The 144,179-nt window shown below is 43.4% G+C and overlaps 1 protein-coding gene and 1 pseudogene across 7 annotated transcripts; one reads left to right on the top strand and one right to left on the bottom strand.

The window, feature by feature from the left end:
• Positions 1 to 22,395: 22,395 nt before the first annotated feature.
• On the bottom strand, positions 22,396 to 84,414 carry Tsc22d3 (TSC22 domain family member 3). 7 transcript variants are annotated; one of them, XM_052736790.1, is made up of 4 exons: positions 84,261 to 84,414; positions 83,213 to 83,632; positions 25,075 to 25,126; positions 22,396 to 23,997 (listed from the first exon to the last, which is right to left on the bottom strand). In XM_052736790.1, exons 2-4 carry the CDS (start codon positions 83,524 to 83,526, stop codon positions 23,767 to 23,769), a joined length of 597 nt encoding a protein of 198 aa, XP_052592750.1. In that variant the 5' UTR covers positions 83,527 to 83,632; positions 84,261 to 84,414; the 3' UTR covers positions 22,396 to 23,766. The 7 variants fall into 7 exon arrangements, with proteins under 7 accessions (XP_052592750.1, XP_052592790.1, XP_052592740.1 ...); XM_052736830.1 differs by having other exon boundaries at positions 84,277 to 84,368; XM_052736780.1 differs by lacking the exon at positions 84,261 to 84,414 and adding an exon at positions 84,005 to 84,115.
• A 17,479-nt stretch (positions 84,415 to 101,893) lies between these two features.
• LOC128117379 (histone H3.3A-like) lies at positions 101,894 to 102,433 on the top strand (annotated as a pseudogene).
• The last annotated feature ends 41,746 nt before the right edge of the window (positions 102,434 to 144,179 follow it).

The following is a 144,179-nucleotide window of genomic DNA, read 5'->3' on the forward strand; positions in this document are numbered from 1 at the left end:
ACCAAGCACGAATGTGGTGCATATACATATAGGCAAGCAAAACACTTACACATGCAAACTAAAATAATAAATCTAGTAAATTTTTAAAGGAAAGCCAGTAATTGCAGCTCTTAAGATGCAGAAGCAGGAGGAGGATTGTGAGTTCAAGGTCAGTTAGGATACATAGTGAGCCATGCCTCAGAAAATAAGAAAGACAGGGATGAGGGAGAGAGAGAGGTTGGATGGATAACAAGTTTGTGGCTGCTGTTTGTGAAGTAGATCCGAGTGGCTAGCCTGGATGTGGAGAGAGCGTTCAAGAAATTTCTGCAGCAGTCTGGATAAGAGTTAGCCAGCTAATACTAAAGCAAAGGGTTGGAGGGAAGAGGCGAGAGTCCACGGATAGGTAGGTCAAATGAGAAAGCAGGTAAGTGAATTGATGGTGCAGTTCCTGGCATCCCATACATGCTTAGGCATGGAGGAGGCCACCTGAGAATGAATCGTCACCAGAATCTAAAAGATCCAGTCTTGGGCTCAGCATTCCTCTCTTACCCCATTTAACCTTCACCCTCTCACAGACTCTGCACTCACCCCAATCCCACCCCTTCCTAAGACTCAGCCACACATGGCATCAATCAGTGATGCAATGGAAATTCTCTGAACCCACTGGAGTCCTAGGCTTTCACTGGTTCCCACATAGATCAGCCACCTGCCAACCCACACCACCAGTGGGCCTCTACGTGTTCTCTTTAGGCCATTTGTCTCTGAACCACGAGGAATGGAGATAGATAACACATGCAGACCGTGAGCCCCACACCTGAACTTCTGAATACGAATCTGGGGAAGAGGAAGGCATGGTGTTGACATGTTTCAGAGGCTCTCTGGGTGATTCTGGTGTCCAGTACTGCAGGATCTGTTCTGGTACATTAAGGGTGCTTGTGGTTCTGACACGCTGGCACACAGGTCCTGCTGGCTGCTGGTGGACAGAAAGCTTGTCCTGAAATGCTCCCCCAACACAGGCATCTTCCCCTCTTGCTCATCTTTCGGTCAGGAAATGCACCCCTGCCCAGCCACTAATCAGATTACCCTCTTGCACAACTTTCTGCCCCTCCTCTTTCCCCCGTTAAATTTCCATAGGACAATCAGTTCTCAACTGCTCTTTCCTCTGGCCTCCTGGGCACTTTTCACAGTCTGTCTCGTTTAGGAATTGCTTGTTTATATGTGAATGCTTGAGATGCTCAAAAGTCTGGGGAGACTACAGCTGTCGGACTAATAGCATGTAGGATGGAGCTAGGCCCACCATAGGTAGCCAGTAGATATTGAATGAATTCTATCATTCACAAAATCAGTATAACGTGAGACTAACATAAACCATGGACCTTTGCACTTGGCTTCTAGAGTTTCTTGCAAGGCCAGGTATGTCCTCTGAGCCTGCCTGACAGCACAGCTCTATAGGCCCAGAGATGTGGGAGCACAATGACCTGCTACAACCAAAGCAGCAACTGTGGGGCTGGCACAGTAGGCTACCTCAGTTGGCAAGGTGCATCATTCATTAATTTATTCACTATACCATTCCATTCATTTTACATGAGGTAAAAAAGATAAATACATGAAAAATGAGCTAGGCTCAGTGACACATGCCTGTACTGCCAGCTTGTGGAAGGTGGAGGCAGAGGGATCAAGCATCTAAGGCCAGTTTGGGCTATAGAATGGATTTGACGCCAGCCTGGATGACATGAGACCTGTTCAGGGCCAGATCCGCCGCCACCCCCATGCCTTGACAAAACACATGAACAAGACACATGTGACTCATGTACTCACACTAACAGAGCTTACAGTTTAGCAAGAGAGAGGTGTTAAATAATTACAGTTGTGACTAGTGCCCCGAAAGAAGGGCAATGTCCAGTGAAAGTGTAAATTAACAGGAGGGCTTTGCCTGGGGCAGTAGAGAGGGACTGCAAGAAGGGGGAATCCAAGGATCTAAGGAAGTGACTTAGAGCTGAGATCACAGGCATGACCGGGAGTTAAATAGGCCAGTGAACATCTCAGGCAGAGAAGAAGAACCATCAGCACTTGAGGCAGTTGCAAGCTTGACCCTTGTTGAAGAGACAAGGTGTGACTGGACAGTATGAACTGAATCACTCTGAAAGAAAATGTGAGGCCAAAATCTTTCACACTTGGGTTGAGAATGACTTGTGTTCCAAGTGGCTTTCAAGGCCTGATATGCCCTCCTAAGCTCTCCTGCCTGCAAGGGAGTGAGAGGGAGGAGGTGAAAGTAGGCAGTCAGCTAGGGGCCAGAATTTATGGAGCAGGCCTGGGACTTGGGGTTTTCAAACTGCAGAATGGGAGAGTTTTAAATTGGGAGTACGAGAGCGCAATATAGCTTGTTGCTGTTGGTTGGTACTGGACTGAAAGGAGCCAAGAATGGAAGCAGAAAGATATGTGAGGATGTTAGAATGGTGACCTACCCTATGTTGGTGGCCGGTGTTGCGGGGTGAACTGAGGGTTCAGCCCACACATTTTGCAGACAAGAAAAGTGAAGCCCAGAAATAGGGAGTGACTTGCCCAAGGTCATCTCTCTTCTGGTTCTAGTCTCTTGTTAGGAGAGAAGTTAACAGAGAACTAAGCAAAGAAAGCCAAGTGGATTGTGGCAGGATGAATTCCCTAGTGCATTGTGGGAAATGTGGAGTTCTGGAAGCAGATATGCTCAGACAGGGAAGGAAAAAGAGACTCTGGTATACATTCTTCAAAGCGCTTTGGCTTTCCACAGCTTATGGGCGCAGTGAAGCCAGCCAGCATCAGCCCTCAGTTACATCCCAACCCTGTTTAGTCTGGCAGTTGCTCAGACAGGAGCTGCGTTCTTAAGGGCGGGCCAGTTCCTTCCTGCCTGGGGAGTCTAACGAAGTGCTGAGCTGGGCAGAACTCCCAGTGCTCCCTGGGTCCCAAAGCAAGCAAACAGAAACCTCATGCAGGGCCACGTGAGGTCAAGTGGGGCGGGGCCCGGGAGCCCGAGCTGCAATAGGATTGGCTGCTGTTTGACACACCACTTCAGGAGCCCGCCCCCCACGGGAGGCGCAGCACCCTCCTTGCTTCTTCCCGGTCCCTCCCCCACTTGTCTTCGCTGGGAGGTGGTGGTGGGGTGGTGGGGATCGCCTCAGAAGTTCCCTCCACTAAGTGAGTTCCGAAGAGAAGTTTCTTCCCTTCACCAGCTGCACCCAATCCAAAAACCTTTGTAGAGATGTGACTGATGCCACTCAAACGCGGCTGGCAGCCCAAGCGGGATGACCACTGTGCCTCTCTGGACACTTGGAAGGAGTGTTGTTTAGTGGGGAAGACCAGGCTGAGGAGCAATTAGGGAGAAAAAACAAAAACAAAAACAACACCAAATGGGTTTTCAACCAAGGTTTAGCTGAAATCATCTTGGTTATATATAATCCCCCAAATGACCTTAGGAACATTTCTCCCATGAGGCTTGAGGCTTCACCTTCAAGTGGGCATTACTACCCACTTATACTGCACCAGCCAAACAGACTATTGCCACGTCGAGGCTTCACCTTCAAGTGGGCATTACTACCCACTTACACTGCACCAGCCAAACAGACTATTGCCACATCCCCAACCTAGGCTCCAGCACTTCGGGCCTCGCCTCAACTGTCTGCTTTTCGAGAGCAGTTCCTTGGTATGAGGGAGAAACGTGGTGGATTGTATGCAGATGGTGGGGAAATTTTTTTACTATTCTCTATCTAAAACCTGTGAAGATCAGAGTAAATGCTTTCTGTAGACCAGACTGGCCTTGAACTCACAAAGATCCGCCTGCCTCTGCCTCCCAAGTGCTGGGATTAAAGGCATGCGCCACCACCGCCCGGCTTTCTGAAGCCACTTTTAGGAGTGACATACTAATAGTCAATACACCAATATCAGGCTAAAAATTTGTACAGTTCTTTGTTTTTGTGGTAGTAGGAAATCAAACTCAGAGCCTTGGACATCTAGATCACTTCTCCACCACTGACCTACATCCTCATTCCACATTTTACTTTTTAAAAAAAACTTTAAAGGGCCTATTTATTCTCCACAACAGCTCTTTTGAGTTACCTACTGTTGATGATTCACGGACAAGAAGTTATTTATTTATTTATTTTTTGGTTTTTCGAGATAGGGTTTCTCTGTGTAGCTTTGCGCCTTTCCTGGAACTCACTTGGTAGTCCAGGCTGGCCTCGAACTCGCAGAGATCCACCTGGCTCTGCCTCCCGAGTGCTGGGATTAAAGGCGTGCACCACCACCGCCCGGCAAGAAGTTATTTTTGAGACAGGATCTCACTTTGTAGACCAGAATGGCCTCTAACTATGTAGCTCAGGCCAGGCCTACAATGCACTCAGTACAGTCCTCCCATCTCTGCCTCCCAGGTGCGGGAATTACAGAGGTGAGAGCCCATAGCAATACCTCGTGTACACTGTAGAGGCGAGGCAACTGTGAGAAGTGATTTACCTGTGGACACATAGCTTATAAAAGACACCAGCAGGATCTGGACTCAGTTCTGTCTACTCCAGCACCCCCTACAGTTACAATATCTTCCCTCAGCAGTAGCCTTAGAGATTTTATGTTGTCTACATTATTCTTGACGTCTTGACAAGCTGGGCCTACCAGAGAAAATGACCGCTGTCTGCCTGTCTCAAACTTTGGAGTGCTGGAGTTGCATATTAGTGGAAACAGGTGGACACATCAACGCCATCGGCTGAATTGTCATGAGAAGGCTTCCTTCAAAGCTCCCCTGGTGGTGGTGATCTGCTGCCAGGCTGGAGGGGGTGGGGCGCGGGGGGAGCAGGGCGGTAGGCATCTAAAGAGAAGCAAGGACAGGTGGGAAGTTGGCAGAAAGGTGGCCTGCAATGCCTCCTTAGGTTCTTCAGTGCCTGACACATCTTGGATGGGTTTTTGGTTCTCTTCTCTAAAGATATTAACGAGGACAGGGGAGCCTAGTGAATATTTAATAGACAAGTATAAAAAGTTTCACAGACTCTGTCTACATAAAGTTCTTTTGAAGGTCCACACAAAGCCACAAGGGCCTCTTGGAACTCTCAATCCAAGGAAATGATTAACTTTCCTCATTTCTGGAGAACGATGCAATCTGTTTATGAAATGCCTAAATTAATGGGAGAGGACCCAGTGCACTTGGGGGTTTCCCACCATCATTCATCTGAGGCTCCTGCTCAGGGAAATTTGAGCCTGGGGCCCACTTGGCTTCCTGACCACTTCCTGCTCCCAAGCTCCTCCAACAGTGTGCCTTTAATAAGCCCAGGTTGTTTCCAGTTCAGCGTTAGTTAACCCTTTGAAGTCTGGGTAGACATATGATACTTAAAACCCACAAACCATTTCATATACATCAAAGATTTGCCTGCAATGCAATTGTTCCTATGTAGATGTTTCCACTGTGGGGATCAAATGAGATGATACGTGTGTGAAAGCGCTGTGTAGTTCTTGAAGCACAGTAAATGGCTTTATTATATTTCTCAATAGAATGGCTTATTTATTTATAAGATGGATGCTCAATCTTATGAGGGCCCTTTGAACAAACCAAATTGGTACTTGTTGAGTGTGGAAAAGCAGTTAATTTCCCTTGTACTTCTTTCCATGTTTCCCAAGCTAATGGACTTGCTCACTTCAAGTGAGCAAATATGATTTGCTTTTTCTTTGTTTTTCCCCAAAAAGGAATGTAAAAGACAAAATATGCAAACGTATTCCTAGAAATTTAGGAGTTTGATTTTGTCCATGGCTCTTGTGAAATACTCGAGGGGCAGGGTTGTACACACAGAGGCTTTCTGGGTCACTCCTATAGGCCAGCTGTAAAGACAGGGCAGCCTGGGATATAGAGCTGGTTGATATTCTAAGAAAACCTCTTCTCAAAAGATCTGAGGTGATTCTTCTATGGTGCTGGGGGCAAAGAAAATTGATTCAGACCTTCGGAGGGGAAGTTGACAAGATCTCACAAAATCATCTGTGCGTGTGTCTTTTGACTCACCAATTCCATTTCTAGGAATCTATCTCCAATAGTTTGTAAATGCATATGGGCAAAGGAATTTATTGCAGTGTTGCTTATGATTGCAAAATGTTAGAAATAGGGGCTGGGGATGTAGTTTCAGTTGGTAGAGTGCTTGCCTTGAATTCCTAAGGCCCTGGGTTCCATTCCCAACAATATAAGAAATGACTTATTGTCTACAGATGAAACAGTTATTACTGCACAGACTCCAGCTTGCCCACAGTGGAGTACTGTACCTCTGTGAAAAGAATAGAGATACTCCTTATGAACTGGTAGGGAGTGACTTCGAGGCTTGTCCTTTGTTTAATTAATTAATGTTGATATAGGTTCTTGCTAGGTAGCCCAAACCCAGAACCTGCAACCCTCCTGTCTCAGCCCCTCAAGTTTACACCTATAACCTTGGGTTATAGGTGTAAACTACCACATCCAGCTAGGATACATAGTTAATAAAATAACAAGTATGGGACTGGGGTGTTGCTCAGTGGTAGAGTACTTGCTTAGCATGTGCGTGAGGCCCAGGGTTCGAGAGCTAACATCACAAAGCAAAGACAAGTGCAGAAAGTGTGGCAGACAGAGAGAGAGAGAGAGAGAGAGAGAGAGAGAGAGAGAGAGAGAGAGAGAGAGTTCATTTTTGCAGAAAGAAACAGAAGAATAAACCAGAAACTAATAGAATTGGTTACCTGCACGAAGAGGGAAAAACAATACATAATAGGCATTAAAGAGACATTTCTGGTGTTGATTTATATGGTATACTAGAGGGAATCGTGGATTCAGCTGAGGAGTTTCGGGAAAGTTTTCTATTGCTGTCTTGAAAGATGAGTATGCTCTCGTCAGGTTGGCTGACCTTAATGGAGAGATTATTACTGGCAGGTGGAATGGTTATAAGCAAAGGCCCAGAACTGGAACAGCTTGGCATGTAAGGTGACCCGGGCATTGCGTGGGAGGGGGTTTTTGTGAGAGGAGTCACTGGAGGGGACATTCATGACTGAGGCCTGGACATTCTGTAAGGCAATGATCCAGAGTGTGAATTTCATTGGCGATGAGAAGCCATAGGGGAGATCCAAGTCAGTTCATGTTGCAGCACTTCCCCGGGCTCAAAGTGTGTGGTGTGGACTGCACAGGGTGAGGGAACAGCAGAGAGGTTCACTAGGGGGCTACTGTGACCACTGCGGTCAGACAGGGGAGGCTGGTGACTTGCACCTTGAACATAAGTAAAGACGTTCTGGGTCATTGTAGATTTCAGAATAAGTAGAAGAGAAGATTTTAATGTTTAAAAAAGTTGAGAAAGGGTCTCAATAAATTGCCTGGAGTGACTTTAATTTTACTCTGTAGTCCAACAGGTCTTGAACTGTTGATCCTTTCTTGTGTTATCAGATCTGGCCCTGGAGAAGGATTTGCACATTCCCATCAAAGTGAAATGATAAGTACATGGTCTGATAATTTATTACACATACTAACATTTATTGTGATGCTACACTGCCCTCCACACATGTGTACAATTGTTATATGTTAATTAAAGTGTTTTTAGGAACTGAGAGAGTGAATTGGCTTATATCTGTAACCACAAATTTTGGAAGGTGGAAGCAGGAGGAGTCGAAGGGCCAGGCTTGTCTCTATGCCAAGAACCTTTTTGAAACAAACAAGTAACAACAGCAGCAGCAACAACCCCCCCAACACACACACACACACACACACACACACACACACACACACCAACCCTAAAACTTACAGTGAATAACTACAATCATATGAAAAGTTTTCTTAATGTGTGTCCTGCTCTGGCCTTCAGTTGGGAGCAAAAGGGCTGAGAACAGGCCTCAAGGAAAGAAAGGCCTTAGGCCTGTTTCCTGAGTCTTGCCTTTGAGGCCATCTCTGGCCCTGAAGGTTTAGAAGAACTTGAGATGTAAATTAGGCCTGACATTCCCAACAACTTGGATTTTGTAGGTTGTTGTGGCTTGCTTGTGGGTTTGCTTTGTTTTGTTTTTGAGATAGTTCCGTTCTGTAGCCCAGGCTAACCTTGAAGCCTAGATCATCATACCTCAACCTTTCAAGTGCTAGGATTCCAGGTGTGTGCCACCAAGCTTGGCATTGATTGTTCTGGCTTTTAACTTCATAAGAGCGTATACTAATCACTATCTAACAGAAAACAATGGGCTGCTTCTTGATTTGTGGCAGTCTGACGCATATAGAACAGAGAGGCAGTATGATGTGATTTTAACCCTGGCTCTGCATTGAACTTGCTGTATTTGTTCTGAGCAAGCTCCTTCTATTTGCCGAGCCTCAACACTCTAGCTGCCAAATAAGTGTAATAGGCGTATGATCTGTAGGTGCCTGAAAATGCCAACTTTCCACATTTCCAAAAAGTTAATGAACTTCTATTTCATTTTACAGCAGCGTCAGGTTCACGCAAAGTTGATTAGAGAGTACGGGAGGGAAGTCGTCATATAGCCTATCCTCATGCTTCGTAGCCTCCTCTCTCCATGACTGACTGTTGACATTCCCTACCAGAGTGGAATGCATTAAAATTGATGAGCCTGAACCGATGCACTCTCATTACCCAAAGGCCACAGCTTGCCTTAGGGTTCAAACTTGGTGTGTGCATATCCTATGGGTATCAGCAAATGTTGAGCTATGAGTGTTCCGTGGCAGTATTACACTGAATAGCTTCATTGTCCCTCAAATCCTCTGTATCATACCTATTCTCTCTCCTTTCTACCAACTCCTAGCAATCCTAGACATTTTTACCAGCTCTGAAGTTCTGAAGTAGCCATAGTGTCCCATAATTCGGATCATATAGTTTGTAGCCTTTTTACTTTGGCTTCTTCTACATAGTGCACTTAAAGTTCCTCTAGGCCAATGCTTCTCAATCTTCCTAATGCTGCGACCCTTTAGTACAGTTCCTCATGTTGTGCTGACCCCCCAACCATAATAAAATTATTTTCATTGCTACTTCATAGCTGTAATTTTGCTACTGTTATGGATCATATTGTAAATATTTGATATGCAGGATATCTGATATGTGACCCCTGTGCCAAAGTCATTTCATTCCCAAAGGGGTCATGACCCACAGGTTGAGAACTGCTGCTGTCTTCTCGTGGTTTCAACAGTTTCTTTTTAGACCTGAAAAAAAAAAATCCACTAACAACTCTCCATCACTTCTTCGTCCACTCATCGACTCGAGGACCTTTTGGTTGCTTCCAGACTTGGGCACTGATTAATAAAGCTGTTACAAGCATGTACAAGGTCTTTTTGTATGGGTCTAAGTTTTCAGGTCATCTAGGTAAATACTAAAGAGTATTATTGTTGGGTCATGTGATAAATTCCATTTCATAGCTCTTCCAACGTCATTGTACCATTTTGCATTCCCAGCCAATGAAGAATCAAGTTCCTGTAGCTCCATGTTTACCAGCTTCCGATGTTTGTGAATGTTCTAGATTAGGGCCGTAATACTAGGTATCTCTTTTTTTTTAATTTGCAATTCCCTAAGAATGCACGGTGTTCTGTATTTTTTTTGGTGTTCTCTCTCTTTCCTTGTGCTCATATTCTCTATTTCTCTCTCTTTTCTCTCTCTCAGTATCCCCCCCACCTCTCCCTCCTTCTTTTCCTTCCTCCCCTCACCCTACAGAGACAAGTTTTCACTGTGCAAATGAAATTGACCTGGAACTCACTCTGTATTCTAGGCTGGCTTTGAATTTGAGATCCTTCTGCCTCACTCTTTCCAGTTCTGGGGAGACAGACATGCAACATCATGCCTGGAAGTTTTTCATTTGAATGAAGTTTAGTTTATCAATTATTTCTTTCACAGATCATGTGTTTGGTGTTACACTTGAAAAGGCATCACCACACCCAATTCTGTGCATGTAGTGATGGCTCCAGATACAGCCCAACCCAAAAGTCATATTACTTAAAGCAAAATGAGATTATTTTGTCACTTGTTATGTAACCCTATTGTACAGTTCTTGACTGTGAACTCCGTGGATAACATGTTGTCACAGTGGCAAGAGACTGGATACACCATGAAAGTGTTCTCATATATTACCCTAAAGGTTTTTGTAGTTTGTATTTGAGCTATTTTCGTGATGGTTTTAAGGTGTATGTCCAGATTCATTTTTTCATGATAACAACTCTCTCAGACAGTGTGAATTTATTAGCCGGAATGAAGAGTCTCATTTCTCCTTGGCAGATCATATCTACTTCGTTAAACTCGGGGGTCATAGACTTGCTCCTCACTTCCTTTCCTCCCTCCAGTCCCTCCCATGTAGCCTAGCCCCCTTTCTCTCACTCAAACTCATGGCCTCTTTTTTTCATTAATTGTTGTTGCCTACATATATGTATATGTACACACACGTCTATTCCTAAACATAACCTACTCCGTCTGTATAATGTTTCACTTCAGGGCTGACTGACCATGTGGTATTGGATAACCAGTTGCTGCCCTCTTCCCTGGGGAAGACTTTCGCCTGCTCTCAGCATTCCTTAGTTGCCTGTACTTTGTGTAGGAATGAGGCCTTGGGAGCTTCCCCCACCCACTTGGACATTTCTGTTGGTATCACCCTTGTACAGCTCATGTTTAGGCAGCCATGTTGAATGAGACTTCACGAATGCAACTCCTGACATTAGCAAGAAATACAATCAGGTAGCGAACTCCCTGTTCCTCTGGCTCTTACAATCTTTTTGCTCTCTCTTTTGCAATACTCCTTCACCTTAGCTGCAGGTGTTGTGCTGTGGGGTGTATCAGCTGGGACTGGGCTCCACAACTGTGACTTCCCCAGTGTCTCTCAATCCCTGTGCCCTTTTGGCAGGTCAGAGTGGCTGGAGGAGGCTGGGGCCCGCTAACTCTCCCACCTCCGTTCTTCCTACCCACCCACATCCTTCCCGAATACATTCCCCATAGCTACGTGGGAGGTCGCAGTGAGCTAGAGTTGAGCATGTCGTTCCCCGAGGCTGGTTAGGCTCTGATGTCACGTCAGCAGGTTAAGTTCTAGTAAAATGGTTTTTCCTGAGGCCTTTAAAAGAAGAACAGAATGCTCTGGCATATTTCAGAATGTTTTCTTTTCTCCTCCCCCCTTCCAGAAGCCGGGGTGGGGCGGTTCTGATATTGGCTGTGAGCTGGTGGAGCTCCAGGAGGTAAAACAAATGCCTGCTGCTACTCGGAGCAGAGCTGCGCTGGGAATTTGTAACTCTCAAGCTTGTCCACAGCCTCCAGCAATTTGTCAATTACAGTCCGGGGGTGGGGGGTGGGGGTGGGGAGGGTTTCTGACCTAGCACTGGCCTCTGCAAAGGGTTTTGTTGTTGTTGTTCTGGGAAGTTGTCATTGTTTATACCTTTGCAGGTAGTCTTCCCTGTGAATTTTTAAAGTATTGTTGACTAACTCGGTTGCTGACACATGTCTGTAATACTACTAGTCACAGAGAGATCAGGCGTTTAAGGTTATCTTCAGCTACACACAGAGTTCGTGTCTGGCCTGAGGTATGCAGGGGACCCTGTCTCCAAACACAAAGGAAGGAGAAGAGGAGGAGGAGGGGTGTGTGTATTAACGTTTTAGTTTTCATAGTCTTTCACTTGTTAGGACTACATGGAGACTGTGTGTTCATATTGCGGGGGAGGGGGCATGGTGGGGTGTGTGCACACATGCATGCACCTACAGAAACCAGAAGGGAAACTCAGATGTCTTGCTCTAGCACCCTCTGACTGACTCCCTGGAGACAGAGTCTCTCATTGAATCCAGAGCTTGCTGTTTTGTTTTCATGAGACTGGCTAGCCAGCACGTACCAATGATTCTCCTGTCTCTGCACCCCACAGGTCTGGGCTTACAGGAAGGCATATGGCCATGTCCTGCTTTTTTATATGAGTTCTGGGGACCCAAACTCATGTTCTCACACTTGTGTAGCAAGTGCACTTACCCACTGAGCCATCTAACCTCCTCCCATGCCAGACCAGAACCCCTCTGTGTGTGTGTGTGTGTGTGTGTATGTGTCTCTGTGTGTGTGTGTGTGTTTATTCAGTTTGCCTCCTTGATTAGTTTTGCAAGAACAGAAATATTTATCTTTTTGAAAAACAGGGTCTCACTCTGTAGCCTGGGCACTCCAATCTTCCTGCCTCAGCCTTTTCTGTGTCGTAATTACAGCTGTGTACCACTATACCTGATTCTTTATTACTCACTTTCTGTCTTCAGGGCCTGGTGCTAAATGTTCAATACACAGTATATGTTCAGTGCAAAAAAAAAAAAAAAAAGATATTGGCCATCACAAGGATCTCTGATCTAGGGGAGGCCTCTTCCTCCCTCACAGCCTTGGTTTCCTTAACGCCTGATGCTGGTCTTGTTTCTGCTTTGTGTGCCTCCCTCCCTCCACTAGGATCAAGCCCCATGAGCTCAGGAGTCTTATCTGTCCGTCAGCAATGTGTGTAAGAGGTTCTCTCTAAGATTTGTCCACTGATCAAATGCATGAGGGAATGGCTGGCTACAGGAGGAGGGTTTGGGCCTTGATGCTTTGATGGCAGATTCTGGGAAGTTCCCCTGTCCATCCCACCACAGGGTGCCTGTCTAGGCGGGTGTAACTACTTTGAAGGGCTTAATGCCCTTCTAGGAGAAGAACGCAAATAGGCCACATGGGTTAAACGGGCCTGAAGTGTATGGAAAAACAACTCCCCAAACTTTGGAACTCAGCAGCTTCCCTTCATGTTATCCGGGAGAACAGGGGCTCTGCTCCAACATGTGTGTGGGACAACAATTTGAAGCTTGATGTTCAGCCCGTCAAAACCACACAGACTTATGTAACGTGACCCAGTTCCTTGATTTTGTAAAGAAGGCGGGGGAGGGGGTACGACTGGGAGAAGAGAATGTAGTTATTTACCAGTTTCTTCCTAAGGGCAAAAAACAGAATGTTCAGCATTCAAGGGAGGGGCGGGAGTTGGGTTCTGCCTGAGTAATTCTTGCTCACTGGAAAGACGGGGTCAGGTGACAGACTTCCATAGCTCGGCCTGGCACTAGAAAGGGCCCTGCCCAGAGGCAGGGCGAATGCCTTCTTGAAATCCTAGTTTCTCCAGCCCTTTGTAACATTGCCCTGGTATCCCATTTCCTAGGCTGTACCGGAATGTTAGACAGGTCTAAGCTGTAGGCCCTGCAGGGGAAATTGGAGGTAGAAGAGGTAGATAAGGAGCCCTTGAGACTAAATACTAAAGAGCCTCTGGCCTGCTAGCTCAAGACAGACAGACAGACAGACAGACAGACACACACACACACACACACACACACACACACACACACACACACACATGTTGGCCTGCAATCCACCATCAACTTGCTTCACCTTCTAGAGTGCCGATCAATATCCCAGGCTTTCGTCACTGTGCCTGACCTTTGCCCTTTCTTCCTTCTTTCTCCTTTTCCGGGACAAGGTCTCACTACATAGCCCAAGCAGGCCTAAAACTCAGCATGTAGCCCCAGCTCAGGGCCACCATGGCTCTCCTGCCTCAGCTTTCCAAGGACTGGGAAGACAGTTGTGCACCATCACCCGCCGCCCCTTGCCTTTTTCTAAAGGTGAAAGAAGCATGTCTCTACTTCTCTTGCAGGCTTGACGCTTCTGAGGTAGGGAGTGACACAAGGGAATTGTAGGAGACCATCAGGCCTCCCATAACACGCCGTTTGCTATGTCCTCCTCGGTATGGTATTGACTGCTCTTCGGCGAGGTTGAAGACTGTTGAATCTGCACTCCTCGGTTTGGGGAACCGGGTGTTATCGCATAATAATTTCATCCACACCCCGAGGAAATCCTTAAGACCTGAAAGAAAGCTGCATTCCTTCAGGGCGTGTGCCTGGTGTGGTGGCCTTTGCCTGTACTCTCAACACCTCACAAAGTGGAGAAAGAGAATGCTAAGTTCAAAGACAGTAGTCTGGGCCCCATAGTAACATCCCATCTCAAAAATCAATGCACAAACATACACGGGCTACATTCCCTGGGAAAACATTGCCCAGAAAAAAACATGTCCGCACAAACCATGTGTCCTGAGGAAGGTTGCGATGGAAAGGTGTGAGGGGTGGGAAGAGATAGGGTATGACTTCGACTCTCCAGAACTTTCTCAGCCTTAAAATGAAGAGGCTTTTTCCCCCCTGGAATCCTTACTTTGAATAATCGGCTTTTGGCTGAGAGCTGATTATTTTTTTTTTTTTTTGTTTTGGAGACAGGGTTTCTCTGTGTATCTCTGGCTATCCTAGAATTCACTCTGTAGGGCAGGCTGCTGGCCTCAGACTCACAGAGATCTGTCTGGCTCTGCCTCCGGAGTGATGGGATTAAAGGCATGCACCACCACCGCCCAGCAAGAGCCGACTATTTTAAAGATGGCTACAGAAACACTTAATAGGATAGTCTGGGCTCCCTGTCTCTAGAGTTGCTCTGGGCATTCAGCCATGCCTCACAGCCAGCCCCGTGGCCCACTAATGGAGGCACTGTGGGAGTCACTGTTTCCAGACCTTTCTGTGAAGCTCTTTTCTATGTTCTCTTCATTCTCCTTCTCCCTTCCTTCATCATGTCTTGGTATATCTAAACTCCTGAGGGTCGAAATGCTTGTAGCCTCTCCAGTGTCTGTGTTCTCTGGGGCAAATGTGAATTTATTCAGTGGTCATAGTGTAATCAGTTAAAGAAAGCCTTTCTTAGAAAGAGGGGTGGACAGATCACGTTCTAGCCAGTGAGATGTAAGCAAAAGTGTTGTACATTATTTCTAGGAAGAGTTCTCAGAAGCCAGTAGTGATTTTCCTTACCCTTTCTGCTGCCTTTAATGTGAATAGATTTGCCCCCCCCCCAACACAGCCCTTTGGGACAATGAAACAATTAGCTAACTATGGTGAGTAGCAACTTGGGAGGACTTCGAGTCACTGGTGACTTTATAGAAATGTTGTATCCACGCACCTAGAATGCCTATCTTCAGACTTCTATTATGAGAGGGATAACGAAACTATCATTTAAAGGCAATTGCTGCTGGTGTTTTTGTTATAACAGGCAGAACCAACCCTGGTAACTATGGCCATTTCTTCAAGAGAGACATGGCTTGAACAAACACAGTTAGCAGAAGTCTTCCAGGTTAAAACCTGGAGATGGGGAAAAGCAGACATTTTGAGTATCTTAAAGGATAACAGTGGGGACATCTACAGTCTCCCTTTGCAGTAACCCATTTAGAAGCCTGCATCATATCTCTTAGGTTTATGACAGCATATTCCCAGTGCTGAGCCTGCTGCCTGAGAGACACATAGAACCAGCTCAATTAAAAGTTGTTGACAGAACAAACAGTTCATTGTTTTCATAACTGATGTGATCAAAAGACCAGTTTACTCGTGCTAGTTGAAAGGCTTTGGGACATATTCCCCCATCCCACCTCCATCAAAAAGCTTCTTGCCCAACCTTCCATCACTGGCTACAGCATCCAAAACACGGAGCAATTTCTTTATTGATCAGCATGTGTCAGATACTGTGCTGTGTGTCAGATACTGAAGACGAGGTGCCCTGATCTAGGGAAGCTTCCAGAGTCATGAGGCACAAACAAAGCAGTGAATCATGCAGTTGGGTAAGTGCCGTGAAGGAAATGACAATGGGGGACATTTCTTTGGAGAGAGTAGTGAGCAAAGATCAGAGAGAGAGAGAGAGAGAGAGAGAGAGAGAGAGAGAGAGAGAGAGAGAGAGAGAGAGAGAGAAGAGACAGGGCCAGGTAAGTTTGTGGCAAGCAGAGTGGGCTGACAAGCTGCTGGATGGTTTTTCACAGAAACACACATATCCGAAGTGTGTGGAGTAGAGGAAAGAGGGAGTTCTGTGGGGCTGGAGTTTGGCTAGAGCAGTTAAGTGGCGCGTGGAGAGGCTAGAGAGGTCAGTGGAGGCTAGATCATGCAGCGCCTGTGTGCCCTGGGAAGGAATTTGGACTTTAGTCTAAATGTGATGATAAGCCATTGATAGGCTTAAGGCAAGGGAACGCTGTGATTTGATTTGGCACTGATAAGGCCGCTCGCTGTAGCTGCTACGTGGGATGGACAGGGTCCAGCATGGAAGCAGGGAGCCCCAGTGTGTGAGGATGTGTGAAGCTGTGTGAGGGTAACTTAGGCTATGGTGCCTCTCTCCCCACTCCATATATGCAGTCAGATGAGGGCTGGGGCTAGGACAGAGCTTGAACAGTCGGGGATCCACAACTGTGCGGGTGAGAGTCGAGACTTTGATTCTGGTCTTATAGATATCAATGTCCTTATGAAAGGGACTGAGAAGGAAAGCTTTGGAGACCTGTGTCCAAAAGCTCAGGGGAATTCTTGAACCTAGACAGAGAGATTTTGGAGGCACAGAGAGGGTAATAGCACTAATGACCCCGAGAATAGCAGCTGGGCGTGGTGGCACATGCCTTCAACCCTAGCACTCAGGAGGCCGAGGCTGAGCCATGTAACAGTCCTTTTGTTATTGTTTGTTCGGTTTTGAGACAGAGTCTGGTTGTATACCCCAGGCTAGTTTAAAGCTTACTTTGTAACCCACACTTGCCTTTCATAGACTGCCCTCCTATCTCAGCCCCCGCCCCAAGTCCTAGGATTACAGATGTGCACCACTCTGCTGGCTAATGTGTAGGTCTTTAAAGTATATTTAATCCTGAACTCTTCTCAAAATAGTCTTCACTGATCCTTGTCGTCTAGAACCTAGTTGATTCAAGTACAAAGTTAATCTACCCACCATGTTGAGGCATCTCTAGGCATTAACAATTGCTCAGAGAATTGTCATGTCTGCTATTAGAAAATACAGTGCGGAGCTAGGGAAGTAGTCCAAGGATGCATGAAACCTTGGCTTTGATCCCTAGCACAACATAAACGAGGCATGGTGAATCACACCTTTAATTCCAGCATTCTCAAGGTAGAGACAGGAGGATCAGAATTTCAAGGTTGTCCTCTGTTACATAACCTGAGGTTAAACGAACAAACAAACAGGAAGAAAGAAAGCAAGATAAAGAAAGGAAGGGAGGGAAGGAGGGAGGGAGGGAGGGAGGGAGGGAGGGAGGTCAGAAAGAACGGACCAAATGGGAAACTTGAGAGATGGTCCACAAACTGTTTTCCCCAGCTCTTGCGTCACAGCCAGTTCCCTCCTGGCCTTTGTGCCTTCTGTTTATCTTTCTCTGTGGCCATTTCTCCCTGGGGTGGTGGCTCATGTCTATTCACATGACTTCAGCATTTCAGCTCTGATGACATGCAGACATGGACACATCACGTACTCCAGCCCTGGCCTTCACAGTTCTCTGTCTACACAGTTCACAGAGGATCTTTCCGTATGCAAATATTCTTAGCTCAGCTGGAAATGCAAAGTAGAATTCACCTTCTTTCTGAAAAGCCCTTCCAATCTACCAGACAACACTTTCACGGTAGGGGTGGGAGTAAGGTGGAGTGTTTCCTGGGGACACAGTACCAACTTAGGATACTGACTACATTCTGGGGGTGATTGCATGCCAATCTGAATGTTCTTAGCACCAATGATCAGTAGCCTCCAAACTGGTTAAAATGAAGAAAAACCTGGTGGCTTAAACCTGTAGTCTCAGCTGCTTTAGAATCTGAGGCAGGAGAATTAGTTGAGGCCAGGACTATCAGGAAAATCCTCGTCTAAAAGGAAAAGTGTTGGTTACAAAGCTGGAGAGATGGCACAGGAGCAAGAATACTGGCTGCTCTTCCAGAGGACCCAGGTTCAATTCGTAGTATTCACATTGTAGCTCACGGATGTCTGTAACTCCAGTTCCACAGAACCCAGTGCACCCTTCTTGCCTCCTTGGGGACAAAGAATGCATGTGCCACACAGACGTACATGCAGGCAAAATATCCATACACATAAAAGGAAGAAATAATTTTTAATTGGTTAAATTTGGATTTGGTGTTGCATATCTGTGATCTAAGCATTCAGAAAGCGGAGGCAGCACATCTTGATTTCTTGGTGATCTCGAGTTATATAGTTAAAAAAATTGGTTGAAGTCCTGCAGCAGTGGTAAAGGTGCACACCTTTGATCCCAGCACTGTGGAGGCAGAGGCAGGTGGATCTCTGTGAGTTTGAGGCCAGCTGGGTCTACAGAGTGAGATCCAGGAGAGCCAAAGCTGTTACGCAGAAAAACCTCGTATATAAAAATCACCCCATATCAATATCCATGCCATCTTTGAGCTAGACTACTTTACTACCTCCTCTCTACCTGACTCATTTTGCTACCAAGTCATACTGACTTTTCACCCGGTAGAAGATCCTCCAAGTTTCCCATAGTATAACATCACCAGCAACATGGACTTGTGAAATACGCAGGCTCTACAGCCTGTGTGGAGCTGCAATCTTCGTTTTGAACTTCCGGGGAATCCTGATGGGGTGTTTACAAACCACACTTGAGAAATAACTGCCTTGTCTTGGCTTTGTCCTTTCCTTTCCGTGACCTGTGTTCTCATCCTTCCCTGGGCTGGACCTCATCACCCCACACCTGGATGAGAACAGCAGCTGGTCCACCATTAGCCCTTGCCTGTTCCAGGCTCCCCAGCTGCCAGAATTCATCGTCTACAAATAATTCTTGCCTCACATCACTTCCCTAGTCAGAAGCTTTCCTGAGACCTCTTAGATGCTATCTAAAGGCATTTGGCTTGTGGCCAGCCAAGCCAGCTTCCCACCCTCCCCTCTCCTCCTTTGTGCACTCCCATCCTTCCCCATTTCACTGGTCCTTTTTTTTTTTTTTTTAAATATGGTAGCCTCTGCTAGTTTGAGCTGATCGCCTTTCCCTTTCCTTTCCAACTCTCCATGATGTACCCATCATTGAAACAGGAAACGTTATACTACAGGAGAGAAATCAAGAAACTATTGAGGCTGTTTATCCCATTTCTTCAGGCATCCATCTTGCCTCCTTCATATGCACAATTTGCCTTGCGCTAGCTGTATGACTTTGGCCAAGGGACCTAGCTTCTCTGTACCTTACTTAGTGTTCCCATTTTCTCGTGGAATGTTTATTATTGGTGGCTTTTGGCTAGAGATTAAACACAGGGCCTTATTTGTACTGGGTGTGCTCTCAACCACTGAGCTACACTGTGTCTAAACAGGGATTTTTTTTTTTTTTTTTTTGGTTTTTCGAGACAGGGTTTCTCTGTGTAGCTTTGTGCCTTTCCTGGAACTCACTCTGTAGCCCAGGCTGGCCTCCAACTCACAGAGATCCATCCGCCTGGCTCTGCCTCCCGAGTGCCTGGGATTAAAGGCGTACGCCACCACTGCCCGGCTTACACAGGGATCTTAATAGGACATACCTCATAGGCTCGTGGAGATGATTTTAAAAGTCAATAAAATGGATTATAATGGTATGTGACATAAACTGTCATGTAAGTGATGATATGATTTCGATCATTGCCTCTTTCAGCCAGCTCCTTTCTAGAAACTGATTCTTCTTGGAATATTGAACTGATAGAGTCCCTGGTAAGGCCCTGACTGATCCAGGAGTGGGGAGATTTAAATGCTCAGTGTTTGTATCTGAGTGGGTTTCTCTGCATCCCTCTCCCAGGGACTGGGCTTTTTCTCAAGCTGTAATTCGCCTGCTAGGAGGAGAAAAGGTAAGATTTGAAGGCAAGAGTTTCCCGAATAAGGATGATTATGTTAGTACAACTTGAAAACAGCCCAGGAGCCAGTGGGCCCTGCACTTTCTTTCCTGCCTGATTTCTCCTATCTTTCTTTCTATACTCCAGGTGCAAGTGGCCCTGCCTCTCCCTCCACTCAGTCCCCACTGGCTCTTCAGGAGGCCTCCCTCCCAAGTAGCTTCTTCTGTGCTTGTCCCGAGCCTGGGGGCCTTGCTCCTTGTACCCAAGGCAGCCCCTTGTGTAAATCATCTAGTCTCACTGTGTGTGTGTGTGCGCGTGCGCGCGCGCGCGTGTGCATGTGTGTGTGTGTGTGTGTGTGTGTGTGTGTGTGTGTGTGTGTGTGTGTAAACCTACCTAGGTAGCATATGTATTACTGTTCTAGTATTCAAATGGATGTCTGCTTTCATGGATAAATACAAGCAATTCTTTAAAAGGCCACATTGAATTCAACAATTCTGTTCTTTGCTTTCTCCTTCATCATCTCCTTTTCCCTCTTCCTCTCAGTAAAGATTCAAAGTTCAACTACCATGGATTTGAAGGAGGTCTGAGAGTATTTTTGACATTTCAAGGGGAAACTGCTGTCTCCTGAGGCCTGTGGGAACTCTGGGAGCTATACAGAGTCCTCTGCTTCTCAGTTTTCTGGTCTGTTTAATAGAGCTGACCCATAGCTGCCCTGTTGTCCGGCAGTAAACACAGCTTTGTCTTCAGGAAGGTTACAGAGCAGGGCTCTTGTGATCATACCTGGAGGACTGCCAGGAGGATCGATGAGACAGTAGATCAGAGGTCACCCAGCAAGTTGGCATGCCCAGAACCCAAGGATTATGGCTTCAGCTCTCATTTTTTTTTCCTTGTTCTGGGTCTGATGGGACCAGCTGAGCCTAGAACTTCAAAAGCCGTGAAAGGCCAGGAGCAATGTTTTTCTGCCCTTCTCCACCCTGGTTAGTTTTCTGTGGAGCAACAATAACATAGTTGCTCCTGTATGTGAATAACAAACCCCTGAAGTTCCTCTTATCTGGTCTAGTAACCGCTGTGGCCTCCAAGGCTGCAGTTGTTTGTCTCTGTTTAGGCGGGGTTGCCTAGGGAACAAAGTTGTTCTCTTTACCACTAAGTGACTGTGGGTCACGTTTTTTTCCCCTTTCTTGTACAGAAAGTACTTGTTGACCAGAGAGTTTGATGGACTACTTTCTGCCCCTCCTCATTCCCCCTCCTCCTCAGACCTCTTCCTCTCCTCCTGTCCCCCTCCCTTTTTGAGACAAGGTCTCATGCAGCCCTGGCTGTCTTTGAACTTCTTATCTGCCTGCCTTCACCTCTCAGGTGCTGAGATTATAACAGACATGCATGTACCATACTCACTTCACCCACCTGCCCCCAGCCCCAATCTATAGCACATGGAGCAAACGTTCTTTATTCTAATCTGTTATTTTTCAGCTAGAAAGCAGAGGTGTGAAGCCTATAGGTGTGCTGAATAGTCTAAAAGTCCCTCAGCTTGTTTTACAGGGAAAGGGGTTTGGGAATGAGGATTGAGAAAGCCAGATTAGATGAGAGGGCTGCTTGGGAGCTGACGTGGCAATAGCCCTCAGTTTGTATCCATGCCAACAGCTGTGTATTCTGCACACCATGACCAAACTGACAGGTGTACACAGTGAATTTGGTATCGTGAAGTAGCAAGCTGAAATTAGGTAGGGAAATTAGGGCTCAGGAGGCCAGCAAGCAGAGATGTGTAATGTTAGGGGAAAGTTCTGACAATTGGAAAAGAACAGGCCAATATATGTGAATGTGACGGAGAAGGAAGCATGTCATTTTGATTTAATTTGGGTCAGAATTGGGCCAAGTCATCTTGGTCACCTTGAGGCTTATGACTTAGGAAAAATGAAATTGTGTTCAACTACATGTGTCTAAATAATAGCTGTGTGTTCTACAGGAAGCCCAGATTAAATGAAATGACTGACATAGGGGTGACTCCCTTGGGAACACAGTAGGCTCAGAATTGGGCCAGAATTAAGTCCAATCAAGGGTGCGGCAGAAGAGACACAATGTTCTTCAATAGTTAGTCAGAGAAACTGCAGAGAAATGTGGATAGGAAAGGGCAGTAGTAGCCCTTACGAGGTGCAGAGGGAAGGTGCAATAGACTTCGCCCACACCGCTGGTGGATGTTGTGAAAGAACTCTCAGGACTAGTGGAGAGGCAGGAATTGAAAGCATCTTTCCCTAGGTGGGGTGGGAAAGCAGACTAAAAGAATATAGCTTTGCCACCTCACACAGTCTCCGTTTTCTCACCCAAACACTTTTACTTTGTCAAGTTCAAGGGTTCCCAGTGGATTATTAGAATGTACTATGTGGTTGAGTTTCAGAAGCAGGAAGAGGCCCAGCTATGTGAACTGGGCTCCTCTCTTGTTCCTTCAGAAGTATACCATACCTGTTTCTTTGGGGCACTCTTGGGGTATTTTTCCAAATTTCCCCTCAAGCTAAAGTTGGGTATTAATAGTCACTCATTCTGTAGCTTTCATATAATAGAGCAGGGCGGATTAGGAAGGCTATGCTGAGTCCTAATTTTCTTAAGAGCTGTGTGACTTTGGACAAGTTACTTAAACTTGCTGAGTCTCAGCTTCCTTATGTGGACGGAGAGGCCTAAGAGCACAAGCATGTTCTTTATGTAGAGACTATGTGGATGACACACCATCATGGACGCAGCATAGGTCTGACCCTTCCCGGGTGCTCAACAAACATTGGACAGACTAGCAAAACACTTTGCCTCTAGCAAGTGTCCACCCAGTCTATGTATATAGTCAGACACCGAGTTTATTTTTAGAAAAAAGAGCAAAGTTTATTGAAATTTCAAGCTACATCTGAAAAATCCAAATCCAAATCCTGAAGACATACAGCAGGATAAGGTGTCAGAAAGTGGAAAGTGTTCACTGTCACAGAACCTCCTTACACAAACTTCCTGGGTATATCTCCCAGCCCCTCAAGGGATCAAAACTATCCTCCTCTTATCCACCACAGGACTCCATCCTTTGATTAATCCCAAAGTTTCCCACAAGAACAAAAAAACAAAAACAAAAACACCCCCTAAAAACAAAAAACCCCCAAAACAACAACAAAACAAAACCAACAACAAAAACAAAAACAATTAAAAAAAAAACCTTCTCAAACAAAAATGTGAAGTCCAAACTGATCTTCTCTCAACCCCATTCTATGTAGTCAGCACCAATGAATGGTGGGTTTGGCATTCAAAAGAGGACTTCACTTGTCTTCAGTGGACAAATGGGGGGGGGGGGTTGCAGCAGCAAGGCATCTGTGGCTGCATTGTGAGGCTGGTCCCCCTCTCCCTTCTTTATATCTTGAGACTTAGTTAATCTAAAGGACAAAGTGGATCAATTTGGTAAATTAGCACAGTCAAAAATTTAGCTTTAAGAGATAAGGGACCAGTCAGTACTCCCAAAGCTGATTAGGCCCTTCAACATGTAGGTGTATGTGTATATGTATACATCACTACACTAAGATATATCTAGCCCTATGGGTATATATATGCATTTATGGCTATATAGAAAAACTATGCCAATACTAACCAAACAGAACTTTGTAAGCGGTCATCCCAAAGCTGTAATCCCACACTGGGCTGTGCACAAAGCCATGCATTATACCATATTAACCAACAGAAGGCTGACTTGGCTCAAGCTCTCCCATCTCTGCCCCTGACTGGGCAAGACAGAGGAAAAGAGAGAGGTTGCCTCTGCTTAAAACACAAGTGGCTTCTTCATAGGAACAGTCGTTGTCAGATGAAGCTGTGGAAGATGTCCATGGAAATGAGAAACAGACCCCTTATACTTTCTGGAGCACACTGGCATTACATCTCAAACTACTTTCTCCTTTGCCAGCTGTAACTAAGTTGCCCAGGCCCTGGAAGCCCCTGGGGCCCGGTAGCATGAGAGGCTCACTGGCTTGGGGTTACTAGGCCCCATGCAACTCAGTCTCCAGAGACCTGCTCTTTGTCAGGGGTCTGTCACTGAAGTGGACCCAGATGGCCATGTCCTTGGGACATCTCTTGGCACCAGCTATGTTAGGTGTAAAGTTCTCCACATGAGATGACGCTTGGGGAGCCAAAAAACAAACTGGAAAGAACTAGGTAGAACAAGTTGTGGCTCTGCCCACCCCGAGGACAGAGCCACTTACACCGCAGAACCACCAGGGGCTTCTGCGGTCTCTGGGGCTTCAGGTGCTGGCTCTTCAGGACTCAGCCGGGACTGGAACTTTTCCAGCTGCTCCGGGCTTGCCAGGGTCTTCAGGAGGGTGTTCTCACGCTCCAGCTGGGAGTTCTTCTCCACCAGCTCACGGATCTGCTCCTTTAGGATCTCCACCTCCTCTCTCACAGCATACATCAGATGATTCTTCACTAGATCCTGCCACGGAACAAAGCTTTTGTTAGCCATCATGGCCCCTCAGCAGCACTATTACCCTGCTATCAATCTGCTGCACTGACCTTTATGCCACCACCATGCAACCCTCACACAGCATATTGTGCCTGAAGCTCAAGTCTTCATGCCCTCTTCTCTGACACACTTAAGACTCTTGTTTAGGAGAGGTGCAAGATTTGGGCCATGCCAGGGTTGGGAGTCTAACTTTGTTCCAGACCCTCCAAATTACTAATGACTTTCAAGTCTGACTAGGTTAAGACCTTTCTTAGTTTGTCCTGCTGCTGGCACAAATCTGGGGGAAGCCTATAGTGCACCCCACATTGTTGATCTGCTTTATAAACATTCACCACTAATATGAAATTGTTATGGTCTAAAAATGCCATCTATTTTGGCATTTTCTCCCCTCACATAACACAGTACATCGAGTCACAGTTGTCTCGCAGACTCAAATAGGATACATGAACCTTGCTCTGGGGAAGGGGCAGAATTTTCCACACCCTTTGAATTTACTGAGGGACAGGGAACTGTGACATTAAGCTCCACAGCACAGTTGAGTAGCTTATCACTGCAAGAAGTCCCAAGCCTCTGCAGCATTTTGGCTGTTTGGTGGAGTGTGATCTCTACCTAGTAAGAAGCAAGCCAGCCAAAGGGTGGGGTGCTTTGCTTTCTGTTTCCTCCCAACTCCTGACCCCAGCCCAGGATCTGCAGAGGCACTGCAGTGCAACTGCATCCAATGAGCTCTGGCCCCTGCCAACTGCAGGAGACAGACAAATCCAAGAGTCGCAGCAGCTCTCACCTTGCACCACTCAGGAGGGAGCCAGAGGCTGCTGCAAAGTCCTGGGATGGAGGAGGAGTTAAAAGGGAGGTGGTGTAGCAAGGGCAGTCTGGGAATGTCCTAAAAGGCATCCTGCTAATTGTACTGTAAGGTCTCCAGTGAGGATGGCAGTTATTTTCCTTAGGGTCCTGGCTAAATGCTTTTGCATCCACCCCCTCAGACCTGTCCAGAGTTACATAAGCTGCAGCTAAGTCAGGGGACGGTAATGACGCAGTGATGCCACTCACCATGGCCTGCTCAATCTTGTTGTCTAGGGCCACCACGCTGGCTCCGGAGGCACTGCCAAGACAAAAAGCAAAGCCACCCATTACTCACTCTAAGTCCAAGGCAGCTGTGGCCGAAGTCCTCCATCTGCCTAGGGTCTTCCTCTCTCCAGCCTCCCTGGCCTGAGTTCCAGGCACTTTAGTCTTTAGGTCCCTCTCCAGCCCCTGCAGGAAGCTGCACTTCTCTAACCCCCGCTAGCCTTGCTCGGGCGCCGCCCTGAGTTCCAACGGATTGGAGCCCTGCGCGGTTTCTGAGGCGCCCAGGCCTCAGCGGCCTGCTTTAGGGCGATTTGCAAACAATAGAGCGCGCGCGCCCCCGAGGAAGCCCCCCGCTGCGGGCCCCAAAGGTCCCAGGCAAACCTACCGATCTCCGAACCTAGCTAAGAATTCCTTCTCGATTCAGAAGCTTGCGGCCTTCTCCCAGACGGTGCACAGCCAGCCCCAGCCCTGCCTAGCTCGCCTCCCTTTTGCCTTCACCGAGGCAGCTGCTGGCTCTCACCGCGCAGCAGCCGCAGGGACGCTCCGCTGGCGGATCCCAGCACGGAGGTGACCCCCCCCCCCTGCGTCCCCTACTCCCGCCCCTTCCCAGGATGCTACACCGCGGGGAACAGGGACCAGTGCAAGGCTAGCGAGCTCTGAGATCCACCTTGGAGCCCAGCCCCTGTCGGCTCCGCGCCTCAATTCAGCATGCGAGCTCGGGCTAGTGGTTACCTGTTATCCAGTTTAACGGAAACCACATCCCCTCCAAGCAGAGAAGAGAAGAAGGAGATGGAGAAATTGTGCAGCTGATAGACCGCCACCTCCATGGGGGTCTGATACATTTCGGTGTTCATGATTCAATTTGCCGGGGAGCTGAGGCTGGTTTGGGCGGCTGCTGGCGCGCTGCTATGGGATAGGCTCTGGAGCCGCAGTCCGGCCCTGGAGCTAGGAGTAGGAGGAAGGCTGCAGTGCAGAACCTGAGCAAGTCAGGCACTTCCAAGCTGAAGTTGAAGGGAAGTGGCTCAAGGGGTGTCACCAAGTGTGTCACAAACTCCACAGCCGCCAGTCCAACCCAGACTCAGAGATAATTTCGGCTCCTACTTCTTTATATAGGAGGAGCCGGCTGCGTCACATGGCGTCAGGGGCCATGCAAATGAGTCCTGTACTGGGCTTTGTGGCCCAGTTAAACCACATCCCCCTCCGTGAACCTTAGTCAGGGAGTGTAAACAGTTCAGCACTTTCTTGTGCCAATTGGCATCTCCAAAAAGGACTTTGGAGGCTGGTAAAAACCAAACTGAAGCTCATTTCTAGAGAAAGAAGAAATGCTCTAGCAGGAGGTAGAAAGCATTCAGTAGAGGGCGGTACTGCATTTAAAAGCTTTCCGGGTGCCAATGTGCTCTAACTGGCTTTGCAATGCTCTTCTGTCACTCTCTGAATGCCCACCCCCACCATTGGGAGTCTCACTTTCTCCAGCTTACTGCTCCTCAGTCAGTCTCTTTCCTTGGACACAGACTTTCCATCTGTATGTTCACTCTCAGCAGTGCAGCTGTCCAGCAAAGCATCAGCCCGATGCTTACCCAGCCTGGTCCAAACTCCAGCACCTGCTTAACTCATCTCTTCCTTGAGAAGTACACGTATGGGAATAATGGGTGGTCTGCATGTGATACACTCACAGGTCTGCACTAATCTGTGAGTGTACGTGTATGTGGGAAAGGGTGCCCAAGAACTGATGGGATGGACACACACTAGGGAGAAGTAGGTGAGTGGTAGACGATGTGGAAAGAAGACAGCTCAGTGGAGTTGGCAATGGACTGACCACAGATGTCAATCCTTTTCTCTTTGGTCTCTACACCCTACTCTGCAAAGAAAATACATTCAACACCATTACCTGAGAGCTCATGTCCCTATTTATTTTTATTTGATGTGTATGTTTTGTTTTTTGTTTTTTGTTTTGCTGGTATGTATGTCTGTGTACCACAGGAGTGCCTGGTGTCTGAGGCCAGAAAAGGGCACGGGATCTTCTGGGACTGCAGTTACAGAAGATTTGAGCAACCATGTGGGTGCCGGCAATTGACTGGGTCCCCTGGAAGAGTAGCCAGTTCTCTTACTGCTGAGCCATCTCTGCAGCCCTGTTTTTACTTACTTACTTACTTACAGGCAGGGTTTGTATATGTAGCTCAAGCTGGCATCCAATCACAATTCTCCCAAATGCTGAAATTATAGGCTGTACCAACATGACTTGGCTAACTAGTTTTAAAAAGCATTTCTTAAACTTTCTTATAAACAGCAAGCTGAAGAAGAAAACTACAAATCAAAGTTACATATAAACTGCCTCAGGAAAATAGCTCCCTGTGATGACGTAACAGTGTAAACAGGAGCCCTTGAGGAAAGGAAGATTTAGGATTTCTCCAGGTGTTCCCAAGCTGAGAACCCTGAAGAACTGACACCAAGAGGAACTCACCTCCTGGGAATCTTTTTTTTTGAGCTGAGGACCGAACCCAGGGCCTTGCTCTTGCTAGGCAAGTGCTCTACAACTGAGCTAAATCTCCAACCCCATCCTGGGAATCTCAAAGTGCTGATAACAGTTCCATCTACATGTGCATAGTTCCTGTTTTTTTCAACTTTTGTTTTACCATTCCTATAAAATATGAACTAATGAAAGATACAGGAAATCCAAAGAGAAACTCCATCCCGGGGGGGAAATTTGGCCAAACTATAAATAAATGCACCTTTATTTACCCACTTCTGTTTGCTTTAGACTACAGGAAACTAAGCTGGTACGCTGTAGACCTAAGTGTCCAGTAGCAATGGGTCCAACTATACATATACCATTGAAGAGTACTTAATGATGCCATAAGAAAATGAGGTTTCTGTTGTCTAATTGCACATGTTTGCATCAAAATATATTTTCATTCTTTTAGGTATTGAAAAGAAAGGAAAAAAAGAAAAAGAATGAAAAAGGAGGTGGCACCTAAGCCTTGAGGTTCTTTCTTCTTGCTCCTCCTATGAGAGGCCACCTGGTGGACAAAATTAGAACTGCAAACATAAGAAACAACGTGGGCAGAGAAAGGAGTAAGTGATGCAATCACCAATACTGTTTACACCAACCCAGGACTAGAGGAACATTAGGTTCCACCAACATATACAATAGTTTGCATGGTGTTAAGGCAAGTACACATAAATCAGTGCTCCACAAGCTATGGTTCAATGAAATAACCTAGTGCAATCATTCTATTGGAAAAGTACTGGGACCTCTTATCAGCAAAGGAGGTAATTATTTGCTTCAGGATATTTCTTAGACAGGTACCTGGTACTGACACCCTGGCTAAGGCCCCAGCCAAGTCCAATCTGAAGACCTTGACTTCCTCCTGGCTTTTAGTGCATTTATGCCACTAAACAGTCACTGCTTTCCGCTATAGAATAGGGCTTCACTGGTAGATTTCAATGCTAACAAATTCAATGCCCACTGCAGTTGCAAAGAGCTGACCAATAAACGCAAGCAAATCTTTTGCACAGTCCATTTTATACCATTTTAGGTAGGAGATAATGCCAACCTCAGGACATTGTTAACTTCAGGCTCTCTGAATGTGGTGTTTGCACTAAGTGGTGTGCAGCAGACAGAACAAAGTATAGATAGTATTTATAGGTCATCAAGAATGTTATCTAAAGAGGAAAAAAACCTTTTACATTAGCAGCTTAGCTGCTCTTGGAGTTCCCTGATTTATGAATCTTCCCTCTGCTACCTAGGGCTTTCTTAGTCTTCTGAGTTGATTTTTTAAAATTGTTTTGTTAATTTTTCCTAAACTACTGCTACTTACCCCAAGATTCCTAAGGAGATGGTGAGAAGGCAGTGGGAGGTAGAGATAAGACAGGTTGGCAGGGGCAAAAGATCACCAGGAAAATGGGTACAAGCGAAGTAAAACAACCATTTTAGTGCATATTTCCTCATTTGGAAACAGTAACAGAGACATCCAGGTACTTTGAGGGGAGAAGAGAAAAGAGGAAATGGGGGCTGCTCACAAGGTTGAATTGAACTGCTCACTAATTATACTTCAAATAAAAAAACAAGCTGAGTTTGAGATTCACTGACTGTAATAGCTACCATTAATGCAGCACCAGTTATGGGCTGACACTGTGCTGGCTATAACACAAACCTTGCATTTTGGGCGCTACCACTATCATTTACAAATGAAGAAACTGAAGGTCTGGCTGCCTTGCCCAGTGTTGCTGGCATCCTACAGGCATTTTCCCTTCACCCTTTCTTTCCTCCTTACCCTTCTCTGACTCCTCCAATTCATTCCTCCAACTTCAGTAATCTCTGCTCTTTCAGTAAATCTACTTCCTGACCCACAATTATCCATTAGCTGGTATAGGAAAAAAAACAAAACAAACTTTGTTTCTAGGTCAGTAGATTTGTACTAGAGTCCTATTTCTGCAACATTGGTGGTACACAAGGGGTTCTAAGACCAACTTGGAGGTTATTATTTATTTATTTATTTATTATGCATACAGTGTTCTGCCTGCACATATCGCTGCAGGCCAGAAGCGGGCACCAGATCTCATTACAGATGGTTGTGAGCCACCATGTAGTTGCTGGGAATTGAACTCAGGACCTCTGGAAGAACAGCCAGTGCTCTTAACCTCTGAGCTCTCTCTCCAGCCCCAAACTTTGAGTTTTAAGCATAGTCAGCTTTTCTGACACTTGGAGATGGGAAAAATATTCAAACTGTCCCTAAGAGCTTTAGAAGAGGGCCATGTTCATTTAGATCAGTTCAAAATACAGTTGAGAAGTCTTCAAAGTCATGTCAATCTAAGAAATGGGAGCTACTAATCTAAACTGGTAGATAATTTTCCAGAAAGAAATGAATATATAGTTCCAGAGCACACACTATTCCAAATAAACTATGTGGTCTTAGAATAACAATCACAATCTAGTCAAACCTCAAGTTTTTGGGCCCCCACTTACTGACTTCCTTAGTTAAACCTCCCCGTTTTTTTCTTATTCTTGCTGTACTCAGTCTTTAGAATGAGGTCAGTTAGAAAATAGGATTAGCTGGGCATTGTGGCACATGCTTTTAATCCCAAGAGGCAGAGGCAGAAGCAGAGGCAGCGGCAGAGGCAGACAGATTTCTGTGAGTTCAAGGCCAGCCTGGTGTACATAGTGAGTTCCAGGTTAGCCAGGGCTACACAGTGAACCTTTGTCAAAGGAAAGGATAAGACAGGACAGGACAGGAAAGGAAAGGAGGGAGGGAGGGAGGGAGGGAAGGACAAGTTATACCAAGAACTTGGTTGTGTTTTTGTTTTTGTTTTTTCCGACTGACCCACTATCCTTTGGATTCAGCCTAGACTTAGACCAATCTCTCTTCTGCTATATGCCCATAGTTCTGTTATGTGAGAAGTAGGCTTTATCTCAGTTTCCAGAAATGACTGGATCTCAGGGTTAGATACAGGAAAAAAAACCTGATGTAAATGTCTCTATACAAAGATTTTCTAATAACAAGGACAAGGGAGATTGGGGGAGGGGGTTGAGACTAAATGGTTAGTTTTCTGGTTAACCCTCAACATGCTAGAAAACTCTTCTGTTCAAAACAGTTGCACCAACTCTTGGAGTGGGTGAAAGATTGCACAGTACATTATATCCATTATCTAGTCTAATACTTCTGAGGAAAGTGCTGACCTTATCCTTTTGTCTTGCACAAATGGACTCCATACAAGGACTAGCAACTCAAGGCTTCAACAGTCCAGCAACATCAACATTCAGAAATATTTCTAAGCCTCTTCTTTATATCCCACAACTTATAAATAAAGCCTAGATCTGGAGCTAGCACGCCAGCAGTACCTGCTAATGAGCTAGGGCCTTCACTGCCTTTTACTTTTAGCCCTAATGCCATAGTACGTTGCAATGAAGCAGATATAACTGGCCCTACCTCCTTCAGGGGTGACTTCCTAAAGGAGGGTGTTGTAATGAGGATAGGTCAACTCTCCTCATTTCAGGAGGCCCTGTAAGGTAGGTAGTTCATTGTTTGAGCTGGAAGAATATGTTCACATTCCCATTGGTCTGTTTTACTTTTAAAAGCCAAAGTCATCAGGACAAGTGCCCCTGCTACTTTGGGTTCCCACAGGACAGTAGATAGGTAACTGGGAAAAATCCGAGCAGCAGAAGCCTCACATGGGATCTCAGCATGCTGCAAAAGGGTGGAGAGCAGGCTCGGGTGGGTGTGGTAGGTTGGAGGAGGCAGTGAGGGGGAACATCTTACTTCCCTTTTTGTCACACTTGAAGCATTGTGTACCACACAGCCAGAAGGAAATTATTTATAGGCAAGTCTTCCGTATTTTCTACAGGGAATGTTCCACCCAAGGATTCAGCAATATTGCTAGCAAAACACAGGGTCCTATGTCAGGAGAAGCGGAAAAGGACATGATGCGAGAGGTGTGGGACCAGCCACAAAATAAACACTGGGTTAGGAGCTAGAAAGGGAAATACAAAAAGGATATTGAGTGCCTGAGCATTAGTACAGTGTTAATGGGATGGGTCAAAAAACATCCCTCCCCACTTAATCTTCCACCAGAGCCCCCTTCTATCTGAGGCTCTATCTAGTTCTGGTTACTTACTTGTCCCATTTTCTGAAGAGGCTGGGGGAATAAGGAGGCTGAAATGCCATGGTATAATCTGTTCTTGTTTCTCTCTTATCTTCTCTCTTCCCCTCTGGTTCCACTCCAATGTGGGAGACTATAGACAGGAAGGCCACTGCCACTTACATAGTTATTTTGACTTCATGGAAAATCCCCAAAGTGCAGAAGGAGGGAAGCAAGAAGAAAAGACAGTGACAGTGAAAGTGCCTTGTTCTCTGTAGATCATGTGAATTGCCTTGCATGGCCAGAACCCAGAGCCTTAACTTTGTTGGGCAGGAAAGTGGGGAGGATGTAGATGCAAACGCAGAAGGCAGTGGTGTTGGGGGGGGGAGCAAGGAGACTCCTGGTAGAAAGATGGATACTCTCTTGGAGAAGCAGCTCTAGCAAATGATTTGGGGCACACCCTGGCACTGGATGATGGCAAGAGCAATGAATTGTGCCTTTCAGCTCCCTCCTGGACAGGGTCCCATGTGAGCTTCACAAACAATCCCTGAGTGACACTAGGGATAGGAGGCAGAACTGAACTCCATTTAAACAAGGCATTCTGCCCTCATCCCCCGCTGCCCTCATTCACAGAAGTAAACAGTGCTCTTGTTAAATCACCTTCATTACCCCAACTCTGATGGCTAACTATAGGGAGGTCTTGTATTGGAGTCTCAACAGGACTGAAAATATTGATGACTTATTCAGGAATGCAGTTTAACCCCAGTGGATCTCGAATTTCATGAACCTTGTGTCACTATTTATGCCTGTCTCCTTTCCTTGTAAGCCTTGTGGCAGGCACAATCAACCTCCATAATTTTTCCAAACCTTCTTCTCATTTTCACCCTTACCAATATCTATCTGCTAATTTCCTGAAAAAGAGGCTTGTAAAATTAACCCAGGTAAAAAGCAATACAAGACATAAATTAGACTTCCTTCTAGAGTATCTTAAGTTTGTGGCATGTTCAGCAGTTCTCCCTACTGTTAGACCTTGGTGAAAGGTTTATGTAAAGAAAACAAAAAAAAAATAAAACAAAGAAGTAGGGTTTGGCACAGGAGTGTAGCTTGGAGTTCATGAGAACCATACCACTCCCACCTCTGGGCAGCACGATTTCCAAGTGAAGAGTCAAGTTTTCTTATTTCCATCCTCTCCTCTCTTTTGCCATTGCCTCCTGGAGCTGGTAATACAGCAGCCACAAAATACAGAGTTTTTGTAGGACCTATGTTTTCTCTGACACCGAGACTGACAGTGCCAAGAAAGGTTGTAATGGGGTTCACTTCTCCCTGCCATATGGTTGACCTTTCTCCCTTGGCCAGCTCAGTCTTAGTCTCATTCCATATCCTTTATGAAGCAGGTACTGGGGTTGTTTGTACCCCTAACCCCAGGCCAAGAGACACATTCACAAAGGCAAATAACTGCTCTCTGAAAATCTCGGTGCACTGTAGCCTTACAGAGGCTGGGGAAAATAAGAGTATAATACGGCAGATAACCATGTTTGTTGATCTGCCCCAGCTTATACAGGTCAAGGAGACACTAGCAGGGCCTTCTCACCTACTTTGCTCTGTGAAGCCATCCTGAGAGCCAAAATTCCAAATCATTTTTTCTAGCAGTTGCCAAGGTTACTTTGATTGGTACATCAATGACTTGAGGCTACTAAAAATGCTTAGGAGACAAAAAACCAAGAGGACTATGTTAGGGTGGCAGAGACACGGACAAGGGGCTTGCTAATAAGGCAGAGGACCTTGTCAGGGAGGCAGAGCTAGCAGGCAAGGGATTTGCAAAGAGGGCATAGGCTCTAAGGTGGAACACCTGGCTCCATTGTGTGCCCCACAATAGAACAGGTGACCTTTGAAGTGATACAAGCTCTCTAAGGAATATAAGGATGGTTAATAATGCCAGCCTCTTCAGGGCTTTCAGCTCCTAAAGCCACAATGGGTTTTACATTGTGCTCAGTAAAGCCCCCTTTACATCACAGCAGAGTTATTCACCAAACAGTCACTTGAGGTGGATCCTTGGGCCTCTTTTGTGGGACTCTATAACTTGTGGAGAGAGGCTCTACAGATTTCAAAGGGTCTTGTCTGTCCACACCCTACCCTGGGGCTTCCTGGATGGTGAGAAGGCAGCCCAGATGGAGTGGGAGGCTGTGGTGGGGATACAGAAATTGGTGGGGAAGTAGGGGGTACACTGCTCTTAAAACGGAAAGCAGAGAAATAGGTCGAATTATTCCTTGGGCAGGGCCCCCTAACCATGGGAACAGTGCCAGAGAACACTGAAAGGAGTGATGGGAGTGGTTAAGGAAGGCTTCTCAACAGGTTTAAGAAATGCTGACAAGGAATACACACACCTTCTCAGGAATAAAGAGGAAAAACACACATTCTCATATTCTAACCCATGCAAACACCTTTCTCAACCTTTCTCACAGTCCGATTCCCAGAGACAGTCAGGGAAAGAAGGCCATTCCTTCCACAGCCTCCCTCTCCCTCCATCCCTCTGCTCTTCCTTGGCTGTTTCCAGCTTCCTTATGTTCTCAAAGGGGTAGCAAGATGACAAGATAGGACAAGACAACATAAACTCTAGAGTTTGTCAGCATCAAAAGTCATGGCCTCTATTCTGACATTCAGAGCCAGCTATGTGTTGTATAAGAAGTCACAAGTGACAGGATCTTAGAAGAATCTTGGAGTGGCATTCAGATGGTCACTAGAGAAACCAGCTTTAAGCATTGAACTGCATGCTGGGAACAGGAAATCCTTGGCACTACCAGGATTGCAGTTTTCAAAGTTGTCAATCATACATTATGAGGGAGTCTTTTAAATAAAGGAGAAATAGAGACAGGCGACATTTGTACACAATCAATCATATGGGATGCCTAAGGAATGACTCCCACAGGTTCTTCCTGAGGACAGTTCTAATTAGGGCCAGTCCTGGCTTAAGTGCTGTCTGCAACTGGCTACCTTTGAGTGTGATTTGAAGGGCAGAGGAAAATAAATTTCATCTTGGTTATTTTCCAGACCTTCAACTGTGGTGCCTATAAAGACCACCATCACCAACATGACTCTGGGTTTCAGTGATATCTTCTGGAGTCGTACTTTGAGGAACTAGAAACGTTCCCTTGTCAATGCAAAGCAACCCTAAAGAGGTGCCACATGCAGCCACTAAGAGTTCAAAGTACTTTCTGTAGTCAGTGGCCAATCTAAGTTAGAACACAATTTAGACTCACAGAAAATAAATCTGGATAGTGGCCTTGGAGGGAAAGTGATGGGCCACTCCAGTGAGCTTCTCTGGCTCTTGTCAGGAGAAGGGAAAGGTTATTTTTAGGTGATTTGGATGCAACTCTTCTCCACTGTTTTAAAGGGCTGCTGACAAAGAATGCACACATCTTATCAGAAAGAAAGAGAAGCACAAAGCACACACACATACATTTATGCAAACACCTCCTTCTCCAGCCTTTCACACAGTCTGATTCCTAAAGATAGGCAGGCAAGAGGGGCCTCATCTCCCTTTCTCCTTGGTTGCCAGCTTTCCTATGACTCTCAGTAAGGTAATAAGGCCACAGTATGTGGCAATATAGCAATACAGAGCACTTGAAATCAAGTGCTCGAATCATGGCTTAAAGGTGAGAGCCAAGAAAAGGCCTATCTGAATAGCTCCTGTGGTACCATAGATAGATAATGAGATCTATTTTGTATGATGCACTTCAACATATTCCAGCTACCTAATTTTCCATGTTTCTCACTCTTAGAAACTTGATCAGACCACAAGAGAGCTATTATTAGGGGGATAATCCCAAACCTACTTTTTTTTTAATGTCTTTTTTTTTTTTGAGGGAGGACAGGTATTGAGACAGCTTCTTGCTATACAGTCTTGACTGGCCTGGATCCTGCTTTGTAGCCCATGTTGACCTTGAACTTGCAGAGTTCATCCTGCCTCAGCCGTGTGAGTGCTGGGATTACAGGTGTGTGCCACATGGCCAGCCTTTCTGAAGTACTTTGATTTATATCTAAATATTGGAAAACTTTGCCTCTGTTATGAGAAATAGATTCTTTCTAAGGTACTTCATAGCTGTCTTGGGATTTCTCAGCCCGTGAAGCTCAAGAGGTTTGGAAATGGGACATCACAATGGGGAACAGAGAACTCAGACCAGAGAATAGGAAGGGTCTGACTTTTCTGAGTATCATTCCGGTCAATGAACAGACCTTAATTCCATTTACAGACGCTAACTCTACTGAAGGTCCATGCTTGCCATCTTACCCAGTCAAATGTGGGTTGGGCTATTTCCTAGGTTTTCCAGAGGGATGTGACTCATTCCTCATCAGTAACTTGCTAGAACTGACTACAAAAGACTAGTTAGGGATTATTTGCTGCACACAGGCCCATCCCTCCCCTGATCCACAGCTGAAACTTACCTACTTTTACTATCACTATCAGCCTATGTTATGATTTATGAGTCTGTCCTTGGTCAGGAGGCTGCCTCCACTGCTCACCAACTCCCCGCTCCTTGAGGGTAACAGGAGGGGAATTCACTGCTCTCTGTGATATGCATCTGATCTGTGACCTGTAGTTGGGCATTATATTCATTTTTATCTTTATTTTATACTGCTATATTCTGGGGCTTACAAATAAGCAAAGGCTATGCTTTTCCCCAAGGCTTTGGAGTTCCTTGTTGCCTGCCAGCAACAGAATGATCTTTTTAACTTTTTCTCTTCTGTTGCTCCTTGAGACAGTGTAGTAGGTGAGGCTTTAAAAGAGACATACTTTGTGTCAAAAACCTGGAAAATCTTAGTGCCAGCCTAAAACACTAGTTATTGTGGTTTGACTATGAAATTACCCCCAACAGACTCATGTGCTGAATGCTTGGTCCCCAACTGGTGGCACTATTTCAGGAGTTGGGGTCTAGCTGAAAAGAAAGAGGTAATTGTTAGCCTGCCCTTGGAAGAGTATAACCATTTACCATACCTTTCTTTCTTTTTTCTTTTAAAGGATTTAGTGCGTGTGCGCGCATGTGTATGTGTCCCATTACGGAAGAGTGCCCTCAGAGGCTGGAAGAGGCCATTAGATCTTCTGGAAACTGCTACAGGCAGTTGTGAGCTGCCTAAAGTGGGTGCTGGGAACTGAACTCAGGTCCTCTGGAAGAGTAGCAGTCTCTCTTAACTGCTGAGCCATCTCCACAGCCCTTCAAACTTTTTTTTTTAAGATTTATTTAATTATGTATACAGTGTTCTGTTTGCATGTGTCCCTGCAGGCCAGAAGAGGGAGCCAGATCTCATTACAGACGGTTTTGAGCCACCATGTGGATGCTGGGAATTGAACTCAGGACCGCTGGAAGAACAGCCAGTGTTCTTAACCTCTGAGCCATCTCTCCAGCCCCCACCATCCCTTTCTTTCACTGTTTTCTGTCTACCACTAAGTGAGTAGCCTCTGCCACATGCTCCTGCCACCACTGTTGTTCTGACTAACCATAGGTCCAGAATCAACGAAACCAAAGACTTGTAGTTGTTCTCTGAGGTATTTTGTTAGATAGTGATGAAAAGTATTACTATTATAAACAGCTCTCAGCCCTTTCTGACAACATGCATGTGAAGTAGTGAAGTCACCTTTTCAAGTACAGACCTCTTTTAAAGGCCACAAGAAGACTGTAAGGATAAAGCACAGAAGTGAAGGATAAAGCACAGAAGTGAAAAATTCAAAGTGCCAGCATAGATTTTTTTTTTAAAAAAAAAACAAATTATAGTTATCTTTGTGCCAATAAGCAAAGACAGAAGTGCCTGGGTCATAATGGGTGGAGGTTTTGTGAGCATAAGAAACATTTAAGACCCACAGACAACAGAGTTTGTGGGCCTAACCAGGAAAAACTTCTTGCCAAAGTTCATACACCTTGAAAATAAGATGAACACTAGCCCCACTATCCTGGGATAGAGCTCTAATAGCAACCTAATGAATCCTGGTCAACAGTTCTGACATCCTGTTATTTGTTGAAACTAATAATACTGTGGGGTTTGTTGACAGAGTTGCAAGAGAACTAAAGTAAATATGGAAACTGAGGAATAGCCAAGTATAGGCAGTTATTACCTCTATGGCTAAGAAGGGATTTTTGGTTGTGAGCCTAGCCTTTAACGGCTGAGCCATCTCTCCGCCCCTAAGAAGGGATTTTTAAAGATACTCCTTTGACTTCCTGGGAAACAAGGGCCTGAGTACAGTTAGGAGATACATTTTCAAAAGGAATCTGTTATGTTACCAGTGATTCCTCTAAAGGCAGCTACAAAAATGGGTTTGGCCCACATACAGATACTGGTCCCTCAGATGGATGGTAATGACAGAAGAATAGAGAGGTATTCCCCTAATGTACTTTCTTTTGAGAGATACTCTAACATTTGTCCTAAATAAACTTTGTCAAGCAAGAAGAAAATTATGTCAGGAGACCAAAGTATTTTTTTCCACGTTGGCTACTGGCCAGCTGGAAAACAGCACAGATGACTTCTAAACACCCTATGTTGTTAGATCCTCATCCATAAAAATGGAACTATGTTCTTCCTCTCATATAATGCCTCACAGGGTGTACATGTTATGGACACCTTAAGGTCTGGAAACAGATAATTTCACTTTATTTTTAACAGAACAAAGATGTTCTAGATGATCATATATATAATATATGTATGTGTGTATTATATTTCTAGACTTTATTGAAAACCTGTAGGTGGTCACATTCCTTAATTTGTTGGAGACTGAAAAGGGAACTTTTCAGCGACTGTGATATACTCCATGATCCTAAAGAATGGCTAGAAAAAAATGGCTCTCTAAGTATGCAAGTCTTTTGGTAGTGTTTCAAACTTTCTTTTCGGTTTATATTTTTGTTCTCATGGCTTCAGAAGTTATTTACACCAATTATGTAGAGGAGGATAGTTTGAGGAATTGATATGAAAATGGCATCAATATGTACATTAGGATGCATAATATTAACCAAGGCCACACAATCTCAGAAAGAAAAAAAGTATGTTCTCTCTCACATGCAGAACCTAGCCAACAATATACATCTCTACGTAAATAAATGTCCATGTGAGAACAACATAACATGAAGAAAAGCGAACAAGAAAGACTAAGAACAAGGGGATGAGGAAGGACTAAATGTAGGTAATGTCCATTATGAAAAGTAATATCCAAGTTATGAAAGAGTATATAAAGCTGTTTTCCTAGTTCTAATTCTGCCATGGATTTGTTTGTTTGTTTGTTTCTGTTGGTGTATAAGTGCATAAAATATACATACTTAATACTGAAAGTGTAAAATTTAATGCGAAGCCCCACAGCTTTACTTCCAAATGCCTATTCTAACTACATAGAGATTCAAAATTAGAATATTGCTAATAGCTTCAGTGAGGAAGAACTATAGGCAAATTAATGTATCAGCCTTTCATTAACACTTAAACTTTGTAATACTTATTGTCTGAGAGTAATTCTACAGTTAATACATGAAAAACCCTTGAAAGTCAAACATTCTTTGCAAACAAAAATACAGTTTAACTGAGTAAGTGGCCACTAATAACTTGTAAGCAAGGCCCAACTACTTAAATAAATAAAAGGGGCAGTTCGCCTGAGTATGTACTCTTGGTTCTCAGTCAGTTTCCATCTTTAGCTAAAGGGGCTGAGTCAGTTGGGAACAGGTCATCCACAGGGAGCAGTAGAGGGTGATAAAAGTCCAGGAGCAGGGCAGCCAAATCTCAACTGGCACCAATATCAAAGAGGGATTTAGGGCTAGCAGGCCTGAGTGACAGTGGTATAACTTGAATGATGGAATGGGAGGGAGAGAGAAAACCCATCTAGATAAAAATATCCTAACATCCACTAAGATAAAGACAATTCTCTCTGTCAATGTCATCCTTGGTTTTGAAACCTTCAAGCATTCTGTTAAAATGAAAGGCCTTTCAGAGAGAAAACCCTTATAGTTTTTCTCAAGGAAGGAAGGTGATGATCTTAGCTTGGTCTGAGTTGGAAAGAATACTGCTTATCTGGTGGCCTAGGACATGCAGAGTGAGCCAAGGTATTCAAGACTAGCTGTCAAGAAACCAAACTATGTGTGAGGGGCAGCTATAAAAGCAATGAACTTTATGGTCTTTGAGGCCAACTTGGAGATAACTCAGAATACACCAGACCCAGATGGACCCCCAGAAGGAGGCAAGGGAGTAGTTTGGGTGTCCTCCCACCCCTAGGGCCCTGTTGTGAGGTGTTGACAGCTGGGAGAGGACCTGAAACCAGTTAGCCTGGGGCTCCCAGCCAGCAGTGTATTTCCATCTTGTTTTGACTGGGACTGTCCTCCCCTGCATAAACACATCTACCTCAGGGGTAGAAAATGTAGAACAGCTTAAAATAGGTGAGTGGAATGTTTCTCACCCCTGAATCACCAGCAAAGGGATGCCCTGCAGGTGGACCTTGTTTAAAGCAAAATGGATATAAGAAAAGCACAGGAGGAAAGATCTGAAGGCCTTCTTCACCTAATGGGAGATCCCCAAAGCCTCACCTGGTTCAAACCATAAAAACAACAGCTCTCAAGTCCTGATTACGTATCCTAAGAGCAGTATCTACTTTTGGTTTTGGTTTATCCCCTCAGCATTTTGAATCTTGTCAACAGTCTTAGTAGCTGGGTACTATATGATCTTAGGACTATTGTAAGGATGAGAATCAGAGATGTTAAACCACTGAATGACTTTCCTGGAATTGCAGAGCACTGGTGGCATAGGCCAGATAAGAATCTTTGGTATTCTATTCCAAAGCACTGGCTTGTCTCTAACTGTGCACTGTGAGTTTTAGTGGTGGCTTGCTTGCAGTAAAGCACTATATCACTAACTTATTATACCTCCAGTCCCTTGTATCTTTCTTTGAGGAGTGTTCTTGGCAGTTACTGTAACTTACACCCGATGTTACTTTTTGGGGAATTCCTTTCATCACAGCTGCATGGGACCTGGGAAGAGGTCCTTCTCAAGATCACGAAGGAATCCCAGGACAAGTGAGCCCCTCTAGGATGGAATAGCTCTGCATTTTAATACAGTGACTGGCCATTTGGAAATGGCAAACAGGTGCAAACTACCCAGGAGGCCAGGCAGAAGGGACAAAAGACTGAATATAATGCAGTATAAGGAAAGAGCAAAGGTAAACATGTACTTTGAAACAAACTGTCACCCATCACAGTGTCTTTACAGGGTTGGTCCCCCAGGCTAAACTCAAGTAGGAGCCTGTGTTTAGAACTTTCCTGCTTCCTTTTCAGGTACCTTCCTCTTGCTTTTATCCTCAAGTGACCTGTGTCCTTGACCTCCCACTGCCTGGCAGTTTCAGGGTTGTTTGGGCATTGGCCTCTCCACTGCAATGCTGCTTTCAGGAAAACTCCAGGTCTACCTTCCATAAACCAAGTGTAGCTAGCACTACAGAAATTTGTTTGTGTTTTCCCTGGTCAGATCAGAGGTGCTTTACTCCAAAGAGGTAAGACAATAGTATAATTTCAGATGAGGGTGGCAAAGGTGGAAGAAAATGCATATCAGCAATTTTTAAATACTGCCAAGAAGACCACGCTATACTCTCACAGAAGGTAAGTTTGAGTATATGTATAGGGATAAATAACACTATTCTCTTACAGCTGTACTATATTCTTTTCAGAACATAGTACAAATAGTGCTGGAATAGTAGTGAGGAAAGCTGAGTTTGAGTCTGGTTGTCTCTTGCTACCAAAACAACTTTGAAAAGTCCTATAACCATTTCGAGACCAAATTCCCTTAAACTAAGATGAGAGGGCCAGGGCTACAAATTTATGGGTGATTCTTTCATAAATGACACACCTATGTAGACTGAGATCCATAAACTCCAGCAGAGTATCTTCAGTACCCACAGCAGCATCTGGCACATAGTATATGCTCAACAAACAGAGTGACTGAATAAATAGCAAAAGTAACTTTTATATTTGACACCAGCTCTAACACTTTCTGCCATGGTCTCAGATGCAGTGATTTTCTGTAGCATGAATCTTAAAAGGTCTTATTAATAAAAACAAACCTGAAGCCAGGTATTGGGGTGAACACTGAAAGATCAGAGAAACAGAACAAGCCACATCCAACCTCACCTTGCCAATTCCTCAGCTGATGTTGTTTCCTCAAACTGGAAGCTCCTGAGTCCTCACCCGAATGGATCTCAGCTGAACTGCTGCTCAAAAGCTAAACACCTAAAAAGGCTCTAGTTCCTGGTCCTCACGCCCTATATACCTTTCTGCTTCCTGCCATCACTTCCTGGGATTAAAGGCATGTGTCACCTGCCTGGCTGTTTCCAGTATGGCTTTGAACTCAGAGAGATCCAGACGGATCTCTGCCTCTGGAATGCTAGGATTAAAGGTGTGTGTGCCACCATTTTCTGGCCTCTATGTCTAATCCAGTGGCTGTTCTGTTCTCTGACCCCAGATAAGTTTATTAGGGTGTACAATATATTGGGGAACACAGTATCACCACAATTTTCAGGTATACTTTTGAGTCAAGAGGCCCCAAACCAGGTGAGATTGTCAGGCCCTTGCTTATAGGACTAGGTTATATCTGTACCATTTGGTTCATGAATAGTCTGTACTGTGCAGGGATAATTTCTGGGAACCAAAGGAGCAAAATGAACTTATAGAGGCCCAAGAAGTTTGCAGGATGCTGGATTAGGTGGAAGGGATGGTATGAGGGTTGTAGGAAAGTTGGGGTCAGTCAGGAGGAGAGGCCAGAGGAGTAACTTCTATATAGTTTTCTGTAAAACAGGAAGCCAAAATAACAGAGACCTGATGGGTGTCTGGGCTGAGGTAGGAAAAGTGCCGAGTCGCATGGTGACTCAAGGTCAGGAGTTGGACCTGGTCCCGGAGCTCTCAAGCCTCTGCTCACCCCCTTGGGACTGGCCCGTGGCTCCAGGCCAGCTCCCTGAATAGCTCCCCGACTCTGCCCCTCCACAATTCCAGCTTCTTAGGCCAATCTGCTTCCTTCTCTAGCTACTGCCAGGGTTTTTTTCCCCTTCTCCACACAAAGGCTACATGAATGTCTTCCCCAAACCTCTTTCCAAGGACTTAGCTGGTTGGTGCAGTCACCCTTTAGGGCTGTCTGAGACCAGCCTTGCTTTTGGACAGGTTTGCTCCCTCCCAGTATTGCCTGCATTTACTCAGACACAGCTCCTTCTCCACTGCTTATGCAAATGGTGGAGGAGACTTGCCAGCCACTACTGGGTTCCTTCCCTCCCAATATACCCTCTGCCCTACTCCACAGGAACCATGGCTCAAGTCCACTAGGAACATCCCCAGATTCTGAGGTGCTGAGACATTCTTCTTGCCCTCCCTACTCTTGCCTTCAGTAGCCTCTTTTATTTCTAATGGGCTACAGTTTAAATCCAAACAGAAGGAGCACTAGAAGAGTGAAATTAAGGTATCTTCAAAGAAAGAGGGAGAGAAGAGAGAGAGAGAGGGAGGGAGGGAGGGAGGGAGGGAGGGAGGGAGGGAGAAAGGGGGGGGTTGATTGATTGATTGGGTAGATGCCCTTCCCGGAATTACTGAAACAATACTGTGAAGGAGGCCACTCATTAGACTAATTCTGACCTTCGCTTTGACGAAAGTTATGGTCCCATCTCTGACATTAAAATGGCCTGTGTAATCTCTGTGTTTTAACCTGTGTCTCAGTTTTCTCATCTGTGAAATGGAGATAGTTATCTCTGTTCTATCAACTTTGGCAGGGCTGTAATGAAAATTAAGATGTGTGTGTGTGTGTGTGTGTGTGTGTGTGTGTGTGTGTGTGTGTGTGTGTATGTGTGTGTGAGAGACAGAGACAGAGAGACAGACAGAGAGACCAGCCAAAGAACAAGAGATTTTCTAAAGGGCAAGAACTTGGATGGTTATTAGATATTAAGCTGCTTCCCCTTGCCCATGGTCCATGATAGTATCTTTTTTTTTTTTTTCTTCGAGACAGGGTTTCTCTGTGTAGCTTTGCGCCTTTCCTGGAACTCGCTTTGGAGACCAGGCTGGCCTCGAACTCACAGAGATCCGCCTGGCTCTGCCTCCCGAGTGCTGGGATTAAAGGCGTGCGCCACCACCGCCCGGCCCCATGATAGTATCTTAAACAAACAAACAAAACACCGAAAACCCACCCACATGTCCTAGGCCTGTTTCTTTCCCTCTCTAACTTTTCTCTCTCTTTTAGGCCTGGACTCTATTTAAGAGCATCTCCTGCCCAACCCTCATCCACCTTACCACCTATCATGTCCCTTCAGATCTTCCTTCACCGTACAAGAGCCTCTTGCCATGCTCTCTACCTCTCCACTACCTAGAAAGGCCCTGCTTTCCTAGCACTGATCTAAGGCTTTCCCCATCAAAGCATTAAAGAGGAAGGGACTCTAGGGGGTAATGACTAGACTAGACTGGAAAATCAGCTACAAAGGCTTAGCACAATGGGGAACACCCAGCATGTGCTCAAGAAACACATCATTGTTTGGTTACATAGACTGAGGGAGATATTTTGGTGGAGTCTGCTTTGGTTCCACTGAAATCTTGCCAGCCATAGACAACTGCATTCTCCACCATTACATTCTTGCCCGTCTGTTCTTCCCACCTATCTTCCCCTTCAGTTCTCAACCCAGAGAATAGAACAATTGACTTAATTTCCAAGAGCTGCATGCTACAATGTGATTTCAGTTCTCTCTGGTCTAGTGCCACTGAGTTTCTCTGGTGACCTCACCTTTCCTCCAGGGATCTGATAGACTGAGGAAGCATGGAGCACACTTTTGAGTTTCCTTAGCACAAGCAATCAGCTCCCTCTGTATGATCACACTCACAAATCTTTCTCATCTGAAGCAATCTGGACCCCTCACCTAGCATTAAGAGTTCCTAGGTTTTGGTTTTTTTTTTTTTTTTTTTTTTGGTTTTTCGAGACAGGGTTTCTGTCTCCCTCCCGAGTGCTGGGATTAAAGGCGTGCGCCACCACAGTTCCTAGGTTTTGACCCAGGGGTAGGTAGGGGAATGAGTCTCATGACAGCAGAACAGAGACATGACAGTTCTGCTCCTATCCAAGGTGATGGCATTGCCTTGGTCTGGATTGTCTCTTGGACTGGAAAATAATGGAGAGAGTTGCCGCCACTCTTTTCCTCCCTTGTGGGGACAAAGCCCTTGCTTTTATCTAGTCTCCCTCTGGGCTGCATTTCAACCTTCCTCTCCCCAAAGCAGGAAATTAGAAGCAAAAGGTGACCTTGATAGGCCTTGCCAGAAAACTGATGACAGGGATGGCAATGCATGGCCTCAAAATTTGGTTGTCCCCTGCCACTTGTCTCCCACTTTGACCTTCTTCTTCTGGGGCTTACATGGATAGGCAGGTTGGGAGGAGGTCTGGAGAAACTGCCTGGGAATGCTGGTATCATAATGGAGTTAAGAAGGTAGTCTTGAAAAAACAGGGCTTGACTGTTGGACCTGTATGGCAGGACAGAACCCTAAAGAAAGCAAGGGATGAGGCTAGTGGGATGCTGGCGAGGTAGATATTAGACTGTCATAATTACTGCCAGTAGTGGTAGTAGTAGTAATCATAAAAAAGGAGGAGGATGATGATGATGATGATGATGATAGCTACCACTACTGAAAGTTTGTAATGTATGCTAAATGCTTTTCATGCATTATTTCATTTGTTTGTAATAACCCAATGAAAAAACATTATAGATGACAGATAAGGAAGCAGAAATCCAGAGAGGTTGTAACTAGCCTAAGATTACACAGACAGCTTAGGTTTGAAGATCCAGTTAACTGTAGACTCATATTCTTCCCCCCTCATCTAGCCCTTACCGCCTGTGCCAGGCTCAGGTTTTGCAAACAAACAAACAAACAAAAAAAAACCCATCAAGTTCCAGCCTTTGGAGATTGGCCTCTTAAGGCCCTAAGAGACCAGTTACCTGAAATTGGTTTTCCTTTATGTTTTTTTCTCTAATAGGCTAACATTTCAGCTTGAAGTTTGTTTAAGAAAACCCAGATAATGGAAAAGGAATAACAAGAATACTCCAACAACTTTTTTTTTTGCTCCTGGTTCTGCCATGAAATTGATACAGGGTCCTTGATAGGTTGAATCCATAGCCACACAGACTTTGTCTCTACAGGGATAAAATCTAAGAGTGGGCTGATGATGTAGCTTACTTGTATAATGCTTGCCTACCATGCATGAAGCCCTTGCTTCAACCCCCAACACTGCATAAATGGGATGTGGAAGCAGGAGGATTAAAAAGAAGTTTAGGGTCATCTTCATGAGACCCTGTCTCAAAATATCAAAACCAAACCCAACCAACCAAATAAATAGATGAATAAGAAGGAGAATAAAATCCAAGAGTGTCAAATACTTGATGAAGGGCCCTTGACCAAGTTCTGCACTCCCTCACCCTGCCATGGAAGAAAGCCTGCCAATTTGAAAGTGTTCCATCTTCCCTACTTTCCATTTGAGGTTCATTTTTTGGTGAGTCTGCTGTAGCACTTACCACCCTCTTTAACATCTTTTTCTGGAACCCATTTCAGATCTCTATGCCAGGTGGTGGCTCCTCACCAGAATGTCTTCCAATGAAGTTTTCTCTCATTAAACATGTGGTAATATCTTTTCCAACAATTCCTTTGACACGACCTTGCCTTGTCTTCCTCCTCCTCCTCCAACTTTTGCTTTGAAAATGCCATTTTTTTTAAACTCCTGACATAAATGATTCAGTGGCTGGCTGCTTCCTTGAATGCACAATGCTGGCCTTTGGCTTACTTGGCATCTTCTGGCTTCTCTTTATTATGTTTTGTTTTCTTACATATTCGGAGATTAAAGGAGCCTTCAAGGTCAACTAGATTAATTTCCTCCATTTATGGCGAAGAAATTTAAATTTGGGTAGAGAAAATGACTTGCTCAGGGTCACAAAGCCAGATAGGAAAAAAAGTCTACATCCAGGTCTGCCTGATTCTAGAGCCACTGCTCTTTTCCTGTTTTCTCCTGCCATCCATCATCAAAAGTGCCTCCCATCTTTGAAAATTCACACCACTGAGCACTGATTCTATTTCTTAAATGTTTTTATGTATATATCTCTTTTTTTCCCCTTAACAACAAAATAGCCTGGGTAGTAGAGGACCCCAGGCTGGAGATAGAAAATACAAAACCAGGAGGTGAGCTGCCTAGTGTCATATAGCTCCTTAGTGATATAACTGAGAACAGAATCTAAGCCATGGAGTTTCCATTCAGGACCACTCCCGATACACCACAACACCTCTCTTTCTTACCCATTTCCCCCCTTTTTGTACCATCCTAGAATTTTTCAATCTGAATCCCCTTTTCTCTTCTTTATACTTTTTTTCCTTTTTGATGCTGTTTTTCTTTTCACAAGCCTACAGGATTTTAGAGATAGGAAGAATCTCTTTACCTATTTATTAATCGATTTTGAAAAATCAAACAACAACAAATTAAACAAATGAACAAAAAAAAAAACAGACAAGGAGAGGAGAACCTGTCTTCTTAAATTCAGATCGTTAATCCTGTGGCATAGTAGGGTCACAAGTCCCTCTTTTCAGACATCCTTCTGCTCCTCAATATCATTTTTTTCTGTTCCTTCAAACTAGAAAAGCCTCCTTTCACTGATAAGAGCTTAGAGCATGTGGGCCTAGGTGCATATGACATCTCTGGGGAAATAGGAAGGAGTGGGGAATGCCTGGAATCACATACATGCTATATCCCACCACGGGAGGTCCAGCTTGGCCTTGCAGAGAGTGGTGACTATCAACTGTGTTGAAATAAAGGCACAGCCTCTGTGATTCTCAGTTTATGGCCTAGACAGTGGTGTCAAGGCCTAAGTTGGCTACAAAATAAGATCAGTTCACTGTCCTCCCAATGGAAAAATCTTATAAAATCAATAGCACTTATAACGTCAAAAGACCTGAAGACCTTTCTTCTGTTTGTTTTTCCTTTTGGGTCACTCTTTCTCACCGATCATGTGTGGAGGTATGGACAGCACAGAAATCTGACATAAGAAGCTGTAAATACCTGGGGCTGGAGAGATGGCTCAGAGGTTAAGAGGACTGACTGCTCTTCCAGAGGACCTGGGTTCAATTCCTGGCACTCACATGGCAGCTCACAACTGTCTGTAACTCCAGTTCCAGGGGACCAACACCCTCACACAGACATGCATGCCGGCAAAACACCAATGCATATAAAATAAATTTAAAAAAAAAGAAGCTACAAATGCCAAAACACAGCTCTCAGAATTTTTGCAGCAGTGAAGACCAGGGCTATGTTGAGCTATCAGTAACTGCTGAAGATCCTGATCTAAACCTTTCTTGTTTTTTTTTTTTTTGTTTGTTTTTTTGATTTTTTGAGACAGGGTTTCTCTGTGAAGCTTTGTGCCTTTCCTGGAACTCGCTTTGAAGACCAGGCTGGCCTCGAACATCACAGAGATTCGCCTGGCTCTGCCTCCCGAGTGCTGGGATTAAAGGCGTGCGCCACCACCGCCCGGCCTAAACCTTTCTTATTCCCCCGAGAAGTGGTTCCAAACTCCAAGGCACTTCTTGGCCACTGCATCTGGTTGGGAATAGTAATAATGAGTTGACTAGAAGAGATGCTAAAATCTCAGCTTTGACATAGCTTTGTCACACTGGGACTTCAAATCACTAAGAGAGCCCCAAACCCAGTTAGACAGCACCACGGTGGCCTTCCTGTAATACAAAGTTTCACCGTTTCTCAGATTGCAGTGAGTCCTTTGCCTAGACATCCCCACCATACCATAGGTATATTCTTCACACACACACACACACACACACACACACACACACACACACACACACACACACACACACACACGGTGGGGTGGGTGCCTCCATACTATTTTCTGGCAGGATTCTTCTTTCTGCCCTCCCCCCTGAACTGGTCCTGCCATGCAAAGAAGTCTGTCTGACTGATATGTATATCAATAGATGCAACCTTTCTATATGAGAGTTTTACACATTTATTCTAGACTGTATTCACTTGACAAATATGTGTTTAACACCTTCTGAGTGTCAGACACTGGTAGCTTCTGTCAACTGCATTTTGTACATTTGAATACTAGAGCACCCCATGAGTTCATCATCACTGAACACCCACAGGACTTGATAAATAGCATCTGTTGCTTGAGAGGAAACTCAAGAGATGAGATGTAAAGTGGGCCCTGAGACTAAGTATGTGTCATGCTATGGATGGATCCCTGAGTTTTGGGACAGAGTCACCTGAAGTGGTGAGGTAGGAGATGTTCCTTTTATACAAACTCTTGTCCCAGAGAAGCTATTCTGTATGGTTGTGAGGTGCAGAAGTTAGGACAGTACCAAAGATTTGTATAGCTAAGGAACAACTACACCCTCTGCCCTAAGTTCTGGCAGCATGGATCTCTGCCTGTTGACTTCCAAAGGAAACCAAAGGACAAGCATTTAGAAAGAAGCTACCCTATCTTTTCTGATATGTCCTCTGGGCACCTGAGATTGGTTGTGTTAGTGGTCAAAATGAATCCAAGCTACTTGAAAGTAATGAAGTAGCCAGAAAAATCTTCCTGATTAGACACCCAATCTCCACCTCTCATATGTATGAACAAGATTTTGCAGCTCATCTTCTCCTGGGCACGGCCTTGGCCCTGTGCCTATTCCCCCAACCCTGCCCTCTGGGTGATCTTGCTCAAGGACACCAAGGGAGTTGATGGCAGAGGCTGGGAGCACAGCCCAGGCTTTCTGGATCCTGGCCTAGCGCTGTTGCCACCAGACCCCATTGCTGTTCTCTTTCCTCTCTTGCCCTTTATGCTCAATCTGCACCCCCTGGAGGCACATATTCCACATCCCACAAGCTTTCACTGGGTGAGATATTTCTGTCCAACACCAGTCAGCAGTCCAGCCATATGGGGCATAGGGAGTCTGTCTGGCTGCTACCCATGGAGCCAAGCCTGGGACAGGATGGAGAAGGACCAGCCACATTGCTAGTCTAAGACCAGCAGATCTGGATCTTTAAGGCAGTTATTTTTATCTGGGGCCCTAAGTGTGGTCCCTGAGCTTGGCTTCCCAGAGCTAGGGCCAGGTTCCTGTGGATACCCTACTCCCAGCTTTGTTGCTATGACACATGGCTCTACAAGTGCTGAGTGGCATTGTTGGGGCCGGATACAAACAGCACGCAGCAGGGTCTAGCTGTGAGCCAGTTGGCCAGCTGACATTTCAGGGTCCAAAGAGTTTGTGTGTACTGGACAAGCTGTTTATTGTGGTGCTGGCACTGCCCAGCCCTTCAGACAGCAACAAATGCTCCAAACTAGGAAAGGAGAGGAAATAAAGAATCAGTGGTAGCCAAGGCAGACCTAGACTCTCTCCCCTCTTGCCACTTGCTCCCCACAGCTGACATACTGCTGGTGCCAACCATTGGAAGTACTCTTTGAGGTAACTGGAAGAGTCAAGCCCCTCAAGCCTCCATTTGTGAAGACCTAGATGACAAATCATATCAGCGCTATGTCAGCCTCCTTCTGACTGTCCAGCACTTCAGAAGCCACTGCTAATATCGGGTTGAACAATTATTACTTGGATTAGGACAAGAAATCTTGCTGTCACAAAGTTTACCATGCAGAGGAACTGGCACTCTAAGGTTGTGTACACACCCTCAGGGAGATAGTAATAAACAGGTTGTAACAGAAGTAGTAGTCCTTTAGAGTCCTAGTCTGGTGCTTTTAGATATGTACTTCAGCTTGGCCACATGCTGAAAAATATGTGGCAAGGGATGTATATTATTAGCATATAGGCCAAGGATGGAGAGATGAAACAGATGCGATCCCAAATGGGGGAAGAAGTCAGATTAGAGATGTTGTGCGGAGGCAGAACTTCCCAGAAGACATTTTGCCCCTAACTCAGGAGCTAGTGTAGTCTATGCGGCCCAAGAGGAAATTACTTGGGACAGACATAATCAGGCAGGTGTTGAACTGAGCCTTAGGCCCTTGTCTTTTGTACCTAGCTCCATTCAAGATTGTAGTTGCCAGGGCTGGACAAACAGAATTGATGAAAGATCTTCATAGTGTCCCACCCAGGGTCTCTGGTTTTTCATAAAGTTAGCTCTATGAGCCCATCTGTGTGGGACAAACACTCTTCATCCTCACAGAAATACTGAGGAATAGTAATAAAAATCAGCAGCTAACAATCATTGAGTGCCTACTTTGTGCCAAATAATGTCCAAAGCACTTCACATACAATATACATGTAAACACAGTCAGACTTCCCCAAAGTCAAGGGGATAGTATTATTGGTACCATTTTCACACAGAGAAAAGCTGAGATTCAGAGAAGCGAATAACTAACTCAAAAGTCAGGAAGAGACTAAGGATTTAGGTCTAGCCCTAAAGTGTATGCTAATGCTTTAGAGCCATTTGTGATTAAGCATAAGAGTGCTCTCATTTGTAGAAGAAGCTTCTTGGAAGGAGAGAGTGAAGACTGAGAAGGAAGAGTCAAGATCTTGGCCAGGGTAGAAGAACCACAACGTTAAGTGAAAGACAGGGGTGATGGGCAGCAGAATGCCGATGAGATGCAAGAGCTAAGATCATCTACATTTTTTTTTTGTTGTTGTTCATTAGTACTCACTTAGTAGAACAAAGAAGCCCAATATGGTAACTTTGGGCAATACACACAGACCAAGTTGTTGATTCCCACCGAGTCAGATCCAAGCTTTAAAGTGAATTTCTCCAGCATTCAGGCCATCAATTGCTTAAGCAGGCAGCATATGGCAAACACTGGGGATACAAAAGATACGTAACAGGGATCCTGCTCTTGGGGTGTTTCCAGGTCTCTGGGGTCGGTATCAGGCTTTTCCAGGGTCAACTGGGGCAAGATGTGCAGGTTGTGTGATCAGAGAATAGAATAAATAAACACCCTGTTGCATGTATACATATAGTAAGAAGGTGCTTGTAAATAAGACAGTGTGTATTTGTTTGGGAGGCTGTGCTTATTTGTTGTAGATGACACTGCTTTCTGTGTGGCCTCCCTGAAGATATGGCTGTTGCCTTCAGCACATAGAGATCAGTACTGTCTTTGAACTTAGCAGCCCCAGTGGATTTCATCTTCATGAAGTTATTTCCACATATGCATCTCAATGTATAACTTTTGGTGCTAGCCACTTCAGCTGAAAAACCAGAAATCTGAAGTGGATGCAGGCTGGGAAAGGAAGCAAAGCCACAGGAGGTCCCCACTGATCCTTCTTAGTGTCTGGCAGTAGTTCTGCCACCCCCAGAAAGAGAACACCTTTCTTCTGAGCTCTCCCTCTGCCCAACATTGTTGTCTCTTTTCTTGATGGGAAGCCTAAAGCCCAGAGAAGTGAATCCAAGTAATTAACTAATTAATTAATACGGATGGTAAAGTTGCTGAGGTTGCTGGAAAACACCCTGTTGCTGCCAGCACACACAGTCTGGCTAGGCACCTACCTCCCACTGTGAGTTGACAGGGAGGCACTGGATTGTATCTCCCCAAGATTCTAGGTGTAGCAAAAAGCTCCTATAGTGCACACCCATTGCTCAATTTCTGGAGACAAGCTTTTGGGCAACACATTCCCTTTCAAGACAGCCTCTTCTAGACCAGCTGGGGTTGTGATCTGCTTAAGTTACTTAGCATTGAAGATTTCTCTCTGGTCCAAGGATGTCTGTATATGGCCTTTCCCAATGCAAAGTGCAAGGCTGTAGGAGATGGATAGATGGAGATAGGAGATGAACAAAAAGAAGGAGACCAAGAGGCACACACAGCTGGCAGAAGCCCATCTCCAGCTGTTGGGCAGGCTGTTTCCTTTGATAAAGCACTTGGCAGTACTCCCAGTTCTGTAGTTTCTGGCCTGCGAAAGCACACCCGGAGCACGAGCCTGCCTGTGGGAGGACTTCAGCCTTTCTTTGTTTTCTTTTCTTTCTTCCTTACTTTTTTTTAAGTATTGGAAAATGTCCTTCCCCTCCCAAGGAGCTTGTCCCTCCTTAACACCTGTCCAAAGAGAATTCTACCTGTAGTCAATGTTGCCTGGGTCCCTGGCATCTTCACAGAAAATTAGTGTGATGGAACCATGTTCAGGGTCTGGGATGAGTATGCAGTGAGGCCTCTGTATATATTTGTTGGCACATGTATTTAAGTGTGTGCACGTATACATATAGTAAGAAGGTGCTTGTAAATAAGACTGTGTGTATTTGTTTGGGAGGCTGTGCTTATTTGTTGTAGATGACACTGCTTTCTGTGTGGCACGCTATCACTGTTCTCCCTGCCTAGTTTCTTTCCAATTTCTTAATGCTTCCCTCAAAGGGACTATGAAATAGGGGGAGTCCTAGTGTCACTACATGACAGCACAGAACAAATCCTCCCTCCTTTCAACCCCTGGTCTGGCTTTATGAAGGCCTCCCTTCCTCCCTTTCCTCAACTCCCCAAACTGAAAACCCAGGTTGGAAGGCCTGGTTTCGAAGTCCCTTGGAGAAAACAGAGTGCATAATGTTGCACGGCCCCTGCCCACTCCCATTTATAGTCTACTGGCAACACTCTTCCCCAGGCCCATAGTTTGGTTCCCTCAGGGCCTCCATGCAAGTTTCCCAGATTCTTGACATGAATCTGATCCCATCCTGGGATATTTCTGAGCTCAGCATGGGATCTTCACATCTAGAGAAATCCTCACTTCTCAGGATGCCTGAAAACAGCTCCTGTTCCAAATGTGGCTGACCCCACAATGCTGTCTGCCTGTTCATCAGAGACTTCAGGTCACCTCACAGGTCAGCAGCAACGAGTCTAAGATAAGGGGCTCTGCTCCGGCAGCTGATCTCAGCAGAGGTGATAGTATTTTTCTACCAGCCCATGCTCCCAGAGTGGCCCTGAACCACTGACCTGGTGGACCTGCTGCCCTACCTCGCCCACCTGCAGCCCAAGCCAGAGTGGCCCTTGGTCCTTAGAAGTGGGAAAAACCAGTTAGGAAGAAGCAAACATGACACAAAACAAACCCAGCCTTGGAACTTTGCCCCAGCTTCCAAACTGGAAGTTCTCAAACATCCCTTGCCCCCCTTGAAATGTTTACCCCAGGAAAACAAAAAGGGCATGTAAACAAACAGGACAGACGTCAGAGCCAGAAGGCCACCTTAGGGATAATGTTGTCCAATAAGGCCCACAGTGGAAATGAGATTTCTGCTAGTTATCAGAAAAGCTAGAAGAAGATATACTAACTCAAGAACAAGTAGGAATATCAGGACCCTGAAGCACTAGACCCACCTATAGAGCTTAAGTGGACAGGGCAACCTAGTGTGAGCTGAAGCTAGCCAGAATGGTATTGTGGGGCTGGAGTACTCTAGACCCCTTTGTTTGTCAATTGGCATGCTTGGTAACACTGTTGGGTCAGATGAGAAGCATATTTGGGACTCAAAATCAAACCGGAATGGTAAAGAACTTCCTTCTTTTATTCCTTCTGGACTATTCTTTCTATCCAGGGCTCAAGCTCTGGATGAAGGTATAACGCCAGATCTGTTCTTTTCATTGATTGGGTAGGGGCAATGTGGAGCCAACCCAGTTATGTACCACTTATCAGTTTTTTGGGATTCAGACCCAATTTGTGCATTCCCACCCTACATATACTCTAGCTGAAGCCTGTGTGTGTGGCCTGAAATGGAGCATAGTAGAAGTAGATAGGTGGGAGTACCTCCCAGCTTCAGGGTGATTTTCTAGCTTTAGGGAATTTTCTAAACTCTGAGCAAGTTCTAGGGTCAGATTACAGGCAGATAGAAAGGTTCACAGTGTTGACTCCAGTGTGCCTAGGTCAACATTATAATCAAACAGGTCTGTGTTCAAGCTACGAGCAGGGGCTGAAGTAGAGGTCACTCCCTGCCCTGTCCTCTGTGGTATGACCAACTTTCCACTCTTGTAAGCTGCCAGTCCTTCATTGTGACCAGTGGAAAAACAGTACACATTGTGTTCTGAGGTAAGAAAATTCGGATATCTCCTATAAGCTCCATTAAAATAAAGAACTCAGCTTGGAAGATAATCATGCCTACTACTCTGAACACTTAAAACACATATCGTGGAACATATGCTATAGTAGGTTCAGTGGCACACATGCACCAGAACAAAGTCCCCTTCGACCTTACACTAACATGATGATCTTCATCAAGACTGTAGATAGTAACTGTCACCTAATTTCACCTGATGACATAGACATCATTTTGGTTTGCACTATTTTGTATCCATGGACAATATATACTTGTTATTGTTCCTGAGAGATCTGCCTGTGTATCTCATCTTCCCAACCTAATCTAAAGCTCCTGAGGGGTGGGAAGCAAGCCTTCTGTAGTTTTCTCCCCTCCCCCTCCTCTTGTGGCACCCAGTACAGTGGCATGGGTTAGAGGATGGCCTCAATAGTAATTGTTCAACTCAGCAACAACTGGAGAGGCCAGTATAATTTCTGAATTCATCTGCAAGTGTGTCCAGTGATGACAGAAAGCTGCAGCTGGATGTATCCCTTGCAGCAAAGAAAGAGCTATTCTTGACACCCCAAGCCAGCATTTCAGTTGACTTAACCAGCCCCTCCCCATCACATCTTCATGAAATAACAAATAAGCAATTGGGACAAGGGTAGAGTACCTCACACCAAGCAGCCATTAAGCCCAGGAGCTGGTAGACATTCCACTTCCTAGCATCCTCTATCTACTCTGTCGCATCTATCTCTTGGACAACAAAGTTTTAGGTTGCTTTCTAGAACTTGTAATTCCTTTGAATCTACCAATGTGACTATATTGGCTGCAGAGTGAGTTACAGATAGGAAAACCATTTGAAATTAGGTATAATAATGCTTAATAAGATATAGTTTTGAATTTACATATGAGACTGATTTTGATGACCCTACGTATGGAAGCTGAGTGTTTAGGAATACTTTTCCTAAAACATGCTTCAGAAGAGAGCTGAGCTTTACTTATCACCTGCTTCAGAAGCAGGAGAGTAAAATAGATTAAATGGATAGACATTTTTAGTTTCTAACAGGAAGAATCTAAGAGTAGTCTAAAGACCCATGTTATAACTAAAGACTGAGATTTTTTTTTTACTATCTCTAAAGACAGAACTATTCTCTATTAACCAAACCATTAATTAGGGTCATGTTTGCACTTCAATTGCCAGCTCCAAACATTTGTTTACTTAAACTGAGGTCACTCTAGTTTATTACAGTTATAGCCACTGGTGAGATAATGTGCTTAGATTTCACAAGTATGTGTGAATTGCCTACCTCAGCCTTTATTTTCATGGAATGAGAGTTCTCTTGAAGGCACAGGTCAGACTAAAGATAATAAATGATTTTCCTTCTCAATAGAACTAAAAACAAGGTTTTAATTAATTCACCAAAACTCAAGGATTGAATATCTATATTACATTTCTTGACAATGTTAGTCAGTCCAAGGGTGACCCACAGGATTTCAATTGATCCAAGAACAATCTTTAGGCAGACATTTCATTGGCTTGGAGGTTGTTTCTCAATCATTGAATGCTGTCTTTCTTACTGGTAGACTCACCCCCCACTTTGTGAGAAGACTGTAGTAGCCTGCGAGAGGAGTAAAAACAGAAATGTGGAATGGAGAGACTCCATGGTAGGAAACATCTCCCTAAGAAGTAAGAAGCAGAGAAAGGAGGCCTGGGGGTGCGTAACAGAAAAAGGAAGAGGAGCCAAGATAGTTCTCCTCAAAGCAGAAGACTTGAGGTTTGTTCAGACATACACAAGCTCACTGGGCATGTGCACGAGTGTGCGCCCCTCCCCCACATGCACACATGCATGCACACACAGGAGGCTTATGCATATACCTACACAGGAAGACACACATACCTTCTTCACATATGCCCTCGTCATCAAGACTCTTGAGTCCCATATTCAAAAGGAGACTCGAGTGGAGTTACAGAAGTTACACACATAGGAACATCAACCCTAGCAGGTGCTAAACTTGCAGCTGTCCTTTATCAAACATAGGTACTCTCTCATATAAATATACCCACCGCCTATTTTCTGCACCTTTTATGCATATGGTATAAACAGATTCTTTATATACATCTAAATTATTACCAAAGCCACTCTCACAAAATCAGCTCTCTCTCTCTCTCCCTCTCTCTCCCTCTCTCTCTCTCTCTCTCTCTCTCTCTCTCTCTCTCTCACACACACACACACACACACACACACACACACACACACACACGTGCTCCTTCTCCCCAACAAAGTCTAAAAGAGTCTGTGTTAAATAAATTCTTAGTGCTTTCTCCTCTGATGAATAAGATTTAAAACAGTGACTTGACGCTAGGTGAATTGAAGAAGTATTTTTCCTGATAGTTTATTAGCATGGTGGAAAAGTCCATCAAGGACATTTGAAATCCCTCACAGAGTTTACTCCCTTGGCCTATAGACAAGACACTAGTGGTAACCTTTAGTGACTGCCAAAAGCTTCTAAGATTCTCTTGGTCCTGCTATGCTAGTTGACCTTTGCAAGGAATCCTGGGTATTTTGAACTAGGAACATTTAGTATAAAACAAAGCAAAACAAAAACAGAAATCCTTCCCTGACATTTAAGAACAATATCAAACTGCCTGACTAAACTAGCCTGGCAGGCCTGGCCTATGGCAAGCCAGTGATGAAGGAAGAACTGATTTTAAATCTCACTGGCCCTATATGTCACTTGGCGATTGCTCACTTCTCTCTCCTCATACATGCACTCAGGCCTTATTTTATTCTCTGCCAAGCATAGTCTGTTCTGGCCAAAGAAGCCTAGAACTAGGAAAAAATGTTTTTGGATTCAAATAGAAGAAAATCACAAGCTAGTTTAGAGGGATCAGTGAGTTTATGCAATCCAAACAATGTAGTACAACATCTAAGTGGTGGGCACTGTGATCCATGAAGTGTAGTCAGCATAGGAAATCAAGCCTCCAGTGAGTCCCCCCCTCCCCAAGTTCCATCAGCCTGCCTGTTAAAAAGTTCAACTGTGCCTCTGCTGAAAAGCAATCAGATCTGTTATTGACACTGTTTCATTCTGAATAGCACAGAAGACTAAAGGCTTTCCTTACTCAGTTCATTAGTTAGCTAACAAGCATTTTTCAAGCACCTACTGTGCATGAAGCACTGTCCCAGACACTCGGCTGTTGCTGTTGCCGCTCCTGCTATTGAATTTCTGAATACAGACTGTTGCCAGACATCCAATTTTCTGAGTGCTTGCTCTGACAGGGAACAATGACTAATGAACCAAACATCAGGGAGGGCCCTCTGATCTCCAGCACAGAACATGCCCATAAAGGCAGAGCCTAATTTGTTCAGCAAGCAGCTGCCAATTCTTCTGGGATCTTAATTACCTGGAGCAGTTTATATGGGTGAATCCCCTTGGGAGAGAAACCCTGAACCCTGTCTTTCTCACACCCTGTCATACCCCAGGCCCTATAAATGGCTTTAACCTCAGTCAGTGCATATGTGTACAAGGTCCAGGCCACAGCAATTCACCAGACAAGTATTCCCAGCACTGTTCACAGTCCTTCTTCATACTCCCCCACCCCACCCCACACATTTCAACATATTTGTTTCACCTTCTTTGTGTGACTTTGACTAAAACTTTTTCTGTCTCTGGGATTCTGTTTCCTCTCCTGGAAAAATGAGGGGCTGGACCTTTCCAGTTCTAGGACTTGACTACGGCTCCAGGAGTTTCAAGAAAGTCATGTGACAACATCAGCTTTTTGGAGCAGAATTGAGACAAGGTGAGACGGTGGCTCACTAGCCTTGGGAGCTACCATCATGGAGAAGGGGATATCTCTGTTTCCTTAGGTGGGCCAATCCCAAAGTTCCACACTGTTTTTGAGATGGTTCCCAAACAGGGATGGTGGATCTGGAATACTGTAGATTTTCATCCCTTCTGCCTCATCTCTCATTTGCCATTCCTTTCATAACCCCTGTTCCAACTCTTGTTCCCTTTATCTATCCCTTCATATCACCCTAACTAATACCCTTTAGCAAGCTCTTCAGTGAGGTCAATTAAATGGTCTCAAGCCTCCTAGTCTGTAAAATATAAATAATAGCCCCTACCCTGGCAGCACTCACAGGCTTTCTAGAGGATCAAATAAGATAAAGTCTGTGAAAGTACTTTGGAAATTGTCAAGCACTATGCAAATATGAGAGATTATTATTAATGATGGGAGGCAGTTACATGAAGTGAGAAGCAGAGTGTCAACCTGTCTGTTCTCCTCACCACTTTAACTGGGTGAAGGAACTGGCATTTCTAGCACGCTTGAGCCAAGGATCACATCTTAGGGATCATTATTTGATTAGCACTACATCCCTTTCACCGTCTGCTAGCAGAGTTCAGAGACAGAGGGAAGGCAAGACATAGGTTAACTTTGGCATGAAGAATGGCCTAGAGCAATGATTAAAAAAAGTGAACCACTTCTTTCAAACATAGCCTCATACGTAAAGCCCTATTTATAAAAGAGACAAAAACAGGACTACTTGGGTTTGAGCTAGGGGGAGGGGTATGTGGCTTCACTGGCTAGACTAACTTGTCCCTGAGATCCTTCCAGTGGATCCCTATGCCTCAGGCTCCAAAGCAGTACTCCTGCCAATTGACAGTATAGCAGGAACTATTGATTAGCACATGGTTCTTCCAGGCATTCAGGGGACAGGGTGAGTATTGGAGGAGTTGGAAGGCGGGACATGGGGAAGATGGGTGAGAGAATGCTACAGAAAGGCAGAGCTGAGTGCAACATCTTTTGTTTAGTCAGTAGCTTTTTCTAGATCTCAATCATAAATTTTCAATCATTCTAGAATGGAGCTACAGCTTTGGAAATCCATGCAAAAAGTCTATTAATAATGTAGATCCCCAAATGGATATTTTTTTTTTTTAAAAAAAGCAAGGGCCCAGGTGGATAAGAGTTGCGTATCTGTTTTCTAGGATAAGTCGGTTGAAAAAGCAGCTTCCAACTTGTGGCCCTACCGCAAATGAACAATCCTGCCATGGTGAAGAGGAAAAACCAAGAGAGTATCTTTCGGTGGGCTCAGCGGTCAGGCAGGCAGATATCTGCAACCAGCCCTAGGAGCTGAGCCAAAGAAGAGTGGTGGAAACACTAAGTAATATATTGAACAAAACTGCAAACCTAGTGTCACAAGCAAGGGAATTGGGTCTGATCAGAATGGGGGCTCAGAAACAGGAGACACAGAACAAGTTTAGAGACCTGGAAAGTGGGGGTGGGGAAACTGAGAACAGCTTCCTCCTAGAATGTTTGCTCCATTTTCCCACCCTCCCCACCCAAACAGGCTCAGCAACAGGGCATATCTGACTGACTAGGCAGAAAATGATCAGATACTGCAGGAACAAGTTAGAGGCTCTAAGAAGGATAGGGGCATGTGTGCCCAAGATGTTCACACAGCCAGAAGACGGGTAGTAGCTGATTCCCCCAGGCAGATGGAAGAGTGTCAAAGATTTTGGTAAAGTCACTAAACCTAGGGAAGGATATAATAATCATTTAAAAAGTCACCTTAGAGTAAATTATGCTGGCATTCTAGAAACATCCGGTGCTGGTATTTGTACATTATTAAAGCTGTTTGTAAAGGCCCAGCATCTTTCTTTAGGAGATTCTTATTCCACATGTGTCTTCCCCTGATTCCTTTTCCACATGTGGTGGCCTAGAGCTGCTTCTCAAATTACCCTGAGGTAGCTGCTACAGAGACACATTTGCTGTGCCAGGGTTGAGCAGGAAATGGGTAACCCAGAGCAAAGGATCAGCAGCAAAAACCATTTGAGCTTGAAGGAAACGAGAACATTTGGAATTCCGGTGTGCTTGGGCGGAGGGGAAGAGGTCATTATGTTGACCCAGACAGTCTTTGTCCCTGCTCTTCTAGAAGGACCAGTGGGACCATCTCGGAAAATGAGTTGGATGAGAGAATCACTTGGCTAGGGGTTACTTCCCCTGCGTAAGCTGTGTGAGCACAGACATTGAGAAGGAGGTGAAGAGAGAGGCTCTCTTGAGGGGCCTAAAAAGGGAACAGAACTCAAAGAGGAAAGAAGAGCAAATGAGCCCAAAATAGCTGTGTAGCAGACCCTTCTGAAGGACTATAACCCTTACTCTAAAGTGGTAAGAGCGCCTCCCTCCAGCAAAGGTGGGTCTGCCACTTCAAGCAACTACCTCACGCTTGCATTCTCGGCTATTTAAAAAGTCAACTAAAACAGGTACACTGAGGAAGAGTTGCAGTTTCTTGTCTGCATCTCTTTTAAGTGCCTGCCTGACTGGTGGGAAGAGGGACTAGAGACCTAGGCAGAATTTTACAGGCTAAAGTGGGAGTTTACCTAGTCAAGATTTTCCCAGCTCCTTCTGCTAGAGCAAACCACTATGGCTATGTAAGGCCATGGCCAGGGATGGCCTCACACACAAATGGAGGGGGTGGCTGCCTGCATAGCTTGATTTGAGAGGATATAGATTGGACAATATCCCCTAAAGCTCAGTTTACCTGCCTCCTGCCATCTCTTACTTGGCTTACTCCCTTTGAAGGGCCAGGCTTAATAGAACTGGGACCTGCATAGGACTGCATGTTTGCTGTTTACAGCTTACCTGACATCATTATATCACATGAATACTGGCAGACAGCAAGATGTAGAGAGCAATTGATGGTTAAGAGGCCAGGAGATTAGAGTTCTATAACATGAGCTATAACCCTATTGTTGACAACTCTGAGCAGCTGCTGATTGTTTGAGGAATCATTTGCTAGAAGGAAAAAAATGGGGAGAAAGGATGGTGTTAAAACCAAATCCTGTATCATTTGCTAATTTTTGAAAGTGAAAGCATCAAAGAGGTAAAATCTCCTTTCACACAGAGGAATTTTCCCTCAAATCATGTTCCTTCATCTCTTCCCAGGTAATACAGGGAACATGTGCTGCAGAGAAGGGAGTAGGTCTCGAGTCTGGGCGGCATCTATTTTTCTTACCGAGATTCAAGGCTTGTCAAGGCTCACCCCATGCTTCTTGAGAGAAGGAAATGCCAACAGTCATTAGGAAACAAAGAATAAGGAAGAGTTAAACAAATAGCTGCATCTAGAGGTCTGGGATTTCTCTAGTCTGTCTTAGCAAGCGCTGGGCTGAGTTGTGAGCAGAGTGGATGTTTCTCAAGATAGCTGGATATGACGTTTCAGCTGGGACCCCTTTGCGTTGGGGATGTTACAAGCCATTAGGGAGGATAAGAGCACTAAAGATGAGTCCTGCTGCCCAGCTTAGATTCCCATGGACACCACTAATGCCTAATGAGGTTGCCAAGGGAGCCAGTCTGGCAGGCTCACAGCAGGGGAAGGTATGTAAAGCAAAGACTTAGTCCCAGGCTCAGCAGAGAGCCCAAAGCAATGATATGCATGGCTGGTGAAAATGCAGAAACCAATTCACAAAGACAGCAAGAATTAAGACTAGATAGAGTCCAACTGAGCGACTGGCTGGTTTCTGTAGGCTGTGGGGACTGTCAGGACCCCATTAGTTGCCATTAGTGCCAGCCACGGTGACATGGCACCAGCTGCAAACCTGCTGTGGCTGACCCAAGCATCTTGTGTCTGTCCCCACATCCTCTAATTGCCACACAAAAAGCAGTCCAAGACCTTACTATCCTTTCTTCATCCACTGCTTGGCCACTGGCAGGGTTCACTTAGCCAGTTCAGTTGCTTTCTTCAGTCTGTGCTGAGCAAGAGGGAAGAAAGCATGGAGTAAAGGAGCAGGGAGAATGGACTCAAGGAATGAAGAGTCAGTATGCTGGCTTTCTGAAGTACCACTGATTCCCAATGAATGTACCACTGACTGCTAAAAGTAGCAGTGCTGCCCTCGCCAATTCTTGCACTTCTGGGAGTCATTTCTCAGCTCACACTTCCCTCCCATGACAGATACATAAATCCCTGGCCAAAGAGGCTGCCGTGCCCCTTCCTGTCTCTGATGTGATTTTCCTCAGATGGATCACACCACCTTTTGCAGACTTGCACAGGTCAAATGAACAGGCCAGGCACAGGGATAGAGTCACTGGGCTATGATGAGGATGGTGAAGGAGACTATCAATTTCCTGAGAACCGCTTGATTCTATCTCCCCACTCTCCAAGGCAAACTAAGTCCCAGTAGGTAGCTCCCTTAGATCTTTCTGGACAAATCCATGGGGTAAACGGCCATATAACACATTCCAAAGACAAGCAGAATTATTTCTGTGTGTCAGAAAATCAACTCTCAAGTGTTTTTTGGTGGTCTATCCACTTTGTGGCAAATACTTTGTCTCAGCTTAGTTTCTCCCTACATCCAGGTTCTTCTAGTTTTTATGCACTCCAAGGATGCAAACTCATTTTCACATCAGCCTAAATAAGCATAAAGGCACAGCTACTAAAATATATGCGACCCATAGTGCATCTTTAAAGTTTGCTATACACCCTTTTCTTCCATGTTAATCCTTTGTCACACATCCTACCTTAGTGATCCTGTGATGGGAACTTCAACCATGCTTCAGTATGGAATTCAAGTTTGAGTAGGTATTTTTTTTTTCAAAATCCTTCTTAATTTGCTTGGACTGGTGTTAAAGCAACCCTAAGTTCCCAGAAACTAGCTAGACAGTATGGAAGTGGGCCACCTGAGATTTTGGGATTGCTATGGATAATTCACAAAATGAATAAAAACAGAGATAGTACAGATGTGGCTCTACTCATATACAAAATGGGACCATACAGGTGGGTAGCTAAAGGCAGAGGCTACAATAAATTGCTACCATGTGATTTAGTATTATTAAAAAAAAGAGCACAATCCTGGATGATATGAATGTGAAAGCAGTATGTAGACTCTTTTGAGGTCATTTTCCTTTTCTATTCCATGGTCATTAAGCTACCAATAAAATCCTACACAGCTCCAGTTTCCAGAAGGACAGCTAGCTAAAGGGCTAAGGGCAGGTGACTGGGCCTTCCACAGTCCAGCTACTTTTGATCCTTTCCAAACCTGGCATCCTATAAATGTAAGTCATTGATCAAAGTGGGATTGAGGCGACTAGCTAAAAGTAAAGGCATTCATGCTATAATCTCAAGCCTTTTTTTAAAAAATAGAATAAAGCTGGCAGTGGTGGCACATACCTTTAATCCCAGCACTTGGGAGGCAGAAGCAGGCAGATCTCAGTGAGTTTGAGGCCAGCCTGGTCTACAAAGTGAGTTCCAGGACAGCCAGGAATGTTACACAGAGAAACTCTGTCTCGAAAAACAAACCAAAAATAAAAGATAGAATGAAATCTCGATTGGAAAATATGGAAACTACATAATAGGTGAAGAAATACAAGCTGGTTCAAATTTATTTATTTATTTTTGGTATTTCGAGACAAGGTTTATCTATATGACAGCTCTGGCTGTCCTGGAATTCGCTTTGTAGACTAGGCTGACCTCGAACATACAGATATCCACCTGTCTCTGCCTCCTGAGTGCTGAGATTAAAGGCATGTGCCACCACACCCAGCTAAATTTTTTTTAATTAAAAAAATAGATTTCATACTATAAATCTGGCCAAGAACCCATGCTTGGGAGCTCATAGGCTCCAGGAGAGAACCCATTACTATTATTTGGCTAAGTGGACATATCAAGCTGCCATCTAAACTAATCTTTCTCTATCTGTAGATTAGTGCAGCTCTCAGACTTCATCAGTGTTTCTTTGTGCAATGGAAGGTGGCAAACACAGAAACTCATAACTGGTCAAAGTGCAGAAAACATGGAGTACTCAGCCACAAATAGGACATGCATATCACACCCCCTCTTCAAGGCTTATTGATCATTGTGGAAGAGGGGGGCAGAAAGACTTGCAAGAGCCAGAGGTCAGAGATGACTAGACTCAGAGTCATCTGAACATGACAGGACCACTGCACTTATGAACTCACAGCAGCTGTGGTTGCCTGCACAAGACCTGCACAGGATCAAGCCAGGCGATATTCTGGTATAGGGTGGGAGTGGGTTCATTACTTCCTACCCATAACAGAGTAGCTATTGACAGTTGATGCCTTCTGGGATTAGGAGGGTCAGTATTCTTTAAGTTTGTGACTCCTAGTAGGTGAACCAAACTCCAGAAGACGGCCCCACCCTGGGAGTATATAGGTAGCAGTACAAACTGGAGTGGATAAGTTTTTTTTTTAAGGACACAAATATGAGGAGAGGGTAAGAAGGTGAGGTGAATCTGGGGGGAGTTAAGGAGAGGAGTTGGGGTGAATATGATGAAAGTACATTGCATGAAATTCTCAAAGAATTAATTTAAAATATGGGAAATATATTTCACAAATTTGTGAAAGAAAGCTAACAAAGAACATAAGTATGATTTAAAAATAAAGTGACATATAAGAAAATTGAAAAAACTCTAGAATTAGGGGTAATAATTTCAGAGCAGGGGTAGTTAACCACTAGAATGTATGATCAAAGAAAATAGTAGTATTTCCATGCTTGGAGGTGTTTGAAGATCAGTCAACTCTACTTGAGCTAGTTCAAGAGACTAGATACACAGCAAAGACATACAATTCTCCTGAATACTACCTAGCTATAAGGAAATATATACCAAACCCACGACTTTCATTGCTTCTGCTCAGGGCTCACCCTCATACTCTGCTAGGCAGGACTCTGGGAGAAAGCAGGATTAAACATCAGGTTCTATAAGCATCATGTTATCTGTCTCAGGTTAATGGAAGGAAGAAATGAACTAAACTTACATACACAGAGCCCATTATGGAATCCCAACAGAAGTGAGACGTGTCTTGTTCAGTTTGATTTTATGCACATTTCCCATGAAATCTTGTTCTAATCTATTCAAAGATCAGTGCAAATAATCCATGCAAAATTGCCTCAGTGACAGTTCCTGCCCTTCTGTAGTTTTGAACATTCCCAGAAAGACTAATCTCTCGTCTTGCTTCCTAGAGATACCTACCTTAGAGTTGAATGAGCCAATGGACAATGCTGAGAGGAAATCAATGGAGGCAGGTGGGGACAGCCCCACCAGCTCTCTAACACTTATTAGCTGATGTTTACCAAAGTGTGGTCACTTTGAGTGAAAGTGCTCACTATGAGTGAAAGACCTACCGCTAATCTGAAGTGCTGAGTGTCATGGGGCAGAACAGGACACCAAAGATATAAAAATAGCAGGTTGATCTTATGTTTGGAATAAGGTTGTCAGAGGATGATTTCCAGCCAGGTTCACATGAAAAAGAAGACCTCAGGCCTTACTGTATGGCTCCTGTTTTCCCCTGGGTTTTCTTGCCATGCCTCTGTTAGAGACACAGTGTGGTAGTACCATGTCCTTGACTTAACTGTCTACTGTCAAGAAATTTTCTCAAAATTAACTTTAAGCATAATCCTTTTAAAAATGCCTCATCCTTAAGAAATATTTTTGAAATCAGAGTGTATGTGCCACCCAATCTACTCCTAATACACGTTACATCAATAAATAGCTATAAAAATAGAAAAACAAAGTTAGTCCTTATATTACCTAAAGTCATCTTGCACACCACCAGCGTATGTTTACCACACTTGGAGAAACAGTGCTTTCTGTATCATGCACACAGATGGTTCCCATAGCCAACAAGTACTGCTTTATTCCTTTCTCCAAATGTAAAGCTGGTGGGGCTTTAGACTGCCCCAAATGGCCAGGATACCATCCTGAGCCTGGCTGCCTCCCTCCTTCCTCTCAGAGCCAGTTATTATTTTTCTCCTTTCAGGTGACAGCCTAGCCAAAGCTGGAGTTTGCTACAGAACACAGGGCCCTTATTCCTGGTCAAGTGTTCCTTCCCTCGAGCTATTTCCCCTGCCCAGAATGCCACACTAGACTTCACTTAACCAGTACACTCTGTGGAGTGGACTTCCTCCACCTTAGCCCCAGGGGCTGTACGGGCTGGAGTGCCTCAAGCCCACATCAGTGGCTAACCTGCCCACCCATGTGCCGTATGTGGTGCTGATCGAGGTCCCATGAAGCACAAGATGCCCTAGTTGTGAACACTGCAGCCAGCAACACCTCTGGCCACTAGCCTGCTACCTGGGTGGTAACGAAACAAAGGAGGCCCGCAGCAGGAACGCTACTGGAAGGCCAAACTGTTCTGCTTCAAGAAGGATGTATGCTCATTTGATTTGGATTAAATAGATAGGCTGTCTAACAAGCCGGTCTGATCAACAAGAGAAATAGCCTGTGCTAGTGCTGGTTGCCTAAGTCCAGGCAGTATCTCCACCTCTTATAGATGATTTATTTGTAAGAGATTCTTTTTTGGTTGGAGAGTTAAGGTCCTTCAGTGGTTTACAAGTCTCTTTGTGGTTACTAAACAATAATCACCTTCCATCCCTCTCTTATCCCCTAATCTAACCTAAAAACTTTCAAGGTCTCTGGATGCAAGGTCCTTAGAGAAGAGCTGCTCTACAGGAGGCTGAGAGCTCTGGCCACCTGGTTCCCCTGCCTCCCAGAGTTGCCTAAATGTACCACCCTTGTGGTACCTCTACCATATAGGGAGCCTGAAATTCCTTTGGCAAAGAAAAACAGTCCAATTGAGGACCAAAACCCTACAAGCATTAAAGACACGTGTAGATTCTTATTTGTGACTTTATTTAGAAGTATGATCTTTACTTAGGTAAAGTGGTAACACAATCTACCTCTCTTCTATTTGTTCCCAATTTTCCTTCTCCCCTTCTCTCCCTTGAATTCATTTCTCCTCCCCTCAAAAATCTCCTCCCTTTCTTTTCCTCTCCTTCTTACAGTCCCTAAGTTGCCAGAAAGGATTTTATATCTCGCAGCCACTCAAAAAAAACCCCATTGTTCTGTGGAAATAAGAAGATCCTTTCCAATCTTAGAAATCTATTAAGATTAATCTTAATAAGAAGATCCTTTCCAATCTTAGAAATCTATTAAGATTAATCTAAGTGGCCAGAAATCAGACAAGAAATTATTGAAGAAATGAATTCAGCCGAGACAGGCAGAATTATGAGCAAGTGTAAAGGTGAGGGTGAGGGCAAAGAATGTGTGATTAATGGTTCTAGGGATGTGGGCAAGTATCTGGGCAAGTTGAGGGAGGCTCCCTTTCTAATCACTGTCTCCACTGCAGTTTCCTCAGCAGTACAGATGCTGGTAGGCATAAGGATAGCAGATGACAATGTAAATAACTTGCCATATGAGAAACTTCAAGATATCATGCCAGTCATGATGAGGAGCTCTTTGATTGCTAGATAAATGCCTCCTCCTATGGCCTGTAGACACTTACCATATAACCCAGGGAAGGATGGCCAGTATTGAAGGAATCTTTATGTATGTCCCAAACACTAGCACACTTAAAGTAGGTAAGGTTTTGCCAGCTCATCTATATGTTATAGATGGGAGTAACCATATTTAGAGAGATCTTCAGATTTTCTAAAGGAACTGCTTTGAGTCATGCAGCAGTGATTCTGGTGGGAGTTGTGGTTTTCCTGGAGTTCTGGATGTGAACAGATATCTGATGTTACCTCCCTCCTGTTCAATTGAGAATTTCTCTAAAGCTACATATGAAAAACACAATAAACACAATCTGGGGTCAGTATCTGCATTTTAGGATGGATGGTTCTACTGGGAGACATTTGGTTGAGGGATTTTTTTAGCAACTATACATCAACAAGATCCCAAACGCCCTTTTTCCCATTACTTATAAGCTTGCTCCAAAGCCTAATCTCTTTGAGTTTAAAAAAAAAAAAATCAAAGCTAATATTCTGGTAAGCCTGTATTCTGGGGACCATAACTCCCACATTCACCATATTTTTTGTCTTACTAATGTGAATCTCTTGTGCCCCTTAAACATCATTCTGACATTAAGGTGTGCAACAACTGATTCAGCTTTTTCTGCAACCCAACCTTACACACAGACAAATTTTCAGACATATTCTTCCCAAATATCTGAACTGGAAGAAACACTAGAGACCATTTTATCTCTCCCTCCCCATTGTATAATGAGGGAAAGCAGCCCAGAGAAGGGAAGAGTTACTTACTCAAGCTCAAGCATCAGATTGGTGGCAAAGTCTGAACTCGAACCCAGATCTTCTGGATCCAAATCTGACCCACTCTCTACCACCTCCAGCTGTAACTCCTCCAGGAACTGTGCCTCCTCCCCAGGCTCTGGGTCCTCCCCGAGCTGGGGCTCCTCCATGAGCTGGGGTTCCTCCAGCCTTTCCACCTTCATTTCCCAGATGCACAGGGAAACTTTGGTTGCCTGGCTAGAGTTGTTTTTTCTCTGTGTCTCCTCTTTTTCTTCTTTCTCCTCTCACTCACTCCCTGTAGCTTCCTGGCTAGGGCAGGAGCAACTGTAAACTCTAACAAACTCCAAAGAAAAAGTGCCCAAGGAGCCTCAGGGCCAGCCTAGGCTGGCTCTGCCGTGGAGGTAAGAAGATGCTCCCTGCCCTGAGTCCTGAGTGCCTTTGGAGGCTCTTGGGCTCTGAGGGAAGACTGGAGCTCCTGAGGCAAGTGCTGCCCTCAGGATCTTCTGCAGAGGCTGGGCCAGCTTCCTAAACTAACTCCCAGACTAAAGGGGAGGGCCGGATCCTCCCGGGGAACCCAGACAGAGGCTCTGCCAGCCAGCCCCTGTGGTTGGAACTTTCAAAAAGACCAATGTTTCAGCAACTGATTTCTTTTCCAACCCGAACAGCAAGCTTTTCTGTCCCCCTTGCATGACTGTGGCTGTGGCATGCAGCCCCAGCTTGAACAGAAGTAGGATTCTAGGGCTGGGGCTCCCTAACACCCAAACCACTGGTCAATTCCATTAAATAAAATGAAATTTTAAAAACACGTTTTTGGCATTTGGTGGGCCTGAAGCTGGTCTCCTGGCATGGAGATGTTGTGTACCTACTGGGATGGTATGTGCACAGCCATCTAGAGATGAAAAGTTGGAAGATCATTGGATCAGAGAATCAGGAGACATGATTTCTATGTCCAGCTGCTCACTAATTGGCTGTTCAGTTTGGGGCGGGTACCCACCCCACTTGCGGCCTCAGTTTTCTCCTTGGTAGTGGGAGGGGTCAGACCAGATTATTGAGAGTGTATCTACAGTTCTAAACCTCTATGTTCTGTTCAAGGTACAGAAGATAATAGCAGCCAATCTTGGGAAGGAAGTACAGGTCTCAAAGATGCTATCCCCAGCGGCACAGTGCTCTGAACTCCTTCATAAATTGGCTAGTAATCACAGGAACGCAACCCTGTGCTTATGTATGTTTCAATTTCTGATATAAATGTCAAAGCCATGGCTCACCCACGCCCCAACCCCACACCACCACCAGCAGGAGGGAAACCAGAAGTATTCTTAGTCCTTTATACCTAAAGGTGAATGAAGGCAGAGAGAGCTAGCCTAGTTACAGAGAAGGACTGCCAGATTGGATTTCAGTTGTGGTTCTGGGCAGGAGAGGGTTTGTGATTGACAGCAGATGGGGAGGAGTCAGGCAGAGAAGGATTTAGGGAGAAAGGAGGCAAGGATAGACAGATAATGTTTTGTTCTTGTGCCACATAAGATGTGTCTAATGCTAATGAAAGGATACTGAGATACCGGTGCTTTCTAGGAGTGTCCTCTCTCTTAATTTTCCTAATCATAATTTCTAAATGATGACACCAAGGTCTGCTAGAATAACTGACAAGCTCACAGTATGTTAGATGATTGTCCATTGAATGGGAAATGCCTATGTCTCATGAACACACAATGCCTGATGACCTCTGAGCCACTTGGCAGTCCACTTTTGAAGATTGAGCAGTCCACTAGTTTCTCAGAAGGGCCAGAACCAATCAGTTTTCTGAGAAAGAGATGAAAGAACAGCAAAATGGGGTACTATCTCTCTGGGACCTTAGATTCCCAGGACCAAGCTACTTGCTCTTCAGCACTGGACCTAACCTGCAGCCCAAACAAGATAATCTTAGAAAAGCTTCTCACATTTAAAGAGTAAAATGAGGGCATAGCATTTTTGGAGATGTGACTATTTCTGGTGTGTGTGTGTGGGGGGGGTCAGTTTCAAGTGCAATTTCCTTTTATTTTGAGGTAGTGTCTCATGAAATCCAAGCTGTCCTTGAATCTACTACATAGATAGATGAGCATGACCTTGAACTCCTGATCTTCAGGCCTCCACCTCCCAAGTGCTGGAATTATAGGCATGTACCACCATGACCAGCCCTTTGGTATATCTTTCATCATGTCAGTCCTTTATTCACTTCATTGACCTCCATCCTGTTCATCTGGCAGCTAATGAACTCTTCAAAGTCTTTAAGACACAGATTTTTCAGTTGATAGGCCACTGTAACACCTAGAGAATCACTCTCCCTTGATCAAGGCTATGTGATCTCAGCAGTGAGAAAATTTCCTTGGGGTGAGTTGCTCTTGTTTGACAAGGCTTCAGTGAGCTTCAGGAGATTCAAAATCCACTTTTGAGGGCATTAATGGTGAGTAGGCTCATTTTAAAAAAATTTTCTTGCTACTGATTTTGGGCAAAACACACTCACTGTGAGTCACAGGCAATTCCTAAGGTTTTAAGAAGGCATTTTCTTTTGCAGATTCTCTAGTCCTAGGTGATGCCCCTCTTCTCCTGTGTTCTCCAGCTTCCTGCCCCTTTTCTATGATCAAGTGAACCAGTATCTTAATTTGTGTAATTATTATTTGATATCTGTCCATATTAGTAAATTTTAAGTTTCCTGGGGCAGGAAATCTGGCATGGTTTGCTCTACCCCTGCATCTAATCTTCGTCATGTGCATGAGGAAGAAGTCCTTCTTCCCATAAGCACCTAGGGATAGGCAATCTTATTCCAGTCTCCAGAATAGAGTGAATTTCCAAATCATTAAGTGTAGGGGATGGGAGTGCCCCATTGATACTAACTTAGCTAAGAGACAAGAAAGCTGGAGGATGCTGGAAGCGGCCTTAACAGTTTCTTAGTTCATTTCCACACACCACTCGGTCATACAAGAACATATGCTAGCTGTAATGACTTGCGTCTAGCGGAAATTTAGTTGATACTCTTTCAAAGATTTATTTTTACTGTTTTTAATTATATAATTATGTGTATGTGTGTGAGTACAGGGGCCTGTGGAGCCCACAGGTGTCATATCCCCCTGAAACTGGAGATACAGGACATTGTAAGCTGCCCAACATGGGTGCTGGGAACTGAACTGGGTCCTCTACAAGAGCAGCACAAGCATTTAAATGCCAAACCATCACTCCAGCCCCACACATGACATTCTTATTATAAAATTGCTATACATGTTCATCTCGTATCACGTGCTTTCCTTTTCTTTATAAGTTCTTGTTCCTTACCTACTGCTTTCCTCAACTCTCCGTCCCCTTCTGTCATGGCCTTTATTAAACCAGCACTCTCACTCTTTTATGCAGTTACCCATTGATAGCACCACACCTGCCCCATACTGGATGCTTATAGACAAGAAGTTCTCTCTGCTATCTAATCTCAGTTGTTCATGCTACAGCATAGGCCTCTTTTCTCTTATTCTGTCCCTAGTGTGTTTGGGAAACAACTAGTCAACATATCTCAGCTGTGACTTTTCTTATATTTGAAAACCAACGTCTGTCTCTTGATTACCCTCCACTTTCCCACACTTAAACTCTTGTTAAACCAATGATCTTAGTTCCTTAGTTTTGACAAACAGGTACCCCCAGTCCAAGTTTTACCTCTTGTTGGCTCTGAAAGCCCTGTATCCCAGTCCTGACCCTTCACAATCTGATTTCCTTTGGATCCCATTGAGCTTTCAACTGTCACCTGCCTTTCCATTGTGATGAAGTCACTTCTCTCAAAGGAAAGCTACCTTGGGCCCTTTGATCAATTTTCGTACTCTCCTCAATGGTGTAGTCCCCCTTCTCTTCTATATCCAGGTAATTTTTTTCTGCCCAGGCAAATATCTGACATTACCGTGGGCCCTAGAATGGAGTAAAACCTACAGTGCTGTGCCCAGTTGCCTCTACAATAAGAATCATTCATAGTTCACAAGAAAAATCTCAAAGGAGAAAAAAAAAACCCAAAGAGCCCTCCCCTCAGTTGTTTTTTGTTTGTTTTGTTTTGTTGCTATTTAGTAAGTAATTTACAAAACCAAAGTTTCCTCCCCCACAGGCTATACCCACTTTATCACTGATTCCCAGGGCTAGCCTTTACACATTACGATACTGTCAGGGACTATTTTTAGCAAAGGATGACATTAAATGCTAACTGCCTCATGGGCTTCAAACTTATCTCTTCCACTTGTCAGAATGTTGTTATTCCTCCTGCTTTGGACCTGCTGGCTACTCACGGCCTAGACATATTTCTAGGGGTGTGAAAACTACCTGCATGGTATTATTTGAAAGTTTCCTAGAAAGCCTTTTTGTCTGGTCTTCTTTTGGCCTGTGTCTGATAATTAGAATTTCAATACTAGAGATTCATTTCTTTAGCACAGTTACCATTCCTTAGGAAGTCTCTTTGCTATACTCTTTCTTCTTGGTAGTTTGGTATTTATATATTCATTACCATCACCATCTGGTTTCTGCCTGACTCTCTCAGATAAGATCATGCATGCCTTTTGTGCATTTCCCATTGTACCCTCAGTGTCTGACATGGAGCCTAGAACATGAAAGATGTGCAATGAACATTTCTTGTCGACTGAATCAGTTCATGAACTTAAATGTGAATTCTTCAGACCACTTGTAAGAAAGGATTGTGGGCACAGGTGTCCGGACATTGACTGGGGTAGAGAACACTAGAAAATAAAGATGGAATACTTACCTTAAACAATACCTTTCTTGCTCAGTTGACCTGAGGCTGGTTCTTTTGCTATTCTAGTTCCCTCTCCCTTCCTGCCAACTTGAGGCTTCCCACCTTTCTTAACCCTACCTAAAGACCTTCATTTAGAGAGCATCTGAGAAAGAGTTTTCTGCTGTGTAAACAAGCCTAAAATGACATCCTAGAGAGCCACCAGTCTTTCTCCCAGAAAGAATGAGCAAATTTTACAAAGATGCACGCGCGCGCGCACACACACACACACACACACACACACACACACGCACACGCACGGTAGCACCCTGATACTACTCTCCTTCTGCTTCTATTACCTACTTCTAAAGGGTCCTTGTAGAGATGGAAGCTGAGATCCAGATATGAAGCCACACCCCAGGCTCTTCTGGGGCTTGCCCTCTACTGTATACCTAAGCTTAATCTTCTTGCTTCCAGTGGTCATAAGACAGAGATATCTTCCTGCTCCCATTCTCTAGATGCCTGTCTCTATGAAGGGATAGCCCAGGGTCCTGAGAGGATATCAGGGGCTAGCTTGTTCTGAGTCAAAAAGGGACAGTGTTAAAGTAAGCCTTTCTCTCCTGCTCCTGAAGCTTGGTAACTCTGGGTTCCAGCCCAGGAAGAATAAAAAGTGTTCCCACTCCAGGCCAGCCCCTTCCTACCAGGATCCCTGCGGGGCTGGCAAGCTTCTCCTCTCCTCTCCCAACCAGAAAATCTTGTAGCTAGCCAGCCAGTCACTAAACACCTGCCAAAGCCAACCCATTCGTTAAGGCTCTGCTGGAAGCTGCCGCCATAAAGAGACTCTCCCTTCCTAGTTTGCTTTGGCACAACCCAAGCTCCACTAAGCTCAAGACCTTTCTCTCAAGGAGCATAGCCTCAACTCAGCTTTTAGAGGCCTGCAGCCTGCAACACTTCCTTGCCCCCAGTCCTTGGTGGCAGCTGCTCTACTCCCCAGGGCCACACCTTCAACTCTTCAGACACTGGCCTTGGCCTCTGATAGCCCTGTGTCCTTTACAGTGCCTTGGAAGAAAGGTAGGCATTCAATAAATCCACAGTCAGAGGTCAATAAGTAGCAGGCCTTTGGTCAATAAATAATGGATTGATTAATTGAAATGTTTGGTGGTTCAGAATAAGGCTGAATGAGATGCTGCCATTATTCATTTCTCTGTGCACCTGAGCAGGCAGATTAAGTACTCTGAAAACTGAGCAGTTCTTATGCTTCCCATTTTCTTTTTCATCTCTTTCCTTTCCCCCCTCCAACCACGAACCAGGGGAGAGGGAAGAGTGACAAATTAAGTGCAAACGTCGTGGTGGGGTTTACAGTTTCCCTTGATTCTGGCTGTAATGTGCCTTCAGAACTTGGAATGCCCAGCTTTTTTGAGTCCTGAGATAATGGTCATGGGCTTGTCTGAGAACTCATGAGTACGCTCCCTGGACGCAGACTATGTCTGCTAGTAATTTCCAAGTCGCTTTTAAAAAATGTGTTTCCTGCTTCTCTCTCTTTTTCTTGGACTAGAAGCAGTCAGTCTCCTCAGCTAACCTCAGCCTGCAAGTCACTTACCTGGTGGCAGGCAACACAGTGGAACAGGCTGGGGCAGACACAGGGAGGAGAGGAGAAGGAGCTACTGACTTAGTCACAAACTTTGAGTCAATGGAATATTAGATTGATAGGGATATGTGTATTGCATATAGACTTGTTTATTAAAGAAGAATTCCAGAATCTAGCAACCCTCACTTTACTAGAGCTCAGTTGTACCAAGCTGGTGATGTAATTTTCTGAATAAGCAAAAAGAAAACCCCCAAACAAAACAAAACAAACAAACCCAAAAATCACTGTGAATTTAGGGAGGCCTGGAAACTATGAGACTTCGTGGGAAATGGACTGGGGATTGGCATGTGAAGTGATTTTCTTTAAATGGTTCTTCTAGCTTCAGGTACATCTTTCTGCCTAATGTCTATCAAACTAGGGTATCCAGAAAAGTTCCTGACCTGACAATCAGATAAAAAAGGAAGAGGGACTTTCTGAGACCTGTTCTGAAGCCCCTTCACACACCACCCCTTCAGTAGGGCACTATTAGGAAAAAGTAGCGGTACCCCTGCAAAATGACTTCAGTCCAACCAAATCCATTCCAGCTTGCCTGTCTGTTTACATCTACTTCTAAATGTGGGACTAAAGCGACTCACACCTTGAAGTCTGGCATTTACCTCTGAGCCAACTGTTTGCCTCACATAAGGAATAGCAAGCTTTTCCTTGGAAAGTATGAGCTCCATTTAAACCTGAAGCAGGCTTCTGAGTGCCTGGCCTTGGGGAAAGCCCACCACTGAGCAAGCAGAAGCTTGATGTCTCAGTAACCTGGCACTATTACATAAGGCACTGCATGAGATATGAGTCAGGGCCCTGAGGCTGGCATAGGCCCAGCCTAGTTTGGAAAGTGAGGCTAAACAGCAGTGTAGGAGAGGTGCTAAGGGGCTAAGCTAGAATGCAGCCACTGGATCCACTTCCCTCCACTCACCTCTCACTCTCTTTTCCTCAGGGATAGCTGGAGCCAATTTCTGGCATACACAGCTCAGAGAAGTGGGAATCCCTACCAGACTCCTACATTGTAAGCAGCTGCTCTCCATCTCCTCTGAAGAGAAGACCAAAGAAAGTAGGTTGAATACTCAAGGCTATTTTGTGAGTAAATTCTTCCTTTGAGGAAGGTCACTGTGATGCTTTCATAGACAAGGGACTGATTTCAGGCTTGATTTATCTAAGAAATGTTACTCCCAAGAAAGGAAGGCAATAACATGCTCTGGTCATCACTGACTGAACCTGCTTGCAGCCCTTGTTTTCTCTTGGACTAGAGTCTGTACACTGGGGAGCTTCTCATTCAGTCTCATGTGTTGGTTGGGACCTTACACCTCTTACAGCATTTCCAAAAGTTCGTAGCTACTTTGAAGAAAATTCCTAGCCAGAAGGTACAAGTGAACTTACCTTGTTTGCTGATAAAATCATCTCCTTCCTAGCACAGCATTTGGGAAAGCTTGCTTTCTGCTCCTAGTTTATCCCTATTCCAACTCCTCAATTAAGCTGGATTTCAGCATGGAAGGCAGTAACTTCCAGAAGCCATTTTCCCCAGGCTGACCCCTCACTGGATGAAGGTTGCTAAAGGTGAGGTTTAACCTTCAGTCCTTTATAGGGCTCCCACTAACCTAGACGATTCCATGGAAAGCCTTGTCTGCCAAAGCTCTGGCATAAAATGAAGCCCTAACCCTTGCCCCATTATTGCAGGCATTGGAACAGCACACTATGTCCTGAGTCATCATTACTCTCTTCATCTAAAAAGGAAATTTCATCTTTCTGACCCTTGTGGTCATGGAATGCTCTCCCTTGAGTACACTGAGCACACAAAGTGCCCCTCAAAATGAGCCCAAGCTTTGGCCTCTTTCAGCACACTGGTTTCTCAAGGGCTCAAAAGACTATTGCATGACACCAACCAATTTGTTATGTAAACTCAGCCAGCCATGGCAGATTACAGCTTTGCAGTTATCTTGAGGGATGCCTTACATAAGAGGAGAAAGTTCAGGTAGGAGCAGACTCACGACGAGCAAACACAGTGCAATGGCTGCCATCACGTACAGACACAGCAACCTCATCCCTCTCAAGACACTCACAGCTGGGGCTAGTGTTCTGTTGTGCTCCATCATCAAGGGTGCCCAGAGACCCTGGAAACTTTGGCCAGACATATCCATCTCCATTTATCTAGACGTCTTGGCCTTCAGGAGTGAGTCTGGAAAAAAGCCAACACTACCTGGAATTGAGAGCCTGCCAGTTTATCTGGAAGTACAAATATAAGCAAGGGTGTTAACTTCATTCAGGGAGGGAAAATAAGGTCACCCTGGAAAGAGTTATTTTCTAAGGTATGGGCTCACATAGGTCCTCTCTGGGCTAAGCTGACAAGAAGATAAAATTAATCCCCATTCTGACCCTCTTTAAGAGCTGAACCTTCCAGGCAGACTTCTTGTGCTCTCTTGTTTCTCGGTGCCTCACACTGTAACAGCCCACCCAACCTGGCCTTTCATGATCCTGCATCCTCTCTCCACTTCTGTTCTCTAAACTTGGCTTTTCCATGTCCCATTCACATTGAATTTTACTTCCTATGAGCTGTCACCCTGTCCTCAGATGAGAAACAATTCCATGCAAGGAAGTAAATGGCTACAAATAAGTAGTCAAAATTTTTGATGAAAAATAGGTGAACAATGCCATTCCCAGGTATATGCCCCAAATAATTGCAAACAGCTACTGGAGCACATACTTGTATAGTGTTAATAGCAGAAGTCCTCAAAATGGCCACACAAAGTAGAAACAATCCATGTGTCTGTTGACAAATGAATGCATAAACAAAATGTGTTATAGCAATAAAACGGGATATTATTCAGTCATGAAAAGAAGTGTTACATGTTTCAACATGGATAAATCTTGAAAACATCATGAGTGAAAGAAGCCAAACACAAAGGATCATATATTGCACAATTCCACTTACATGAAATAACAAGAATAGGCAAATCTATAGACACAGAAAGTACCAGGTTACCAGGGACAGGGGAGAGGAGAGACTGGGTATGTTACCACGTAAGTGAGTACAGTGGTGAAAATGTCAAAATTTACATTGCAAATATTGGACCACTAAACACATAAGATATATAATGTATACGCACACATATATACGACACAGAGATACTCATGTAATAGTGGGTGGTAGTAGGGCAGTGAGCTTACTCATCAGCATATGGACTGGCTTCCATGTACTAGCCTGCCAGTACATGCAATTCACATCTGTGCCTTGGCAAAATGACAAATTCTTACATGGTAGGGTTCTCATGAGGTATCCAAACCCTTAATGTTAAGTTTGCAAATGCATTTGTATTTTTAATGGAGGCTGTCCCTTAATCCAAGAGTGCCTATTTTGTGTCAGACTACTAGACACTCAGGAAATAGTTATTTTAAATTACTTTGGACCAAGGAAGGACTTTCGAAGCCCGATACCAAAAGCAAAAATCACAAAGGCAAAGAATGACAGGCTTAACCACATAGAAACTCAAAACCTCTCTATGACAAAGAATCCTGTCCTTGAAATCAAATGGTAAATTAATTGACAAAGGATTGCAGTCTCTAGTACAGGCTTTCTCACGGTGTGGTCTACATACCACTGATGCTATAGGAGAGGAGTTTCAGATGGTACAAGGACAGAGTTGAATCCTAAATAATATGAAATTTTTCTTGGAAAAAAACCTGATCTCTAAATCTAACTCTTCCTCCAGCTCAACAAGCAATCAGAAATATTTGGTATTATTTCCTGAGATTTGTGTACGAGAACCCATTGGTAGCAGGTCGGCTTACAGGTGGACTCCTAGGAATTTTGGAGCTGAAAGGATTTAAGATTCAGAGTATTTGGGATGACACTGAGCAGGTATGCTCTGGGACCAAAGGCAATATATGGTTGATTTAGCCAGGTGTGGTGGTTCCTACCTGTAATCTCAGCCCTTGAGAAGCAGAGTCAGAAGGATTGTATATAGTTCAAGACAAACCTGGGGTATGCTGAGTTCCAGGCCAGCCAAGATCAGTGTGAGTTATAAGCCGTCTTGGGCTGTATGTGAGACACTATCTCAAAAAGTATCTTAGAAATAAATTTGAGGTTATAAAAACAGCAATCATAAAACAGTATATTGCCAGTTACCTTGTCAGTTAGCTACACCTAACAAGTTAGGCAATTAAATTCACTCAAAGTTTTCATTTAAGAAGCTTTTGTTTGTTTGTTTGAAATACTGCATTTAAACTGGAAAATTCAGCTAATTGTTCAGTGTACTCTATCTTCTTCCTAAACTTTCTAGTATTCAGAAGCATAGTCAAATGATAAAGTGAAGTCTAATAATAGTCTGACCAGCCATCAATCACAGTTTCCCTGAGACTGTCCCAGTCTGACCATCAGAGTCCTGTGTCCCATGTAAGATTAGGATAGCTGGACATACGATCACTTGGAAAGGTTCTGGAATAACATTTCTCTTTGCTGCATAGAGAAAAATTGTAGTGTTCTAAGCACCTCTTTAGTGTTAGTGTTTTTTCTTTCTTTCTTTTTTTTTAGACATTCAGTAGACTCCAGAATCCATGATCTCAGTTGGGAGTTTTGGCATTGCTCTTCATTGAGTGACATAGGGCAACTTACTTAATCAAGCATCAACTGCCTTTTTGTAAAAGTGAACATCGGTGCTAATAATACCAGTTTCGTTGGGTTGATATAAAAACTAAATGAGATTATGCAGATGCTATTCTTGGTATGCATTATAAATGAACAATAATTGTTAGCTATTAATCCACTATAGTTATTAATTACATTACACAAGATTTAAGGGATGGTGTTTAAAATATATTTCTTCTCCCTACTAGTCTAGGGGTACCATTTATATACCAAAAGGCTGCATACTCATTCTCACTGATTCTGATAAGTACAAACACTCCATCAGAACTTCTACGATACTATTAGTTAACACGTGATTAAAACTGAAAAAGAAAAATCCACATTTAAACACCTTCATAAGGATTTTCTAGCACATGATTAGTTGTGGGGTTGGAGAGATTGTTCGGTGGTTAAGAATGCTTGGTGCTCTTGCAGAGGAACAAAGTTTGGTTCCTAGCACTCACATCAGGTAGTTCACAACCACCTGTAACTCCAGCTCCAGGGGTTCTGATACTCTTGGCTTTCATGGGTACCTGCACACACACACACACACACACACACACACACACACCACCAATAAAAAAAATTAAAAACCTTTTTAAAATAGGTTAAAGTAGTGAAATCTTTACCTCAGAGTACACCAACAATTAAGTAGTTATCCATAATTACCAGAACAAAACACCTTTACTGAGTACTGGCTGCATAAGTAGAAGCCAAGGAGAAATCAAGCAAGTAAAACACAGCCCTACCCTCAGATTGTTTACACTCTTTGTTCTAAGAAAATCAAGGCCTAAACTGGGAGTTAGGACAGATCAAACCCAATGAACCAGATATATATCAAGAATGTACCATGTCTTCTTCCCAAGACTGTTGGAGGCCTTGAAATAGCAGAATTCGCTACAAAATAAGGGGCAGAGATTGTCTTCTCCAGTAGGAGATGCAGCCTTGAAAAATGATAGTGGAAGCACACCTTTAATCCCAGCACTAGGGAGGCAGAGCCAGGCAGAGCTCTGTGAATTCAAGGCCAGCCTGGTCTACAGAGCGAAATCCAGGACAGGCACCAAAACTACACAGAGAAACCCTGTCTCGAAAAAAAAAAAAACAAAAGACAAGAAAAATGATAGTGGAAAACGCACTCAAACAGGGACATGAAATGTCTTATTGTGAATTGGAACAGGAGTTAAAATTAAGGATGGATTATACAGGTAGAAACCCAGGGAATCAAATGAATCAGGAAAGGAAATGTTCATATAGCAGGCTGTCCAGCCTAGACATTGGAGAAGGCCCATAACCAGCAATAACTTTCTTCTAGTTTGCAAAGAACATGTCATTCTGTGCAAAGCCCCAACTGAACCTGGGATCTCCAATACCAATCATTAAGGAAAGAGTGATTTATCCTGCTTTAATTATTAGGTTCTTACCAAAGGATTCTGTTACTCACTATTGAGCTTCAAAAAGCCTGGTAGCCTTCTGGTTTGTTCTGAGATAGCAGCATAGGACACTGGCTGAATGGCTCTAGTCCCAGAAGGCATTGTGGTCAGGTGTATATCCCCCCAGTTTGTTCTTTTCCTTATACAGTGCCTTTAATATCCCTATTCGCTAAGAACCAAGTACCAAAAACTGGTGTTAGTGAAGTAGACAACAAAAGAGGTCTTTCAAGAAACCCACGCAATCAGGACAGACACTACAGAGGTGTGACAGAAAGTGAACTCTCTGCAAATCTCAGCAAATCTTTGTAAATGTCAGCCTCACACTTCACTCACCCAGGTCAGACCCTCCTAAGGCCTAGAAACAGAAATCACCCTCTCACTTCACCAAAGACCTAGAGGAGCTCTTGCTTTCCCAGTTGAAGCAAATGCCAAGTGCTCTCTCCAGGTTTCTCCCCCACTCCCTCACCTTTGCCATTCTCGAACTGAGCTATGCCAGCAAGCAGACCATTATGACCATTAGAAGCCAGGTAAGCATTGTGCTCTACAGGATTTCAGCGTCTGTGGGCTCAACACACTTGCAGTAGTAGTTCATCAGAAATGAAGATTCTCTTGAAACTATTCTGTCTACACCTTGGCTTTATTTTAGACCATGAAATAAATAATTTGATGCCTAATGTGAAATAAGTGAGAAAATTATTCAATGGCATTGAAAAAGCCTCAGAAAAACAACTTGATATAACAATGTTAAGACATCAGCCTTGCTTGTCCCCACCAGAAACCACCAGAGTGAGGAGATAGTGGTTTTGTATTGGGACGAAGGAGGTAAATACATTCTTAGCAGTTAATAGGAGTACCTCCTACATTTCTTGGTAGCTTTTAAGATGTCCTATTTGAGTTTCACTACCATAGTAATGCATGAGTGTGTTCAGCATTTCTTTGGGCATTTCGTCACTTTGGGCACACTATCTGCCCATAGATAGAAAGTGCCACACAGAGAGTAGGGAAGTCAGATAACTTGCTCAGGCATATACAAAAAGGTAGAAGCATAACTTGCGCTACCACCCAGGTCTCCCACAGCAGAGAATGTTGCTCTTACCTAACCTGTGTCATTGAGCAAGAGTAAAATCCACCCCAGTGTGCACATGCACACACATGCATGTGTGCATGCACACACACACACACACACACACACACACACATGTACACACAATGTCTCTAAGAACACAAAACTTATAGAAGGGTTTCCTGAAGTTCCTGTCTCTAAATTCTCTGAGTTTTAAGTTATTAATACCTATCTGAGTTATAATTTATTATTAATACCAGAGTAGCTCGTTGTTGAGGATAGCAGATGCCCTGGGCATTCCCATTGTGTTTATCTCCTCCCTTCGTCCATTCTTGCCTTCAGGTTTTCTAGAAAATCTGATACACACCCAGATACAGGTCTACATGGAGGTGGATTCATCCCCCCGTCCTGCCATACAGAGGTCTTGAAGCACTTAAAGAGATAATCCTAAACCATTTTTTTTCCTGGGGTTGCTTTTCACTTGCATTCAGAATGGAAGCTATAATCTACAGAGTGGGCCATCCTGAGTCTCAAAACTTTTCAGAGGCTTCTATTTTTCCCCATCCCTCACCCTTGATCTTCCCCAATCAGAAGCCCAATTTGTTAATGACACTTCGCTTGTCCTCATTGTCAATGCCACCCAGTAATTTAAAAGTCCTTCCAGTTTCAGCTCCACTGAGTAGGGTGGAACTCAAATTCCAAGAGAACCTCACAGCTGAATTGTCTGAAGGACTATAGAAATTCCCAGCCGAATTGTCGGAAGGACTATTGAAATTCCAAGAGGGGGGCACCTACAACTCCTTCCAACGCATATGGAGTCATCCCATCTTCTGGGCCCTAGTTTTCGAGCCTTTCCAGGCACCATTCAAAATACACTTGCACCTGTTAAAATTCCCTGAGCTCTGTGGGGTTGCAGCCCGCGGAAAGGCTGGTTCAGTCATGGTAGCCTACGAAGCCGACACTCCCCCACCCACCGCCCCTCGGGAACTTCTTGGTTTGCCCCCTCGTCAGAGGTGAAGATCCAGCAGAGGCTGGTGCCAGCAGAGCCGTGTTCCCACCCCTTCTGGCCAGCTACCCACCTGTGGAAGAAGAGCAGAATGGAGAGCATGGTCTGGTCGATGTTGCGGTTGCAGATGCCCTCGTTGATCAGGTAGCAGGGGTCCCGCAGCACGGGCTCCAGCGAATCCTGCCGCATTATGCTGTTGAGCTTGTCAGTGTTGAGGTTCTCGAAGATGAGCTTCTCCTGCAGCTGCCGAAAGTTGCTCACGGTGGGGCTGCCCGGGTTTTCCCCGCTGCCGTCCTTCTGGAGGCTGCTCCGGCTGGCCAGGTCCAGGCAGCAGTTGCAGCAGTCGAGACCGACAGGTGAGCGGCAGTCGCTCTTGGGCTGGGCCATCTTCTCAGGCTTGGCGGCTGCCTGATCGGCGAGGTCAGGGGCGGCTGGCAGGTGCGCACCCGCCGAGCTGGCCTTTGGGGACTCCAGGGTGCCTGGAAATGACAAGCTGTGAGAAAGAGTTGGAAATTAGCGCCTCAAAAAAAAAAAAAAAAAAAGGCCGGGACACCTTCAGTTCGGGGCCCCCTTCTGGCTGGAGCGCTCAGGGTGCGAATAGAAACAGCTGGACAAACAGCTCCCAGCGGATCCCTTGGGCTCACTTCCTCCTCCTCCTCCTCCCCCGCCTTGGTCTGGAAGCCCGGGCCGCTCCCCCTCCAGCCACCCTCCACCCCACCCCCCACCCCCCACCCCCCACCCCCCCGCCGCCACCTCTCCCCTCCTTCCCCGGAGGTGCCACACGCGTCGTCGTTTCCCCCCCCCCCCTCCCCGCCCCGCAGCGCTGTCCTAAGTTTCCCAAGTGTGAGCATGGCTCCGGGCGGACCTGCAGGCAGCAGGAAAGGCGGCCAGAGAGGGCGAGCCCCGGGAGTCCGCACCGGGCCGTGACAGCATGTAAATGAGCCCCGGGGGGCAGGCGGAGGACGCCGCCGCCGCCGCCGCTTCCCGCAGCTTCCCCGCTTGGGCTCGAAGCGGGGGGGGGGGGGGGGGAGCCCTCCCCACCGGCGCGCTGAGTCGCCCCCCTCCCCTCCCCTCCGCGCCCACGCGGTCGCTCGCTCGCTCGTTCGCTCGCTGGCTCGCACCGTCGCTCGCTCGCACCGGCGCTCCCTCGCCCGCCCGCGCTCCTGCGGAGCCCGCCTCAGCGGTTTCGCTCGCTCGCTCGCTGGCTCGCTGGCTCGCTGGCTGGCGCGCGCCTCAGCACCCGGTGGCTTCGGCGCTCACCTCGCTAACGTCCAGAGCTCCAGGAGCGCGCGCGCCGCTCTCCCCCGGCGCGAGAAGGAGAGGGAGAGGGAGAGGGAGAGGGGGGGGGGGGGAGAGGGGGGGAAGGGGGGGGGCGAGCCAGCCGCCCGGGGCCGCACAGGTCTCCCGCTCGCTGGGACGGCCAACGGTGCCAGTCCTCGGCGGCGCCGTGGAGCTCCTCTTGCCAGGACGGCCAGACGCGCCCGGGCCTTTAAACGGCCGCGCCACGCAGCCCGGCTGCTGCTGCTGCTGCTTCTTCTTCTTTTTTTTTTTCCTAAGTGCTGAGGGAGCGAACGGCCCCGGCCTCCCCTCGGCAAGCGACTCCCAAGAAAGTGCTCGAAAACCACCACACGAGGACCTCAGAAAGCCCCCCCCCCGCCGCCGCGCGGCGCGCGCGGACTCCAAACTCGCAGCCACACGGCGGCCGGCCTCTCCGCGCCCGTGTCTCCTCCTCCCTTGTCACCCCGTCTTGCGCCCCGTCCCGCCGCCGCCCGCCCGCGCCCCACTCGACGCCATCTCCCTCGGGGTCCGCTGTCTGGCCGGCTTGCTTCCCCGGGGCCTGCCCCTGCTCCGCCGCCGCCGCCGCCGCGCGGCTCGCCCGCCCGCCCGCCCGCCCGTTCCTTCTCCCGCTCTTTCCGCTAGCTCTGTCACGGACCGTCTCGGCTCTCTCCAAGTTTCTTTCCTCTTCCTCCCGTCTTCTCGTCACTCCCCGCTTGGCCCTTTCTTGGATTTCTTTCCTCCCCTCTAATTTCTGGCCGCCACTCTCTCCTTTTTCTCGGCGCCTCCTTCGACCCCCTCCCCTCTTAATTCCTTCCTTTGACCCCCCTCTCCTCTCCTCACGTCGGCACTCCCTCTTTCTCCTCACTCGTCTTTCCTGGGTTGGGTTTTTTATTTTTATTTTTTTTTTTGGAAACTACTTCTCCCGCCTTTCAGAGCCCCGCTACCTGCTGCTTCAGGTGCTCTGGCTCCTTCGCTCCTTCGAGAGACTTCTGCGCTCAACCGCCCGCAAGCAGAGTCAGAAGAGGAGTGATGCGTCCCGTAGTGGCGGCGGAGGGATCTGGGAGAATAAACCCCGAGCGGAGGTATAGCAAAAGGGCAGATAGAGGGGTCAGTCTAGTGCCCTGGGTTAATGCCCCTGCTGTCTACCGGAGCTTCAGGGACGTGCTAGGTGATCAAGCAGGACGGCTTTGAGGGTGTCTGAGAACTTAGACTATGTTGAACGTGAAAGATTGAGCAATTATTGATTCTTGGAAAAATCGAGAAAACATCCAAAATATTCACTTTTTGTATAAAACTCAAATAAATTTTTATTCAGCCCTACTCCCTTACAATCCCCCCCTCCGTCCCCTTTATTCGCTTCATTCATGAACCCAGGACATTTGAAATAGAGCAGTATATACTGCCATCTTCTGCCCAAAACCAGAACTATTTTCTGTCTGGGACTAAGTTTTGGCGCTGGGAGACACTACAGGTGCCTCCTGGTGGAAGAATCCATTGGGAGGGACTCCAAGTCAAGGCAAGAGTCCCTCTATTTCAATAAAAGTGAAGTTCCAGTTGCCTGAACCCTGGTAGATTTGAGTTAAATACATTTGAGATTTTCCTAGCCTACCGTGATGGAGCACATCTGAAGTCCCAGCTACTTGCGAAGCAGAAGCAGGGGAGGCTTGCTACTTCCAGACCTGCCTGAACTAAATAGTGAGACTGTCCAAAACAAAACAACAACAACCCGAACAAAACCCAACCCAACCCAACCAAACCAAACACAAAACAACAACAACAAAAACCAAAACTCACCCCATATAAAACCAACCCTCCAGCAAGACCTGTAATTAATTAGGAGCGAAGTGCAGCCAACTAATTCGTGTTCCCCAGTCCTTGTGGCTGTTACATGGGGCCCAAAATGTGAGTAATTGGGGAAGGCGTTACTCTGAGCTGTAGTGACTAGAAAATGCTAACCTTGCTGTACTTCTGGCTCCTGAGAGGATCCCGAGCCCCAGGATGAAAGAGGTCATGGTGGCTGTGACATAAAGCAGTAAAACGGAGAGAAAACCCCTGCATCTTCACTGACTAAGAAATGTCCATTTTCCCCTTAAAAGCCCATCATGTCGTTCTACTGCATTTCCTTCTTCTTTCTTCTCTCTTTTCTTTTTCTTTTCTTTCTTTCTTTCTTTCTTTCTTTCTTTCTTTCTTTCTTTCTTTCTTTCTTTCTTTCTTTCTTTCTTTCTTTCTTTCTTTCTTTCTTTCTTTCTTTCTTTCTTTCGTTTTTTGTTTGTTTTTCGAGACAGGGTTTCTCTGTGTATTTTTGGAGCCTGTCCTGGATCTCACTCTGTAGACCAGGCTGGCCTTGAACTCACAGAGATCCACCGGGCTCTGCTTCCTGAGTGCTGGGATTAAAGGTGTGTGCCACTGCCGCCCGGTCTTTCTTCTGTTTTTTTTATTTTTATTTTTATTTTTTAAATCTTCTTGGATAAAAGCCAGAGGAGGTAGTAGAATATAAAATTTCATCTGCATTGTGTAGACTTATAGCCTACTGAATTGATTTTTAATTACAGTGTTTATTATTTTCCTTCTTGTTTATAATTACTTTATGTTAAATGCTATAATAAAATATATTACTAGTTCCAGAAATGTTTATTTGCATTTTGGGATCAGCTAGGCCTTTTGCTTCTATGTTTGTCTGAACGCTCTTATCTTTGTGTATAACCTTGGGATGAGGCCCTGGTGGAAGTATTTCCTTCTTGGCATTTGGCACTGTTAACTTCAAGATTTTTGTCCCCTTGACATTTCCCTGTTGTAGTCCTTGTTCTCGAGAAGTATTATTAATAATTCAGTACAGCTTGGCACACCATATCAAGGCTGATCAAGAGCAAATAGAGTTGAGATAGAGAAAAATCTAGATAGTACAGAGATAGAGTTCAGAGAGCCGGCATTTGTGTGCACACAAGCCCAGCTCGTGTTGACAGACTGCATACCTCTGTGAGGGAAGGCCTACTGGACAGGGCCCCCTCGGCTCTCCTCTGTGAAGCCTTGCTTTACTGACATACAGTCAGGTGGAGAGATTCCAAACAAACATTCTTGCATAAACTCAGAAAGCAGGAGTCTGGGGCCCTAGCAGACAAGGACGGTGGCTTTTTGGGTAGAGCCGAAAGGGAGTAGAAGAAACACCTATTTCTTGGATGGAGTCGTTCAACAGCCATTTACTGTGTGCCTGTCTTGTTGCAGGTACAGCATTAATGAAGATTCAGAGGTGAATAAGATCACTCCAAAGCTCCCCAGAAGAATTCCTGGTCTAGATGGAAAACCAGATTTACAGACAGACAAAATACTACAAGTCAAGCTGAGTCTGGTGTTACTGGCCTGAAACCTTGATTTTTTTTTTTTTTTTTTTTTGGTGGCTAAGGCAGAAGGGTCACAAGTTCAAGGCCAGCTTGGACAACTTACTGAATCTCTCTCTCTCTCTCTCTCTCTCTCTCTCTCTCTCTCTCTCTCTCTCTCTCTCTCTCATATGTGTGCACAAGCATGTGTGTTAAGGGTTGAGGATATAGCTCAGTGGTGGAGTATTTGTCTAACATATAAGGCTCTAGGTTCAATCCCCAGCACCTTAAAAAAATAAAGAAAAGAAAACAAGAAACAAAACCCAAGGCTACCACTACAAGTGGGAAATGATAGGCACTTGGTGATTTGTGGGCAGGCAGCAGCATATTCTGGAGAAGGTGGAGCAGGTTTTACTTTGGGGTGGAAGGGCAATCCACACATGTTCCTTGGTTGATTTATAGTAAGAATACATCCCAGTGAATCCACCATGAACTGAAAATACCATAAATAAAAAAATGGACTTGCTACACTTAGTCCACTGAGCACTGTAGCTTAGCAAACACAGCAGGCCATACGACCTTCATAGTCTTGTGGCTTGCTGGGAGCTGCCCATCATTCAAATCCTATGTTTGAAGCAGAGTTTCTACTGAATACACATTGATATTTGCACCACCATAAAACACGAAATTTGTAAGTAGAACCATTGACAATTAGGGACCAGTGGAGAGAGGCCTATGAGTGAGAATAGTGGGGATGTTTGGATCTTGTGTGAAATGCAAAGAGTTTTGTGTTACTAGAGGATAAAATGGAAAAGGCAGAAGTTGAGAGTTGGAGAGGGACTCAGAGCTCATAAGGGACCCAGTATAAAGCATTAAAGAAAATTGTGCTCTGAGCCTAGTGTGGTGATTTACACCTGTAATCCCAGCACTCAAGGTAACTCTGGGCTACATAAAAGATGCTTGCTAGCCGGGTGACAGTGGCACACGCCTTTAATCCCAGCACTAGGGAGGCAGAGCCAGGCAGATCTCTGTGAGTTAGAGGACAGCCTGGTCTACAGAGTGAGCTCCAGGACAGGCACCAAAATTACACAGAGAAACCTTGTCTTGAAAAACAAAAACAAAAAGATGCCTGCTAAAAGTCAACCAACCACTAATCTATCCACTTCACAGTTGTCTTGCTTTAGAGAATTATTCAGAAAAGAGATAAATATCATTTGAGTCCTTACTATGTGCCACAGATGCACATATCATACACACACACACACACACACACACACACACACACACACACACACACACACACAATTCTTATTTACTTGTTACAACAATCCTGTGAAGTAGGTATGATTTCAGTGATGTTATGAACTTGGGTAAGCTAAAGAAGCTCTCAGGTTATACAAGGAATATATGATGGAGCCAGGGTTTGAACTTATAATTTCCTAACTTCAGAGCTTGTGTTCTTATCCATCAGGTAATTTTTTAAATGAAGGCTTATCAAATATTTACAAAGTGTAACATCTGTTTAAAGAAGATTATACATTCACAGATGCACATATGCATCCAATGATTTACTGACTAATATATTGAAAGATTTTTATTTAAACTGTAGAGTACCAAGAAGGAAATTGATGGCCCTAGTGTAATATCATAATAGCTGAATTTTTGAAGGGCCATCATGAGCCAGGCATTATGTTAAGTACTTTATATGCCATCATATAAATTAATTATCCCGACAACCTGAGTTAGATGCTACCATCATTCTCATTCAATAGATCAGGAAACTGAATTACAAGAGGAGACCTAGCACACCTGGATTGTAAGTACCTACCCTTTAAGCATGTATAGCCTAGTTAGGTTCGAATCAATATACCCAAGGGAGCTGTAGGCAAGTTCATTTCATATCATCAATACTCAATTTTGTTAACGTCTCCTCACAGAGGGAATCAGATTCATTAAAACTCACACACTTTCCTATCACAGATTTGTAAAAGCTGGTAATGGTAAATCTAGATCAGGGTGTTCATAGACTTTTTTTTTCTATTTTGTGCCACACATCCTTATGACAGTAGGGAAGCTTGTGAACCACTTCTGAAAATAGTGTTTTTTAGATAACACACAGGCTTACAAAGAAAATCAATTGTACTGAAGTGAAGATTTCAAAATATATAAAATAGAAAATTATATGTGTTTGTTAATACAGTAAAAGCAAGATTCTCGATGCAGTTTTGATAACCATGATAACTTCAGTATAATGGCTGTGAATACATTTAAAGATACCCCAAATAACAGTGACATAAAGCTGTTAATTACTTTTGGGGCAGGAGGATGCCTCAATCAGTAATGTGCCTACTACATGAGGACCAGAGTTCAGATCTCCAGCACCCACATAAAAATAAAATATATTTTGTGGGTGGACTGAGGGCATGTGGGATTGGGAACGGGAGGGATCAAGCGGCAGGGAGGGGGGAGTAAATACTGGGAGAAATGATTGGAATTGGGGGTATTTCAGGGGCAAGATGAAAACCTAGTGCAACGGAAGCTCCATGGAAGCTCCTCCTAGTGATGGGGATACGGAGCCTGAACCGGCCATCTTCTGTAACCAGGCAAGGATTCTAGTGGAGGGATTGGGACACCAACCCAGCCACAAAACCTTCGACCTACACTTTGTCCTGCCTGCAGAGTGTTCTGGGACCTGAGCCTGGCAGACTCGTCATCAAAGAGACCAGAGGGCCTTTATCCCGCAACTGATGGGAGCAGATGCGGAGTCCCACAGCCACACGCTAGGCGGAGCAAGCTAGGGGAGTCCTGAAGAGGAGGGGGAGGAAGGATTAGAGGAACCAGAGGGGTCAGAGACACCGTGAGAACAGGGCCCTCAGAAACAACTGACTAGGACTCATGGGGCTCGCAAAGATCAGGGAGCCTGTAGGGGAATGACCTAGGTCCTCTGCATATATGTTATGGCTGAGTAGCTTGGTGTTCTTGTAAGATTCCTAACTCTGTGTGTGTGTGTGTGTGTGTGTGTGTGTGTGTGTGTGTGTGTGTGTGTGTGTGTGTGTGTGGCAGACGCTGACTCTTTTGCTCTTTTGCCTGCTTGTGTGACCCTTCTCCTCCTACTGGGTTGCCTCATCCAGCCTTGATTTGATCGTATATGCCTGATCTTTTTGTTTTGTTTTTCGAATCAGAGTTTCTCCGTGTAGCTTTGCGCCTTTCCTGGATCTCGCTCTGTAGACCAGGCTGGCCTCGAACTCACAAAGATCCGCCTGCCTCTGCCTCCCGAGTGCTGGGATTAAAAGCGTGCGCCACCACCGCCCGGCACCTGATCTTATAGTAGCAAATTATGCCGTATTTGGTTGATGTCCCTGGGAGGCCTGCTCTTTTCCGAGCGGAAACAGAGGGAGGGTGGATCTGAGGGAGAGGGGGGGTGAGGGGAAAGACTGGGAGGAGCGAAATGTTGGGGGATATTCGATTACACTGTGAACCCGAGTTTGCATTTGTAGTAATTAAATAAAATTAACTTGGATCAGGAGGCTGAGTTAGCAACTAGTTGACAGAAAGTAATCATAGAGCACCAGAGGGCATCTAGAAGCGATGGAGACACACCGGAAGTAGTAGGGAGGGTTTTGAGTGGCCTTTTCAGTTTTGGTGGCGTGGAAGGACAGGCTTTTGGGAGATAGCAGCAAGGAGAGGTTAGCTAGGTGCTACTCAACCTCTCTGAGCTAGCAGGTTTTCACCCAAACTTTGAGTCTTGAGTTTTATTTATAGCAATAGAGATTTAGTTAAAGCTCCGTTTAGCTGCAGCGGCCGAGCCAGTGCCTGCGGGAACAGAATTCTCACCAGGCCTGAGAGAGAGGTCAGGCCCCTGTCAGAGAAGCCGGCCGGTAACTGCAGAGTCTCAATTGCTGGCTGAAATAGCAGTAGAGGAAGGTGCAGCCACTGTGCTGGAGATAAAACAATAGAGAGATGGAGGAAAAATTGCAGTTGGGATGCAATATGTGAAAGAATTCAAATTAAAATATACATAAATTAAAAAATAAAAATTAAAATATAATAATAATAAAAGCCAAACATGGTAGTGCCCATGTTTAAGGAAAAAATGGGCATAGTAGCACAAGACTGTAATCCTAGGCAGAAGGTGGTTGGAGTCTGGAGGTAATCACCCAGGTGTGTATGTTGGGGCCACTGAGGGTGGATTCCCAGAGCTTCTGGTTAGCCATTCTAGGCACATGTTCAGTAAGCGAACCCTGTATCCAGAGATAAGGTGGTAAGTGATCTCAAAAACATCTCTGGCCTCTACACACACACACACACACACACACACACACACACACACACACTTACACAATACACTACACATACATGGGTTATACATACAAAACTATTATTGATTTCTATTGATGAAAAACTGCCGGGCAGTGGTGGCACATGCCTTTAATCTCAGCACTTGGGAGGCAGAGGCAGGTGGATCTCTGTGAGTTTGAGGCCAGCCTGGTCTACAGAGTGAGTTCCAGGACAGCCAGGACTGTTACACAGAGAAACTTTGTCTTGAAAAACCAAAAAGAAAAAAAAAAGAAAAGAAAAAGAAAAACCCCAAACACTGGTAGTACTATGACTTGTTCTTTGCCTTTGTAGTGAAAAAATATAAATTTAAGTTGGAGACTGATGAAAATGATTTAATATTTTTTCATCTAAATACATTTACTCTGAAGATTTCTAAAAATCCCTGTTTTAGACATTTTCTATGTAAAAATTTAAAAGGTACAACATACATGCATGTGTTAAGAGGAAAGGACAGAGAAATGAGAGAGTAATGGGATGTTGGAGAGATGGCTCAGTGGTTAAGAGCACTGGCTGCTCGTCCAGAGGACAGGGGTTTGATTCTCAGCACCCACAAGGCTGTGAGCAACCATCAGTGATTCCAGTCCCAGGGAATCTGATGCCCTCTCCTGGCCTCCGAGGGCACTGTACACACGTGGTCCACAGACATAAATGCAGGAGAAACAATACACTGAATACATACATGTAGGAAATTGCCAAAATTAATTAAAAAAATAGTGAACATAAGGAGCTGCTTTAAAAAACTTTTTTATTGATTCTTTGTGGATTTCACATCATGCATTCTGATCCCACTTATCTCCCCATCCTCTCGAATCTGCCCTCTGCCCTTGCAAACTACCCCCAAAATGAAACCAAATTTAAAAGAAAAACCAAACCAAACCAAACAACAACAACAAAAAATAAATAAATAAATAAAACAAAACAGAAAAGAATGGAAGCTGCAGTGTGGCCCATTGAATCACAGTTTACCCTTTAGTCTGTTCATCTTTACTTGCTAGTGTTCATTGCCACAAGTCATTGGTCTGGCTCGAGGCCACTCGTTTCTGCTATACCACGGATACTGAGCTCTCACTGGGGCTCCTCTTGAAAATCCTGTGTCATCCTGCAGCTTTGGATCTGCAGGTTCGGCCCCTTCACCTGCTCCTGCAGATCATAGATGAGGTGGATGTCGGGTGGGCTAACTCATAGCCCTGGTTCTGGGCCTGGGTATCGCTGGGTTGGTCAGCCCGCCAGCTTTCCCTCATTGCCACTACCTGGGCAAGCTCTCCAGCACTGCCTTGGCTAGTGGGGCCAGTTTTCCTGCTCTCAGGCCCTCAGATTCAGGTCCCCCACACTCACACCACTAGGGCCAGCTCTCCTGTTTTTTCTAGGTGAAGTGGAGGGCCCTCTCTCCTGATTGCTGTAAGGGGAATGTGGGGAGTGGGAAGGGGCGGGTCAGCTCTCCTGCTCTCACTCCCCTCAGGGTCGTCTCATCTGCATCCCTGACCACAGGGTCCACTCCAGTGTACTACCCAGGTGAAGTGCACACCTGTGGTGAGGGATGGGGCCATCTTTCCTGAGTGCAGGGTGCCAACTCCTGCTACAGTATCCAGTGAGGGGCAGGTTGGCTATCCCAGTGAAGGGTGGGGCTGACTCAGCACAGCATGGTTCCAATGATCCCTTCTGCTAACACAGGCCATGGATGTAATCACAGACTCCAGCTGCAGCTGTAGACCTGGCCCTCAGCATCAGCTTGGGCCCTGACATCACCATGGCCCCAGTGGCAGCACAGGTTACTCAGATCAGTATGGCCTGGATAGCAGCAGAATGGTCCTCAAACACTAACATGGTCTCAGGTGGCTGACCAGACCCCAGTCATCCCCATGGCCTGTGGGAGCCCATAGAGGTTTCCTAGTGAGATTTGAGCTTGCTTTACCCAGCAGGGCTGCATAAGAGGATGGACTGACCATGTGTGTGGTTACCAGATGATTGGAAGGGTCTGTACTTGGCTGTGTACTACGCTTTGATCTAGCTAGGGGAGGCCTTTTGCCCCGCCCCTTGGCATTCCTATAAAAAGCCCCTTTGAAGAGATTGAAGGGGCTGATGGATTTTGATCCAGGTCCTCCGAAGCTATCCTGTGTTTCTGTCTGGCTCATCTCTGCTATCTTTCTATCTACTAATTTCTTATGCCTCTCTCTTCCTCTCAGACACCTTCATGGCCACAGGTTGTGGCCTACACCCTGGGTATCCATTTGGCCTTTGGTGGCAACATGGGCTAGGGACATCAACATAGATACTGGCTGTGGTAGGACCACGGACTCAGACATGGTCCTCGGAAGCAGCCAGGGCCAGGATGTCACAATGACCTCAGGTGGCAGCACAGGCCACTCAGATTGGCCCTTGGATACTACCATGGCCCCAGGTGGCGGCCCAGACTACAGGCCTCTGCATGGCCCTCACTGGTGATAGGAGCCACAGGTATCAACAAGGCCCCCTCGGCTGCTTCAGGGTCTTGGACCAATACCTGGCCCTTGGTAATAGCCCAGGCCTGGACATCACCTTGGACTTGGTGGCCCACTGGCCATTCACCTCAGCTTGTTCCTTGCCACCCTCACCTCTTCAGATCAGCCTCTCTCCCTAGTCCATGATCCCTTCTGCCTCTCTTTCTTTCATTTCCCCACCTTGTACTCACTCACTATAATGGTGCCAGGCAGGCTGGTTCTTGGTTGAGTCCTGCCAGCCCCAGCCTCAAGGCATGGCACAGAGCTGCTATTTTTCTTCTCTTGCGTGCCCAGGCCTAGAAACCTTAGGTGGCACTTGGTATGATGGTGCCTGACCGCCTGGCGCCCGGGCTCCTGGTTGATTGTGTCCCAAGACCAAGAAGTCTGGGGGAAGCTATCTGTGTCCTCCACTGGCTCAGGCCTGGAAAGGGCCGAGCCAAGAAGATGCTTTTAAAGGAATAGAGGGGTTGGGGAGTTGGGAAGGCACTGTTCGCACAAGTCTGACTGCAAAAGTTCGGATCCCCAGAACACACGAAAAGCCTAACACAGAACTGCAATCTTCTGCCATTCCTATGTCCTACAGGAAGATGAGAGTCTGTGCTAGTGAGAATTTTTTGTTTTTGTCAGCTTGAGACAAGCTAAAGTCATCTGAAGGGGGAATTCAACTGATAAAATGCCTCTATAAGGCAAGTTCGTTGGGCATTTGTTGATTAATGATTGATGTGGGAGGGCCCAGCCCATTGTGGGTGGTGTTACCCTAGGTAGGTGGTCCTAGGATATTCTTAGCTATTGGGTAGGTGGTCCTTAGGATGTTCTATTTCTGTGAACAGACACTATGACCAAGTAAACTTATAAAAGAAAGTGTTTAACTTGGGGTTAAGCTTCTTAACAATTTTAGAGTGTTAGGACCCATGACCACTATGGCAGGGAGTATGGCAGCAGGCAGGTATGGCACCGGAACAGTAGCTGAGAGCTCACATCTGATCCACAAGCACAAAGGGGGGGAGAGAGAGAGAGAGACAGAGAGAGAGACAGAGACAGAGACAGAGAGGAGAAGGAGGGAGGGAGGGAGAGAGGGAGGGAGGGAGGGAGGGAGGGAGGGAGGGAGGGAGGGAGGGAGAGAGAGAGTGAGAGAGAGAGAGAGAGAGAGAGAGAGAGAGAGAGAGAGAGAGAGAGAGAGAGAGAGAGAGAGAGAGAGAGAGAGAGAGCGCGAGCTAACTAGGAGTGGGGAGGGCTTCTGAAACCTCAAAGCCCACCCACACCAGTGGCATACCTCCTCCAATCAGGCCACATGTCCTAACCCTTCCCAAACAATTCTACCAGCTGGGGGCCAAGCATTGAAACATCTGAGCCTTTGGGGGCCAGTCCCATGGAAAGCATCACGGGAAACGCAGCAAACCAGGAAGCAGCACTCTTTCCGGACTTCTGCTTCAGTTCCTGCCTCCGGGCTCTTTCACCGAGTCCCTGCTCTGACTTCACTTCATGATGAACTGTTACCTGAAGTGTTAGATAAACCCTTTCCTCCTCAAGCTGCTTTTAAAAAATCCCATCAACAAGAACCCTAAGACAGTCACATGCTAGAGAAGCCCCAGGAGCCTATAAGCCAGCTAGCCTGGTAAATGCAGCGGTGAACCGGTGAACCGCAGGCCCCTGCCTCAGGCAAGGTGGATGCTGACAAGTGACACTTGAGGTTGACCTACACACAAACATGTGACTTTGACACATCTCTCTCTCTCTCTTTCCTCTCTTTCCCTCTCACACATTTTCTCTCACACACAGCAAAACAAATAACGTGAAAAAAAATACCCAAGAATGGTAAAATTCAATATATTCAAAACATTTGCATTATTGTGATTGTGGATATATTTCTATGAAATGTGTCACCTATTTCTGATATGCATTTGTTGATATTGTGTCTGTGGGGAATGACATTAGCATATGGCTGTGAGAAGGAACTGTATGAAAAAGTGTGTAAATGTGCACGTGTATCGGGTTTCTTGTTTTCTACTGAGGGTTGCTTTCCCTTTCCTCATTGAGTGAAGCAAATGGCTACCATTATGATAGTTTAAAATGATAAAAGTAGGAGTATTAACAGTAGTCAGAGTGTAATAGTTCTTGTCCTTAAGAATTTCTACTTTTGCTGGGCTTGGTGGTAACACGCCTTTAATCCCAGCACTTGGAAGGCAGAGGCAGGTAGAGCTCTGTGAGTTTGAGGCCAGCCTGGGCTACAAAGTGAGTTCCAGGATAGCCAGGGGTACACAGATAAATCCCATCTCAAAAGCCAAAAACAAAACAAAACAAAACAAAACTACCAAGAATTTCTACTTTTTTAAAAAATACTTCCCTCCCCCTCCTCCTTTTGCTCTTCTCAGGGCAGCAGACATCAGAGGAGTCACAACATCTCAGAGAAGTCAGCTCCCTTACAGCCAGCAAGTTGGATCTTCTTGAAATGCTCCTTTATTTTACTCTAAAGTTGGTTTTCAAACCTTCGATCACAGGTAAGGTTTGCGCCACTCAGAATCCACACATGTTTTTCTGTTGCTTACGCTAACGTAGATCATCTGTGGAAGGCTTCCAACAAAAGTGTTGACAGTGCTTAGCTTTAGAGCGGAAATTGGGTGTCAGGGAAAGGAATGAAAGGAGGGAGATTCTCCAGTTTTCTCATTTGCCAGAGTTATCATGGGTTGGCTGCATAAAATAAATGTTTTATTGTAACAGCAATACAAGATGATTTTAGAAAACTGATGGCGTAGGATGGTATGATGAATTCTCACAGCTCACCCACAACTTTGCCATCCAAGAGCAAGTTTTCTCTCAGCTTTCCCTTTCTATCTGTGCATTTTCACGACACAAACTTAATAGCGCAGAGAACATTGACTCCCACCCCGGGGCAGCTATTGTTGACACCTCAGTACCTCTGCTCACAGCTCTTTTTTCCCCCGATCTCCAGACGTTGTGAAGAAGCAAATGCTTTGATGACAAAGCCCCCTTGCTGAGGCTCCACCTGTACGTCAGTATACTCGGGTCACCCCTGATCTTTAGCTCGAATATCTGAGGCTTCTGCCTTTTATTAAGTACGGGGTGGGTACCTGGGAGTGTGCACATCCTTTTCATGGTGAGGACTACAGAGACGGAAATGCAGGGCATGAGAGTCAGCCGCTGGAAGAAAGCAGCCCACACGCTTGGACACTTCGGACATCTGTGTCTCCCCTGGGTTCAGAGCTCATAATTCTGAGTCTGTAAGACAGGAATCAGGAAACCTGTTTTGTGCGTTTTTTCCCTTTTCACGGTTGCTTCTATTTATTTTCCTATGCCTTATTTCGGTACAGCTGATAAAAAAGCATGTACAGTATACAAAGTGATGTTGTTTTGTTATACATACAAAACGTGAAATTATTTTCTTCAACGAAGCAAATTAACATATCTATCATGCTCTCTATAGATCTGTTTTGCAGAGGTTATCTGTTATTGCATCCTGGTGTGTGTGTGTGTGTGTGTGTGTGTGTGTGTGTGTGTGTGTGTGTGTGTGTTCAGGGTGGGAACAACGGCAAGCAAAGAGCCATTTACAGCATATATTTAATAAAGGTTGTGAAAGAAAGACACACAGGTGTTGGTAGAAGCGATACAACGTGGGCATACCTAATTTACATAGGAAGATTCAAGGATGGCTTTCTGGAAGGGACATGTTGAATGGAACATCAAATAATGAATTGGGAAGATTAAAGTAGCTTTGAATCTATTTTCTTTCTTTCTTCTTTCCTTCCTCTCCCCTCTCCCAAGAGACTCTCATGTCACTCAGACTGGCCTCCAACTCACTAAGTAGCTGGGGATGACCTTTTATCTTGCTGTCTCCTATCTCCTCGTACCTGCTTTTATGTGGTGCTGGGCATCGAACTCAGAGTTTCATGTACCCTGAGCAAGCACTCTACCAAGTTAGCTATATCCTCAACCTGGTACTCAAAGCCAGGTGCAAGTTTTGTATCCCCGAGCTATGTTCCCAACCCTCTGATTTTTCTTTCTAAGATTTTAATTAGTACGTACATATGCAATATTAGGTTTAATTATGGCACCTTCTTTTTCTTTTCTTTCTTTCATTTCTTGGTTTTTTTTGTTTGTTTGTTTGTGAGACAGGGTTTCTCTGTGTAGCTCTGGTTGTCCTGGAACTCTGTAGACCAAGCTGGCCTGGAACTCACAGAAATCCACCTGCCTCTGCCTCCCAAGTGCTGGGATTAAAAGTGTGCAGCAGCACCACCCAGCTAATAACACATTTTCAAACCAGTTTTTTTGTCAATTCTCTTCAGTGATTCCCCTCCTAACCCATTGGGAGTCCTCCACCACTTCTTCGCGCCTTGGGGTCACTTGTATCCTATTGCCCTTCCCCTCCCTGGTTCCTCAACACCTTTCTCCTCTCTTGTAGTCTCCCTTCTGCTTTCATTGTCTCTACTCCCATTCATTCTCCCGCTGACTTACACGCATACACACATTGGAAATTAGGATGCACATATGAGAGAAAATGTGTGGTTTCTCTGTGTATTTTGACGATTTCCTTTTTCTTTACAACAGAATAAAATGCTATTACGTATCAATACCACATGTTCATTATTCATTCATTCTTCTCTTGATAGACATCTATGCTAGTACTATTGTCTTCCTATTGTGAATAATGTAGCAATAAACCTGGATGTGCAAGTATCTCTGTGGTAGGATAGAGAGTCTTTTGGGTATTTGTCAAGGAATGGTATAGCTGGGTCATATGATAGATCTATGACAACGACTGTACTAGGCTATACCACCACTCGCAACGAATAAAGGTTCTTCTTTGCCCACATCCTCACCAGCACTTGTTTTTACTTTTTTTGATAATAATCATTCCGACTGGGTGAAATGAAATTTGAAAGTAGTTTTAATTTCCATTTCCCTGATATCTAATGATGTTGAACACTTTAAAAAATACTTATTGTGTGTTTCTTCTTTTGAAAGCTGTCTATTCATTTCATTAGTAAATTTGTTGATTGGCAAATTTTTTTTTGTGTGTGTGTGTGTGTGTTGTGTGTGTGCATGTATAATTTTTGTCAGTCTTCATATATTATAGATAGTAACCTGAGGTATTGCTTGCCAAGATTTTCTCCTGTTCTATAGGCTGTCTGTTCACTCTGCCAATAGTTTGCTTTGCTGCACAGAAACTTTTAAATTCTACATAGATCCATTCCATTTGTTAATTATTTGCAGTCTTTTTTTTTAAGATAGAGCCTCACTAAGTTGTTCAAACTGGCCTTGAACTTGAAGTCTTTCTTTTCCTATGTCCCAAGTGACTGGGATTACAGGTATTTATCACTATTTCTGGATTTTCAGCCCATTTTATAATCCCTCTTAAACATTCATGTAATGAGTTAGTAAGTGTATAAAACTTAGTGCCCACAGCATAGTTAGTGTTCAATAAATGGTAGACGTCATTATAACTACCTGAAAATTTCAAAGAAATTTCATGACAACTTCTAATTGATATGAGAAATAAATAAGATCATTATAGTGTGTAAAGTATTTAATTTGATATCTAGAGTATGACAATTATACACCCAATGGTGACAGTTAACAGTATTGTTATTTTTAGGTTCTCCTGAATTGAGATGGGATTTCCTCTTTGATCTGGGTTGCCTGACTGTGCAGTTTGTCATTTTATGTTATTTCAGATGTGATGCCTTCAAGTGTGCTTATAGTTAGAGCTTTTCCTGATAACAGCTTCTGGCCCACACCACTGATACCAGCCATATGGGATGCTCAAATAGCAGTTTCTAAAAATGCATATAGAAAACAGAGACGTTGATAATGGAAGATGTGGAACAGAACTCTGGTTGCCTTCAAGAATATTTTCTGTAGAGTAAAGACATGACTTAGGTTTTCTCGTCAGCACAATGTTTGCATCACAAAGCTGAAGAAAGCCGATCGATAGAAGTGGATCAAAAGCTTTTTTTATTTTCCTTGGGTACTTTTTGATGTTCTGATCAGATGGTAGAATCCAAGTAGGCCAGAACTATGTTCTTCAATCCAACCCTATCTCCTTACAACAGCAGGCAGAAATTCTGTCCTCACTGTGGTGCTTACTTTACCCATGTTTCTTAAGCTAGTACAAATCCTTAGCGTCTTTCCAGAACGTCATGCCTGTTTTAAAGGGCATTCATAAATAGTGGTCATTAGACACCGCTAGCTTGCTGCCACATTAACCCAGAGCTCCTTTGGATACAATTCATTTTACTGCTGCCAGTTTTGGTGAGAAGATACGGAACTCCTCCTCTTTTTCATGGCCTTCATTACTAGCTTTCCAATTCTTGTCATCCTGGGACCACATTTTTACTGGCCAGCTCATTTTACCCAATATAGGAGTCTTATTCCTTTTTGTATGAAAAAGCTATAGTGGCCTTTCCCTGTGCCATAAAGAGATGGGCTAAGGGCAGAAGGAAGTTGAATTAACTCAAAGGCTGGACGCCAGAGTATGGAGGTAAATAGGACTGTGGGCAGCTGCCCAAAATGGCTGCTAATTGTATGGCAGGAAGAGGGTGACTACTTTGGAGATTTAACTTGCGAAGCCTCTAGTACTGTTTGAAAACCTGAGATACTGACTAGTGGTCCTTTACCCAATATAATAGGAAATGCTTTATTTGTCATTGTTGCTCTTTTTAAAAACATCCCTCCTGAGCTATAGCTCCCTTCCTATTAGCTCTTTGAATCTTCATACTGTGAACTCAGATTGATCTGTTTGCCTTATGTTCCACTTCTATTAATAGTGCATGTTTGTATGTGCTTGTGTCCCTGTTCTAGTGTGTCTGGGTACATCTGTGTGTGAGCACTCATATGGAGGCCAAAGGTCAACATCAGGTGACCTTTGTTCCACAGAGTCACTCACCTTGATTTATCTATCTATCTATCTATCTATCTATCTATCTATCTATCTATCTATCTATCCTTCTCTAATACATTACATCTCAATCGAAGTTTCCCCTCCCTCCACTCCTCCCAGTTCACCCACCTCTCCTTTCCCCCCATATTCACTGCTTCTCTGTTTCCCTTCAGAAAAGAGCAGGCCTCCCAGGGATATCAACCGAACACAGCATACCAAGTTACAATAAGACTGGACACAAACTCTCATATCAAGGCTGGGTGAGACAACCCAGTAGGAGGAGAAGGGGCCTAAGAGCAGGAAAAAGAATTAGAGACAGAGACAGAGCGGTTTGGTCGTTCGTTGGAGGAAGATCTTCCGTTCGGCTCAGCGATTGTGGCTCCTGTTTGAGCACTAACAGCGGCATGGCGGTTCCAGCAAGGGCCTCAGACCTCGGCTTTGGGTGAAAGAAAATGGCCCGAACCAAGCCGACCTGCTCGGAAGTCCACCCATGGGAAAGCTCCCCCGCTGCCGCCACCACCACCACCGTAAACAGCTGGCCATCAAGGCAGCCAGGAAAAGCGCGCCCTCTACTGGCAGGGTGAAGAAAACTCATCGCTACAGGCCCGGGACTGTGACTCTAAGAGATTCGTCGTTACCAGAAATCGACCTAGCTGCTCATCCGGAAGCTGCCTTTCCAGAGGTTGGTGAGGGAGATCGCCCATGATTTCAAAACCTACTTGAGGTTTCAAAGTGCAGCCATTGGTGCCCTTCAGGAGGCCAAAGGAGCGTACCTGGTGGGGTTGTTTGAAGCTACCAATCTGTGTGCCATCCACTCCAAGAGAGTCACCATCATGCCCAAAGACATCCAGTTGGCTCGCTGGATATGGGGTAGAGAGCTTAAGTCGAGGCGGTTTTTATGGCATTTTGTAGTAAATTCTGTAAAGTACTTTGGTTTAATTTGTGACTTTTTTCGTAAGAAGTTGTTTGTAGTATGTTGCATTTGTACTTAAGTCATTCCATCTTTCACTCAGGATGAATGGGAAGAGTGACTGTTCAGACCTCAGTGATGTGAGTGAGCACTGTGGCTCAGGAGTGACAAGTTGCTAATATGCAGAAGGGATGGGTGATACTACTTGCTCCTCATGATGCATGTTTCTGTATGTTAATGACTTGTTGGGTAGCTATTAAGGTACTAGAATTGATAAATGTGTACAGGGTCCTATTGCAATAAAACTGGTTATGACTTGAAAAAAAAAAAGAATTAGAGATAGCCCAACTCCCATTGTTAGGAGTCTCATAAGAACACCAAGCTACACAACCATAAAATATATGTAGAGGACCTAGCACAGACCTATTTAGGCTCCTTGACTGTCATTTAAAATTGGGAATTGATCTACCTCAAGACCCATCTATAACACTTTTGGGCATATACTCAAAGGAAGTTCCATCTTACCACAACAATTGCTCAACTATGTTCATAGCAGCTTTATTCATAATAGCCAGAAACTGGAAACAACCTAGATGTCCCTCAACCAAAGAATTGATGAAGAAAATGTGGTATATTTACAACCTAGATGTCCCTCGACCAAAGACTTGATGAAGAAAATGTGATACATTTACACAATGGAGTATTACTCAGCTGTTAAAAAAAGGACACCAGGAAATTTGAAGGCAAATGGATGGAACTAGAAAAAAAATCATCCTGAGTGAGGTAACCTAGACCTAGAAAGACAAACATGGTATGTACTCACTTATAAGTGGATATTAGCTGTGAAGTAAAGGACAATCATGCCACAATCCACAGACTGAAAGAAGCTAAGTAACAAGGAGGGCTCAAGTGGGGATGCTTGGATCTCCCTGGGAAGAAGAAATAGAATAGATTTTTGCAGGTGGACAGGGGGCAAGTGGTGATGGGAACAGGGGGGATCATGAGAGATCAGGGGAGGGATGGAGAGAGAGAGAGAGAGTATGGTGAGAGTCCACCTTGATTTTTGAGGGAGGGTAACTGGGACCCGAGAGTCACAGATTAGGCTAGTCTGGCCGGCCCCAAAGATCTACCTATCTCTGTCTTCCCAGTGTTGTGATTATAAGCACCTGTTACTCCATCTGGCTATTATATAGAGGCTGGATATCAAACACAGATCCTCATGCTTGCCTAGCAAGCACTTTACCAATTGAGAGGTCTCTTTAGCCCTCCTTTTAGTATTTCTTATTTGCCTCACAGGCATCTCTGACATTCTAGATTTGGTTTATATAATCCTTTGTGGCCACTTTATCCATTAACCTACGGGCAGCCTCTACCCTATAGGCAGGCTAAGTTCTCCAAGTTCATTCTGAAGTCAGTTGTTTGGAAGGTGACATGCATTTTTCCATAGAAGGAAAAAATGTGATAAATGGAATTACATTTCCAGGCCAGCCCACAGAAGAATTTTTTAAAGCTCCAACACACTAGAAACATGGGCCATTTGCAATGAAAAAGTAGGAAATCTTGGTAATTCCACGAAACTTGGAAGACAACCCAATGGAACAAAAAGTATTTTAGCTGGACTCTGGCATTGTGGTCAAGGAGGCAGGCAGACAGAGCTCCCAAAGATGTCCAGAAAGACAAGGATTCTGACAGGCTGAATAGGACCTTAGCCTAGTTCTTTTCCATTTCGAATTTTGCTTCAAAACTGGTGGTTTTTAACAATAATGACTACCATACAGCGAGCACCTACTGCATGGCAGGCATTGTACTAGTAGGCAGCTTATAGAATTCCCTCCGTTTCATCTTCACAACATTATGAAGAAAAGGCTATAGTGATCTGTTTTCAAGTGCATTAACAAAGAAGATCCCTACAACAGTACTTCTCAAACAGTGCTGTGCATGCAAATATCCTGGTGTTTATGAAAAGGCAGATAACTGTTCAGCAGGTCTGGGAAGGAGCCTGCGATCTTGCCTTTCTAACAAACTCTCTGTTGATGCTGTGTCTCTGGGTTCAAGGACAACACTTTGAAGAGCAAGGCCATATAGTACAAATAACAAACATCCATTAGTGTCTGTTTCTTACTAAGTTTCTTGAAATAACCTTCTACACTATAGTCACTTATTCTCTTCTGCAAGCTGCTCAAGGCCACTGTCTCTGCTTTGGATCAGCCAGTCTGTTTCAGCTTATGTTTAACTGTTCATTTAAATATAGGTGTTAAATATATATGAGCATATTCTCTCATCGTGAGCTCCAAGTCATCTCAATTGGGCATTGGTTTTTCTTAGCACAAGCTAGATTGCTGGCCACAGGGTTTCAGGCCTCAACAGCTGCTCACAGTATCCTTTAGCCCTTCCCCCCAGCAGTCTTATAAAGGTAAAGCTCTTTCAAATTTCCTTTCTCAGAGCCACTGCCTTCATCTGCAGCAGGAAACAGCATACCCTTTTAAAGAGTTCAAATCCGTATTCTTTTCACATAGTTGAAACAATACCAAGTATTAGTCGAAGGCAGTCACTGGAAAGATTCTTTGCAAAGCCCTCTCAGCAATTCCAGAAGCCCAGTAAAATTTGTTTCCTGGAAGGTTATTTGGTTTTTCTTGCCACCTTTCTCCCTTTAGGATTTTGAATGTGATCATTTTTGAACTATTCTTCAAGCTCCCTTCTATTTTTAGAGGCTATGACTAACTCTTCCCCAATAGCATGAGTCAGAGAGAGGCCCTTCTACTCCAGCCAAGCTATACACTTTAGGGAGGAAAGAATCTTTCATAAATGTCTACAAATCCACTTGATGGTCTGTGACCCTTAACAACATTTCTCTCTTCTCTTTAACATTTTGGGAGGTTAGTCTTGGAGGGTAGCCTTTCTAACATCCTTGGAAGGTAGCTGTTTATTTTGTGTTTGCTAAAAAAAAATGAGTCAAGTTCACATTTCATCACTGTTAGAAAAATGACTTACGATTCTTCCTCTAACTTTTATGTAGCAATCTTACTTCTACCATACGGAACAGGAATAGCTCTTCAAATGTCCCACAATAACTGTCGCATCCCCATGTAACCAGGCATATTCACTTCCTATGTCAGTTCTTGGCTCCCTCTAGCCCTCCCCCCACCCCCATCATCTCTCTGTCTCTATATTTCTGCAGTACTTCTGATCAAACCCAGAGCCTTTCACACACTAAGCAAGTGCTCTATCACTCCTTAGGGATTTGTTGGCTGTTTTCTGGATACACCATGTGCTGTAAATATCCCACTGTAAAATAAAGCCTTCAGGAATGCATGTGGTGCTCTCTGTGTTTTGTCCAATGCCGGGCACATTGGAACTGTCACTTCCTGTGATCTTCAGATACAGTTTTATGATCACAGGAGCTTAAATAAGAGTGAGTCACTTCATATTCATTGGGCACCAACTTTGGTCAGATTCCTAACATCTACCAAGAAACCAACCCCCCCAAATGATCAATGTTTAGAGGCTCTTTCTTATCCCACAAGGCCAGGAGACAGTATGGTCTTTCTTTTCTGATCCTTTCTACTGTTATCTACTCTCTACTGCTCTCACTTATAACTTTCCTTTATATACCAATTATGGTTACTATACAGAGTTAACCTTCATCCTTTCAATTATTTTCACACCCACTTCAATTCCCCAGCTTATTTTCATAATTTACTTTATTCTGAGCAGAATACAGCACCTTTTATTATGTTATGAACATCTAGGTAATCAGATGAGAATGTTGATTTTCATGTTTTCACCTCACACCATCATACAGTTTCATCTCCAAGTCTTCTATTCTCCTGAAAAACCCTTTATCTTGAAAAAAAGAAAAGCCCTGAATTCTCTAGTTCAAATGTAATCCACCCACCTAAGTGCTTTGGAGCCCATGGCCTCTCAATTCCATGGAAAATGTTTTCTTTCTTTTTTAAAAAAGAATATATCCAGGGATTTTGAGTACTGATTTGTTTTTATTTTGTGTGCATGGGCATTTTGGCTGCACGGTGCATCTGTGTTCTGTGGGGATGCAGTACCCAACTAGGCCAAAAGAGGGCATCTGATCTCCTGCAACTACTCCTTTTACTGGACTCTTCCCGTTATCATTTAGATATGTTCAACTTTCTTTTTTCCCTGTGATCCACCACACACCTGACCCAATTAAGATTTTTATAACATATATATACATCTGTTGATTGATTTAGTGTGTGTATGCGTGTGTGTGTGTTTGTGTGTGTGTGTGTGTACCCACACACATGCTTGGTAGAAGTTGGTTCTCTCCTTCTATTATGTGGTTACCAGGGATGAAACTCAGGTCATCAGGCCTGGCAGCAAGCGCCTTTACCAGCTGAGCCATATCATTGGTCCCCTAAATATGCTTAACTTTCACTCCCTTAAAAAGAAAGAAGCCGGGCGGTGGTGGCGCACGCCTTTAATCCCAGCACTCGGGAGGCAGAGCCAGGCGGATCTCTGTGAGTTCGAGGCCAGCCTGGGCTACCAAGTGAGTCCCAGAAAAGGCGCAAAGCTACACAGAGAAACCCTGTCTCGAAAAAAAAAAAAACAAAAAAAAAACAAAAAAAAAAAAAAAGAAAGAAACACAGCTTTCCTCCAACTATAATGCCAAGTGGCACTTACCTTGAATTTTTTCTTCCATTGTCATGGATGATTTTCTTTTTTTTATATAATTTATTTTTTTGAGAAATATTTTCTTATTTTCTTTTTTACATCCTGACCACAATGTCCCCTTCTTCATCTCTTCCCAGTCTGCCCCCCACCTCCCCTCTCTTCCTTCTAATCCACCCCTCCTTGGTTTCTCTTCAGAAAAGGGCCGCCCATGCATATCAACCAAACATGGCATTTCAAGTTGCAGTAAGCCTAGGCACCTCGCCTTGTATTAAGACTAGATGGGGCAACCCAGTGGGAGGGAAAGGGTCCCAAAAGCTGGCAAAAGGTTCAGAGACAGCCCCCACGTCTACTGTTAGGAGTCCCACATGAAGACCAAGCTACACGACTGTCACATATGTGCAGCGGGCCTAGGTCAGTCCCATGTAGGCTCCCTGGTTGTCGGTTCAGTCTCTGTGAGCCCAGGTTAGTTGATTCTGTGGGTTTACTTGTGGCGTCCTTAATCCCTCTGGCTCCTACAAATGGATGCCTTTCTTTCTTTCTTCCTTCCTTTCTTTTTCTTTCTTTCTTTCTTTCTTTCTTTCTTTCTTTCTTTCTTTCTTTCTTTCTTTCTTTCTTCCTTCCTTCCTTCCTTTCCTTCCTTCCTTCCTTCCTTCCTTCCTTCCTTCCTTCCTTCCTTCCTTTCTTTCTTTCTTTCTTTCTTTCTTTCTTTCTTTCTTTCTTTCTTCTTTGAACATAAAACCAGGTTATAATTCAAAAGTCCAGGGTTATTTTAAACAGTAAAATATTTTCTCTGTAGAAAATAGTAAAAATGATAACATTTCCCAATAAGCCCTTTTAAGCCAAATGATAGCTGAATTACACATATAAATATTGATTCGATTCTGGGATAAAGAAGAAACCTATCTTCATCTGTTCAGAGAGCTATGTTTTACTTAAGTTGTGTGAGATTCCTATTCATCTTCCCCTTCACTGTTTGATTTATGGCGGACATTTTTCTATAGGCTAATCTATAAAGATTTTAGCCTCCCCTCCTGAAAGTACGGCCAGCATTTTCTTTCATCAGCTTGATACGGTACAAATTCTTATCCTAATAGTGAAATGTTTCACTAAAGCTTGCCCAGTGATTGGGTAAAACCAAAACTTATTATAAGCTAGAGTCATCCTAGGGTCCCCCCTGCTAGGTAGCCTCCCTGGATCTGTGAGATGCAGTCTGATTGTCCTTTGCTTTATATCTAGTATCCACTTGTGAGTGAGTACATACCATGTTTGCCCTTCTGAGTCTGGGTTACCTCACTCAGGATGATATTTTCTAGTTCCATCCATTTGCCTGTAAATTTCATGATGTCATTTTTTTCTCTGCTGAGTAGTACTCCATTGTGTATATGTACAACATTTTCTTAATCCATTCTTCAGTTGACAGGCATCTAGGTTGTTTCCAGGTTTTGGCTATTATGAATAATGCTGCTATGAACATAGTTGAGCATGTATCTTTGTGGTATGATTGAGCATTCTTTGGGTATATGCCCAAGAGTGGTATGGCTGGGTCTTGAGGTAGATCGAGTACCAATTTTCTGAGAAACTGATATACTGATTTCCACAGTGGTTGTACAAGTTTGCATTCCCACCAACAGTGGAGGAGTGTTCCCTTTGCTCCGCATCCTCTTCAACATAGACTGTCATTAGTGTTTTTGATCATAGCAATTCTGACAGGTGTAAGGTGGTATCTCAGAGTCGTTTTTATTTGCATTTCTCTGATGACTGAGGATGTTGAGCATTTCCTTAAACGTCTTTCAGCCATTTGATATTCTTCTTTTGAGAATTCTCTGTTTAGCTCTGTAGCCCATTTTTTAATTGGATTGTTCAGTATTTTGATGTCTAGTTTCAGAGCTGAGGACCAAACCCAGGGCCTTGCTCTTGGTAGGCAAGCTCTCTACCACTGAGCTAAATCCCCAACCCCATGGATGCTTTTCTTAAGTGCAGAAGCTTGCTCCATTTCCTTATCTCCTTTAAAAACTCAGTTCCTAGCTGGGCAGTGGTGGTGCACTGCTTTAATCCTAGCATTTGGGAGGCAGAAGCAGGTGGATTTCTGTGAGTTTGAGGCCAGTTTGTCTATAAAGCATGTTCCAGGACAGACAGGACTGTTACACAGAGAAACCCTGTCTTCAAAAACCAAACAAAACCAAACCAAAAATACCTCAGTTTCCAACCTTGCTTCTCTGTTCACAGAATAACACCATTACTGCTTCTGTTAAAAGAAAGATTAATGGCCTCCTCTTTGCCAAACCCAGTGAACAAATTAAAGTCTCTTTGCTACATGGATTGTAATTGATCACTCTTACCATACTTCTAGTTTTATGCCTCTCTTGGAACCGCCTACTCCTTTAGTTTTTATGGTGATATTTCTTTCCCGATTCTCCTCATTCCTCTCATGTTACTTTGTGGACTCTTCCTTTGCATCTCTTAAAAGGCCGGTCTTCTGTTGAGAATTCTCTGTTTAGATCTATAGCCCATTTCTTAATTGGACTGTTGGGCATTTTGATGTCTAATTTCTTGAGTTCCTTATATATTCTGGATATCAGTCCTCTGTCAGATGTGGGGTTGGTGAAGAACTTTTCCCATTCTGTAGGCTGTCGCTTTGCCTTGTTGACCGTATCCTTTGCTCTACAAAAGCTTCTCAGTTTCAAGAGGTCCCATTGATTGATTGTTTCTCTGTGTCTGTGCTACTGGTGTTCTATTTAGGAAGTGATCTCCTATGCCAATGCGTTCAAGACTACTTCCTACTTTCTCTTCTAGCAGGTTCAGAGTAGCTGGATTTATGTTGAGGTCCTTGATCCACTTGGACTTAAGTTTTGTGCACGGTGATAGATATGGATCTATTTGCAGCCTTCTACATGTTGATATCCAGTTATGCCAGCACCATTTGTTGAAGATGCTTTCTTTTTTCCATTGTGCACTTTTGGCTTCAGAATGGATAAACAAAATGCGGTACATATACACAATGGAATACTACTCAGCAGAGAAAAACAATGACGTCATGAGGTTTGCAGACAAATGGATAGATCTAGAAAAAATCATCCTGAGTGAGGTAACCCAGACTCAGAAAGACAAACATGGTATGTACTCACTCATAGGAGGATACTAGATGTGGAACAAGGATGACTGGACTGCTACTCACATCACCAGGGAGGCTACCTGGAAAACGGGACCCCAAGAAAGACACGGGGATCGCCCAATGACAGAGAAATGGAATGAGATCTACATGAACAGCCTGGACATGAGTGGGGGTAGTGAAAGGTGAAGGTCGAGGGAAAGAGAGCTTGGGGGAGCGGGAGATCCCAGCTGGATCAACAACAGAGAGGGAGAACAAGGAATAGGAGACCATGGTAAATGAAGACCACATGAGAATAAGAAGAAGCAAAGTGCTAGAGAGGCCCACAGAAATCCACAAAGATACCCCCACAACAGACTCCTGGCAATGGTTGACAGACAGCCGGAACTGACCTACTCTGGTGATGGGATGGCCAAACACCCTAATTGTCGTGCTAGAAACCTCATCCACTTACTGAGGGATCTGGGTGCAGAGATCCATGGCTAGGCCCCGGGTGGATCTCTGGGAGTCCAATTAGCGAGAATGAGGAGGGTTTATATGAGCGAGAATTGTTGAGACCAAGGTTGGATAAAGCACAGGGACAAATAGCCAAACGAATGGAAACACATGAACTATGAACCAATGGCTGAGGGGTCCCCACTGGATCAGGCCCTCTGAATGGGTGAGACAGTTGATTGGCTTGATCTGTTTGGGAGGCATCCAGGCAGTGGGACCGGGTCCTGTGCTCATTGCATGAGTTGGCTGTTTGAAACCTGGGACCTATGCAGGATCGCTTGGCTCGGCCTGGGAGGAGGGGACTGGACCTACCTGGACTGAGTCTACCAGGTTGATCTCAGTCCTTGGGGGAGGCTTTGCCCTGGAGGAGGTGGGAAGGTGAGGGGGGTGGGAGGGGGGAGATCAAGGGAATCCGTGACTGATATGTAGAACTGAACTGTATTGCAAAATAAAAATAAAAAAAAATTAAAAAAAGGCCAGTCTTTCTCAATCTATATCATTCTAATTAATCACCCACCTCATCTACTCCGATTGCTTTATTGAGCTTAAATCCCTACCTGTATCATCAGACCTTTCTCTTTGAGCTTCAAACTGTACATAACTTTATCTTCTTTGTCCAAGTAATGCCACCCTGAATACACTATCATGTCTCTTCACCTCTGCACACACTCTTCTTTCTGTCTAAGATAATTTCTTGTCTTCCAGTCAAGCCCTTATTCTATTTTCAAGATTGGATCCTGAGTATGTCACAAGAAACTATTAATTGATTTTCTTCTGTAGATAACTGAGTGGGTAGGACACAGGAATAAGTGGAAGAATTACTTTGCTTATCCTTTTGTGCATTTTTGTACTATAAATTTAAGTTATTTAAAAATAAATACAACTTTTAAAAAGAATAAGGTCACACTTTGTTGGAACCTAGGTAGGCTACCTGTGCCCTTTTTACCTCCTCCATTCTGGTCTCCCTACTGTACTCGTAGATATGGTGCCTCCACCCCAGCCTTTCCTCCCAGTCTCCATGTGATACCCCTAGACTTAGCAGGAACAAAACATCTAGGAAACTTGGATACTATGAAAAGACCAAACATATGAGTAGTTAGAGAGAAAGAAGAATAAATCCAGGTTAAGGGAATAGAAAATATTTTTACACAAAGTCATAGAAGAAAATGTAATTGGTTTTTCTCCTTTTTACTCTTTGCTCTTTGGGGGACCCACCACTCAGCTCACAAATAAATACAGAGACTTATTCTTACTTATGAATGCCTGGCCTTAGCTTGGCTTGTTTCTAGCCAACTTTTCTTAACTTAAATTATCCCTGTCTACCTTTTTCATCTGTGCTTTTACCTTTCTCTATTCTGCATACATTTCTTTACTTCTTACTCTGTGGCTGGTTGTGTGGCTGTGTGGCTGGCCCCTGATGTCCTCTCTCCTTTTCTCGCTCCTTCCCTTCTTCTCTCCTATTTATTCTCTTTCCTGGCAGCCCCACTGTAACTGGAGAATTTCTTTCCAGCTCCCACCAAGTCCCGCCAGTCCCGGAGCCCACTTATAAAATAAACACACAGACTCTTACATTATTTAAACTGTTTGGCCATTAGCTCAGGCCTATCATTGTCTAGCTCTTATTCTTATATTTAGCCCATTTTTATTAATCTATACTTTGCCACGTGGCTTGTGGCTTATTGGTACCTTACATCTTCCTTGTCCTGGCACCGGCTCCAGGCCAAACTCCCCTTCCCTTCCTGTTTCCTCAATTCTCCTCTCTGTTAGTTCTGCCTATACTTCCTGTCTGGCTATTGGCCAATCAGTGTTTATTTATACAGAGCGATACCAACAGCACCCCACCTATTTCTCTCTCATACCTTGCTATTGGTCATTCAGCTCTTTATTAGACCAATCAGGTGTTTTATACAAGCAAAGTAACACAGCTTCACAGAGTTAAACAAATGCAACATAAAAAATGCAACATATCTTTTTATCATTAAACAAATATTCCACAGCATAAAAGAATGTAATATATCTTTAACTAATATTCCACAACAAGACAATTTCATAAATAATAAAATTAGAGATGAAAGGAGAGACATTATAACAGACACTGAGGAAATTCAGAGAATCATATGGACGTGCTTCAAAAATCTGTATTCCATGAAACTGGAAAATCTAAAATTATGGATAAATTTCTTGATATATATGACCTACTAATGTTAAATATAGATTAAATAAACAACTTAAGCAGACCCATAACCACTAGTGAAATAGAAACAGTAATCAAAACTCTCTCAATTAAAAAAAGCCCTTAACTAGACTGATTAAGTGCAGAATTATACCTTACCTTAAAAATAAGAACTAGTGCCAATTAGCTTAAAATTGTTCTGTAATATATAAACTGAAGGAACATTTCCAAATTCTTTAAATGAAGCCACTATTACACTGATACCAAAATCACACAAAGACTCAACAAAAAAAGAGAAAATTATAGATCAGTATCCCTTATGAACATAGATACAAGAATTCTCAATTAACTATCTGCAAATCGAATTCAAGAACACATCACAAAGATTATCTACCATGATTTAGTTGGGTTCATCTCACAGATGTAAGAGTGGTATAACATATGTAAGTCAATAAACTTAATCCACCACATGAACAGTTTAAAGGACAGAAACCACATGACCATTGTAGCACGAATCTTAAAAGATCTTATTAAGCCGGGCGGTGGTGGCGCACGCCTTTAATCCCAGCACTCGGGAGGCAGAGCCAGGCGGATCTCTGTGAGTTCGAGGCCAGCCTGGGCTACCAAGTGAGTTCCAGGAAAGGCGCAAAGCTACACAGAGAAACCCTGTCTCGAAAAACCAAAAAAAAAAAAAAAAAAAAAAAAAAGATCTTATTAATAAAAACAAACCTAATGCCAGTTATTGGGGTGAATGCTGGAAGGTCAGAGAAGCAAAACAAGCCACAGCTACCTCACCTTGCCAATTCCTCAGCTGATCCTGTTTCCTCAGACTGGATGCCTCTCAGTTCTCATCCAAATGGATCTCAGCTGAACTGTGCTGCCCAAAAGCCTAAAAGCTTAACCAACCTAGTTCCTGGTCCTCACGTCTTATATGCCTTTCTGCTTTCTGCCATCACTTCTTGGGATTAATAGTGTGAGTGACCATGCTTGGCTGTTTCCAGTGTGGCCTTGAACTCACAGAGATCCAGGTGGATCTCTGCCTCTGGAATGCTAGGATTAAAGGCATATGTGCTACCATTGCCTAACCTCTATGTTTAATGTTGTGGCTGTTCTGTTCTCTGACCCCAGATAAGTTTATTAGAGTGCATAATATTTTTGGGAACATAATACCACCACATTCCCCCTTTTTTTGTCTAAAATTAAAAAAAGCTTATAACTAATACAAGAAAAACTGTATCCAATAAGTGTATATATAATATATACAGTCAAGAATTATATTAACAATGTCTAGTCCATTAACATTTGACAGATTCAGACGAAAAACTCCATTAATATATAACAATGTCCAGTCCATTAACATTTGACAAATTCAGACAAAAAATTCCAATACACACACACACACATATATACATATATATATATATATATATATATATATACATATATATATATATATAAATGAAAGGTTTACAACAAGCCCCCACGGTCAGGCGTGTCTGCCTATGCCTGGCGGATACTTCCGCCTGGCTAGGTCCAGGTCCAGATAGCCATTTCCGGGTCAGGGCATCTCGCGGGACCAAGATCCATGACGTCCCACTAGCCACGTAAGCGCGCAACGTGGCCATGTGATCTACGCGCTTGCGTGTAGTAGTGACGCTGATCTGTCCACGCCCAGCCTTTAAAATCAGGCGCCATGTTCCCGGTTCCTTCTTCCTCTCCACACACGTGTTTCCCACAGGCCTGCTCACTCTCTGTCCCTTTAATAAAACTCTTGTTAGCGGATTCTGTCGTGTTTCGTGGCATTTCCTTGCAGGGTAAGCACACAACGCAGTCGAAAAACTAACAATATATATAAATTAACAATGTCCAGTCTAGTAACATTTGATAAACTCAGACAAAAAATTTTCTTTATGTATCCTATGTAAAACAAGTAGTTCCTTTTTAAAAGTAGATTCAATAATCTCCATTTTTATCTTATCATATCCATTGTCTCTCTTTTTTCTTTTCATAATAGATTCAATAATCTACCTTTTGTCATTTTTATATTTTCCTCTTTTTCTTTTTAGAGTAGATTCAGTAATCTACCCATTTATCCTATTATTTCCTTATCTGCTGTAGGATGGTCTGTATGTCAAATGTGTTGCTCTGATTGGTCAATAAATAAAACACTGATTGGCCATTGGCTAGGCAGGAAGTGTAGGCGGGACAAGGAGGAGAATAAAGCTGGGAAGTGGAAGGCTGAGTCAGAGAGACACTGCCAGCCGCCATGATGACAAAAGCATGTGAAGATGCCGGTAAGCCACGAGCCATGTGGCAAGGTATAGATTAATGGAAATGGATTAATTTAAGCTGTAAGAACAGTTAGCAAGAAGCCTGCCATGGCTATACAGTTTGTAACCAATATAAGTCTCTGTGTTTACTTGGTCGGGTCTGAGCGGCTATGGGACAGCCAGGTGAGAGAGATTTGCCCTGACTGTGGGCCAGGCAGGAAAACTCAAGCTACACTTATCTTTTTCTCAGAGTAGATTCAATGATCTACCTCATATCTATATTCTCTTTTTTCTTTTTTTTCAAACAAAAACTCTGAATCTAATCTCCTTGTTCAGCTTTTTTCCTGACCATTAACAATTAACAACTTGTAATCAACCATCATTAACAATGACAATATCCATAACTCATTAAACAACCAAAACCTCCCATTCCACATTTTGGGAATGTGGGTGTCGTTTTCTTAAAAGTTACTTCCTGCTTTCTAGGGGCAAAGACATCTTTAGGGGATCCTGAAAAGAAAATTTTTGGGTTAATTGTCAAGTCCAGCTGTATATTAAGCTATACCTTGATGGACCAAGGAGTCCTTCAAGAGAAAGCCATTTATTATGGAATAATTGGTGTTACTCAGCTTTGTAATATTCAGCTGTTTCTTGCTATGAATTTCTTGTGCTCATAATTCCCCAAGAACAGTGTGTGTGAACCTCCTCAGGCATATACACTCAAAGTACTTGGATAAGGTCACACAGGCAGGGCCTTCTGCCTCTGGGCTCCCTGTTTCATTTTTAGCATTTGAATTGGGTATCTGCCTTTTGCAAATATCCCCTTTAGCTACATCCAAAGATAGGGCTAGCTCCAAATAAAGCATCCAAGGCCCCTGAACTAAGGTAAAACATGCTTTCAGAGGCAACCTGGCTCCTAGGCCAAGTTCCTGGCTCCTAGGTGCATAGCTTTGCTTCTTGTGCAAATCAAGTTCAGATCGCCCCCCTCTTCTCACTGCCCCAGAGCAACTTCTTAGAACAAAAAGTTTTCTTCTCACCAGGTGCTTCAAGCTGCAATGCAGATTGACTAGCTGTTGGTAGTCCTCCCCAGCCCTGTCAGAAAACCGGCAGCATAGGAAGATAGAGGCAGTTTTATTTTAGTGACCTATGGATTTCTTTACCCTGTCACCTGTAAGTTTGTAGTTTGAGCACATTTATGATAAATTCATGTTTTCACCTAACCACAGATGAGGATTTATTTCTAGCACATAAATTCCTTTTCTGATTTATTCCAGCTCCTATCTAACTCCACCTTTATTCACTCCCCCTTTGGGTTGCAAATGAAGTTAACCAGGAAGCTTATGGTGGGGATTTTGTAATTCTTGTGTTGTATTGTGAACATGAAGGTTGTTGCTATTTTTGGAAAGATATAGACTGTCCCCAAGAGAACCAAACAGAATCATGGTGGCAGACGAATAAACGAGTTAGATGAAAAAAAAAAACCCCAAAAATAAAAAAGAAAGTTGTCGCCCCCTTAACCTTCCATGCTATACTTTTGTACTCCCTTCAGTGTTTTTCCTCTGAACCTCCACATGCATCTATAATTAGAATAATCACACTGTATTATTGTCCCAGATTGTGAGCTCCTTGAAGAAAGGGGAAAATACTATTGCTTTCAATTTTTAAAATTTTGTTTTTATGTATATGGATGTTTTGCCTGCATGAGTGTCTGTGCACTATATGCATGCAGTGCCTATGGAGGCCAGAAGAGGGCATCAGATCCTGGACTCGAATAACAGAAGGTAATGTAGGCTGACACATGGGTACAGGTAATCAAACCTGGGCCCTTTGGGAGAGCAGTAAGTGCTCTTAGCCACATATCCATCTCTCCATCCCAAGCATATTACTTCATATGGCTTCCCTAGAATCTAGTAGAATGTTTGACAAATATTTATTGTACAAATGAAGAAATTAGTGGAAACAAACATATTCTTTCTAAACAGAGCTTCTAAGCAAGCCTGTGATCCTGTCAGTTCGCCTATACTCTGTCCTTTAACTATATGTTGCTTCTAGAAATGATTCTCTACACGTATTCATGTTAAGTATTATCCATCACTTTGTCAGATTGTACGTGGCATAATCTAATACATTTTATTTGCTTATTTTGGCTGGTGATGGTAGGTACTACAGTGTGCATGTGGAAGTCAGAGAACAACTTTTAGTAGTTGGTTTTCTCCACCATTTGGGGCCTGGGGTTCAAACTCAGATCACCAGACTTGGTGGCAAGCACCTTTACCTAATAATCCATCTCTTGGGCCTTTAAATATGGGGGAGAGGTAATCTAAGATTGATCAATTCAATTCAAGGTCTCTCCCATCTTTATGTCCTAGGTAGATTTGAGATGTATTCGCATGTCCTCTGAGTCACTGAACAAAAGTAATTGGTACAAGATGTCCCATTTACTAAATCCCAACAATGTTCCAAGCCTTGTGTTTTGTGTTTTTATATAAGGTTATTAAAGTATTTGCTGCAGGCTAAGTATTTTGATCCCTCCCTTATAGCTGAGGAATCTATCACTATTTTAGTTACACACCCTGCTCAGAGTCCTATTTTCAGTAAATAGTGAAGCTGAAATGTGACCTAAGTCTTGTTTGTTTGCTTGTTTGTGGTAGGATGGTCTAGTACTTGCTATGTAGCCCAGGGTGTCCTTAGATTCCTAGCAATCCTCCTCCTTCAGCCTCCTTAGGACAAGGATTTGAGGCATGCTTCATCATGTTCATCCTTGAGCTACGATTTTTTTTTCTGCAAGTTCATGCTTGATTTGAAATGCCACACTAATTGAAAGGGCCCTGTCTACTATTTGGCTACAAGACAATAGGCTCTCTATGGTTGGCTTGAATCCCGTGGTGTGTAGTGCTCATTACTTCTCAAGGTAGCCATTCCATCTTTGGACTTCTCTAAGCATCTTTAAAGCTCTTATTATAGTGATCCAAAATTATCACTTAGCCAAAGAAGATGATTGAAGAGGCTTTCGGTTTTCTATTAGAACTTCCTTTCCAGTCTGACCAAATTATTCTTTCACTTCTTTGACTATAGTTATTCAACTAGTTATAGGATTATCTTGACGAACAGCTTAAGCATCCGACTTATATTTTTACCATCTCATCTGCAAGGAAACTATTGGAAACCATGTCCAGTGTCTGGGTGAAATGAAATCTATAACTATCATATGATCTGATTTGCTAATCCAGGAATAGCAAAAGGACATAAAATCTAAAAGGAATATTTGTGTTTTCACAGAGTCATTTATCAGTGACTCAAAGCAATAAATTTCCAGTGCCATATTTTCAGACATCATTAATAACCTGTCATACACACACACACATATATATACATATATATATGTGTATATATATATATATACATATATATATGTATATATATATCCTTGTCCAGTGGACTTCTACTGCTTTACCAAATGGCATCTAAAAAGGCAGGGCATCACATTTAAATTAATTAAATTAAATTTAAATTAAATATATAAATTATTCTGTTGTTGACACTTGGTGTGGTTGTTTAAATGAGAATGCCCCCCCCAGGTTTATGTGTTTGAATGCTTTGTGCCCAGTAGGTAGAACTACTTGGGAGGGATTAAGAAGTGTGGCTTTGTTGGAGGAAGTGTGCCACTGAGGGTAGGCTTTAAAGTTTCAAAGGCCCATATCACTTCCAGTTAACTTCCTCTCCCTCCCCCTCCCCCTCCCCCTCCCCCTCCCCCTCCCCCTCCCCCTCCCCCTCCCCCTCCCCCTCCCCCTCCCCCTCCCCCCCTTTCTCTCTCTCTCCTTCTCTCTCTCTTCCTCCGATGTTGTCTCAGCTACTGCTCCAGCACCATGCGTGCCGGCCTGCTGCCATACTCTCTGTCATGATGGTCATGGACTCTACTGTGCTCTGAAATTGTGAGCCCCTAAATTAAGTGCTTTCTTATAGTGGGTAACTAAGACACTTGGGACCTTCAGGCTTTCACTCCAGTTTTCTATGATTGCATTTCTATGCTATGTCTCTGTGTTTTGATATATTTCCTCTGCCTGGCTAATTTCCAAATTCCTACATCCCTCTAAGGGCTAATAGCCAATCCCTCTGACTCCTTACATACATTCTTGGTTCTCTGAGAATCAGTGCATGCAGCTTTTCTTTTAGACACATTCTCTGTTGTCCCTAAGCTGAGTTAACCGCTTCTGCTCCTGGCAGTAGAAAGTTGACACAGTGCCTGCCACAAAGTATATCCGAAACAAATGCTACCTTCTTTCTCTTCTCTTTCATAAATACCTCTAAAATAGTATTAATAATGCTATATTGTGTTTTTCTTTTCTGACCTCATCTGGGAACTCATTCATTCATCTATTCATTTGTTCATTCAACAGATATTTATTGTATGTCTACTGTGTGTACAAGTCATATCATGTAGGTACCTGAGATGACTGCTAAAATATTTCCATTCACTGAGTCTTTTCATTATTGTACTCATAGTGTCTATCATAAACTCCTAGAAAATGGAGTGTTTATTTAGTATTTGTTAAGAGAGTGCCACTCCTCAGCCGTGTTTCTCAAACTGTGTTTCTTGGACCACTTGCAGCTGGATCAAGGAGAGGTGCACATTACAGCATCAATTCCCGTGTCCCTCTCCACATCTACAGTCAGAGTTTCTTAAAGGTGTGTTGCAACAATCCACACTTATATTTAGTTCTCTATGTATTTCTTTCATTGCAGATTTTTCTTTTGACATTTTATAATTTACTACAACCTACACAAAATATAAAAATCATAATAAATACAATCTTCAGATACAGCTCAAGAATACGAATCTTCCGTTCTTTTAAATACAATTCAAGGAAATACTATCATGTCATGCATAAAAACATGGCATCCACTTTTTGAAAATAAACTTATAAACCCTCTACATATTATCTGTATATTCTCCAGCTTGAGTGTAATGTTACCTCATGGTCCCAAGACTCCCTCACTGGATGATTTTTAGGCAGGCCTAGCTTACCCCTTGCATGTGCAGTTTTTACTTATTTTTTAAGCCCTTGCCCTAGTCTTGACATTTGTTAGGGTCACTGAAAACAAGAGAGGGAAAGGAGATAATGCCTTTTCTGAAAAGCATGGCTAACAACATTGAATCTTTGTTTCCTTGAGATACAGTTTAGTATATAATTCAGGCTGGCCTTGAACTTGCGCTCCTACTGTCTCTGCTTCCCATGTGCTGAGATTATAGGCATGTGCCACCAACTCCAAATAGATCATTTTAGTGGCTTTCACTCCTGTTAGAAAATTTAGAAAAGGAGAATTATTTAAAATTCACTATGAAGTTTTCTAAAATAGACTTTGAATATTAAAGTAATTAGACGAAACTGTCTCTAAAGTCTAAGATGACAAGTAGAATTATTGCTAATAAAATCTTATCTTAATTCAGGTCAAATTTATAATACCAGAGAGTTCTCATTTTTACAGAGCTGCTTGAACACTTTATATCTAGTATATAGGGATCCTTTGTGTGATTTAACAATATAATATATTGATCCTCATATTTGAGACTTCGAACTGTAAATCTACTGAGAATATCTTAAAAGTAGGTTGCATGAATCTGCATTTCAATCGAGTTCAACAGGCATTTCTTTTATACAAGAATTCGGGAATCACTACAAAATAGGAAAGAGAAGGGAACAGCATATATAGGAACTCTTTGTGTAACCTAACAACACAATATATTGATCTTCATATTATAGATGTGAACTGTAAATGACTAGGGTATGTCCCCAAAGTATTTGTATATTCATACTGATCATATATGTGATTTATCTGATAACCTACTTTCAATTTTTAATTACATTTTTATTGATTTATTTCTGTGTGAATGTGCACATATGTGTGAGGCACATGTGTGTCAGGATGTAGAAGTCAGAGGACAACTTTCAGAAGTCAGTTTTGTCTATAGTCATCTGGCTTAGAGGAAGATGCCTTTATGCACTGAGCCATCGTGAAGGCCCTGATACCCACTCTTGATCAATGATAGTAGGGCTCACTCTCTGAGAGTATTTGATACATTCAACAGTTTTATGCCATATTTTCCCAAGTGTACACTATTACAAAAGTGTTCTTTGGCTGGGGATGAGGATCAGTGGTAAAGCATTTGCCAAACATGTGCGAGGCCTTGGGTTCCATCCTAACCACAGGGGAAAAAGTGTCCTCTGTGAAATAGTTAGGAAATAAAATCGGAGTCAACCAAAATTAAACAACGAGGCTTTTTTTTTCCTGGAAAGACTTTAAAGGTCAGGTGTTATAATCATGTTTTTTGCTTAGAACAACTGAGGTTGTCCTTGCAGCTGGACACAAATCTCTAAAATATCCCCAAGTGTGTACTTTCCCCCTTCCTGTAGCTTCTTTCTATATTTTAAACTTAATTGAAGGTTTCCGTGGTTGTGTCACTGTTTCCAAACCAGATTAAGAGAAGATGTCTGCTTGCTACCCTATTCCACATCACATCCAGTGACTTGAGGATTGTGTCATGAGTTCTTTCATGGAGATAACAATGAGCATGAAAATATACTGAAAGAAATCTCTACATGGTGTATGAGCAAGCTTACCCTTTATATGATCTCTTTAATAGATTTGGAGATAGCAAGAGTGTAGTTATGAGTACCTGGGCACAGTGGCCCATGTTTGCAATTCTAGTACTCAAAAAGTTAGGACAGGAGCAATGTAAATTGGAGGCCTGTTTGGGCTTAGTGAGTCCCAAGACAACTTGGGCTACATAGTGTGGCCCTGTCTCAAAAAGAAAAATAAAATAATAATGATTATGAAAACCAAAAAGAATGTATTTATGGATTGGATAGAATAATAATTAGAAAAAAAAACACTAGATCTTTTCTGTTTCACACAATACCATGCAGAAAGTGCAGAAAATGTCATGCAGTTCCTTATTGTGACCCGCCTAGACAGCCATGCCATCCACACAGATTGGAATTTAAGTGTTAGGGAAGGTAGACAGCACATCTAGTGCCAATCGAGAGGAGAGGTAAAAGACTTTCACAACGATTTTGGCACTGGTAGAGGATGCTTTGCAATCAAGTTTGCAGCCACAGTAGGAAAGGAATCCACCAGAGAAATCTTCCTGCAGCACACCCTTCTTAAAAAGTCTATTACAGAGCAACGCTGGGTCTGCCAATAGTCCATCCTTCAACAACTGTAAGTTGCATTCCTTACCGAGCAGAAATCCTTTTGATGTCCTTTTCTTTCTGAAAAGCTATTAAACAATGAACAAAAATAAAATTGCTTTGTTGTCATCTTAATTTTGAAGCCAGTTGCCAGATTACCAGTTTGAACATCAGGGGATCAAAGTGAAATGTTCTTCAGGAATGAATTAGGTATGTAAGATTTGTCTTCCAAAGCACAACTTCCTTTTAGGAAGCCTTCATTTGGGTTCTATGCCTGTATTCCTGGGAACCGAAATGATCTCTTTTTAAGAGCTTGTGTAAAATAAAGTTGAATAAATGGAAATTTTCAGTAGTCATCAAAGGAACATGAAAACACTGATTTGGATCATAAAATGTCCAGAAGAGATTATGATGAATGAAGAAATCCTTTGGCCTCATTTCTTCCTACCCTACGCCTGCCCCCACACAATAATTTAATTTCAAATCATTTTTAGTTGTGGGGAGTTTATATCTTACCTCTAAATAACATGACTGTTTATTTTAATTTGAAATATTGCTATTGACTTTGTCCCTTCATAAAGGAAGAATTTGCTTACATAATGCCCCTGTTTGCACTTCTGTACTCTTCATTCTCTCAATATGGTTGAAACATTTTGTTTTCTGTTGTTTCATGGTCTCTGTCACAATCTTCAAAACACCAGTTGCTTAAAAATACTCTAGGCTGGGGCTGGAAAGATCCATAAAATAAAATGAATTAATGCAATTTAAAAATCAATTAAAGCCGGGCGGTGGTGGCGCACGCCTTTAATCCCAGCACTCGGGAGGCAGAGCCAGGCGGATCTCTGTGAGTTCGAGGCCAGCCTGGCCTACCAAGTGAGTCCCAGGAAAGGCGCAAAGCTACACAGAGAAACCCTGTCTCGAAAAACCAAAAAAAAAAAAAAAAAATCAATTAAAAGATCAGTTGTCTACAAATATGAAAGTTACTTCTGGGTTGTTAATTATATCTCATTTGTAATGTGGAAGTGTGAATCCTCCAACATTTTCTTTTCAAATTTTTTTTGGTGATTCCATTGCATTTTCACGTAAGTTTTAAGAGCATTTTGTCAATTTCTTCTTAAAAAAAGCAAATTTGAATTCTTATAGGAATTTCTTCAAACCTATAGTTCAATGTGAATGATACTGTCCTCAACATTTTAAATTAAGTATTGAGTTTTTTATTTAATTAAAATATAATTACATAATTTCACCTCTCCTACCAACCCTTTCAATGCTTCCTTCTCAAACTTTGTGGCCTTTTTCTTCAATTATTATTGTTACATTTTTATGAGTAAATATATAAATACAGCCCACTGAGTCTGTGTAATGCCGCTTAAGTTTTAAGGCTAATGATTTGGTTTTGGATAGCCATGATGTTATTGTGAACAAAGTTGCTTTCTTTAACAAAATTAATTTTATTAAAATATAATTATATCATTTTATCCTTCTTCCTCTTCCCTTTCCCATGTCCTCCTCCCTTCCTGTTCCCTCTCAAATTCACGGTTCTCTCTCTATCCCCTCTCTCTTTTAACCATTGTTAAAACATATATATAAAAACATATACACATAAGTGAATAAACATATAGATACAATTTGCTGAATCCATTCAGTGTTGCCTGAATGTATATGCTTCTGGAGCTGACCACTTAGTACTGAGTAACAAATCAGGTACCTCATCTCTGGGGAAAACTAATTCTCTTTCTCTCAGATATTGTTAATTCTTGTAGCTCTTCATCTAGGTGTGGATCCACATGAGATTTTCCCCATCTACATTGGGATGTCATTTGGTACTGAAATTTTTCAGATTTTCTTTGGGCAGGCATACTGTGGAGAGTTCATGGTTATAGCTTCCCTGTCATAGCTAGAAGGTAAAATCTCACAGCAAGACTTTCTGGTCCTCTGGCTCTTACAATCTGTCCTTTGCCTCTCCCATGTTTCCTGAGCCTTGTGTATTGGAGTTGTGTTGTAGATGTTAGCAGTTAGGACCAGATACTCCATGTCAGTTGTTCTCTGCATTTGACCAGTTGTGGTTTTCTGTGATGATCTCCATCTACTGCAAAAACACACTTATTTGATAAAGGAGGAGAGCTACACTTACCTGTATATACGAAGATAAGCATTTAGAATGTGATTAGGAAGTATACTGGTTTAGGAATGTGGCAGTGGTAGGTTCTCATCCATGACTAGCAATATGTTGTTGGTTAGGTTTATAGTAGCTGGCATGATTTTCCTCCTGCAAGAGGGCCTCGAGCCCAATTAATCAGCTGTTGGTTACCACCAAGGTACAAATGCCACCACTATTGCACCTTTAGGTATATCTTGCTGTGCTGGTTATAGTTTTGGTTCATAGTTGTGTAACAGTTTCCTCTAATACTGAATCATTCCATCCTGCAGGGAAGCTTTTTAGGCAGGAGGGTAAACAACTAAAAAATAGATTCAGAAAGTCCCTGAAATTGAACAGATTCACTAGGCTCCTTCTTCTTAAGAGTAAACAGGCCAAGTTGCTGTGTCATTCCAGTACAGGCAAGTTGCAAAAAGACGGAAGCCAGCAGAGCTTCCTGGAAGAGGTTTAGACCAACTGAGTCACTTGGAAAGGACATTCTCCATCTTGGTGAGTTGAGCAGTGCATTCCAAGTTCCTTGGTGACCTGTCACTCAGCTGAGGAAGGCTTTGGTGATGCAGCTGTCTTTGAGTCGTTTCTGCTCCTGTAAGTGACCCAAACTCATTTGTTCATCAAGTTGAACTTTGGTGCTATAAGTACTTTGGTCCATCGTGGACTTTATATCTGAGTAGACATAAGTGTGGCATCTCCCTAGAAAACGTCTTGTCACACAACTGCACCCTGGTTGGCTAGGACTGTCGGTTGCTTTCCTCTTTTAACAGCTTGCCTATCACCTTCTGGTACCATAAAGTTAGTACTCAGGGAGGAGGTTTTTGGGGTCAAATCTCTGAAGTTCTGTGTCCAAAGTGTGTGATATCTTCAGCAATAGAGACTTACCTTCAACTTCTAGAAGACAACCACGGACAATAGCAATAGTCTATATTGCTTTGGCATTCTCTTGGTCTCCTCTGAGCAACAACTCATAAAAACATTTTTTCATGCCTGGTACTGGAGTTTTTATTAGATGGTTTATGGCTCTTGGGGAAGTATATATCACCCCAAATGACACAACTTCATTTAAATATATATAAGTGTAATATATACATATATACTTAAATGTAATTTCAGGTAAATATAAAATGATGATGCCCCATGTCTTTTTCAAGCATCATTAGTGTTATTTATCTCACCTCTCTTCCCCTCCTTTTGTGTTACCCTCCTCCCCCTTTCCCCATTTAAAGCCCCCTCATAGTTGCTTCCTTAACTTTATCATGAATTATTTTAGCATTAGTGTTTAAATATACAACTATGGGTATTGACCTTTTATTCTGCAGTTTTGCTAACTTATTAATCCTCATAGTCCTTTTTGTGGACTCCTTAGACACACACACACACACACACACACACACACACACACACACACACACGTTCATGGCACTTGTGAACAGAGACAATTGCATTTATTATTTTCCAATCTGAATTCTTTTTATTTCACTAACTTGCCAACTGCCCTGATTGGAACCTCCAGTACAATGTTGTATACAACATCTTGTCCCTGATCTCAGAGCAAAGTTTTCAATCTTCACTATTGATGATAGTACGTGTGGGACTTTCAGAGATGCCCTTAATCATGGTGAAAAAGTTCTGTTCTATTTATAGTTTGCTGAGAGGTTTTCATCAGGAAAAGGGGTATTGAATTTTTTCAAATGCTTTTTCTGAGTCTGTTGAGATGATCATGTGGTTTTTATCCTTTATTCCATTGATGTACTCAGCATGAGTTTGAAGAGTACATTGTGAGAACTGCTAGAGGAGTCTTCTAGCCACACAGTGAGAAAGTTCCTTAACTTATCCAAAATTATCCTTCACAAGACCTTGTCAAAGGATTTTCTGAACCTAGGAAGACACACTTAGGTACAATTTTGCGGGAAGCCACTAGAGGGAGAGTTTGAGAGATACCCCCCAAAGAACCCATCTAGAAACACCTTGTGAAAAAATCCTTTAATTCTGTAACTTAAAAATCATTTTACTATTTTAAAGAAGTGCTGGAGGGAGATACTGAAAAAAATTAGCAAACTCCATTGGTGAATGTAGAGTACTCTAAATTGGCCAGAAAATCCTGACAGATGGTACTCTTTCTGCCCAAAAGAGAGGATAAGTATGGCTGGATGGCAGGAGGTGTGGCGTCTCAGAGATCCTAGAAGCCAAGCCAGAAAGGAGAGTATGTAGTGGGTAGCCATTCCAGCTTTGATCTGGAAGTTCCAACCCCCATTGAGACTTTGGCAACTGCCACGCCTACAAGGCGGGGCCAAGGGAGGCGCCTGGAGACCTGAGATCTGGATGGGCCAGCGCTCTCTCTGCTCCGGGACCCTGAACTGTGGAGGTGGACCAAGCAGAGCTCCAGAGAACACCGCTGGACTGTGATACACCTTCCCCAGACCCTGCGACCTACCTATCCCTTAATTTGTAAGTTACGCCATTAAATAAATCTCCTTTTAACTATGTGGAGTGGCCTTAATAATTTTATCAATGAGAACATACTTGAGACATTTACTTGCAGGAAAGAGAGAGTTCCACTCTGAAGTAGCCAGCGTTGCTTAATTCTCTGGGAAAAAAGAATTTCAGAAGTTTACTTCTAGCAACCTGAGTAAAGGAAAGGGAATGATAGGAAAATGTCCCCCATTTAAGGGTACCAACTTTAAAATAAATTCTTGTGGTTGGAATACCAAGTCTGCCACTTAGTAGTTGACGATCTTAAGTATTTTACCTTCCCGGCCTTCAGGGTTGGTTTCTCTCTCTCCTTTTAGCCTATTGCAATAAGCACAGAGCTGTTAAAAATGAAATGAAATTGTGCGTTAACACTAAGTGCTAGTACACAGTAATCATTCTTTTAAAAGGTATGTTTGAGGCTGGTGAGAGGGTTCAGTGGGTAAAGGCCCTTCCCTCGAAAGCCTGATGTCCTGGGTCTGATATCTGGCACACAAGTAAAGGTGGAAAGAGAGAACCAACTACACAGAATTGCCCTCTCACTGCCACATGAATGTTGTGGCACACACAAGCCCACGTGCACACAATAATAATTCTTAAAAGTTCAGATGGATATTCCTTTTTCCCCTGATTCAGCAAAAAAGTGATATTGATCAGAGACAATGACTTCAGGTCACAAGTTGGAGTTAGCACTAAGAAAGTAATTTTATCCAACTTTCCAGTTGAAAGATCATGAACCCTGAATACATGTGCTTGAATTCATGAAGGATTGATTTAATTCCTTTATGTAAGAATAAAATTTTTCAGACATGTTAATGCACAACTGTAATACAACTGCCATCTCAGCGCATAGGAAACAGAAGCAGCAGGAGTTGAAGGTTGTCTTTGACTATATAGTGAGTTCAAGGCTACCTGAGGCTACACGAAACGCTGTCTCAAAAATGAAACAAAACAGAAGGGTAAAATTAAAGATGAAATGTAGAAAGTTTACTATCAGGGTGCTAATGACAACAGAAAATCCTGCCACATGCAACTTTAAATAATGAAGTATATCTTCTTTCATAACTCATGCCCATTACCTGCATTCAGTCCTTCCTTATCCCCTAACATTTAGCCTTTTTGCTCTCTTTCCTACATGTGACATGGTACCCAAATGTGCATTTTTTTGTTTTTTTTTGTTTTTTTGTTTTTTTTTTTTGTTTTTCGAGACAGGGTTTCTCTGTGTAGCTTTGCACCTTTCCTGGAACTCACTTGGTAGCCCAAGCTGGCCTCGAACTCACAGAGATCCGCCTGGCTCTGCCTCCCGAGTGCTGGGATTAAAGGCGTGCGCCACCACCGCCCGGCCCAAATGTGCATTTTTACATATGAAAGCTGATATAAAGCTACTTGTTTTCCTAGTTCTAACTCTGTCATGGATATTTTGGGGGCTGGTGGTGGATAAGTGTGTAAGAAATATATTCCATAGTGAAAGTGTAAAATCCAATGTGAAACTACACAGCTTCCATTCTAAATAGCCATCTAACTGTATAGTTCACTGAGATCTACAGATGGTTGGGTCTAGTTAATTTCACTGTGTGTGTTTTTAGTTATCACTTTTTATAATGAAGTTTATGAATGATAAAAATATTTTAAATAGCAACAACAACAATAGACTATAATGTATTCGCTAACATAACGCACATCCAGACATAGTGTGTGCGACAGGATTTTTTAATTCATCAGCTAGATAATTTCAAGAAGGACACAGATTTTTGGTCCCTCTTGTTTCCATCTAAAGTACCCCAGTCATTCTAGGTCTTGTTTTTTCTTGTTTATAAGAAAGTTATTTGTAGGGCTGGAGAGATGGCTCAGCGGTTAAGAGCACTGGCTGCTCTTCCAGAGGTCCTGAGTTCAATTCCCAGCAACCACATGGTGGCTCACAACCATCTGTAATGAGATCTGGTGCCTCTTCTGGCCTGCAGGGATACATGCAAGCAGAGCACTGTATACATAATAAATAAATAAATCTTTAAAAAAAAAAAGAAAGTTATTTGTAGCAAATACTTTGTGTTGTAGCAAATACTTTTTGTTGTAGCAAATACTTTTTGTTTTGTTTTGCTTTTTTTGAGACAGGGTCTCACTATGTGTGTAGTTCTGACTGTCCTGGAATTCACTCTGTAGACCAAGCTGTCCTCAAACTCACAGAGATCTGCTTGCCTCTCCTGAGTGCTGAGATTTAAAGTGTGTACCACCATGTCCAGCTTGCTGTAATCACTATATGTATGCTTGCTCCCATTACATGTCTCTCCTCCAAGAATAAGGCAAAAATCCTTTATTTCAGTCTCTCTGGGATCCTCATTAGTTATTGCCCATCTTGAACTTATGAGTAACTGTCATCACAAGATTACAAACTCTGATTGTCTTGTGCCTGTGTTCCTAAACTGATCACCAGCCAGAGGAAAATTGTAGCTAATTTACACAAGTCATGTCCATGGAAATTGGAGATTTAATCCAAGATGCCCACTATCTAACAGAGATCACACGTACAACAGAGAAAAGGTAGAGGAAGAAATTATAGATATAAATAATATAATATAAATTTACTTCAAATAGGACACAAATCTCTAGATTGGAAATTTCCCTTGAAAGACAATCACAGAAAGTGAAAAGAAAATGAAACAGGTATAGGAACACAGGGTTTGTAAAACTGTCAATAATAGCCAAGACTATACTAATAAAAAATACCTGTATGACAATTATTACCTAAAGAAAGGCACTAATTGTCAACCAGTTTTGCCTCTGTATTAGCTTGCCAGGAGCAATTGGTAATGACTGGAGACATTTTGGGCATTGTAATTTGGAGTATGAGTGTGTGTCTGTGTATGCAGTTGTGCAAAAACATAATTACTGTGTACAATTGGTATAGGAATGAGGCTGAGAGTGCTGTAAAACACCCTATGGTGTACAGAGCAGCCCCTCACAATAAAGAATCATCTGGCCCAAAGATCAATAGTGCAAAGTTAAGAAGCGCTGTACGAGAGTAACCAGTCTAGACAGAAGCATAAGAACAGGTAGGATTGTGGGAACAACGGTGGGGGACTTTCATTTAAGATTTTCATGAGAGGTTTGAAGAATACTACCTGTATTCAAGGCCTCTTCCTCCAGATATTTCTCCACCCTCTCAGGAGCTGGTTTTGGCAACATGGCTCGAGAACTGAAATTTTAGCAGCAGTGTCATTTAGAGGTGGGAATGTGAAGAGCTGTCACATGGTTTGCTACTTTTTTGCCCTCTGTTGCCATCATATATATATGTATATGTATATATGTATATGTATATGTATATATAATGTGTGTATGTATGTATATGTATGTATATATCATATCTATAATGTTTCCAGAGAGTGGTTAGACCACTAGGTTGGGCCCTAGAATGAGGAAAATGATGGAACAAACCCTCAGGTAATTAACAGCAGAAAAGTAGTGAAGAGAATGGCCCATAGTGGTTTTTTGTTTGCTTATTTGTTATTTATATTTCTATTTTATATGTGCGGGTGTTTTACCTGCATGTATGTCTGTACCACTTGTGTGTCTAGTGTCTGTGGAGGCCAGAAGAAGATACCAGATCCTCTGGGACTGGAGTTATCAATCATTGCGAGCTACCATGTGGGTGCTGGGAATCAACTCTGGGTCCTCTTGAAGATCAACTTGTTCTCTTAACTAATAAACCATCTCTCTAGTCCCTGACAACTGACTTTTGACAAGGTTTTGACAAGACCATCCAATTAAGAAAATTTTATTTTGTTTTTGAGACAGGACGTTGTCACCTTGCCCAACCTTGCCTGGAACATCTGAGTGAAAGCGATCCTTCTGCCTCAGTCTTCGAAGTACCTGGGACTAGAAGAAGTATGCATCACCACATCTGACTGAGAGAAGACTTTTAAACAAATGATGTACAGCTGGATATATTCATGCAAAAGAATCAAAAGAATGGAACTAGACCCTCACTTAACACCATTGACAAAAATCAGTCTGAAATGAATCAAAATCACAAATTTAAGAGCAAAGAGTCTGCAATTATTGGAAGAAAACGTAAGTATAACTTTTGAAGAGTTTGGACCAGGCAGTGGTTTCTTAGGTATGACACCAGAAAGGAGGAAATGGATAAGGGAATTGAATGTATCTGCAAAGGTGAGACTTTTGAGGTGAAACTGGTGAAGGAGTCAAATCTGAAGACAGGTAGGGTGAGAGTGACCAGCAATTCATGTGAGCTGTCTTTTTGGACCGCTGCAAAAATAAGCTCCACAGTAGTGGATAAATTCACCAACCAAAAGAATATAGAATGAAAAGAGAACAGCAGATAGGACCGATTGCTTCAGAACACCAGTGCTTTTGAAGAAGGTTAAAGGAAGATCAGATGTCCGAGGAGGAGGAACAGCTGAATAGTTAAGAAAAGAACCATGACACTACAGAGTCCAGAAAGGCAACAGCGATGTGCATTTCAAAATGGAAGGAGTGTTCAGCAGTGCTGAATCTGCTGACAAGATGAGTAAAATGAGGGCATATGAGTACCCATTAGATTTGGTAACGTGCAGGTTATTGATGACAACAGCTATTTTGGTGGGGAGGTCTGATTATAATGAACTGGGAATTGAGTACAAAGGCGGGAAATGGAGAAAGCAGATGTAGACAACTCCATATATGAGAAATTGATGATAAAGTGGACTAGATGAATAGTATGAAAGATTGGAGTTGGATATATGGTCAGGGAAGATTATTTAGTTGCTAAGGAGTATTGGGGCATGAATGAAATCTGATGGAAATGGTCCAAGGGAGAGGAACAGATTGATGTTATAAAAGAAAAAGAGAAAAGTTATAAAGGAAGAGATTCTTTGAGACTAATAGGATGTGATTCAAAGTACAGGAGAGGGACTGAGTTACTTTGTGAGGTCTAATTTCATAATTCTGAAGCGAGACCTGCCTGTCAGATCAGTTGTGTGATATTCTCCTGCACTCTTCAGTAGCTTGGGTCAGACTCCAAGAAAGCAAATGGTAGTGTGCATTTGGGGTTAGGATTTTGTCAGTGGACTGAGGAGTGAATGGCCAAGGAAGCTGAATGTATTCATAAGGATGAAACATTCATACAGGACTGGCTAAGGAATGAAGTCAGGAGGCAGGCCGACGAATATTTAGAGTGGCAATAAATAGTAGATTTGAGATCTTATAGAGGCTATGAGGATGTGAGGGAATGTGGATTGTCAGTGATGGGTGGTAGAGGATTGGATATTTCAAATAAAAATGGCAGAAGTGGTACATTTTTTATGATGGTCAGGTCCAGAGTATTAGCATGGAAGTAAGTGGCTGAGTTATTAGAGTTAAGATAAAGATCATGGGAGACAAACAGGTAAAGGGACTGGAAATCTTGTGTTTCACCCACATGAATACTGAAGTACAAACTTTGTGGAGTAGGAGGTAAAACCATTATACAGAGTGAGTCAACAAATGTGTTTGTTCTTTTGCAAACATGCCATGAGGCCCAGGCTGGCCTTGAACTCACTATTGAAGATGACCTTGAACTCTAGGTTCTCTCACACCTCCTGATTGTTGACCATACTACCAGTTTCAAGTCTGTGGTGATATTTTATTTGTGCTGAAATGTGATTTTTTTTTGTATGTTAATAAATAAAGCTTGCCTGAAGATCAGGGGGAAAAGGCCAGCCATTTTAAGTAAACAAGAAGTCAGGCAGCACATGCCCTTAATCTCTTAGCGGTCAGGATCTCTGTGTGTTCAAGGCCACACTAGGGAACAGAGCCAAGAGTGATGACACATGCCTTTAATCCCAGTACCAACCATAAAGACTGGAGGTCTGTACAGACAGACAGTTGGTGACAGAGCTGTGTAGGAAGAGGAAGTGAGGTAGCTGCGCTAAGATAGCCAATGAGAGGGCAGAACAGCAAGGCAATGAAGGCATGGATAGACAGGAAGTAACTTGAAGCTGCACAGTTGGTGAGATAAGGTTGGCTGGTGGCTTTCCCTATTTCCCTGATCTAAGGCTTTCACCCCTTAATTTGGCTCCATGTTTTTTTATTTTAATAAGACTATTTAGAAATTCGTCTACACGAGTCATTTTTTTATAATAGGATTTTAACTCCCTTGAGCCTAAGCTGTATCCTAAACAATGCTAGATAGTTCAGCATTTACTCTTTTTTCCCTCTCCCATTCCTCAGAACAGCTATTTTGACTGTAAACCACTTTCCAAATAGGGCACTGTATCACCACTCTCCTTACACTTCTTAGATGACTTTGCTAAGACTCCATAAATACTATGGTGCAGAGCTTCTCAACCCTCCTAATGCTGTGACCCCGTAATACAATTCCTCATGTTGTGATGACCCCCAACCATACAATTATTTGCATTGCTACTTCATATCGATAATTTTGCTACTGTTATGACTTGTAATGTAAATTTCTGATATGCAGATGGCCTTATGTGACCCTGTGAAAGGGTTGTGTGACCCCCAAAGGGGTCTCAACCCACAGGATGAGGACGGCTGCCCTAGTGGGAGGGAAGGCTCTCCTACCAACCCTCTAGATATTTGCCTGCGTAGGCACACTTCTATGCTTTCATGAGCAGGGAATCTGTCCATTCTCCTACCCAAGGCTATGCCCTATCTATGTTCCTGATGTCAATATTGCCTGATCTCTCCCTCATTGTTACACTATCGCCATTTCATGTTTTCCTGGAGACTTTAAACAGGCAAGAATCACTCTCATCAGTACAAAAGCAGGAGCTGCCACCAATACGACCACAGAACGTCCCTTCAGTCAAACTTGATGAAGTTAGAAAATAAGATTGGTTGAAACTGAATTGCTCTCTTCACTTCTTCACTTCATAATAATTTATTTTACCTAATTATTTTGATGTAATTTCAGATTTATGGGAAAGTTGCACCGAGTAGAAGGAAAAAACTCATTTACCCTCCCCCAGATTCTTCAAATGTAAATATGTGCCATATTTACCATATATTCTCTCTAACCCCCTTGCTCCTCCTCTCTCCCTCCTCCTCTCTCCCTCCCTCTCTACAAGTATACACACAGCTACCCAGTCATACACACCTCTTCTCTTCTGCTCTGATAGTGCATTGCTGAAACAATGCCACTGACTCTTGAATCCTATTACCAACATATTTAAGATAAATGATGCTTTCTTAAGCAACCCGGGTGTAGCTACTCAAAATCAGGAAACTAACAATAATTAGCTAATGTACATGTCTAATTCAGATTTTACTCCATTTGTTGTCCCAATAATGTCCCTAAAAGAAGAAGAAAATCTTAGTTGAGCTGTATTCAATTTTCATGTGTTTTTTAATCTGGATATGTTTCATGACATTGACAACTCAGAAGAGTACAGTCCAGCCATTTTGTAGAACATCCCTTAGGATGTGTGTGTCTTAATTAGGATGTCTATTGCTGTGAAGAGACACCATGCCTACAACTTTTAAAGGAAAGCATTAAATTGGGGCTGGCTTACAGTTTCAGAGGTTTAGTCCATTATCATCATGGCAGGGAGCATGATGGCATGCAGACAGACATGGTGCCGGAGAAAGAACTGAGAGTTCTACATCTTGATCCAGCAGGCAACAGGAGGTAATCTGTCTCACTGAGTATGGCTCCAGCATATATGAGACCTCAAAGCCCACCTCCACAGTGGCACACTTCCTCCAACAAAGCCACACCTACTCCAACAAAGCCATACCTCCTAATAGTGCCATTCCCTGACCAAGCATTCAGATACATGGGCCATACCTATTCAAATCACTGCAGCGTGTATAGGAATTCTCCTCATTATTCATTATTACATTAACTTTATGCACTTTAAAAAGGAATATCATAGAAGTGCTGTGCCCTTGGTAGGCATGTGATGAGTATTTGTTCCTTTAATGGCCATATTAAGTTTGACCACTTGCTTAAGATACTTTGAGAAGATACAAATATCTCATTACTCCTCAGACTTTCATCCACTAGTTTTAGCATTCAGTGGTGATTATTCCATAATTGAATTATGTTTTAAATTTTATTGACTTTTCGAGAAGTTTATTCATGAGTATTTTATTTACATCATTTCCATCTCCTTCAATTCTTCCAGTGTCCCTCCCACTCCTCAAATTCATGGTCTTTTATTCGAAATAAAAATTGTTACGTATGTGTGTGTGTGTGTGTGTGTGTGTGTGCAAATTTTTTTTAAAGATTTATTTATTTATTATGTATACAGAAGAGGGCGCCAGATCTCATTACAGATGGTTGTGAGCCACCATATGGGTGCTGGAAATTGAACTCAGGACCTCTGGAAGAGCAGTCAGTGCTCTTAACCTCTGAGCCATCTCTCCAGCCCGTGTGTGTGTAAATTTATAAATGCCAGCTGTTGAGATAGTTCAGTGTTGTTTTGATTCAATTATTATGGTGCAACCCTGGTCTCAGAACCAGCCATGTTCTTTTTAGTGGTGAGTGGCCTTTAGAGCCCAAGAATTAGATGCGTATTTTTTTCCTTTTCGAGATTATAATATAATTCCAGTATTTCCCCCTTCCTTTTTCTCCCTCCAAACCCTCTCATGTACCACCCTGCTTTCTTTTAAATTCATGGCCTCTGTCTTAGTCAGTGTTCTATTGCTGTGAAGAGACACCATGACCATGGAAACTCTTATAAAAAGAAAGCATTTAATTGGGGGCTTGCTTATAGTTTCGGAGGTTTAGCCCATTATCCTCATGGCAGGGAGCATGGTGGCATGTAGACAGAAATGATAGCTGAGTTCTATATCTGAATGTGAAGGCTGCAGGAAGACAAGAGCCACTGGGCCTGGCCTGGGCTTTTGTAACCTCAAAGCCCACCCACTGTGACAGACTTCTTTCAATAAGGCCACACCTACTCCAACAAGGCCACACCTCCTAATCCCTCTAAGTAGTGCTACTCCCTGATGACTAAGCATTCAAATATGGGAGCATATGGGAACCATTCTTATTCAAACCACCACAGCCCCTTTTTCTTTAATTGTTGTTTTTACATACACACACACATTCCTAAATATATAAATACAGTCTTCTCAGTCTGTATGACCATTTGGTATTGAATAACCAATTGAAGCACTCTCCTTCCCTGGGGAAGACTATATCTTCAGTTCCCAGAATTCCTTAATTGCCTATCATCTTTGTGTAGGGTTGAGGTCTTATGAGATTTTCCCCATCCACATTAGCATGAAGTATTGCTAAGTATCATATCAGGTGATATTTAGGCAGCTATGTTGGTGAGACTTCATGAGTGTATCTTCTGATATTCCTAGGAGATGCAGTCTCATAGCAAACTTCTTGTTCCTCTGGCTCCTACAATTCTCCAGTCCCTTGTCTGCAATGCTTTCTGAGCCTTAGGTAAGAGAGTTGCGTTGTGTCAGTAGGGACTGGGCCCCACAACTCTGCATTTCGATTGGTTGTGGTTTTCATAATGGTCTCTGGGAAGTTTCCTTGAGGAGTAAGGACTCCACTTACCTGTGTATATATTCTGGCTTAGTAAAGTGGTGACCATAGGTTCTCCTCCAAGATCCATGACTTCACTAGCTTTGGGTAGTTGTCTAGGTTTCCATTACCAGACATGATTTCCCTCTTGTTGAGTGGGTCTTAAGTCCAATTGGTTACTGCCAAGGTATATGTGCCACTGGTGCATCCTTAGGATTATTGTGCCATGCTAGTCATTGTTGTGGTTCATAGGTATCATTGCTAGGGATGACTATTGGTTGCTTCTCTTCTTTTGGAAGCTTGCATGACAACTTCTTGTACCATGAAAGCTAGTACTTAGTGAGGAGGCTTTCAGATATACTACAGCTTGAGGGTCCTCAGTACCCTGTGTCCAAAACACATAGTTTATTCAGCAATTGAGACTTAGCTTCTACCTTTAAGGAGCAACCAAAGGCAATTGCACTAGCCTAGTGTTTTGGGAGTCTCTTAGACTATCCTAACAAAAAACTCAAAAAAGTACTTCTCATGCCTGGTTTTAAGGTTTTTGTGAGATGATCTTTAGCTCTTGGAGAAAGTAACATCAACCTAGATGGGAAAATTTCATTTAAACTACATGTATATATTTATACACTAACTTACAGTTGTTTTTAGATAGAAAGTTAGAAGTATGATTCTTTATGACTTTTAATACATTATTACTATTATTTTATCCTCCCACATCATTCTTTTATATTTATCTCCTTCCTTCTTCCCTAATTAGAGCCCTTCCCCATTTTTCCCATTTCTCTGAGCAGATCACTGTACCCTGTTATTTCTCTCTCTATTTCCCCCCTCAATGGTTCCTTTTTAATTTTCTGATTTCTGTTTAGATTTGTTCTGTTCTGATTTTCTGATTTCCAGGTTTAGAAGCTAAGATACCTATTGTTCTTATTTGTTTGTAATATCTCTTGGTGGAATGAACTACAAAATAGATTGTATTTATACATATATATGTGTGTGTGTGTGTGTGTGTGTGTGTGTGTGTGTGTGTGTCTACATATGTATGTGTTTGCATTCATATTGGTAGAGGTGTGTAAACATTAATGCACATATATTTCTGTATATCTAAATTGTATTATCTATATTGATCTATATCTATATTAAAAACAATTGCTTTGTACTAATCTTTGAATTCCAATTAAGCACCATAGGATTCATTTTGTTATTTCTCTGTTCTGTATTGGTTCATATAGTGGTGAAAGATGAGAATTCCATTACACACGACATATTATATTTGTCTTTTAAGTTACTATCCTATAGTTATAGTCCTAACAATTCTTGCTGAGATAACAATTTTTTTAATATCTGCTAATTCCAAAGGCCACTTTGGTCCTGATATCCTTTGACTTCTGTGCTGGACTCTATTGAGTCTCCCCCTTTTTGAAAGTCTCCACTTTCTTAGTGCAGTAAACAAAATAACACCATTCAAAGATGGCTGTGTTCACAACACTGGAATTTTTTAATACATTGTTTTACATGAAAGAATAGACTTTACAGGTATAATTAAAAATCTTGAGACAGAAAGATTATCCTGGCTTATTTAGTGGACTTAATGTACTAACAAGGGTCATTCTGAGAATGGGGCAGCAGAGCAGATATAGAAGAGAATGTGATCTTAAATACAGTGATCGTGAAGCTCTGATACTGCTACTGGTTTTAAGATAGAGGAAGAATCCATGAACCAAGGAATGTAGAGGATCTCTAGACACTGAAAAGGATAAAGAAATGTATTCCTTTTTAGAGCCTCCAGAAGAAATCAGACATTTTGAGACCTTAACTTTATCTTGGAAAGACTAACTTTAGATGCCTCATCCTCAGAAGTATAAGGTAATAAGTTTGTGTTGTTTTCAGCCACAATATGGTTACTTTAGCAATAGGAAATGGTCTTTGTTAGAATTTCTATTGCTGTGAAGAGACACCATGACCAGGACAGCTCTTCTAAAGGAAAACATTTAATTGGGGTGGCTTACAGTTCAGAGGTTTAGTGCATTATCATTATGGTGGGACATGGCGGTGTGCAGGCAAACATGGTGCTGGAGAAGTAGCTGAGAGTCCTACATCTTGATCTGAAAGCAACAGGAAGTGAACTGAGACACTGAGTGAGACTTGAGCATGTATGAGACCTCAAATTCAGCCTCCACAGTGACACACTTTCTTCAACAAGACACTTCCTACTCCAACAAAGCTGCACCTCATAATAGTGCCACTCCCTATGAGCTTATAGAAGCAATTACTTTCAAACTACCACATTCTATTCCCTGGATCCCATAAGCTTGTAACAATATCATAATGCAGAGTGCATTTAGTCCAACTTCAATAGTCCCCATAGTCTATCACAGTCTCAACAATATTTAAAAGTCCAAAGTTCAAAGTCTCTTCTGAGATTCATGTAATCTCTTAACTGTAATCCCTTATAAAACCAAAATAAAAAAATCACATATTTCCAACATACAGTGGCACAGGATATACATTACCATTATAAAATGTAGGTAATGGAACATAATGAGGAAATACTGGACCAAAGCAAGACTGAAAACCAGCTGGGCAAACTTCAAACTTGGCATCTCTGTCTGATGTCAAAATGCTCTTCAGATCTCCAACCACTTTCAGCTTTGTTGACTGTAACAAAGTTCTTTCTCTTTGGCTTGTTCCACTCTCTGTTAGCAGCTTTCATCAGCAGGCATCCCATGGCTCTTGCATCTTTAACATCTTGGGGTCTCCAAGGCAATCCAAGCTTCACTTTCACAGCTTCACACAATGGCCTCTCTAGGCCCCTGACATATGCCTGGCCTCAGCAGCTTTTCTTAGTCACAGAGGAATATTCCATAACCCCTTTCTTCTATTCTTATAGCCAGGACCATGTGGCTGAAGCTGCCAAATTCTGCTGCTTACTGGGGTTGGAACATGGCCCCCTTGTTCAGTTGCATCTTCATCAGCTTTCTGATACCCATGGTTTCCTTCACTGCCTAAGCCTGGCTGTCCTGAAACTGGATCTGCAGACCAGGCAGGCCTTGAACTCTGAGATCTTTCACTTACATCTTCACCAGCTTTCTGTTTTCAGTGGTTACCTTAACTGACTAAGCTTGGCTGTTCTGGACCTTGCTCCATAGACCAGACTGGCCTCAAACTCAGATCCACTAGCCTCTGCCTTCCAAGTGCTGGGATTAAAGATCACACCCAGCTCTAAGCTTTTCTTTAATTCCTTTTTCAGAAGTTGTAAGCTTAGCTTGCCCTGAGGTCACCACACCATTTATTCCATTTCTTAATATGTTTATCTCCTTGAATACAGGACTTTGCTCCATTCTACTTCCTGGTACTCACTTTCTCCTCGAATTGTACATTTTGTATTTTCCTTGATTAACTTGCTCCTTTTCATTATAAATCTTCTTTAGAGTTAACACTAATAACCATAAGACAGAGTCTAAGATACTAGGCTAATTTGGGATTTCCTCTGTCAAGGGAATTAATCTAAAACTCTTCATTTTAGCCTCAGGCAGACTCTTTGGATAAGGGCAAAAACAGCCACACTCTTCACCAAAATATCACAAGAACAATCTCTAGGCAACATATTAATAGTCTTGTCCTTTGAAACCTCTTGAGCCAGATACCCATAGTTCAAATCTCATTTAGCACCATTGTCTTCTATGCTCTTATTAGTATAACCCATTAAGCAGCACTTAAAGCATTCAACTGCTTTTCTAATCCATAGTCCAAAGGTCCATATTCCTTCAAACAAAAGCATGGTGAGGCCTATCACAGCAATACCCCACTCCTGGTACCAATCTCTGTCTTAGTTAGGATTTCTATTGCTGTGAAGAAACACCATGAGCATGGCTACTCTTATAATGGAAAACATTTAATGAGGTGGCTTAAAGTTTCAGAGATTTAGTCCATTATTATGCTGTCACATGATGGCATGCAGGAAGACATGGTGCTGGAGGAGAAGCCAAGAGTTAATACATCTTGATTCATAGGCAACAGGAAGTGAACTAAAATACTGGGTGTGGCTTGAGCATATATGAGACCTCAAAGCCCGCCTCCACAGTGATACACTTCCTCCAACATGGCCACATCTACTCCAACAAAGCTACACATCCTAATAATGCCACTCCCAATGAGCTTATGGGGGCCAATTACATTCAAATCACCACAAAAACCAATAAATATATTTAGCTCTATGGCACCCCACTCTTCTGTTTTTCTTACCTCTCTGGCTGTATGTCTTGTATTTTTCTATGGCTACTTTTCCTCTATCACTCCTTAAATGTTGGTGTCCTCTAAGATTCTGTCCACAGCTCACTTCTCAATTCATTGTGCAGACTCTTCCTTGAGTAATTTATCTGCTGTTTTAATTCCAATGTGTCTGCTTGTATCCACACCTGTGTCATCAGCCCTCATCTCTTCTGAGAATCACTGGAATATCCATTTTTCAGCTCAGCAATTCCAACTAGTTGTTTCATAGCTTCAGTCCAAGCTAATCTTGTTGTTCTTCCTCATTTCCCCATTCCTGTGTCCCTCAAATTTCTCCTCTTCCATCTGTATTCCTTTTGAAGAACTTAGTGGCACTGCTATCCCTTATGTGTAAACAGAAACCTGACCTTTCACTTCTCCCTCAGTTATTTTGTCCCAAAGTTCTATTTACATTTTAAATCCCTTTCAAATATGTGCTTTCTTCATTACTTCTTACTTAACATAATGAAATTTTTTCAGAACAGCCCTCTTACTTCAGTCCCTATCCCCTTTGAGTTTATCCTTTCCATAGCTATTTGAGTATTTATTGTACTATGAGAATTTCATCATGACAATTCCCCATTCAAAATCACATATTCTGAATTGTGTTCACACTCCTTGGAATGTCACATGGAACTTTTATGACCTATTCTGTGACAACTTCATCAACTTCCTTTCATTTCATTCCACTCCACGTTCAGTCTGTGTGCTCCGAATAGCATCACTTCATTGAAGTTAGCACATTTCCTTTGGCTTTTGGACTATTATCCCATCCTTCACACATGCCCTTCTTCCTTAAGTAGCTGCTATTCTTTTAGACCCATTTTTCCTTACTACCCCCTTCCACTACTTATTATGACCCTATTTTACATGGTCTGTAGCAGCTTGTAATTATTCTACTTTGCTACTTTTTAAATTGTCTGTTTGTCTTCTTCTTACTAAACCATAGGCTCCTTCAGGAAAAGGATTTACATTGGAAAGCTAAACCCTAGAATGATGAGTTTGATTTATATTATGTAAGATATCTATGAAAACCAATCAAATCATTTTATAGCTGCAATCATATCTTATTTTATTATATAAGTATACATTGAAATCTTTTGAAATGAAATAAAAGATTGTTGTATTAATTGTCATATATTTCTGCTTATTTTGTCTAGACTGCATTTTCACTCTTTGAAATTTAGATTTTCTTGGAAATTTAAAGTCCCTTCTAAAAAACTGTCTTCAGTGAACTTACCTATTCACTAACCAGCTAGTTTCCCACAGTTATACATAATTGATGTTTTTCTCCTTTCATGAAAATATGTCACAAATTAAAGAATTTAAGGGTTGGAAAACACTATTATAGGCCCTGTTTTCAGTGATTCTCAACTCATCTAAATCAATCTGTAAATAAAAGTATCCTAATAATTCAATACAATATAATAATAACAATACAATGAGAAGTTAGTATTCCTAAAATTTTCTGACCTGATTTCAGTTCCACAGAGAAAGAGGAAGGAAAGAACTGACTTCTGAAAGTTGTCCTCTGACCTCTACAAGTGTGTACTCCCACACATCCATATAACACACACACACACACACACACACACACACACACACACACACACACACACACACTGCACAAATAATAAATAAAAGAAAAAAAGAGCATTTCTGGGAGGCATGTTGAGAATGGAATAGATGCAAAACTAGAGAAGAGACCAAAGGAGTTGACTATAGCTGTGTGATAGTTTGAGAAATTTGAGTAGTAAAATCATTGAGATGAGGCTGGTGTTTAGATATGGGGAGAGTGAAAGCAGAGTGGGAGCAACAGATGATGTCAGTAATTGAGGAGGTGCTATAAGAGAAAGAATAGGAATTTCATTTTGGACATGTAAACTCGAGGTGCTTGTGGGAACTTCTCAGGCTTGAAATAAAAATCTGCCCAGGTATGAGACTGAGGCGTTATCAGGATGCAGCAAAAAATGGAAACAGTGAAAATGGAGGGGACTACTTAAGAGCATTTGGGAAATGGAAAGAGCCAAGGGCTGAGGGTGGAATCCTGGTTAACACCCACAGTTTAGGGGCTGATTGATGGGGTAGAAGATGTTACAAAGGACAAAGTAAAAATATTAAGGTGTACAGGGAACTAGGAAACCAAAAAATGTCATGGAAATCAAACAAAAAGGGAAAGAGAAACAGCACCAAATGACATGGAAAGGTTTTGTGAAATAGAAAATCATGTTTAATGATCTGCTAAAATGAAAATAACACAATGTCTTGGTTACTTTTCTATTGCCATTACCAAGGCAACTTATATAAGAAAGAGTTTATTTGGGCTTGCTTACAGTTTCAGAGGGTTAGAGTTAATGACCATCATCATGTCAGGGAGCATGGCAGGCATGGTGCCGGAGCAGTAGTTAAGAGCTTACATACTGATCCACAGCCAGGAGGCAGAGAAAGAGAACTAACTGAGAATGGCATGAACTTTTGAAACCTCAGAGCCAACCCCTAGGGACACACCTCCTCTGGAAAGGCCACAGCTCCTCCTAACCCTTCCCAAACAGTTCCATGGACTAGAGACCAAGCATTCAAAGATATGAGCCTATGGGGGCCATTCTCATTTAAACCACCACACACAACATCTAGTAGCTTCATCAAAAAAAAAATCAAATTTCAAATTTACTGAATACTGACTCCCTTTAACAGAGAATCTTAGAATTTTTATTATGTTGACATATATTTATTGACCAGATGCTAGCCATTGTTCAAGGGCCATCATTAAACAAGACAGATTGGATACACACAATTTGGAGTTTATCATTGAAATGTAATGTAGCACATTGCTTAGGGACCAGGGTCTAAATCCTGGAACCATCACCAACTCAGCTATGAGACTGAGAATAAATTACTTAATGTTTCAGTCTTCATTTCCTCATCTACAAAATGAGTCAATTAAGGATTATTTTCAATATGTTATTATAAATATTAAAAGAGTTAATGCATGTGAAGTATTCAGAACAGTGCCAAATATACAAAAAAGCTTAATAAATATTAGTTATTATTTTGGTGTATGGGGGAAATCAACAAATAAGAAAAATAGCATTTTAGGATAGGTATAATAGAAATAATTAAAATAGCTAAATTTTAAAGCACATAAAGCAAATTAGTGTGGCTACTTTAGATTGGATAGTATCATTTGAGACAATAATGTTTATGTTAAATTTTGAATAAAAAGAATCATTTATAAGGATTTTTTGCAGTGTTTGCTCCAGATTGAACAACATTCTCATTCTGAAAGTAAAGTTGTATTGTTTATGCATGTTATGGTTACTTTTGCAGTAACAGCAGAGCTGAGTAGTTGGGATAGAGATCATATGCCCCACAAAGCCTGAAATATTTCCATATGCCTACAACAGAAAAAGCTTTGGCTGTCTCTGCTCCAGGCAGAGGGAACAGTAACTGCAGAAGCTATAAGCATGAACCAATGTAGAGTGCTCAAAGAACCAAAAGAAATACTAAGATGTTAGACAGGGTCTCACTATGTAGCCCTGGCTGGACTTCAACTGGCTATGTAGGTCAGACTAG

The sequence above is a fragment of the Peromyscus californicus genome, unplaced genomic scaffold (assembly GCF_007827085.1).
Source record: "Peromyscus californicus insignis strain IS unplaced genomic scaffold, ASM782708v3 Scaffold_10__1_contigs__length_136768540, whole genome shotgun sequence".
In the NCBI taxonomy this organism is placed as follows: Eukaryota; Metazoa; Chordata; class Mammalia; order Rodentia; family Cricetidae; genus Peromyscus; species Peromyscus californicus.

What these genes read in the sequence shown, in the direction of transcription:
- Tsc22d3 (XM_052736780.1), bottom strand. Translation starts at nt 84,072, where the DNA reads ATGCTGTCACGGCCCGGTGCGGACTCCCGGGGCTCGCCCTCTCTGGCC. An exon ending in GCCTTTCCTGCTGCCTGCAG is followed by an intron (nt 83,633 to 84,004) that starts GTCCGCCCGGAG and finishes TCTTTCTCACAG; the next exon opens with CTTGTCATTTCCAGGCACCC. An exon ending in ATTCTGCTCTTCTTCCACAG is followed by an intron (nt 25,127 to 83,212) that starts GTGGGTAGCTGG and finishes TTGTCTTGGCAG; the next exon opens with TGCCTCCGGAGCCAGCGTGG.